This window comes from Rhyacophila brunnea, unplaced genomic scaffold (assembly GCF_057557595.1).
Source record: "Rhyacophila brunnea isolate RB1 unplaced genomic scaffold, BYU_Rbru_1.0 scaffold_2, whole genome shotgun sequence".
NCBI classification, from domain to species: Eukaryota; Metazoa; Arthropoda; class Insecta; order Trichoptera; family Rhyacophilidae; genus Rhyacophila; species Rhyacophila brunnea.
Genome location: NW_028232859.1, coordinates 20409773 through 20521421, shown reverse-complemented (window position 1 = coordinate 20521421; position 111649 = coordinate 20409773). Strand labels below are relative to the sequence as shown.

Below are 111649 nucleotides of genomic sequence, written 5' to 3'. Positions count from 1 at the left end.
AATTGAAAATTTTCCAATATTAAATACATTTATTTTAGAGACAGATCACTTCCTCCCACCACCTTCACACTTTTTAGGTTGTATACATTAGCGTCACGAACGTGAAGCGTCATTCAAAGTAATCCCGAGAGCGTCCCAATAATAATTTTGATTAAGTGATTAAGTGGTGAATAGAGCAAGCGCGAAACACAGTAGAAATTCTAGAGCGCATACTATTGTACGACAACATCTTTTTGGCTACGTGTTAAAACTGTGAACTAACATGCTCCGCCCAGTTTTACCCGGAATTCCATTATAAACTAACAAGCTCCTCCCATTTAGTAGACAGCAGCGCCTAGAAGCGTAGCCAAGAAGATGTTGTCGTACAATAGTATGAGTGGAGAAAAATCGTAGTACATACTTGTTTGTGTACTACAAGTTGGGAAATAAATGGTATACCTATTTAACAATATTATCTAAGTTATACCATGTGCTTGATGTCAAGCCGTCTCGTCACTGTGCTTACCCACGACATCTACACCACTGGTAGACTAAACTGGGAAGAAGCGCATTGATTTCGTCGAGCTTCGCTGAATATCTAAATAGATGCTAAACACCCAGCATTCTTTCCACGCAAAGAGGAGATCTTCGGAATGTGTCATGATAGGTCTCATGATGTATGGCACTACAAAGAATGCAAACGACTTGAACGTATCTTATTTGGACAAAAAAACTGAATAGTTTTCACCACATTTGTGTAATTTCTGGTAATATATGCTCACAAATAAATTACGCACAAACTACTAAGCGACATTTAAAGATCATAATAACTTTTAAAACTCACGTGATTACGTAGACAGTATTATAGTTTACCAATTAAGGCAGAGGTAGGTATGTATTAATATTTTGGTTAGAACAGTAGGCAATTTGAAAAAAAATATCACCATTTTCATTGCAATCGGTGCCTACAATAATTTAACAGAGGCGGGTTTAGGGAGTTGTCGCCCGAGACACTGAATTTTGATGCCCCCCCCCAAATAAAAGATAAAAACCATAAATTCCAACAACCAACGCACCTAGTAAAAATATCAATGTATCTTTTTCATAAAATCATAACCTGTAAATGAAAACAATAATTATTATTGAAGACACGTAATTTATTAATGAATTATTTATGTTCATTTAAGTAGGTGCGCATCTGTTTCAGTGGTTATGTTATATAAGCTCGTTTGATGTTACTGTCCAACTAGAACTTCTTGGCCAAGTGTTAAAACTGTAAACTAACAAGCTCCTCCCATTTTTAACCGCACTTCCATTAAAAACTATCAAGCTCCTCCCATTTAGTCGACGACAACGTCTTTGGCTTGTACCTAAATCTTCTTGTTGGACAGTAGTTGCAGGGATTTCGTTATGCTTTGGAATACGCATCTTTTTAATATCTTGGTAAGTATAATTTCATAATTGTACGACTGTTTCGAGGCGCCCTTTCAAAATTGTACAACGAAAGAAAATCGCAGCTGTAAATTAATGTGAATTTTAAGAGGATTGGTTTTTAACAGAGTTGTTGAAGAAATTCTTCTTCTACCAGATGGAGCTTTTTGTGGTTTCCCTTTAATTATAGGTAATATAGTTACCGAAATCGCAGGTTTCAGATTTTCACAATTATTGCTACTTTTCTTTGGCAAATCAACTACAGACACTTCTAAATCTTTATAGTTTATATGATAATCAGTAGAGCATTGGTCCATTTTTTTGCTTCGTCGCATGTTTAGTTCGGCTCTGCTATATATACCTACATTAGATGTCTGATTTAGTGGATTTTAGTGATATAAAAGATAAGGATTTTTCTCTTCACTAATCGTCATTTTCATTGCTAAATTATTGAAACACATGTGCGCCTGTTCACACTATAGGATCATAATATTATTATTAATTAATTATTATATAATATTATTATTATATAATATTAATATTAATTAATATTATTATGATACACAACAAATTAATATCTTCAATTTATTTATTATTTAGAACCCTGTCAAAACTAAAATAAATCATAAATCGAATAGACACCGATGTCAAATAAAAGACTGTTCAGTGTTCTTTTAAATAAATGACGGCTGCCGCGTGGTCACCTAACGGATATTTTACATCGAATATTTAATTTTTCCAGAGATCTGGAAACCTGAATTATTCCTGTATCAAACGCAAAGTAATGCTTCGTATTTTTCGCGCTGCTCACTTATTTAAGAGGTATTACTACTTACCCAGGGCCACATGTTGGGGACGCCTGTTCTAATTAATCAAATCTCATAAATTACTGATGTTTACCACAACGGCCTTGCATAGCAACCTCGAATGATTATGTTACAAATCCCATTTTATTTCGATGATTATGTTGTAGAAAGCTCCAAAACTTTCTCCGAACGATACAGTAGGTGCCGCCGCTTTCCACAAAATAATACATTCAAATATTACATACTCCAATGTAAATTTATTTATTCCAATACATTTAGTAAGGTTGTCCGCCGACAACGAACCATCGAACGCAGCATTCGACCCTCGCTCGCCTGTCGACCCTTCCGCCGTAGGAAATGTAGAAGCCAGTCAGCGGTATGACTGCGCTGGGCACAGGCGGTTGCGTAACCACGAGACAGCAAAATGCGCGCTGCGCTTAAATAAAAACGTTTTCAAGCGCTTTCCAAATATTGTCTGTCGGTCGCTTTCTCGAAAGGAGTAAGTAGGTATAACCACCTAATTATTTTATTTGAAAGATTTTTTTATGTACCATGCAGGGTTAATAATATCAATTTGGCGTTTGATTTGATCTGTTGTCGGCAATCAGACAATGAATGCTCAGAAACATCATTGCATTACACATTTTCTCGGTCCATTTATGTTTTATAGTGCTGTCTTGAATTCGCGAGCGTGAAATTATTGTATTTTGTCTTCATAGTTAGAACCATTGTTTTGTCTCGATCTTCGCCGACATGTTGTATTCGTCTCGAATTTGAAGGGCTCCTCTGTTCAAATAACGTTTTACAGTTTCATAACGTCTTTTCCCTTTCTTTTTATTTTAATTTCATCTGGATAGAATGATTGAGGGAGAAGTAGAGTAGGTAGGTACCTAGTATTATAGACATTGATGCTTCGTAGCAGATCGCACGGCCAGTGGATAAAGGTATTTGACAACGCCTATGGTATAGAAATAATACAAAATCTTCATACAAAATTTGTGATAAAAAACATTATTTATACGTTATGTTGGACAGTGACAATGGTGAACTTCAAATATTATTCTGCCAGTGTTTTCATTCAATCGCGATAATTAAATAGGTATAATATCGATGTTCTACAATCTACATTAACACCTCGTATCCGACAATCAATATTTTCCATAGGGGGAATTAAAATATTATAAAAAATCAAATTAAAATAAAACCAAAAATATACCTAGTTACTTACCCAATTATTTTTGCACTAAGCGAATTTTTGTTTTTATTTAATTTCGTTTAATTCTTCTTCTTCTTCCACCCTGTCACGACCCAATATTGGGGCATAGGGTAAGCACAAGTTCGCGCCACTTCCTTCGGTCCATCGCCAACTCTTGCGCCTCGTTCCATGTCAGACCTGCAGCACGTAGGTCGCTCCTGTGGCACCGCTGCAGGGTGAGGGAGGGCCGGCCACGGCGACGGAACCCTTGAAGCTCTACCACAAGGGTATCCTTCATTTAATAGTTTCTGTATAACTCCCCAGTGTCAAAAATATTGAATGTCAAATACGAGGTGTCAATGTAAAATGTAAGGAAATTATCAATACCTACCTACATTATATCTTTCGTATTCTGTCGCTAGAAATCCCTAGTATTTCATTACATTCACGCTTAATTAAAGGTTTATAGCTTGCAATAATTGTGTGGAATTCCTTGTTTTTTCCATCATTTACACTATTATCGTAGTATATTCTTGGGTTTTCACCGTGTCTCCTTCTTCCTTCTTTACTCGACGTTTCGGGCTCGTTGCAGAGGCCATTATCAAGAGATATGATCTATCTCTTGATAATGGCCTCTGCAACGAGCCCGAAACGTCGAGTAAAGAAGGAAGAAGGTGACACGGTGAAAACCCAAGAATATACTACGATAAAAAACAACCGTGAAAGCCTCAAACATTATATTTACACTATTAATTACAGTAGGCAATGACGTTCGAACCGAACCGTTCGGCAGACCTGACTAAAAGTATCGGGAATTTACAGCAATATCACCTTTATTGTAATGGCGTTAGAACAGATTATGCCATTCGGCAGACCCGACAAAAAAGTTAGTGTCATTTTTATTCCCAGATGATTCGTCCATATTAATGTCATTGACAGTAGGTACCTATAATTTTTAATAGAAAATAACACGACCGAATAATAAATTTATTAGGTTATTTTATTAGTTGATATTTTTTTGGAATCGCCACACAAATTTATTTTGTTTCTGGCAATGATGCTTTCTGTTTACCCAGTGTTGCCGTACTATAATTATAGTATTTGTACTATAATTTTGGTCCGCGTACTATGTACGATATAAAACAGGTATAGTACGCCCAAAATACTATAATTTTGAATATCGTAAAAAATATGTAAAAAGTACTAAAATTTCGATATTTTCGTTCGATAAATAGGTGAAAAGTACTATAATTTTGCAATATAAGAGGATTTGGAGAACTTGGGAAAAAATGCTCGAAAAACGTTAAAAATTCCCTAGAATTTGGTTAAAAATGAAATTTCTTGAATTCTTCGTTAAGCATTTTTGATCGGAAGAGGTACCTAAATAAAAAGGGGGGTACTGTTCGGTTAAAGCGGATACAGCGGAAAACGCATTTTGAAAATAGCCGATAAACTGGATTATTTGTTAGTTTGGGTTAGATTAGGTTAGGTTGGGTTAGGTTTGGTTAGGTTAACCTAACAGATAATTCAGTTTATCGGCTATTTTCAAAATGCGTTTTCCGCTGTATCCGCCTTAACCGAACAGTACCAAAAGGGGTCTCGGAGTTTCTCAAATTCTCCGTTATTTTTTTTTTCTAAGAAACAAAAAACCTATACCTTTTCAACAGATAACAACGCGTACTATATTTTCCCCCCAAATACTATAATTTTGGAGGCTCTGTACTATAATTCCACTTTGAAAAGATGGCAACACTGTGTTTACCTTAAACAGCTGGTGATTTGACAATTCCTTCAACTGGTTATATTATTTCTGTTGTGAGTGTATTTTTTATTTTAAAAAAATCCATCAAGGGAGGATATTTCATATTTATAATTTACTTTGATACAAACATAGTATAGTACTTTTCACAAAAGGTAACTCAAGTGTGTAATTATAGCTGCACGTTCTATATTATAATATTGAGCGAAATGTCATAATATTTACTTACCTACGCTTTTGTTGAAATTTTTGTGCCAAACAATGCCAGTGAGTCATAGTGTATTAAATGTAATCCTTACATTTATTTAAAATAACATTGCATGGTATAGTAATACGGCATTTAAAGAGTTCACGAATTAAATTTGTCTCAATGCTGTACATATTATCCTACTCGGCACCGACATAGAAAGTTAGCATTCAAATACTTTGAAATAGTGTTTGATGGCATGTTTTAATATCCACAGAATGAAATATTTAAAAAAAATAGTACACATCTAATCATAAAATTTAAAATGATCAATCCACGATGAAAATTTATTAGAATGACTTGTTATACGTAACGTATAAGTAAGAGAATGTTTTATGCATTGTTGTGTAATGTACTTATTAGTATCGATATTTCCTACAATAGGTATCTATTCAAATTTATTTGTTCATTTTATAAAATTAACAAACTTTAGAGCATTGGCAACAAAATAATATGTTATATTATAATAATAACAATAGTCTACATATTATTAATTTTCAGATCATTATATTTCATAGTGAATTAACAACACTTTAAAATTGTCTTAAAGTTTTGATATTAGTTGTTTAAAAGGGGGACACATTTTTTATTATAATATTCCTCGTAACTATGGTAACCAACCCAATAATAAACAAATTAAGTATTGTACAATACAAACATCGTTATGGTCTATCGATTCATTTATACACCAACAGATGATGTTCAAACAAATAAAAGCATACAATTAATGAAATGGTTACCTAGTGTTATTGCAATTATTGTTAATACACAAATCATACATTTTTGATTTAATAGTACAGACCTACCTATATCTGTCTGGATTTAAATAAACAAAAGTTCTTAACAAACACATGCATATGCACTAACAAACCAGTAAGTGTGAACAAGTTAGTGGGCAAATGTGTGGATTAAATGCATGTTTTCCTACCATTTTATGACCGTTTTTTGCAGGTGTGATATTAAATAAATGATATCTTAATATGGAGTCCAGTCCGATGCCCATTCTTCATTCGGAATCTCAAGGATCTTTATATAAGGGAGATTATGAAAAGGCTGAATATGTTTTTTATGCTGGTGCACCATATCTAGACTCTATTCCTATTGAGGTAAGTAAGTAAATATTTTTGTAAAAATTCATGTTAGATAGTATTGTTTAAGAAGAATATGATGATGTTTGACTTAATACATTAGACGGTGGCCATTCGATATAATTAGCATGCTATTTAAATATGGTAATTAAAAAGTAATTATCTAGTCAGCAGTCAATGTGTTAAATCAATGCAATTTATAATCAGAATACTGGATGTTCTAAAAATATCTTTTTGGGGGATAATATAATTGTCTTTGATGGCAAGGAAGGGTCCAAAATACTTTTCGTAAGCATTCAGCATAGGGCAAATAAAAATTGAAACCATTATTTGACAACTCAGATCACCATTACTGCAGTAATCAATCAATAGAATATTGTATGTAACAATAACAGTGTTTGTCTCATAAATAGTATTAATTTTTGCCATGGTTAATTTGTAGATAGTAAATAAACAAATTTTAATTAACACTATCGACCAAGGGTACTCGATGGAGTTGGAATTTAAATTCTAATTAATTTATGTTTTGTGCTATTCCATTTTAATCATTTTTTGTGACCCGGGTTTCGTCTTTCGGCATCTTTAGGCGCCATGCGCATTCACGATTGGCAAATGCATACTAACACTGAATTCAATTAATTCTCGCTTATATAATAAATTAATGTAATAAAAAAAGGTAAAAAACTTATTATCTAAGTAAAGGATCAAGTGTAAAAACAATAATAACGGTTTTAATACTAATTATATATAAAAGTAACTCTACCTTGTCTTATGAGATTTTGTATGGGAGGGTGTATCTCGTACATCAATGGTCTTTAGCATCACATTTCCATTGTGCCTCACCTAGTGTGGTAGTTAAATTTTATTGTATCTCTTGTTTTTTAGATTTTTTTGAAAATATGCAGCTATCTGTCTCCTCGATTCATCAGTCACACGTTGGGTGCCGTGTGCAAGAGGTTTGAGAACATAATCGCTGATGAGTCGCTCTGGAAGCGGTGGGTAAACAGAAGACTGAACAACAAGAAGTACCCGCCAATATCGGACGATTTGGATAATTTTGAATGGGAGAAAGAGTGTATTAACATTGATCGACTAGATTCTTTATGGACCAATGAAAACGATACAACACGACATGTTGTATTACAAAATGCGCACACGGCCTCTGTGGATAGTATTTTTCTAATGAGGGTAAGTTGTAACGTAATACAGTGTTTCCGAAACTATGGTACATATAACCCTCGTATTATTCTAAAGATTTGAAACAGTTTTTTTCATATAACTATTTGACCTAACAGTGATTCATGTTGTAGCGCCAATATAATTATCAGCGGCGAGCCTCAGAATAATAATATAAAGAGAGTGGCTATTGTTCGGCAAAATGACGCTGTGTTTCTTGCGTGTGACGCACAGTAGAACCTCAATTTTATTATTATTAACTATGAAACGTTATACCTCCATCTTGCTTCTCAGTATGGTTACCAAATTTAAACACAACATAGTTAACTTAACCATATTTTCTACTAAATTAACTAAAAATAATAACCACTAACTTTATATTTAACACAAAAACAATAAATTTCAGCAAGCAACGATAATTTTTTTTAATTCAGCCGTAGAAATTATATCTTACTATAATGCATATTGTGGAGATATAAGCATGCACTAATGGTTCGTTTTTGTTTAGGCCTTGTGGCGAGCGGTCCATAGATGCCGTGAATGTGAAGCATAATCAGAAATATCCATAAAATAGTAGTTGTAACATCGTTTGAGATACAGCCTATCCATATTTTATTCATTTGATTATCAATTTCATTCAACTAATCTTTGTTATAATAAAATTCCATACAATTTTTTAAGAAAATAAAAATAAATAAAATGTTAACCAATGCTCCATTTAAACATTCAATTGAGCTGAATGTCATAAATTTTAATGTGAGTAATTAAATAATATTACTTACTGGGAATGTACGGAAATATGTTATTGTTTTTAATTTCCAAAGCATCCATCCAAAGCCTCGCATCTCGTATCACGAATTTTTATAAGTCGCAACTAAAATGCCCCCCATGAAGAAAACAGAACTCTAGCTGAGAAACTGAAAATAATTCAAGACGTCGAAAAAAATCCAGGAGAAAAACGAGTTTTCTTTTTAATTTTTTTTTTACATATTCCACATTTATCGTTTCCTGCATTCATCGTTTTTCGAAAACCGTTGAATTGGAGTTTCACTGTACTTACTTGTATGATATCCCGGCGCTAAATCCTGAATCCGAATCCAAGTGCTATACCGCACAGCTGTAGGCATAATTTTTTCAAATAAATCGACAACTGAAGTGGGGAGTAAGATTATGTTTATGCGCGTGTTTGATTAAAAACGATTTTTTTCCGGGTTTGGTTCTGGTTTTCGTTCCGACAAAAATAATGGTGTTTCCGGTTCAGTTCCGGTTCGAAGGCCTGGTATTTATAACATGATTTCTATGAATGTGTATAATAGTATGTACCAGTGGCAAAGGGTGAAGATAGGCTGTTGGGATTCGACATAAATAGTACACACCAAACTTTGTCAGTGATGTCTTATTTGTTTTCATTGAAATAAGAATACAAATTGTAGATGGTATTGTTTAGTTTTTAAAATTCAATTAAACACTGCTTAAATCAAACCTATAAAAAATTGAGAAGTGTAATCAGTCAGGGATTTTTTTATTCCTTCCAGATGTACAAATTTGGTTGGCGAAATTATTATGATATATTTTAGTCTATGGTCATCCCAACCAGATTGGGTATTGTCTCCTAATTATAACTCCGGAATAGAACGTATGGAATGATGTCTACTATTTTTATTGAAAAACCAAGGATTTGGAATTACTCTGGTAGCAGTGTCAACTATGAATGTTAGGAAATGAAAAATATGGCTATTGGAATGATAAAACATTCCAATCTATTACGTGCCCCCACATTACAAATGCTCTGATTCATTTGGAATATTTCACAGTAGGATGGCTCGCCCATTAAACCTCTATATCACCCGACACACGACGCGCCTACAGACGTCTCTATACTAAATAAATTAACGGTCAATGAAATCGGAATGTCTGGAGGGCTTAGTGGTGAAGGCACATACATAATTTCGAAGTTATTTCATTCGTCATTCATTCTTTCATTTTGAACTTTTGAAGGAGGGCACTTTCTGTGTATCAGGAGGCCGCGATAGGAACCTGACTCTATGGAATGTGAGAGACTCGGTGTTGAGTGAGCCATCAGGTGGTGGTCCTCCAGTAGTATTACGGAATAATGCTCACGATGGTTGGATTTGGGTAATCACCGCTCCGTCCACATCCTCCAATACCATCTTCTCAGGCTCTTGGGATAGTCATGTTAAAGTGTGGGATTTATCAACCAATTTAAAATGTCTACAAACATTTCGGTGAGTATAGTATGATATGATTTGACAGTAATTTAATTAAGGTAAACGCTATATTTTTAAAGTGCTTTTCTGGTATCACAAATCGGGTTAGCAATAATTTGTGTGCATAATATTGGTAAATATATATTAACAGCGACCTTCTTGTACTGAGACGGAGTCTAAATATACTTAAGAGACTGAAGCTGTAATAATGGTTACTAGGGTAAATGATTAAATTTGGTACTAGTCATTTTTTACTACAGATTAATTTGTAGCAAGCATCACACTTTGGTGCTCTGATATTTTGCTAAGGTTGCACTGAGAAACCTTGCATTAGTGTTACAAATATAAAAAACAAGTTGTTTATACAGTGAACCATCACTATTTCGAATATTTATTGACAAGCAATCACAAAGAGTATCTAATGAGTATATTATAACAGAACATTCAGAATATTCATTTTTTATACCCACAAATTCCTCCATACTAAAAATGTGGTATCGCCATCAAATTTTGTAATACAAAAAGTTCATATGAACTCCTCTAATAATAATAGTCCAAACTCTTTGGCCAATAGATATTTTAATCTGTTTGTTGGACAAATGTTTTTTAGTAATTAATGTGTATCACTAAATTATCGCTGTATCCGAATCTGGTCCCTTACTTAGCGAGGAACTGATTGCATTGTTCTGTGTATTTTTTCAGGTGCCCTTTAGCAGTATTATGTCTTACTTGTGTTGACCAGAATGTTGCCGTGGCCGGATTATTTGCTCCTCAAATAGTTGTGATAGACATCCGCACTCCGGATTCGATCGTCGCCAGTCACAAATTTCATGAAGCTTCAATTTTAGAGATCACACAAGACAAACCCGGCAGTAATATGGTGTACACCACATCTGAAGATCGATATATTTGCGCATTTGATCTGAGAGCAGGCGTAATTAACCAGAAGAAGTTGTTAGAAAAGCCCCCAGCACACGGATATGCCATGTCATTGGCGGCTGATACGAATGTATGCTCTCGCGCACTTTTCGCCGGAGACACTCGTGGGACTCTCCATACGTTTGATGTAGAAGGATTGAAGAAGATATCTTCTGTGCCGATATTCTCGACCAGTAAAATAACCGGGTTGACAATCGGGCCCAGTGCATTACTAGCATGTTCACAGGGGGGAGATATTGCAGTTATGAATCCGTCTTGCCCGGTTAACAGAGTTTCTACATTGAGGTCTTCAACAAAGAACATAACTGAAGTATGGGCACACTTTATTTATTTGAAGTTTATCTATGGTCTATGACGGGGGTAGGGAACTTTCTCAAGTTGGAAATTAATTAATTAAATTAAATTAATTAATGCAATATTACAGTTGAATTTATTCAAATTATACTTTTTTATTGTACAGGTCCCTAAATAAAAAAAAAAGTTCCTCAAAAGCTACCCTCCCCCCATTTGAAAACCACTATATTAGATTACACATATTATGTATATTTTAATATTGTGTTCTCTCTTTATTACAGCTGCATTATGAAAATGATGTCCTCGCTATTGGAACTTGCGATTCAGCTGTGGAACTTTGGGTTCCTCTCGACAGTCCCATTTTCTCCTAACTTTCATCAACACCCACGATGAGATCAAAGGAACATTATCATTCAATGGTTTCATAATAAAACCTACGACCAAAATATTTGTATTTTTACAAAATATACTTTCCATTCCCCGATAATAATTACCACACCTTTATTCCTTCCTATTTGTGCTTGTGCTTGTCTTTTTATTTATTTGTTTGTTGTGTTACATTTATTAATCATTTTAACTATACTGCCATCCGTTCAGTTGAGTTTGTTTTACGATGGGCGTGTGAAAAGACTTATACATAATAAAGGTAGATTTATATTTCATTTGGAAATATGTTAAAGGCTGGAATTAATATTATGACGTGTGCATGTTTCGGTATTGAAAAGTTCAGAAATAATAAGAATATATTGGAGAGAGCACTAAATTAATTAGTTTTAAAATTGTGTCGTATAATAAAAAAATGGTTATGCCAGAAAATACGAAAACAGACAATTTTGTGTAAAAAATTAAAAATTTGTATTCTATCCAACAAATTAAGTCTAGTTTAAGATATTTATATGCAAATTATTTAACAAAATGCATTATAACTTTAATTAATATTAATTATTTATTGTAAAGGAATCTTACCAAAGGCTGTACTAATGTGATTTAATTCATTCTAATTTTCTCAAATAACCTATGACTACTACAACACTTCTGTATAATATGTACAGTATAATAAAATATCAGACATTGTGGTAAAAATAGAATAAAACCATAATTATAATAATATCAGGGCTTCGAACAGTTATTTTTTTTGCTTTAGTTTTCGTTCTGGTTGAAGTGAAAAAATATAATATATCGGTTCGGTTCCGGTTTTCGCTCCGAAAAAAATAACGGCTCTTCCGGTTTTCGGTTCAGCTCCGAGTGGATGCTAGTTAGTGACCCAAGAGTCCAAGAGGGCCAAAACCCAAAACATAAGACGTGTTTCGTCTACGACAACTGAAGTGGGGAGTAAGATCATGTTAACGTGCGTGTTTCAACGTGTACCGAACCGAAAAAACCAATATTTTTTCTTCGCTTCAGTTCCGGTTTTCGTTCTGACAAAAATAACAGTTTTTCCGGTTTTCATTTCAGTTCCGGTTCGAATAATATAAAATCTATTTAATTTCTGTTTGCTTTTATTGATTTGTTGAGTGTAATTCCCACATTCAAAAAAATAAATTGAATGCATTTCGAATATTGATTTAATGGTTTCAGGTTAAATAATATTCTGTCTTCAGAATAATTTAGTTTCCTGTCTGGAGTTTTTACCCTTGTTTTACAATATATTATGAATAATAACTAATTTAATACTTTATTTTTCAAAGAATACAATCTATTCTATAATATGTATTGTGAAATGTTGCAATACCGATCATTTTTGAACTTGCATACTAATTGTTTTGTGGAATCAATAAGAAATGAGTTATAATAACAACATTGTGTCTTGTATTTATAGAAAAAAATGAAAATCTCAACTTATCTACAGTCCTAAAAACCTATCTGAAGAACGGTCAAAAATGGAACTACAAACTACCATATGGATGCCATATTGAAAACGTCATTCGAATGTCAGATTCTGTCCAGTTGCGAGTCTTGATTGGGTAGTTTTCGACTGTGGCTTCCCCATCAATTCTTCAGATAAGTTTGTAGGTCTGTACCTAACCAAATTAGATTTTTTTTTAAAATAATTCTTGCAACACACTTACTTCTTTACAGAATTTTATAATGAATACGCAATAAGGTTCTTTTTACTGATGTTTTAAAAACGAAACCTGAATTTTCTTGCAATATAAATTTTTAATTCTACTGCTCAATTTATTCAATGCACATGAAGGAGCCCTCACCAGTGTTGCCAACTCTCATTGACAAAAAGATGTCAGACGAGATATAAGCTATTCGAAATGGAATAATGCTAGATATTTTAATCTCTTTAAATCTTGTTAATTCTGATAAAATGTCATGCTTTTCTTATTGTTTCATGTACAGCACAAAAGTCGTCCATGACGCAATTTCGCTTAGTAGCTTTATAGATTTAAAATTGTGATAGCGCAATACTACATATTTTTGAGTTTATAAGATTATAATCGGTTAAAAAATGTTTATGTATGTCCCTTGGCATTTTTTAAATTTTTTATTGAACCTTCATGGTGAAAAGGTTGCTGATCTATAACCGTGGTGGTAAATGTAATTTTTATTAGTTATTGATTGATTCATAATTATTTACCAACACCACCAGTGTTTTTTTTAATTAAATAACCTTCACTTCATATTATTAGGTGATGAGGATCTTCTCATAGGTTTAAAGTTTTTAACATAAAAATTCTCAATTTTGGCAAATATAAAAAAATAAAACATGATATGGGATATGGCATAGGTATAACTAAATAATTTTATTAGTTGATTCATTAGTTCAAAGAAAACTTCAAAGAAAAATACATAATACTTAAATACATAATACTTAATTCACCTAATTTAATCATGATAAGGGCTGGTTTTGTCCATTTATAATAGTGTTTCTTAACCGCCAATGCTGCAATAACCGCAATGATGCAATCACCCACTCTGATTTCAGCAGCACCTCCAAATACAAAAATATAAAAACACCCCGTTAAAAGGATATTGTCAACAGCTATAATATACAAAGAGGTCTTAAAAAAAACAATGAAAACATACCTGTCTAATATTGATGCTATTAGTATACAATAATACATATTATGGAAAACAAACAACTTCCCAGCATTAATTAACTCTTTTTGAGAAAAATGTGAGCAAACTACACAATAACTTTAATTTATTTATTTTATAACATTTTTTTATGCTAATTTTCATTTTAAAATAAATTTGTATTGTAGCTGTGAAAATGATGTATTTTGGTTAATAGTGTCTCTCAATTATATAACTGAAATAGTCGTAATGGCTGTTTCTAGATGTTTTCTATGAACTAAAGATCATTATATTTACGAATGTTGTTTTACATAAGTAACTACATTATGTACATCCTCCATTTTTATTTATGAGACTATGTATTTGAAGGAATCATTAAGAAAGAGAAATTGTATGAAATCTCGAAAGTTGTTTCAGCAATCTTACCATGATTACCGCACGCTATGCAGCGGAGCCTCACGTTAAACTTGTCGGTCTCTAGCAGGCATTGTTAAAAAAAACACGAATAATGTATAACATAGTGATATTTTTATGTGAAAATATAACATAACATGTACTAATTATTAACAAGTTGTTTTAGAGGAATGAATAATCTCAATGAAGGCAATAAAAAAATATGCTGTATTACATTTACAATAATTGCTGTTTTATATTTTTTTAATAAAGCAATCAAATATTTAAAAACATTGTTTTTCCTTTATTGTAATGTTGACTACACACTTATTTAACTGCACCACTGTTGAAGTCTTATGCTCAGAGTGGATTCAGCAGGCAAGGAAGTAGCAAGGTTTTTTGCCCGGGGCATAGATGAAAAATGTGCCCCTTACGTAATTCACAACTTGTAGGTATCTATTTACAATTACTACCAACCTGTACATAAGTTTAGTAGTATCTGGTTGCGATTAACAAAATTAATATGAATTTCGGCCCCCCCAATTCGTCCCTAAAAACTCATATACCTACCTACTTAAGGGGATACATGCTCAGCGTAGGTCAAAATGGAGCTTTTATTCTATTTTCAAAGCATGATCCTGGACATTCCTTAAACGTGGTAGATAATCTATTTATGTAATTTTGAAGCCTTATTATCCTTTATATTTATTTTAAACATTTGATGACTGCATAAAGTATTTTTATTACATAAAATAGTATTCTTTTAAACCTCTCGCTCTAATGTTTTAGAATATAGTCATATTTCAGTACATAAATGTGCAGTGGTGTTAAGATTTTTTTAGACCATGCCTCAACTGAAGTATAGCCTTAATAAATTATGGAGGAAAGACAATGAATTTTCAACACTAATTAAAGACTAAAATAAATGATAAAAATTAAAAATACTAAATGCCAAAAAGATGTGTGCCTTATTGCCGATGAAACACTATTTTTCACATAATCATAAGAAAGTGCGTTCCCCCATAATTTGGTAATTTTAGGATGAAGTTTTTTGTTCACTTTTTTATTTTATTATTCTCGTTCAATGAAACTCAACTTCTGTGCCCCTACCTGAGCTGCCTTGCTTGCACACCCCTTGTTACGCCATTGACAAAAGGTGCAAATTGAAATTAAAAATTATTTATTTACATATTGTGAAAAAATTCAAGACGTTCAAAACATGACGTTTAAAAACAAAGAAATAGAAATATACAGTATTAGAAAAACAAATGGTATAAAGAGTACTTAAATAGAAAAATTATGAAGTAGATACATATAAGTTCACGGAATGAACTAAGTAGACCCTATTTTAAGAATTTATAAAACAACGCCCACCTATTATACTAATTCTCATGTAGGTGGAATATATCAATATACGGAGCGATTTGGTTAAACAGAGTTATTACTCTCCCAATTGGAATCAACAATGGCAGTTTAGTTCTGCACCTTGGGAGAAAAAAAAACTGATGCTCCCGATTTCTATTACAGGGATACACGGGTCAATCCTATCAAGAATGGCAGAGTTCAAAAATACACGTCCAATATTTTTATCATTGTTATAATATACCTATTAAATTACATGATTAAATCAACTATTTAATTTATTCCATCCATCTAAACTCGTCGGAATTTTATAGAGATATTTTATTATTATTAGTATACAAATAAATAAAACGATTGTAAATTATGTAATAACATGATGACGATGATGCGGTATTAAAGTAATTAATTAAATTAAATACGCCCTATTTCACAGTGACACATTACGTACACATTAAGAAAGCTATTGCGTCTATTTTTCCCTGACCGGGGTCACTCAGTCCCATCCCTTCGGCGCGGTACTAATCTCGTTCTACAAAGTATGTGAATGCATTAACGTTAGTATACCTACGCATACTGGGGAACATATCAAATAGCCCCATGGTGAGTAAAAATGCTCGCTGTATGTCGTTGTTAAAAACTGATAATGGTAAGTCTATAATAATTATTATTATAAATTGTTATTATTTTTAAGCACGCTTTTTAGATGTGATTATAGAACGACTCAGATAATCATATTAATTATTCTGAAAATAAGTAGCTTGGTACATAATGTAAACTATGAGAAAGTAGGTAGGTATCAAGAGAGGAGGTCCAATCTCTTTGGTAGGTATGTATATTGAATAATAATTAAAGGCTAAACCCTACCACCTAGAAATTTGTCAAGCCGCCACTGATTATAATATAATTTTATGGCTACCATTGTGTAAGTACTATAAATAGTATCTATTATGCTCAATATGCAAGACATCGACCATGTACAAAATAAAACTGAATCCTACTTCTTGCACATAATATTATGCTGATAGGTATTTGACCTTACAAGTTTAAAAAAAATATTCTTAACATTTTTTGTTGCTGAGAATTTCGTTCTAACATTATAATATATATAGGTATATATCATCATAATCAAATATCTTCTATCTTTATTAGTGCGTATTTTTATTGTTTTTCAATATTTCATGACTTTATTTTAATCATTTTGATAATGATTAATCATTTTGTTCGAATATTGTCTGGCAACACTATTGAACATTACGTCGTGGATTTGCCAGAATTTAAATTAGGTGAGTAGGTACCAAAGACATTGCAGTATTTGGTAGGTACCGTTATGCCTTCAAATTTAATGCACTATGTATTACCAGTAGTTATCAGAAACTATTCTAAAAATTATTACAGTAACACTGGAATTATAAGAATAATAAAGCTTTTAGTTGTACTCACAGTAAATTCATATTATTTTTTTGACATTTTTCAATTAAGGTATTTGAATTCAAACATCTGGCAGCTCTTATCAGTTCTGGCATGGTTGTTTCTATACGAGGTTTCCTAAAGTACAAAGAGAATTGTGATAAATAGCTATGAAAATGGAGTGGAAGCCGCAAGCTGAAGGTTTGAGGCAAATACTGACCCTTTTGAAGGAATCACAATCACCAGACACTGCGACTCAGAGAGCTGTACAATTAGTATCCTTTTACAAAAAATTGTGTGCTTGCATAGAAATATTTTTGTACCAGTATTTCCATAATTTACACGCTGTTCAATGCTTTTACGTGCTGTATTTTACTATGTTTATTGCATTATGTTCTACATCTTTTCGTAAATTCCTCGAATAATAATTGTCTCCGTAGAAAAAGTCGTCGAGTCGGTCGAATTGCAGAAATCGATTTTTCGAACACGGCGTGTGTAACTGTCATATTGGTTTTCCTTAATAACATTTTCAGAAACTCGAAGAATTAAACAAATTTCCAGACTTCAACAATTATTTGATATTCGTACTGACGAAACTGCTATCCGAAGATGAACCGACGCGATCCTTGAGCGGATTGATCTTGAAGAATAATGTGACAGCGCATTACAATAGATTTTTACCTGAAGTTTCCGAATTTATAAAGCAAGAATGTCTATCGGCCGTCGGGGACCCTTCGCCTCTCATCCGGGCGACGGTCGGCATCTTAATTACCACCATCGCTTCCAAAGGAGAGCTCACGTCGTGGCCTGAACTGCTGCCTGCCCTTTGCCAGATGTTAGACTCGCAAGACTATAATGTTTGTGAGGTAACTTATCCTTAATATGATATTCAGCCTTATTTGTTTTCACATGGAATTATGTCGAAGGTAGATTACGCTTTATCGTGAAGTTTAGATATTTCCCACTGTCAGTCAGCAGTGAAACTACCTCAGCAAGATCAAGGGAAGCTTACAAGATTTGTAAATGGGGAAAGGTTACAATCTAGTTTCAATTACGAATGAAAATTATTATGTTTCCAAAATTTGTACATTTTTTCTCATAATCTATGTTTTTTCTTCAAACATAACTCTTAATATGTATTTTAATTTGCCATTTGATTTATCAGTGTAGGCGTATTTCAAGAGATATGTTTTTTTTTTATAAATGTCAACAGGAGTGGCTCAAAATGTAAGACACCAGAAAATTTATATTGAGTTGTATGAATGGCCTGGCCTTGGGGTTTACATCTAACTCCAATATTTCAGTATATAGAGGTGATGATTTCACTGTTTTGAAATCTTATCTGTTTATGGTTTATATAATTCAATAAGACACACCAAATTTTACACAGATTTTCATCAAAATTGTATTTTCAGGGAGCATTTAGTGCATTGCAGAAAATATGTGAAGATTCCACGGAGCTGTTGGACAGCGACGCGTTGAACCGGCCCCTTAATATTCTGATTCCAAAATTTTTGCAATTCTTCCAACACACCAGCCCCAAGATTCGTTCTCAGGCGATCGCTTGCGTCAATCCTTTTATCACCAGCAGAACGCAGGCGCTCATGGTCCACGTAGACATTTTCATAGAGGTGACCATTTTAGTTTTAATTTTAATTTTGTTTATTTAATTGGTACCACAGACGTTTTCCAAATAATATGAATATTAATATTTTTATATTCCAATGCATTTTATAAATATTTATAGTGATTCTAAAATTTCATGCATGTTAACTAAATGGTTTTCTAAAAATGACAGGCTGTAAAATGTAAACATCATTCTGATGATATTGAAAGTCAATAGCAGAAGTCTACTACAGACAGTACAATATATTAATTATTGTTAGTGAACTGTTTACAAAATTAGTATATATCCAAGTGTGTAATGTTCATAATACGAATGTTTTTTTTTTACAATACATTGTCATGCAAATTAAATTTAAAAAATATTAAAAGTATATGATATGTAGTAAGTTTGTATGTATTATAAAGGATTAACATTTTGCAGAATCTGTTCCGACTTTCCATGGACGAAGATGTCAGCATTAGAAAAAATGTCTGCAGAGCCCTCGTCATGCTGCTGGAGGTCCGATTAGATCGTCTCGTGCCGCACATGTCCAACATCATAGAGGTATATACTCGTTGATTTTCAGTTTCGTCACGCGTGTCGTTTCACATTTTGTTAAATGCAAGTTTGTAAAATAGAAAAACTTCTTCTAAAAATCATTTTCGATGAAGCAACGAGGGGCACATAGGGAAGCTCTGGCACCAGCAAGGAGGTCCCAATGTTCAAATTGTGTCAGCATGAAATAACTCTGGCTTACTGATTGAGGGTTGAAAGCATTGATGTAAAATACTGGATGAACCATATGCTTCTTAAAATGACCCCCGATTTTCTCTGACTCGGCCAGTGGCAAAACTTACTGTTTTTAATATCAGCGGACTTAACTCAATATACGCTCAATTAATATTTGTCTCGAAAGCCACCTGGCAATACCCACGAGTAAGCCTTATCTATCTTCCATCTTACTCGAACTTATTGTCAGCTCTGCGCGCCAACGACAGCTTTCTCTGTTCACCCCCTATGCATTTTTTTATTTGCTTGCAAGTTTTATGCACAGGGGCGAATTGACATAAACGAAAATAAAATATATTAATTTGTAAAAGAAGTGCTGCAATTTTAAATGACGAATAAAAATGAAGGGAGTCTGATGTGATAATACTTAAATGTGGCGCAGTTCTTATTAAAATAAAACAGTAGTCTCAATTTATAATAATTACCAATATAATATGAAAGTAATAATTTGTTTTACTATATTACACTTTTGATATCGCGTAGGTTTATTATTTATGTTACTCAGTAAACTTTAATGCTTTTCTTGTACTATCATGTTTTCATATTCGTATATAAACAATTCAATAGTTAATCTAATGATATATAATTACCTATCATTAATATCATTACAATTTTTATACCGTTATAATTGTTATATAAAATATTAAAATCAACATATAATTAATGGGACTTCAGAATTCTTCGCAGCGCAGAGAAGCATTAAATGGACAGAAATACAGAGTTTAAATAAAATAATAAAAAATATAATAATTTCCATTAGACTTATTAAACTAGACATTTAAAAATGCTTTATTGATAAAAACATACCGTGAAAATGTAATATTGTTTGATTTTTTATCTTAATATAATATCTCCATCTCTCATATTAGGTACAATATTAAGACAATTATATCAATGTGACTAATTATTGTATTCGTACTCCTCAACACAGTTATTAATCTGACAATGCATATGTTACACCGAATGTGCGAAATTGACTATTACATGAAATGGGCTAAATTTTGGCTAATTCATGTAATAGTCAAGCCTGTTGCCTTATTCATGAATAAGGTAAATTTTCTGCCGAGTACATGAAGTCGCCAGGGCATGGAATTCTTAAACTGTCAACATGACAGCAGAAAAAGTAAATATAATACGGATGATTTTATTAGTTATAATTGGACATAATATAATATTATTAGGTTAGGTTGGCTTAGGTTAGGTTAGGTTAGGTTAGGTTAGGTTAGGTTAGATTAGGTTTTGAAATTCTGAATTATTCAACTGAATGTCCATTTTGAGGTTAGCTAACAAGTGTCAACAATACAATCGACCATTGCATGTACGATACCCAAGCACGAATCAAATCGCGAAAATACCTTTAAATAAAATTCATCCGTTATCATATTATAGTTCTAGTTTTTTTGCGCATAGTAAATGGACATGAACGTCATTTTAGTTATTGATTGGTATATTTTTATATTATAATCAATGACATTTGACACAAATTTGGTTAGTTGCAAAAAATACCACCGGAGCGCGACCACCTATTTCGACCATAGACAATATACGTATATTTTGACCAATCGACGAGCATTTCACACATTTAGTTTAGTTGCAAAAAATACCACCGTAGCGCTAGTATCTAATTTGTCCAAGACATGAAGTAGGCAGAAAAATTACTGCCGATTTCACGCACTCTCCAGATATTTTGTCTAATTCATGAATAAGACAACGGGCTTGCATTTTTCATGATTTAGGCAAAATTTTGCCCATTTCATGTAATATTCAATTTCGCACATTCGGCGTAACACATATATAGATTATCCACAGTGTAACAGAAAAGGCAATATACTATATAAAAATGTAATAAATATTACTAACATATGATTTAAAAAGTAATATTCCCAGTTCGTTCCTGATTATTTTTTAATGCCATAAACAGTGTTTTTCAAAATCCCTTGGAATCACTATTCCATGCACAGAAATTAGGTTTTACAGCCCTTGTAAATACGGCTGATATTCGGCAATCCATGATAACGCATTATACCTACAAGGAAATATTATAAGGTGATATTCGTAGTATCTTTTTTTGTGGTACAGTTTTAAAATGGCATTTGTATGGAAACTACTCATCTAAGTAATATATCAATGGTTGAAAGTGAATGTGTTGTGTTGCGCAGTACATGTTGGTGCGGACCCAGGACGCGGACGAGGGGGTGGCGCTGGAGGCATGCGAATGGTGGCTGTCTCTGGCAGAGCAGGCGGTGTGCCGAGAGGCGCTGCAGCCACACCTGGCACGCCTGTTGCCTGTGCTGGTACGTGGGATGCGCTACTCTGACATAGACATAATCCTACTCAAAGGGGATGTGGAGGATGACGACGACAACGTGCCCGATCGCGACCAGGATATCCGACCAATCTTTCACAAAGCCAAGAATGTCAAGCAGACAGGTATGAAAATAAGTCTTTCCTTCTTTCTACTCATTTCATTTCATGTGAACCACACTACACATTATACTTGTCAATAATACATAATTTTTTATCGTGTTTATAAAATTACTTTGGGATGTTGTCTTTGAATTTCTTTTATTACCTCGAAAGTTAAATTGCAGTCAATCATTTTTTTCTCCCCCTATGGATATTATTAATTGCTAATTCAAGTAATATGATTGTAAATGGTGTGAGCAGTGAGAACAATGGTGAGTCATAAATGAGTCTCAGTGAACTGCTACTGTACCTCTGTTATGGTCGGTCTACACATCCATAACTAAATTATTTTTAAGTAAGTGAAATAAGTCAATGTCATAGATAAATTAACAAAATTGCAAAAGTTAACACCCACATTATCAACATGAGTAATTTCATTACAATGGAGTTCTGCCAAGTTCTAATGTCAATTCAATTAATAAGTAACTCCATATTACCTAGTGCTTGAAATGGAAAATTTTACAAACATGAACGCTTGATAATTTCGAAAAATGTGTAATATTAGATATATTAATATCTGTAACATAAAAATATCTCTTAGTTTCACATAATGTACTTTTTTCATCATCATCTTCACCCAATACGCTATTGGCTATAACAATCAGTGCTAACATGCAAATATATAATCATTTTAGTTTAAGAAATCGTTTTTAAAAAAACATTATTAATAGGTATTAACATTAATAATTATACAAATATAAATACCTAAATGTATATGAATCTAATTGTAGTTGGAAACAGTATTAAATACATGAAATAATAGACAAACTAATCACAATTTCCCATGTTTCCTCAGTAGTTTGAATAAAAATATGCAACTAGGAGTGGATAGAAATATGATTGAAGATACCTTGTTTAAAACAAAATACATGCCGCTTTATTCAAAGCTCGGATTTTTCGTAAATTTGAAATATTTTGATGTAAACTATTTTTTAATCAAATTAAAATCCATCGTATACGAAAAAGCAAAGGCATGGTTTTTAATAAATTAATTTAAAAAGTATGTAATACGCAATATTTACAAATGTACCATTCTTTATTAAATATGAATCATTTTAAACAACCTCAGAAGTGTAGGTACACATTATTAGAAAAAAATATTTACGTCATGTGGACATGTGGGTTAATTTTTTCTAATAGGTTTCTAATGTTATTGAAACTGTTATATACAGGAAAATTATTCATAAATCATCATCCCATTGGATTCCGCGTTCATTTTATATGAATATTTTTATTACGTAGGTACCTTAATACTTTGGACGCGGAAGACGCACACGGTGCGTAATGGCCAGGCGGCCGATCGATGTAATTAACGTGCATTTTAAAGGGGGCAATTAAAATCTCATTATCTATTCAGCAGCGAAAGCGTTAAATAATACAAAAAGTTTTAACATGAATGCAATGATCACGAATATGTAGGTATATTAATAATGGAATTATTTGATTTCAGTTATTAAATTTATTATTATATTAATTTAACTATAAAACACTATTCATACAACGAGAAAAATATACGTATAAAACTAAAACAATACAAATATATGACGAAATGATATATATTTTTTTTGTCATAGATTAGGATAAATAATTATTATCTGGTGATTCCGTAACATTGAGTAGGTAGGTAAAATAGCAAATACGTATGTTCTGGTCACAGGGAAAAGCATGACTGAAAATATTACCAATGTAACTATTGGTAATATTTTCTACTGATGTAGGGTATCAAACTACAATCTAGGTATACATAGGCGGTAAATACATAGGCGTCCCCTGGATAATCACCAAAAAAGGGTTCTAATTGCTATCATTAGTGTCGTTTTTTTACTTAACTTTGTTGACTCATAGATTAAAATCGCTATTTTTTGTTACGATAAGACAATTTTGTTACATATTGATTTTTTCATTTCTGGTAAAATGTGAATAGCAATTTCTGCACACGTTTTATCGGAATGCAAAATTTTTCCAAGATTAATTCCATGTAACGTCTGTAAATCAACTTCCACCGGTAGATCTGAAAATGGCCTCTTGATGTTTAACGATCCTGTACACAGTTCTAAATATTCTTTCGGTAGTTAAAAAAGATGCTTGTTGTGCATTTTGTACATAAGTAATAATAGCGTTATTATTAGAGGTTTGGATTATTTCTGATGCAGTGTCTGCTGAAATTTTATGTTCATTTATTTTTTTGAGATGTTGAATCATCGTTATGAATGAAACACAGAGCCTGTTGCCACTGTATTGTCAACCTTATATTTTTTTTTCAACCAACTTTTAAGAAATCCATCAGATAAACTTACTTTTAGTTAAAATATTTACAAAAAAAGTAAACAAAATAATATGACCTATGGTACATAAATTAATAAATAATCACACGGCACAACATTTGAATATATTATAACCGCAATGAATAATTTAAATTATAAATAAATTTAATGTTTCCGTTTAGAAATTTATTATTTATATGTTAAATAATAAAACAAGTTTTAAAAGACATATGTGATAATCACGAATAGGTATATTAATAGTGGATTTATTTGAATTAAATTATAAATGTATTATTATACTAATTTAACCACCAAAACACAATTCATATAATACAATTAAAACAATAAAAATATAAGTAGGTATGCCGAACTGATTTTATTGTCACTCAGTATAAATAAATAATAATTTATATCTCACAATTCCCAAAGATTGGTAAAATAGCAAATACATATGCACTGGTCAAAGAGAAAAACAATACTGTATTAACTATTTAATTTGAAATATTTCAACCCCTTAGAAAGTAAATAGGTTATTTGAGGAATTTAAGCTTTTAAATAATATGTTTTGTTCGCGCACAAATTTTGTCTGTAATAAAACAATAAAATTTAGCTCACATCTGCGAAGATCTAACTAGGTTTTTTCATGTATGCAATATTTATTTAGTTTACACTTTAGACAATGCATTTCGCCCGAAAGAGTATTGTACGTAAATATTGGTGAACACCTTAGACTATAGATACATCTAGACGCCACCGTTGCATTGCTAAATGAAGCCGTGTGCCTTGCGTTTGGTTTGTGGGCGAGCGAACGCATTCGTCTACAAATGTTCGAGACCATAGACCATTTCGCTAGTGCTCGCCCAAAGGGCTCGCACTAGACGCTCAGAATTAAAATATAATTTTCTATTTTTTTACGTTATATACCTAGTATTTTTAACCGGTCAAAATGCAACCATTAGGTAAAGACATCCATAATTTAAGTTATTTTAAAGAAACACTAGGTCACTGATATTAAAATATATAATAAAATACAAATAAATTATCACGAACATGTATCAACTTACCTATGAAACGTAATACCATCTTCTTGCTTATCAGTACGGCTACCACATTTTAAGACAACACACAGAACCATCTTCTCTACTTAATTAACTAAAAATATTTACCATTGACTTTATGTTTAACACAAAAAATATCAATTTTAGCAACTCGAGCTTGCAAGTTATCGACGCTATATGAAGCGTTTCGCCCCGATTTGATAGCGATACTTTTGGAAACTAGCTCACAGATATGTAGACCTTTTATCTTACTCTAGCGCGTGTCGCAGAGATTGTAAGGGTGCCGAATACTTTCTCACTCGCACTCATGCATCGTTTTTGTTTAGGCCTTGGTGAACACAAATTTTAAGACATGCATACTCATAAATTTTGTTTTTTTAACACGTACGTCCGTCCCTAATATTTCGATGCGTAATTCTTTTTAAAAATGCAATATTTTTTCTGTGACTATATCTAAATGAAAACAATTGAGAGAAATATTTGGTATACAATACTCTCTAGTACGTATGGTCGTGTTTTAAAAAAAGTCTTTTACGAAGGCCCATTTTATTGAATAGACTGAATAGAGTACTGTCTTGACCGTTTAAACCACACATTCTTAAGTACATATGTACGCGGGCATTCCCTACTCAAGTAGAAAGCCGATACATTCACAACGACTGGTCCTACTTTTTCCGCCCCTCTCTTTGTTGTCTATGTATGAACTGTCATTGTTTTATAGAGTGCTCATACTGATGCATCTGTTGTGTTCACACAGTGAATGGTTTCAGAGTAGATAAGTTACATGATAAATATTACACTAGCATTAACACACCTTCTACAAATGTAATGCATAGATCAATACTACATATTTTTTGGAAATCGATATTACCACCGGTTTTTGTATGAAGGACTAGTCTGACTTTGACAGCTGATGAATAACAGGAATGTATATTATTTATTAATAACACTGATAGTTAATATATTTGATTTGAGAATATTTTATAATTCAATTTGAAACGAGAAAGGGCGAATCAATGTCAAGCAATCTGGGATCTGAGTTTGACAGCTGAAAAGTGGACCGCTCGTTGCTTGTGCAAAAAGTTATGCTCAGGCTTTATTAATCTAAAGATGGCGGTGACGCGGGTCATCCAGAAAATCTAGGGATTCTAAATCTATATTTTGTTTTAACAAAAAAATATTTATGTTGTTTATTTACCTATAAATTCATTTTCTTTAATTTTAATTAAATCTTAACCGGAACGTAATAATATTAAGTATGACGCTTGAGGATTTTACGAGACTGCTCGCTGTCCGTCGGATGTTTTACGAACCAGCACGCCATCTTCGGGGTTTTTACGAACAGGAACGATATTCTCGAGGATTCTACGAACCGGAACGGTGCTCCTGTGTGTTCTGCTCCATTCGACAGTGACAGACCATACAATACAAATGAAATATAATTTACTCTTTCCACAATTTCTTGAACAGACATTTGCAACTGAAGTTCATCCTTCCACCAAGAATTGACAGTAAACCTTTTACGGTCTTCAAAGATTTCTTTTTATTGTTCTACTAAGTAGATCTATAAATCATTTACGATTTTATCTGGAAAAATGTTTCCATTGTACATACTTACTTAATTAAAATATTTCTGAAATAAAAAGAGATATTCTATTTTTTTAATGTTGAATGATGTTGATGAATAAATCTATTTCTTTGTTGTGCAGGGTGTGATGAGAATGATGGAAACGACTCAGATTCTGAGTCAGAGGGAGCGATGGAAGACGACGGAGCTCTCTCCGACTGGAATTTGAGGAAATGTTCGGCCGCAGCCCTGGACGTGCTGGCCAATGTGTTCGGGGCTGACCTTCTCCCTGTTCTCTTTCCCATACTTAAAGACACACTTTTTCATGAAGAGTGGGTCGTGAAGGTAAATGATCCTATCAATCATCTCTCAGTAATTTCCGCATATCATGGTAAAATAGTAATTGACAGCATTAGATATGCTTGGAAGTTTAATCGACATGATATTAGTTGCTAGAGTAAAAGTAGTAAATCACCTATGTATATTAAAAATGCAAATGTAGTGGTGATAAATTAATGGACTGTATTTGAATTTGTAAGGTTGGTGGAATAAGGGACCCTGAGAACTTTCCTAATGTACTTTGCAGGTACATTTGCTTCACTCAGAACTTTTCTCTTGGTCATTGTTGATGACTCACAAGTTTCACACCTATGGTTTATTCACTTTGTTATCATACTGTATAGTGTTATGGCGTACATAATAGCAGCGGAGGGAGCTGTATATTGATGTGCGCAGCCTTGATATTGTTAGGTCACTCTGTACTGTCAGACACTAAATTTTAACGTACCCGGGAGATACATAGAATTAAGAACATTAAGTGGAAGTTAACATATGAATTAGTACAAACATGTACGAATGCGTTATAACAGTGACATGAATATGAAAACATACAGAACGTATAGAACACAACTCTGAATATTTCAAATTGGCGATTATTGTGATGAAAAATATAAATAATTATTTTTCTGTAAAATTGTATCAGTAGATTGACCGTTTGTATTTACTTATAGGAAAGCGCCATTTTAGTGTTGGGTGCGGTTGCAGAAGGATGCCTCGGAGGAATGCTGTCTCAGCTTCCGGAATTGGTACCCTACCTGGTGGAGAGGCTGTCAGACAATAAGGCGCTGGTGCGAGCCATCACTTGTTGGACTCTTTCTAGATACTGCCGATGGGTAGTCAGTCAACCCCATGACTTGTACCTTAGGTCATTGCTTACAGAGGTATGTTGAAACTGCAATTGTATTCATCTAAATATTATCTTTAACTGTACATTATTTATTACTACTTGTACTGCGCTGATTTTACACCACTATTATGTAGTATAAATTATTTACAATACTGACACGCTTTGTCTTCAGGAGCATTATACATTGTTTTGGTTGAATTCTTTCCAGAAGTGCGGCAGGATTTGTACAATGTTGATAATGAATATCATGTTTTGTGATTTTTTGACAATAATTTACAGTACCTATTCTAATCACGTTTGTTGTAATTATACAGCTCCTGAAGAGAATCTTGGACGGAAATAAACGAGTTCAAGAAGCCGCCTGCTCAGCATTTGCTACATTAGAAGAAGAAGCTTGCACCGAACTCGTACCTTATCTGAGCTACATATTAGAAACCCTCGTCTTTGCTTTCTCTAAATACCAACATAAGAACCTGCTCATTCTCTATGATGCCATCGGAACGTTGGCAGACTCAGTGGGACACCATCTCAATAAACCTGAGTACATAGCTATGTTGATGCCGCCGCTTATTGACAAATGGAATGTCCTCAAGGATGAAGACAAAGACCTATTTCCCCTCCTTGAGGTAATGTCCTGTTTCATTTATTTGTGTTTCATTCTAAATTGATGTATAACTAATTTAGTCATCTGCTCTGATTTACATACAATGACATTTTTTTTAGAATGTATGATTTATTACATCTTGTTTTTGAAAATTACAAAATCATTACAATGTTACATGTTATGTTACAGTGCCTATCCAGTGTGGCCACAGCATTGCAGGCCGGCTTTTTACCTTACTGCGAGCCTGTCTTCCGAAGATGTGTCTCTTTGATTGAACAGACTCTCAGCCAACACATAGTGAGTGTATTTCTATAGCTTACAATTACTTATACCACACGCAATACCACATTTTATTTATTTAATGTTATGAATATTTTAGTAAATTAATTTTGTACAGCTAAATAAGTTGAATTGCCAAAGACATATTTTTCAACGAAAGAATAAATTTAATGTTGGATGTATGGTGGTATTGAAGATTTCGATTATCGCCGGCAGAGTGAATCTCGCTGATGGGTGATGGAGAAATGTCATGATTGACTTGAAAACTGAAAAATATAAAATCGGCAACGGGCATTGTTAAATCAGAGAGCTTTTTATTTATACCGTTGGCGATTACGCTGTTGCTAATTGCGCTATTCCAGCCATCACGTAATTGACAATTTCTATCAATATCTTTTTCCTTCAAATTTTATTTTCAAGGCTGTCTATATTTGTACATACATAGCCGAATCTTTATGTATTGCATTGTTTATTTATTTTATTTGTTGATATTCCTCTAATCATTTTAATGATATTCATAATAAATTGTGTATTTCGTATTAAACATAATACTTCTTATGACATAACATCAGCTTTTTTGCCGATCAGTTCCATGGTGTAATGGTTAGCACTCTTAAACAAGTGTTTCAATCTGAGTTCAAATCTCTACAGAACATGTTTTCTTACTACATAATATATGACTTCAGATATAGTTTTTTTAGGTAAATGTATTTTATGGATTAAGAAAATTATATTGGATTCAGGTCTTTTGAAAAGGAAATGATTTTTTAATAATATATATTTAAAAATATATCAAGAATAGAGGGAAAAAAAAAAGTTTTTCCCTTATGTCACATGTGCTCGCCATGCATGGTCATATTTTTATGAAAATAATGTAAAACATATTATTGTCTTATTAAAATAATCATTAGGACCGGTTTTGTGTTGGTGATTCAGGGAACCAGTCGTAATTGTTATTGAATTATTTGGATTAAATACTATAATTCATTTATTGACTTTAAATAATTATTATACAGTAAAACCTCGTTAATACGAATTCCATGGGACCGAAAATCGAAAAAAAATTCGAATTACGGATTACGAAATGTATGGGGGAAAAATATTAAAATTTTGAAAAATTTTTTTTTTTTTGATTTTCATTAATTTTGTTTCCGATCATAGATGTGCCTACCGAAATGGGTCATAAAATGTCAGGATTATTTTTATTAACTTCATAAAATAAGTAATTTTTGATGTTTTAATAAAAGTCTTTCAATGATTGGCTCATGAAATCGTGTACTTATTACAATTTATTGAATATTTTTATATGCCAGGACTCTGAAATCATTTCGAATTACGAAATTCCAATTATAGGTATGGTTTTATATGAAAATAATGTTCAAGGGACTTTATTTTCGGGAAAATTTTGAATTATGGTGAATTTCGAATTATCAGTGTTCTTACTAACGAGGTTTTACTGTACCAATTAAAGTGATTATTGGAGGTCTTTACTGTTAAAGTTTCCATAAGTATACTTTGTAGGGAAAATTATGTATCTACAATATTCTACAATATGTTTCGGAAATTTTCTGCAAGAATCATTTCTATTGTAAATATTGAAATTATGATTATTTTTTTGTTTCAATTCCTGATGATATTACTATGGTACACCGATTGATGGAACTCAACAATTCAACACAGAAAGCATCATATTTTTAGTAATGTCAGGGCGTTTTGGCGGGCCCCTTGTGAGAAAATAGGTCTTAGTATATGGAAGTAGGAGTGTGTTTGTGCGCAGGCCAACAGCCAGAGCCCTGAGCAGTTTGAGGCCCCAGACAAGGACTTTATGATTGTGGCGTTGGACCTGCTGAGCGGGCTGGCGGAGGGCCTCGACGCCCACATCGACCACCTCGTACACCACTCCAATGTTATGCAACTGCTCTACCAGTGCATGCAGGACCCCATGCCAGAGGTCAGTCCGGTCACGCTTATTTTCAATTGCTACAATCAATCGTAATAGATTTTTGGATTGTCACTACATGTCTTTCCTCGACGACTCATTGCATAGGTCATTCTCAGCCGTGAAAGTCTCAGGCATTATATGTTATAATCAACTTTATTATTATTCGAATGTAGAGTTCGTACAGACAGGAAACATTGTATGTATCACCTGTGAGTTATCTGTGTCTATTTGATTGGCCATTTTTGTTCTATTGGCTATTTGTATTGAGATTAACAAAAGGTATTCAAAAGTAAACCAATGACATTTCAATAAAATACATTAATTGGTTAAACAAAGAGTTTGGATTATGACTATGAATTTTTTGTATTACAACATTATTTCGACATCCAAAAACATTCCTGATCTACTACAGAAAACCAACCTCACAAATAGCTGCCCTGGAATTGACATTTTTAGACTTATCAAGATATTGACGCCATACATGGATTTTGTCTCTAGTCAGCATTTTTGGTGACCTGTTCTGACATTTTGTCATCCGTGTTAAATAGTCAATGATTGCAAATTGAATGTAGTCTTGTAACCCCCTTTTCAGTTTCACTTTCAAAAATCTATATAGAGTAGGTTTTTTCTTTAAAACACTAAAATCAGATCAGATTTTGTTTATAATTTATATTCTAATGGATTTAAATTCAAATTCCATCAAGTACCTTTGGTCAATAGTATTAATAGAATAATATATAATCATAGGCTTCTTTGGGATGAGATTATACCCTCTGAAGTTAGTAATCGATTACTAGCATTTTCATGTCACATTTGATTTTTCTTTTGTCCAACGTCATATTGCATGAATGAATCCAATATCTATATTTAACAGAGACGGATTGGGTAGTTTAGAATCTTTAAAACATGATTTAATTTGCAGGTGCGACAATCCTCTTTCGCCCTGTTGGGTGATCTGACAAAGGCTTGCTTCCAACATGTGCTGCCAAACATCTCCGACTTCTTACCGACTCTTGGACAAAATCTCAATCCTGAATTTATATCCGTCTGTAACAACGCCACTTGGGCCATTGGGGAGATTAGCATTAAACTAGGTAAGTATTTCATGGTACTTCATGATAGAATATTTTTTCTGTTTCGTATACTATGTAACACGGTTTAGTCGCATTTGGAAATTTATGAGACTGAATTCGATACTTTCAATGAAATTTGACATTTGAATGAATAAAATAATCATACATTGTATGTATAGTGGAGCCCGGATTTTATGTGGCTGGAATTCATGTATTTCATTTGATTCCCGGTTTGCGTTTTTATTTCTGCAACTATGTCTGAAATATTCAAAATTTAATTAAAATTGTCTATTGACACTTAAAATCCAATTTATTTAAACACATTCTATTCAATACTTCTCAATCATTGAGATGGATTCTTGACACATGTGTATGTTTCTATTTTATAGACATGTCTGCGTGTGCCCAAGATCCAAGGTCACGCAATGGGATTGTATAAGTTTTTTGTTATTTTTTTACACCCCTTCAAATGATGTCACAGCAAAGAAAAACATTTTCAGTTCACGTAAAAAGGAACATTATCGAAAAGGTGAAAGAACACTCCCCTCCCCGATTAGATTACTGATTAGATATAATTTGCTTCAGACCAATTTGTATGATTTCTTAATAAAAATTAAATTCATTGTACTTTAAAATTTTCAATAACCTTTTCCTTTTATTTAGGTTTTTTTGTCAGTTCTCAAAAACGTAAAATCGGGGTATCACTAGTATTATTATTGAATAGAATTATTGGTTTTTTAGATGTCTCTCGTTTTGATACAATGCCCGAGAACTGTTTGCAGTCGTTGAATATAATAAATATAATATTGCTTGTGGATACTTCAGTGAGGCACTAATGTATTGTAATTTTAGGTGGAGACATGTCTGCCTACATCCCGCTCGTTTTAATGCAACTCATCGACATTATTAATCATCCAAATACGCCAAAGACTCTGCTTGAAAACACAGGTATGTTTCGCTCCCTTTCTCTCCTGCTTCCAATTAAATATATCTGAACTGACGGCTGAAGGAGTCTTCAGTGCGACACATAAACAAGTCCCTTTACCTTTCTCTATCTAAGTTTTTGTGTTCTCCCCCCGATGCACCTCATGCCCCGTACCGATTACTGATTTGCGTAACACATTTTTTTACCATCCGATTTAATATTTTGATTCCTTGTAATATTCTTTACGTATTTAGAAGCTTGTTCACAGGTTTAATATTATATATTTTATAATTACATTGAAATTGTTTTCTTGTTATCGGATTTTCTTTTCTGCATTGGACAATCTCAATAACACATTGACCGATGTCTCTTCCGTTACTCTCGATAATAATCATAATTATTTTACGAAAACATTTCGACCATCATTCTCGACCAATTATTTTTATGATCAAATTTTCTATGATATTCAATTATTAATTTTAAATTTGTTGAAAATAATAATGCTCGTTTATTTTGCAGTGAAAAATTATGGTTATTATTTTTAGTCACAGATAAATTTTGTCATTGGACACGGCAGTGAATTCATGTTCCGATGGCATATATTGTGTTCTCTGTATAATATTTCTGTATATTGGATAATTATTTCTTTCAGTTTGTTATGGTCTATGGTAGACGATGATTTGTTGTGCTAATTAATTTTAGTAATTTTATATGGTTATGTTTTTTGCTATTAACTAATTATTAATGCATTTATATGTGTTTGGCCATATTCCTAGGCAGCCAGTAGACAACGATGATTATCCACTTGATATCTTGGATCCCCTGGGGCTTTAAATAGTGTATATATTATATATATATATATATATATATATATATATAAATTTAACATTCAAATATATACAATTTTTATTTCAGACTACACTTAATAGACACTATCATTTTTAACAGTTGTTTTATTCAGATTTGCATATTGCATAATTATATATTTTTAAAGCCTTTTTGCATTTTAAGTTTTTAAAGCACGCATTTTGTACATTCTTGATGAACGGAATCGAAGTCGGAAAAGTTTCTTAAATACATTTTTAAATGTTTTTCTCAGACTAAGATATAAAACCTGGACAAAATATTCTTTAAAAGTCTTCTGATAATGGATGAAATGATATACATACATTGATAGTATTATGAATAGAAATATTTTCTGCACACGAGCATTTTGAACTCGACTTGTCTGGAAAATGTCATTTTTGATTTAATTATACAGTTATTTAAATTATTTATATTCTATCGTTTTGGATAATGTCGGTCACATAATTTAGTTTTTCGATGAATATTTGGAAATGGGCAAAGTCAGTAGAAAATGTAGTGTTATTTAGAATCAAATAAGAATACAGGTTGTTCCAAGTCGGTCCATGTATCCATGTATTGGCATTGGCGCATCGTCTCTTGTGGTATTCATCCCCCGTCACACCTATCACAGTTTTGGTTATTCATTAGATATATTTATATGATTTACTTGGTTGTTTATTTGTTTTTGTTCTCGGTTTGTTGGCTGGTTTGTGGCGTGGTTTGTAGCGATTACTATCGGTCGGCTAGGTTATGTGTGCCCCCACGACGTGGCGCCCGTCTTGCAACAGTTTGTACGCCGGTGGTCTGTAGTCCTTATATTTTTTAAAAATACCTTTTTCATTTTACTTATTTCATTAAGTTTTTATCTTAAGTACTGAGGTTTGATTTACTGATCCCGTTTTATAATGCTGCGTAAAAAGGAAATTAATCATGCAACTGTGATGTATTCAAACTTTGAAGTATCACTAAAGAATGGGTAATAAAAACAACATGATTAATTTTTGATATTACATTTCTAAACTTTAAAATATCTAAATTTAATTTTGTATTGAACATCGAGGCTCTCGCTCTATTTGTTTTTATTAAGAAAAGATAATATAGTCCATATGTTGGAATATCAGTTTGTCGAGCTGATTTTTATATTATTTACCAGTAAATGACACATATACATAATATTTTGTTCACTCGCATATTTCACATTTATGAATTTTGGATTATAAAACAATAAGATCAGACCTCGGTATAATCCCAAATGCAGTATGTTATATGAAATTGATTTTTCCCTTAATTAAACACTCTTTCAGTTGTTCTGCATTTGGCAATATTTACTAATTTGTTTTTGTCTATTATATGGTATATAACCAGCAATTTGGTATTTTATTTGATATATTATATTTACGGCTTCGTTTATATTATGAATTATTATTATGTTTTCTTATGCATAATTATCTTTAAATTGTGTTCTTTAACTTACTACAATATTATTATTGTCACTTACTACCTTAATTTACAGCATAATTCATATTTATTATATTTTTACGCTTTAAGTGTGGAAGTTTTCTGTTCGATTAATATATAAGTTTACGAAACCCATGTAGCACTTACATCCCAAAATTCTCAAAACACACGGTACACCACAGATCATGATTGCCTAACGCTTTATTTAATAATAATTTTCTTTTGGCTGATTGATTTTGGCCACTTCAAAATTAATCGTGCTGTAGGTATGTAGGTATCTGCACTTAGTTTTGTACACTGTAAGATGATTTTTGTTTATTTTGTGGCGTAACATTGATAATTCTGTTACTGTCAGAAATCAGTAATCTTATGATATGAACTAACTATTTGACAATAATAATCATAATTTCAAGTATAATAATATTCTACTAATATGCGATGGAGATTTAATTCTTTAATAAATTAGTTTTTTTTGCATTATATTATATCAACTGTTGCTGTCGGTTATGCTGTAACAATTAGACAGCCGTTTGTCGGTTGACAGTCATCGGAGATGAAATGAATACGGTGGAGTTTTAGAGAGCAAAATAGCTTAGTAGGAGATGATTGCAGGTGTCTGTCACTCCGCAACATCAGAGATAATGAGGAGAAGGATTCAGCTTTCCGTGGAATGTGCCAGATGATCAATGTAAACCCCCTCGGTGTGGCCAATGACCTTGTGTACTTCTGCGATGCTGTGGCTTCGTGGATTCATCTCAAAGATGACCTCAAGGAGATGTTTAACAAGGTATGTGGAATTTTTAACACCATAATAAAAATTTACTTAACTCATCGAGTCAAATGGCTAAATCTGTCTACGAGAGGATATTTCATAGTTATTTTATGGTTATCAAATTAATTATCTTGTTAATTTAGACGAGACATTTTTCAAAATTTGATTTGTAGACAGGTAATGAATTTTATGTGGTCAATAAAAATCTATTGCGTATAGTCATCCGCCTGATCTTTGATTGTTGAGATGCAAGTTGGAATCCCCTACAGTTAGGTCACAGTCACACGTGTATTTAGATCAACAGCTCAGGGTATGGACCGAATGGGTTGAGCGAATCTTTAATAATCGAATTTAAAAAAAATACTTCGATCCATACTGTCAAGGTGCTCTGTTTTAAAAGGGTAATCGATATTTACTCTTAAATAAAGTATAAAATATTTATATTTGACATATTTTTCTTATTAATATTGACGCAAAATCTTTGTTGCTAGATTCTTCACGGTTTCAAGATGACGGTTGGTGACGAGAACTGGAAATCATTTTATGATCAATTCCCTCAGCAGCTCAAAGGACGACTTCAGGAAACGTACGGAATCTAATCAATCAAAAGGTAAATGACAATGTATTTTGTTTGTAGTGATTGTTACTCTCATCAATAAATTTATTACAATTAATGCCAAACACAATGATGTCTCCGTTATGTAAAACTAACTAATTATGAACCGTATGACATACCTAGTTGACAACTTAGTAAAACAATAAACTAAGGCCATCCACTCGCGCAGAAACTAAAATCTGACGAACTGGTTGGTGATGGAACTCATACACTGGCCAGTGACTAATGCTTCGCACACGGCGCTACTGAAACTCACTTGAAATAATAATCACAACCTCAAACTGGACCATCAGCTGTTTTGTACACGGTGCCAGTGTTGTAAATTGTACCATAAATTTTCTGAAAAAAGCTGACAACACGCACGCTGCTGCATTTACTAGAATACATCACTCTGTTGAATTTATTATCCTGTCTATTGAATCCTCAATAATGAGATCAGAAAGCCCTTTCGTACCCTTAATATTTAATAATTAATGTCTTCGAGTGAGTCAAATGATGAGGAAGGAGGCTCTGGTTCTATACCAATACTATAGATACACGTTTTGGATTCATCCTTATACATATAGATAAAAATATAAATTGCAGACTATTCGTTGCTGCAAAGAAACTTCGAGAAACGGATTCCAAATTTTTCGTTTTTTATAGAATGTCCAAGGAAAGCTACCTTGAGCTTGTTAGAACTTTTTACTTCATTTCAAGCCTTTTCCGTAATATCTCTACGGGAATATTCTGGTAGCGTGTAATTATACAGGCAGGGTGTTTCTCGACTTCTTCCATAAAATTTAAATTAAAAGTATGTTCACCCATCTTTTACGTTTGACATCTTAGCTTGTTAATCTTGTTACGGTATGACACTTGTTTAGTTCAGTGCTACCAATTTTGGTAAGGAAATATGATTTTTTCATAGAATCTACTGATACTGGTACCACTGTTTTTTGGGTTACTGAAAACTGGGAGACTAGAGACCGACAAGTTTAAGGTGAGGCTCCGCATCATACGCGTCACGTTAAACTTGTCGGTCTCTAGCATGTCGTGTCTCTTCGGTTTCGGTCACAGACATTTTGCAACGGAGAGATTCCAGTCTTGCCGTCAGCGAGCCGCCATTGAAATACATTTGCAAGATACTGAAGTTACAGTCTCGTCTTTTTTGAGTATTCACGTGAGCGGATGGCCTAAGTGCTGCTATTTTTGAAACTCCGATTTCCATAAGTTTTTAAATTGACACATCGGTGAAAGTATGAAAACTGCACAATATAAATGGAATAACTAAATGTGTCCCATTTACAATTTAATTTTTAAATAAAAAGCATCTTGAGCGAGCAATGATATTTTTATTTGGTCGCAAAGTAGAAAAGCTGCAAATAATTTTTAATAGGATGTCCTCCACGCTGGTTGCACACCTTTTGGTGAAATTTTTGCCCAGAGGCGCAGTTCAATTCAACCGATGATGTATTTGATCTCGCCCTTGATCTCAAGAATTATTTGGGGCTTCCTGGAATAGACTTTGGTATTCACAAAACCTAAAAAAAAGATATTTCATTTATTATTGAATTATTCACAGATTCAGTATGTAAATATATACTAAATGCATGCAAATTATTTAATCTAATGGTCTTTCTTGTTTGATGTTTGAGTAGATAATCGGTACACGAAACAAGTTTGAAACAAAACTAATAATATTGTATTTACTTGTCACTTGACAAGGGTCACTGATTTTCAATTTTGCCACTAGAGGAGCCATTTGTTTTGCGTTATGTGTTGATCGTCTGAAAATCGACTACATAATGCATAAAGCATAAACCCACTTATTTGTGTAAGTATCTATGACTAAGCATAATGCCTTTAAAATTATTATGGTATCTTGCAAATAGTTGACTGTCATGAAGTGAACTCCCTAACAAAAATTAATCAGGGAACTGATGTTACGCTTTATGGCAATCAGTGAAAAAAGTGATTTTTTGTATTCGGTGGTAACTAAGCTATGTACATGTGTAGTACGTGTATAGTACATGCGCAAACATCAGAGCACTATCACTTTTGTTGGGAAACACATTATTATTCATCATGAATGTGATCATGTCGGTTTATGTCATTTTTATTGTAGTTAAAGGTTGTTTCCTATATTTATTGATATTTTCTGTTGTAGGGAGTGTACTTGCGATGATGATGATGATGATGATATGCTGAGTTTGCGGACCTGCCAGCTGGTTCAGCTAAAATACCTTCACCATATGTATATGTGTGCAATCGTTGTTTGTCTGTAGAATCTAACTAAGTCATTTTTACAGCCTCGCTTTGAGGCAAGGATTTTTGTTTGCATTTTTTGTTTTGTATAATTACCGTAAATTAATACAAAAATATCTGTAATAATATGTAAAGCCTGAAGCAGTTCATTATTTTTCGTTATTATTTTTCTGTTAATTTGTTTAATTAAAAAAAAAATCGTTGATTCAATATTAAGTAGGTACATATTTTTTCGAATTATTAGCGTGGCAATTATTTGTCAATGTAAATTACTATTTTTCTGACTGAAAGAAATCTTTTGTTATCGGTTTGGAGTCAAAATTTATTAATAATCTATAATTTCTTAGGTTCCTACCAATTTGTGCAGTACAAAACTTTTTTTTAACCATTATTTTTGTGAAGGAACCACTCGTTTGAAGAAAAATTGTTAGGAAACAGGTTATCTATTGAATTAGCATTTTGTCCATTAATTGAGTCACAAATAATAAATAAAAACCGTCAAAGCGTGACAACTTACACTGATCCAATATATTTTTTTGGCTGTTGTGTTTCAATTGAGAAATATAAAAAAAGCATATACCGGAGGCTGAGATGTTGGATATTTCAAATCTCATTTGTGTTCTATTACAGCATCGTTAATTATTGATGTTCATATTTTTTATTTCTTGAAAAATCTGTAGATAATTATTGACTGCCATGTTATGGGATTTTTTCTGATTTCAATTCTTTGCAGTTTTTGTTTCACAAAGGTGTATAGGTGCGTAGACTGTGAAATCTTTAACGTGAGACTTGGCGGCAGCGCTAGTGTTGTATCTAGTCTTTGGTTTTTGATTTTGAAGTATTCTAAAGTATTGAAACGCGAGAGGAGGGGATCTAGTTCTCCAAGCCGCCGTATCACTGTAACGATTTCGCACTATAGGTTTGACATTTTTATTACTTACTGATCGATTATAAAATTGTAATATGAATGTGGGATTCATTAGATACTCATTTTTAAGAAAGGCAATAGAAATATTCTAATGTTAATTATACCGAATCCATTAACTTCCACCAAATAACATCTCGTTCAGAAACATTTCTCAAAATTGAAATGAAACAATAACAACACAGGTCACAGTTCTCTTGAAATGGTTGTAAGAAGAATTTCTGTTTCGTTTGGATCACGCGGTATAATTATACAGTCCATTTAATGAATATGCGGGATGGGATGTCTTCATCCAGGACCGGTTTGAGAAAAGACAGTGATTATGAATATTAATGACGTGTAGTGAAGAGAATAGTAGTTTTGTTGGCTGGTTTATTTCAATCAGCTAAATAAAGATTTCATACATTTTGAGAATCAAATACAATGTTCTCGGCCTTAACTTGTAAAATGAACACTAGGAAAATATTTTACATTACATTGTCCATTGAAGTTATTCCAGTAGTATTTGGAGATTGATTAAATTTTAGGAAAGAAATGTTGTGTACACCGCAAGTGTAAAATTTAAAAATAACCTTTTGTACTTGAATCGGTTATCATATTTTATTGCTAAGTATACATATTTACACTTATATATACTTTTAATGATACACAATTTTATTGTCTCTCAAGAGAAAGTGACCATTACTGAATTATATGTAGCCGACAGGTTGAAATAGATTAAATATTTTATACAAATTGACCAAAAAAGGAATAACATCGATTCAACACAGTTTTATTTGGAATAAATAAATTATACATACAGATTTGAGATTCACCGTCGGTCACTTTCTGTTTTGTGCAGATGATGTGTGTTTAGTTGACTTTATTATGAAACTAACCAAATATTCTCTTGTTAATGCACAAAAATCACGCTTATTTGTATATTTCATTACATACATATTATATATTTCAAAGTGATAGTTTCTTTCGAGTCATTGTTGAAACGTTTCGATAGTGTTGTCATAGTGAGAGTGTGTTAGCTTTTTTTTCTCAATTCTATTTTCTGCTATGTTGTGCATTATAGTTTCTATATTTTGGGCACTGAATCGCTCATATTGTTTTAATTTTTTCAGTCGACTGATGAATTCATAAAGATCTTAACTTTAAAGTCATTTTAATTATCATACTCTATCTAAATTAGGTGTAAATTGAAATAATGGAGTACCTCGCGCGGTTAATATTTAATTAGTAACATATTAATTTCTTAATTCCTTACGTTTATTTTTATTCAACGAAAATGTGACGCGTGAGGTAATTAATATAATATGAAATAACTTAACTACTTTAATTGATTGGATACTTTTCGAAGATAGTAGATTATTTGGTAATACAGTACATTATTTTGTAATATTTTTATTAACACCTTAAATGATAAAACACTGTATTTTGTCAAATTATTAATGATTTTACTGTATTAGTGTATTAGTGTATCAGTCATTCAATTTTAAATGTACATCACAAGCATGTAGTGAAAACATTAGTGGTAATATTGTTAAAGATATCTAATGCATTAGTTATTAGGAGACTTTGCAGCTCGGTAGCCGATTATTTTTATTTCAATTACTGCATCGTGTGATACATAACTATTGTAATCGATTTGTCTAAAATCTAAACTGATGAAATCCATCTGGCGCAGTTCGGTGACGGATAGAATTTGATCAGAAGCCGAAGCAGAATTAATTGCAAAGCACTGTTTTTGTATAGATCTCACTGATTTATTGAATTGATTTAATCGCATTGAATTGGGATAGTCTTAATACTATTGCAACATAACATGTTTTTTTCAAATGATGAACGATAATTCCACGGACCATTGTACTTTATGATCATTTTCAATGTAAATATGAAGTTTGCATGAAAATTATTGGGTTTTTGTAGTTTTATGTATATAGATTTAAAAAATATGTTTTGACCAAATATTTTCTTAAGTTTGTTCCTTCCGTATTACTTGTGCCGGTTTTCGCTTACGATGGTACCTGGTCTGGTCGTTTTCGCTTTTAATTATTCAAGTAGCTTCGTTAGTAAGTCGTAGCTTCCAGTATTATCATGCAGAGTAGAGTGTCTGCGAAATACTAACATGTCTGATATTGATTGTAAGACGGTACACCTCGCTTCGAATCGGCTGCAAAGTTGATAAAAAAATAATTATGTTAAAATTAGCGGGACAATGTTCAAATGGTTTTATGTAGGTTAATTTAACAAGGAGTCTAAGCCGATGACGTTTAACTTAAATTCAATTACCACCTATCGATATAATATTTCTTTGACTACAGTAAAAAAAAATGTAAACAACGTGTGTAACTTGTGACATGCGTGGAAGTAACTGTAAATATAGTTTAAAATCGAAAATCTTTATAGTACCTTTTTTGTTACACAGTGCTGCATATTTTTCTCTTCAAGTCCTTCGTATATCACTAACACTTCTGTATATGGTAATGATTTTATGAAGTTGTCTGATTGCCGTGCAATATTTGTTGATAATATTTTCTGACTTATATCCCTCAATTTAATTATGCAGTTAGATTTTAAATTTCTGTTGACCCGAATATAAGGTCGTAAAATGAACATTTAGTATTGAAAATAATGACATTAGTAGGTTTTTTTTTTTGAATTAAAAAGCCCTATTGGCAGTCAATCATGTAATGCAAGTTCACGCAAAAAGTATTCACTTACAATTGATTTTAGAGACCTTTGTCAGAACATTTTTGAACATTTTAATGCCTTATATTCGGTATTAAATATATTATTGTAGGTACTGTTTTGTATAGGTGGTTTCTACATCGTCGTGGGTTTTGACTCTGACTTGCTGTATTGTCTCTTTTAGCTGTTGTCTGTAAGGCTAGTAGTGTATTTTAGCATGTAAGACCTAATATCCCGAAACGTCCTGCCTGGCGGAGACTTCTGATCCTTTTCCCCTCCTTGACCCTTTCCCCTTCCTTGCCTCTCCATTCTAAGTGCTATGTAAACTAGTGCCAACGTTCAACAAACTTTTAATAACATGTATACTCATATTATATTATATGTATGTATCTATATATATTATATATATGTATATGTATTATATAAATATAATCGGTCGGGCTCCGAGCACGGCCGGGCGATGTGTGAGTGAAAACAGCGACAAGCATTACTTGAAATTATAGTTTTATCGAATTCTGTATTTTAAGCCAGTTTAACCCTTTCCGTTTGATATGTTGAAACATAGGTACAGGTGTCAGCATTTTTGCCATTTTGGACTGAATATAATATCTATTAAGGTTCAAATTTGCTTAGCGTAATATTATGTAGGGTATAGCTTTAGATGGGCATCTGTATGCATCTAAATATTTGCCAATGCGTATGATCACTTGATCATATCACTTCATCACACTCAGGTGTTTCGGTGAATTGCCGGACAGCTAAATGAATAGTTTTGTACATTTAGGAATATCTGTATATCCGTTATTTAGTTATTTATTGTTTATTTAGTGTAGAGTGGTGTGCGTCGCTGTTGTGATGAATGTGTGGGCGTGTGCGGGCGGGGGCCGACCCTTGTCCCGCCTGACTATTGTGATATAAGCGGTGTCGGTGTCGGTCTGTCGGTTGTCGGTCGTCGGTGTGGAATAGGACAGGCCGCCCTGTCTTCGGGTCTATTCTGCGTCTATCGTGATGACGAAAGCGGACGGCAGTCGCGAGCCCCGCGGCTCCTGTCGTCAAAGTCAATCTGAACTTTCCGATGCAATCCTCATTATATAAGTAGAAACGTTTATTGTAAATCTTTATTTATATTATTAAATCCCTCGTTTTTTATTAGTCAAGAAACTGCTCCCCCTTTGAAAGAGAATGTATATTTTTTTAAGCGGAAAAACCTTTACTTAATCGAATCGAATCGTAGTAAAGCTAATCTTTTATTATTTATGTTAAGTGTTGATAGATTTTATTGAGTCGATTTTCTAAGATACTTTAATAGTAATTTTTCTAAAAAAGATGCAATCGTGATAATAGATTTTAATTCAAATATTGTAATCGTAACATAATAGCTCGTCGCGGTAAAAAATTCAATAGAGTCAAGTCTGAAGTATAAATATATTATATATCGTATTGTTTTATATTATATTCTTACGCGCGCGCGTGCCGATGTGCATTTACCGGGCACGCTGGCCCGCGCTCGCGTATCTGCGCGTATACATATAACCGTGTTTGTATGTATTTATATGTATATGTTATTTATTATAAATATTAGGGATATGAATGAATGTGTGACCGCGTTTTTGTATGTAAGAAAAGAGTATCGCTATAAGCGATGCCCGTGCAGAAGTCTCGACTCCCTCACACTCTTTTCCATTCCTCGTAATGGCTCCCGGATCGATCGTGCGCCTGCATCATGACTATCAACTATCGTCATGCCGAACATGTCTCATTATTGATTATACCATCTTAGCGTATCGATCCGCGGCTATATTCCTTTCTTATAAAAATTATTGTAGTTACGAAGGTGGGATAAGATTTTCAATGTTAGGATATGTTCAATGGTCTTGCAGTTCTGTGTTGTGCATTTTCAAATTTGTGTATTAAAAAAAAACTATACGAAACTTACTTGTCACATAGTATCTGTTGAGTTTTTTTTTTTTTTTTGAATTTGTAAATCAAATTAGCTTATGTGACATAAACAAAACATTGTATGTATGCTTTTCTGATAGAATGTAACATTCTTACCGGCTGTAGGTGTTGTGTCTCAAATGTAGAATTAACTTTTGATTATTGGGCTCGATATATTGTATTATTAGCGTGTAATCAATAATTTGGAAAAAAATTGTTAAGCATACAATCAAATGAGTATAAAATATATTGTAAAAAGCCTTTCGTTGATAATTAACTTTAATTATGCGATATATTAATTGATATGTTTTCTTGACAACGTGTTCGAAGGATTTCACTGGATAATGATTATTATTCGTTTTATGTTCCTAAAGTTTATGCGCCTTTTGAATTAAAACTGAATTGAAATTAATATTTCTTTTGTGTTAATGTTACCAATGGATGGATACCACCAATGACTAATTTTGACAAATTGTTTTTGTTATAAATTTTATACACAGTTAGCGGCGATTAATAGTATTGCTTTATTCCTCGAAAAAATGAGGATTAAACGGGATAAGAGCGCATTAGTTTGTCACTGTGGGCTGATAAAACTCCATAATATATGTCGTGCACATTTTCACTTGGCAGTGTATTTTTTTTATCCTGTCGCAACGTGAAATGTGTAGCACTGTGGAGTTTTTTATGTTTCAATGAATTATTAAGCTTAATATGAATTATTTTATTCTAATGAGCATTCATGAGTGAAAATCCTTCGTACATTTTGGTCTATTAGTAAAATAAGCGTGCTCAAAGAAAATTTGCCATTTTCAAATGTTTGTTTTTTGTAACATTAACCTAAAAGACAAAGCTCATCGAGGCGACCTTGAGACACTCATCCTAAATTGAATAAATTGATATTAAGTTTTATAGTTCCTGAACAAACCTAACCTATTTTTTAACAGTGTTTTTTTTTGTGTCGATTCATTCAATGCCAACGGCTATACAATGTATTATCAAAACTTGAACGTTGTTACTATATTTTTTTTTAAAAGTAAATAGCATTATGAAATAAATCCACTCTGTTCTTAAAAAGTGTTTTATTTAGTGAATACTAATGCGAAAGAATCATTAATTTTTGTGTTCTTTTCAACATATTAAAATTTCATTTTGTATATCATCGTGTGAAGCGTAACGGGGTGGGTCTTGGCTTCCGACAACTCTCTTCACTTGTTATTGGTAGCTCCCATCTGGCCATTGAATTTTTGGCATGCCTCTTCTGTACCCTGTTTGGATTTGTTGACATTTTGCTCTTTGCCTTTCCCTGACAAGACCTAGCCGGTGTAGTTTCCTAGTATAGACTAGGGTTCAATCTTAAGTTACAATCTTCTTCTTCAATTATGGCCCTCCCTGATGGAATGCTATCCCAGGTGGTGGAGAATTTTTTCAGGATAAAAGCATCGGTTCGCTGATGTCATTCACTTGCTAATTTTGATATCATTACGATAGTTCACAAGAAACCCAAGGTGGACAAATCTGTTTCAAACTTATACCCACCGATTCCAATTTTTTAGAGATTTAGCAGTCAGTTGGTATAACATAAAATAATTGGAATAAAAATACAACAGAAAGAAATTATTTAGGTCTTAATATGGGAGTAGAATTATTTCATTACATATTGGTACATTAGAATACTAAACGTAGAACAAAAATAACTGTCGATTTTTCACTTTAACACATATAATATACTACACAAATATTGTTAATTCAATTATCAAAGGGAATATTAAAAAAATGTTTTACATATGTACATAGAATAGGTAAAAAAATCTCCATGAATAATAAAATGTGTTTTTAGTGTGAATTATTTTTCTCTTACTGCTGTTTTACACTCAGTATATGATGATAATATACCATTTAAACAAGACAACTATTGATGTATATCAATATGTTTAGTTTCTGTGTAGATTTCATAATTATGACACTACCCAATTGAAATGTTAGTTGGGCAGGGGTGAATGCCAATGTGGTGGGACGAGGGACCATGTTAATTCACGGAATACTAATAGCATCCACCATAAGGCTTGCAGAGGATAGGGAGAGATGGAGAAAGTTGATACAAAATTCGGCAGTATTCTGAGTATCATGAGGGTAACAGTAATGAAGAGATAAACTACCCAAACATATTATGTACAGTAGAACCTCGATTTTCGATTATCTGAATTATTTTCATTAAAAGACAAATTGGATATAATCGATGCTTTGAAACGCGGTGACTTGGGACGTTATCTATCTAATAAATATGGTGTAGGAACGTCAACTATCTCGGATATAAAAAAACAAAGTGAAACTATTATGAAGTTTACTAATTAATTGTTTAATGTCAGAAGATGGAAGCTCAGAGTATTTTTATGTGGTTTATACGAAGACGAAAGAGTGTCGGTAATACAACTGATGGATCAGGGTGTAATAGAAACATTCAAACGTTTATATAGAAAACATATGCTTCGACGAGTATTGCTAGCAGACGAAAATAATGAAGAAACAGTTATCAGTTTCTACAAGAAAATAAATTTAAAAGATTGGTGCTACTGTCCAACAAGAAGATTTAGGCACAAGCCGGAAATCGCTAAATAGGAGGAGCTTGTTTAGTTCACAGTTTTAACACGTAGCCAAAAAGATCTTGTTGGACAGTACACGGCAGCAGATACTTGGAATTCTTTAGATGTGTCAACTTTGAAAAAATCATGGAACAAAATTTTGAAAAGACCATTAGTAAGTTCCAGTAACGCGGTAGAACCTGCTTTAAAACTCATTTAGTGCTAACACCGCGACTGGCGCGTTTTGAATAGTTGGCCATTAGATATAATTAACGTGTTATTTAAATGTCGTAATTAAAAGGTCAGCAGTGATTGTCGACAAAAATCGATAATCGACAAAAATTGACAATTGATTTTTTAAATAAACAAGAAAATTAAAAATTATTCATACTGAATATACTTATCTTTCCCCCTGTCAATTATGATTTTTTTTCGATTATCCGGATTTTTTCTTATCCGGATTATCTTCATCCCCAATTAGTCCGGATAATCGAAATTCTACTGTACTGTGCTTATAACTTTAAAAAAATTGGTTTATCTCATCTGCAGTAGGGAGAGTAGGGGAGGTATGGGACAATTTTATTAAAAGTAGAAAATGAAGATGTCCTTAATGGAATTTATTCGAAATAATTACAGGATTATTACACTAATATTTTACACAAATTTATTTAAGTTATCATGTATATTAAATGACTTATAAGATGTTTTGGTAGCATGTCGACATTGTCCCATTCCTCCCCAAAATGGTTGGTATGGGACAACTATGTAGGTGGTATGGGACATACTATGAAATTTAAACTGAGTTAATTAACTTCACCAAAACGATCAAATCTTATTTCAAACACATATATTTCTTTCATTCTGTGTGTACCACCATGTTTTTGAGATGGTGGCAACACAAAGACCACATCACTCGGTGCTACCAAAGAACGATCTTCCTGAATTGGTAAAACAAAATCTTCTAATCCAACCCTCTTTCTCGGAAAGTTCATAGTTAAATATTCGTTGTTTCGTGATATTTCCTCAATCTGAATAATTTTCTTTTTGTCTTCAAATTTCTTTGTATGGGGCATGTCCCAAACCTCCTGCATACACATTAAATGACAAAAGTCACAGGTTTAAATAATCCGCTGATATGTCATGTAAACACAATCTGTAAATATATGAGCCATCATCATAGTTTTCAATAAAATTTATAAAATAATTTTACCTTTACTCAGCAGTCTCCCAGACGGATAAATTATTCACGTCAAATATTACTTTTTATGCATAAAAACAAAGAGTAATGTTTATTTCGGCAACACTTACAAAACGTCTACTTCTACTAAACCGAATTTTATACAATGCGGACAACAATGACATCTTTTGACAAACATAAGATGTTATAAAAGGCACCAAATTCAACGTTATAGGTACTGTCCCATTCCTCCTGTGTCTCATACCTCCCCACTCTTCCTACTGGAATTATGCTAGGTGATATCAAATTCTTGTTACTTTAGTAGGGACAGGTTATCTACAAAAGGTGATGATTTAGGAGCAACTTGATTGGTAAGTATATTATTTTTCTTATCATGACATGTCATAATAGAACAAGTGCACAAGTATTTTAACAAAATATAATATAGGTACCTAAATTACTTCCGTAATGTAAAGTATTGTTTTCTCAGCAGAGGAGTGCGTCGTATACATTTTTTAAATTATTTTATACTGCACTTTATTATTTTCTTTATAATTCACGGATCTGAATGCATTTTTTCCACGAAAGAATGAAAGTCTCGAGCATTTCACAAACCAAAGCTATGCTCTGGTCCGCTTTGGTCTACCTTGATTCCTAACCCAAACAACATTATATTATATTATTAATATCAATGAACTTTTTTAATAGTTTGGGCAGTCTCAATTTTCTAAAGACGGTTTTTCATACCATGTGGTGTGGTTCACACTACTGGTGAGATAAAAATATTTAAAAACATGATCGTTGCCAAAAGAATAAAGCCCCTTCAGCAATACAAAAATAAAAATCCGCAAACTTTCCATTCATTAACAGGTAGGTTAAAGTTTAAACAAGCACTTATCTATATTAAAAACGAGTTTTACGTTGATACTTTTATAATATTAAATCAAAATAATTATGTACAGCGGAGAATTAAGCCAAACACCTTCAATATATTATTAGTAGAATATTTCATACACATTGGTCACAAACGGACAAGCAATGATTTGTATATTTTTACCTATTTATATAGAAATAAAATTTAGACCCGGCTGGTAAAGGATTTTAAACCTTGTACCTATATACTATTTCAATATAGTATTTAAGATAGGGTCTATGTGTGTCACGCAGTGTGCTTCCATCTACTTTTATTTTTGTTGTATTTTTCTTATTTGTATTTTTATTTTAAAAATTGTTAACACTTATTTTATGTCATGTCGTGAACGCATTGAATTTGTAATTTGTTATGTTCATTATATGTAAAATAAATTAATTTGATTTGAATGCCACCAATATACAAAGAATAATTACTGTGCCAGGTACCGCAGATACAATGGGAGATTTAGGGACTTTGTGTTTTGACATTTAGTTTATTTGAGTTATTGATTGTTCGATTTTGAGTTTATATAAAATTTTCTACGTACGTGATACCTAATTGAAAAAACGAAACAAACCAAATTTTTTGCCCTGTTGGGAATCGAACTCAAAATTTTGTATACCTACTTATTACGTTATTCCAATAATAAAAAAATATGCTTGATAATAGAAATCATAAAAAAACATACTTAGGAAATTTGTGTTTTTAGCATTTAAAAAACGTCTGGACTTTGATCCGGAACGGAATTTATTAAATTTCCTGGTAAAAGTCACCAAGAGCGCCTGAAACGTAAATATTAATTTGTATGTTTTAATAATATGATCGATAAGGTGGGAAACTTATCACTAAACACACTAATCGCTGCTGATGAAAGACAACTCACAGGCTGCTACACCGGGTAGAGGAAGAGAGTCGCAAATACGGCCTCCTTATTAAGGGGGGACATGCTCAGCGTACGTCAAAATGGAGCTTTTATGCTATTTTCAAAGTATGATCCTGGACATTCCTTAAACGTTGTAGATAATCTATTTATATAATTTTGAAGCCTTATTATCCTTTATATTTATTTTAAATATTTGATGACTGCATAAAGTATTTTTATTACATAAAATAGTATTCTTTTAAACATCTCGCTCTAATGTTTTAGAATATTGTTATATTTCAGTACGTCCATGTAAAGTGGTGTTAAGATTTTTTATATTTATTAATTTTTAAAAGCGTTTATAAAACCATTAGTAAAATTTATGTTGAAATATTTATAGTAAAAAATTATATTGATAATCTCTGTGATCCCAAATTTGACATGAATTAGGCATTTTATTATTCAAAAAATGGGCAAGATTTGCACATTTAAAGATACTGATTATAAGCTATGTCTGTGATAAACATCCTACGAATAATGATTGCTTTATAATAATTATTGACCTAAGAATAAGGTAGTGCTATTTTGAAATACGCCATTTCTTTTGGCATTCCCCAGAGGTTAAGCTACAACATACGGCCGTAGCCATAAATTGACAAACTATAATTGAAGTAGGGAGTAAAATGATGTTAACGCGCGTGTTTGAACATGTACCGTTTAAAAAAAAAATCGGTTAGGTTAGGGGGGCCATGGTGTAGGTACACCGAGTGCAATAGACAAAAGATCGATAAACGAGAAATTAGGCTGTGTTTTGCTGAGTAGGTTTGTGTATAAGTTAAATGCACTAATGCTTTTTTTGTCCATTTTAAATTAATATTTTGGAACCTCAATATTAAAAAAACCAAAAATCGACGATAAACATTCGGCGAAAAGAACGACTATACCGACAAATCGGTGGTAGTGTTAGTTAAAAGAACATTTTTTTTTCAGTGGAATTCGGCATAAATATTGTAGCTCTCTAGACCAGGGGGGGGCAATCTTTTTGGATGGAGGGCCAAATTCAAGAATTCAAAATGAGTGGCGGGCCGCAAGTAAAATACCATTTTTAGATATACACTATTTATTATCACGAAAAATAAACATTACAAAAAAATTAATTAGAAGAACGAAACTGTTTTTTTTAATATTTTTTAAATTCAGGTGTTAATTTTGTAGTTGATATTCTCAAAACTGCTTGTAAATGGGCATCGGAGATATTTGATCGTAAAGAATTTTTATTGAGGTTCATGATCGAAAATGTTTGTTCACATATATAGGTTGATCCAAAAATAACGAACATTTTTCTTGCATAATCTTTAAGTTGGTCGAATTTGTCTGAATTAAGGGCTTTGTAAAATTTGGAGATTTCTTCACGACGATGCAATTCTCTTAAATCAGTGTCACACTGCAGATCAATAATCTTAAGTTGTAGCTCTGTCGGTACACCATGCCCCCCACATCTTGACGCGGGCCCCGAAGCCAGGGTCTTGGGCGGGCCCCCTACCTATCGCTATGGTTAAAGGCAGTCTGACGCTCTCCAGTATTGTTTTTCAAATGGTGTTCGAGGTCAAATAAAATTCAGTGTAATTTAGCGATTTTTTAACACAGTATTTCTCAACACGTCCCAACAACTATATGTTTTAAAATGGTAATAAGTTAGAAGTAAGCTAGCGCCGCAGGCGACTTTTTTTTGCTATTAGAGCAAAATTAAGATGTGTGTTTATCTCATTTATCTGGTCGACCCGTCACGCTGGGCCCCCCCTGAGCCCGGGCCCCTAGGCTAGAGCCCTGTCAGCTCCCCCCTTGTGGGTGCCATGCGGTACACTATCAATATCTATTGAAAATGGATTGCGTACTATTGCTAAACTTGTCTCAATTTTTTGGAAGTCACCAAATCTTTGTGAAAAATCGTCATTCAGAGCTTTAATAATTTTACCATATTATTAAAATTTATATTGTGGTATATTCAGCAACTTCAAAGTTGGAAAGTGGTCCACGTTGTTATTCGATATTATTGTCGAAGGATTAACTTGAGTTTTAATTGAAATCCAATCAAACTTTTTACCATATCATGGGCATATATTTTTTTTCCTTGCAACGCGGAGTTAAAAGTATTTAAATATGTCACGATGTTCAACGTCGAAAATATTGGTTACATAGTGTGAGACGAGACGCAAGGAAGACGTACCTACTGAGATAACACATTTACGAAACAACAAATTCTTCAATTTTTAATCTATTGTCAATATTTCTTAAAAAATTATAAAAAAGTTATTCGTAATCAGAAGTACAATTAATGATGGCGGGCCGCAAAAAAATACCCGGCGGGCCACATGCGGCCCGCGGGCCGCAGTTTGCCCCCCCCCCTGCTCTAGACCAAGCGGGTAGCACAGCCGATAATACTTGAGTAATGTTTTAGCATACTAGGCGCACATGTCCAACATGGTCGCTGTTAGTCACTTCCAATCCACCAGTCGCTGATGACATGCTTAACGGTTACCGCCGTTATGCCTCCAATTTAATAAAAACTAGGAGAAACTGTACAAATATACCGCCGTGTATTGTGAAAATATGTAAAAATAATTATATGTAGAAGAAAAAGAGCCTATGGGACTAATTTACATTCTCCTCCTTGGGCCCCCCCCAATATAAAATCCTGGGTGCGCCACTGCCCAACATTGTAGTTTATAGTTATATGTTATATCCCACGGACATGGTGTATAAAATATCATTATTATTTTCATAGCAACCCATTACTAGAATAATTTGAATATTTTTAGTTGAGTTGAATTATCCTCCTTCAAATACTAAAAACCAATATTTTTGTGGAATAATAATAAAGAATCATTTGAGAACAAGACCTCGAATTTTGAAAACAGTTATGTAGAATTTACAAACGCATATTACTTATAAAATTTTGAAGTCGATTTACTCAATTGGTCACCGGTGCACTTGTGTTAGATCAATCCTTAGTACATACCTACCTCAATTTTATTGTTATAAGTAAAAACAATTGAAAATTCAGCCTTGTGTTTTGGCCAGTCTGTGAGTCCGCCGTTTTCCCTCCCTCTTTCCTCTTCCGGCCGTCATCCTTGAGCTTCAGCCACTGCGCGCTGATTGGCCCTAACAAGATTAGTATCGGTTGTTTGGTCTGATTGCTGCGGCCTGCACCCCGGCCCGGCCGCCATCCTGCTCTGCTGCACCCCGACCCTATTTTGCCGGCAACGTTTCCCGCTAATTCAATATGTGAATATGTTCTTAAATTGAAAAAAATGACGGTGCATTGAAGTTTGCGCGAATTTTGCCATTGATTAAATTTACAATGGTTCGAGGGGTTAAAATATTATATAATATCCCTTCATCAAATTTTTATAAAACAGCAGGAAATTATTGTTTACTGTTTTTAAACTTTAACGTTTAGCGATCTTATATCACCCTTTTCTCAAAAAGGTAATTGAAAATCTCCAACATATTATTTTCAAATTGTATCTTTACCTTTCACAAATATTATTTTGTTAGCTTAAAATAACAAAAATAGTTAAATAAAGCGTGCTTTCTAGGTGCAATCTCTCGATTGAGTATATATAAAAAAGTATATATCCGGTTTCACATGATTTCTGTATGTTTAAACTATTTCTGTATTCTGAATTCAGACTATTTCTGTTTGGTAAAGTATATTATCACTTATATTATGAAAGTAACTATTGATTGTAGATAAATAAAATAGTATACAGAAAATATATTTTACAAAGTCTGAGTTAGAATCCATCTCTCATTTAGACATTCCCGAAACCTCTACGGCCTACGCCAAACGTAGCGGTTAGGCATTCGTGGTTTCAGAGCAAATACCGATGTATTTAAGTCAATAAAATTCATCAAAACGTTAATTTTTTTTATATAATAATAATTTAATAATATTTACATTAAAAATTAATCATTCACAGGTATTCGGACACATTGTTTAATTAATAATTATATCATATTTACATGTCTAATCGGCCATCACTGAATATATCTTATTCACGTTCGTAGGATATAATATTCACCACAGAATAATAATTATATATTACGAAAAGTTCATACCTACATCACAATATTATTGAAAATAAAAAGTTTTCATACTTAATTTAATAAATATTAAAGTGCATCACTTATAATTATAATATACAAATTATTATTGTAGCTCATAATAATACATTAATATAAACAATAATTATTGTTTAAATTAAGGTAAAGACAATATCAAATTATCCATCACACTATTTATCGATCAGTTTATTTCAAGATGACGGTAAATTGGAGAATTAAATTCCAAAAGTGAATTCATTCAAGATATTATAGGAATTTTAATAATGAATATTAAGTTTATCACATTATTTTATTTATTACTATTATATACATTTAGTTAATGGTTGAATCAATTAAATTAAAAATGAAAGTAGTGATGGTATTCAAAATGGCGCAGTTGATTGCGTACTTATTTAAACAAGAAATGCAAGGCAGTAATGAAAAAGATGAACATGACATATTATGGGGAGGCAAAAAAAATATGTTTAAGTAAAAACTACGCTGACGCAGTGAAGTTAAAACACGTGAGAAGAGATGAATGCGAAACAATTCCAAAAATAAAGGAAAACAAAAGGAAAGAAGAAGTTGTGGGAGAAATCTCAGCCACGACAATAACAACTACTACAGATATTGGTGTAAAACCTTCAAAAAATATAAATAAGAAAAAGGGGAAGACAGAAGTTAACGGGATTGGGGAAATAATCAAAGTCTTGCCAAATGTAGAGCTGGCAGCAGATCATTAAGCAACTGATACATAAAGCAGTGGACGGGTATACCAACACTTCAAAGAAAGATGTTTAGGATAAACTCTTGGGGAGGTTCTGCAACAAAATAGAAAACAAACAAAAACAAATTAGGATTTTACAATGAAATGCCAGAAGTATGAGGCAAAATAAAAAAAGATGTAACTCTAGATAAACAATATTAATAGCATTAATCTCAGACTTTGAAAATTGGAGGGAGGGCCTGATCGGCGTATCCTCTTGCAGATGAGAAGAGGCAATATGACAGCGAGTCGTAGTCAAAGCCTCGACAAAATCATAATAAAAAACAATTGGGACCATACTTTTGAAATAAAATGGTGAATTGAAAAGGGCGATGATTAGGTACATGACTTAAATTTTGGAATTAGAACAATAATGGTAAAATGCCATGTTTTTGGTCCTTCTGTACGGCTTGAAGGCGCGGACTCTCAGTCACAACGCTAAAAAAATGTAAGATATTGAGATGTGGGTATACCGTTTATAAAGGCATGATGCATATCAGCTGGAGACAGTGGCGGTTTTCCTTGGTCACATGATGCGACACTAGTTATCTTATTATCAAGGAAAATTATGCGAAGCCCTGGAAAAAAGAGGACTTCCTGACTCAGAAATCTTAGATACGTACTGGTGGTGTTGAGACAATTCTGAGTTCAGCGTTCAGAGCAACAGCATACTAGGGGAAATTTTACAAAATCGGTTTCAACGCCCGGTGTCGATGTGGCATAAAAAAGAAGTTGCTTTTATAATATTAAAGTAAATAATTTTTTAACAAATATTTTTCGTCGAATATTTACTTTAATAATTAACAATGTGAAGATAGTATGTACCCCTCTAGGTAAATTTTGATTATAAGCACACGAATTTCAGTCCATAGTAATTGTTTCCAAATCATTGGCTTCTGATTAATCATAACATTTATTATAACCCGCCTATGGTGGTTTTAGGTAGGTATACTTAAATCATTCTACACTAGCACCATGTGTCAGATAAAACCAATTCGCAGTTTGTATTGGTATTGTTAATAATTCCAGTATTATGTACTTATAAAGTTCGGTAGATGCACGTGGCTGCAGAGAACTATGGACCGAGAAGAGTGGAGGGAGCTTTCATTCAGCAATGAATCGACCCCGGCTGATGATGATGATATGTAGAGGCTCAAAGCGCTGAAAGGTTTAGAGTACCCTTTGCGAAAATTTTACTCGTATAATAAACTGCCTTTGGGTGTTGCAATATAGCAATAGATTGCTCGGATTTGAAAAAATATTTTATTGATTTTTAAAATCATAATGCGTAAAAGATTTTTGTACCTACTCGAAAGGCGTCTCTTATAAACACAAATATTATGAAGATGAAAATACATAATTTAATTGAATTGTTGCAGTATTTAGTTATTATGCAAAATTCACTTTCTTATTAGTTAAGTACACATGTTTGTTTATATATAAATGGATTTTAACGAAGTTCTCACTTAGTTTATTCGACACATAATAGGTTTATCAATCGACTTAATTATTGCACAGATCCGATCGCGAACAGACCCTCTGGAGATTTATCCGGGCGGAAGCGGACGGTCAGGCGGACGGGCGAGCATCGCCAGCGCCGCAGCATGTCTTCTGGCCTTCAGCCTGAGGTCAGCGATCGAGGAGGACTTGCAGCGCGCCAGAGCAGCCAGCCCCAAGGGAGCGCCAAAGAGACCAGCGGCCGCGGCGTACTGTAACAAATAATGATAAAGTTTAAAATACGATAAAATGTATTCAGAAATTAGTATGTAAGTGCGAAGTATTAAATTTATATTTGAACTAAAAATACATATTAGGTAAGATGTGTAGCCAAAAAATATTATCACTTTTTCTGAGAACTTAGTATTAGGAAATCATCCTGAGGTGTTTAATATCATTTTATTATGTTTTATTGACAATAATGCATGCAGTTAAATTATCAAATATAACATAGCCCATTATTATAATTAAATTATTATAAAATATGTTTGTAGTACTTCATTCATAGTTGCTATTTTATATAGCGTCCGATTAGTTGAAATGTTTCAATTGATTTTAAATAAAATCTGAATTCCTTGATCTCTACATAATTATGTTCTAATTAAGTAATACTTAACTGATCCGTATGAAACATTTTGTGTTATGTAACATAGAAATTTATTTAAATAAGTATGTATAATAATAATATATTGTAGATATGATTTATTAACCTGTTTTTGTGACGCTTGGATGGCCTGAGACAAATGCCATCGGTGCAACTGCACCTGGCCCTATAGTTAAATTTTGACATTATTAAAAAAACTCAGTATATTATATAATATTGCACATAATAATTTAGAAAAAAACACAATAATATGTAGGTATGTATTATACAATTTATTATATCATCGTCGAGAGATTTCTAATTTGAATATATGTTTACATTGTATTATATGAATCCGTATGGCAAATATACGAATAGAACGAAAGATAGAAATAATACTGAAATGTCGTATTGATTTCCATAGTAACGCACGAATATATTAATATTAATAATTGAGTTGCTAGGACCCACTTAGCAACCAATAATATTTTCACTTTTTACGGATTTCTTCCGAAATAACTTTTCATACAAAACAGAATTAACTGAAAATGAAATCAATTCTACTTAAAGATGGCTAAAAGTATTAAAAAAAATGCATTGGCATCGTGTTCTGATATATTCTAAAAGTTTCAAATGTATAGCTAGGCGGGAAGTTAGTTAAAAATCGATTGCTAGATTTGTACCGGACAAATAAGAATACGAGCTAAGAAAAACGTTGTAATAAAAAATAAACGAAAAGAGAAAATTGATTTTTAAAGATAATCTAATATGTTGTAGTGCAACACTTAAACGCGAGGTTCTTGTGCAGTATAATCAAATACGTCATAGGAAAATTCAACCCCATTATCCAAAAACATCTTCGACGTGTTTCGACTAAATGGCTCATTAGTATCGTGGGATATGTAATGCAAAACAATGTTTTACTCGAATAAAAGCGGTCAATTATTTTTCATATTATACGTGTTGATTAAATATTGATACAGAAGAAACTAATAATTATTCAACATTTTATAAAGATTTCGCATTGCTAAGCAACCATTTAACAGTTTTTTGAGAGTATTATAATATTTGCGCCCCGTACCTAGGGGCCTCACGGACATGCTCCAATCGGCCCTCGCACTTGCTAGGACTGGCTCTGTGTTTGAAGTTTTATTGGTGCTAGATATGTATATATTATATTTCGTAGCGATATCATTAAAAGACATGAATATCTTAGTAGCTTGGTAGAAACATAAAGAAGTTGTGATAGAATGACAAAAAAACCTGTTGAGCAGCAGCTGATAAGACGGCAGGGTCGAAGGGCGAAAAGGCCGCCGGTGGATGAGGATGAGGATGGCCAGCATGGTTGGTGCTGTTGGGGTGTGAGGTCGGCGGGGCTGAGTAGGCAGGGGGCGCAGCTCGGAGACGGAGGGCGGGGACGCTGACGTAAGGTGCGGCTCTGCATGGCTCCAAAGGTGTTCCACCGGGCATTCCGCCCAGCACAAGACCTGGAAAACAAATAAGAATACTAAATATGCATATAAAATGTCTAATAACCAAACCACATACATAATATTATTATATACTAATTAATAAGATTAGAGTTGAGAGGTAGGTTGCCGTTTGTTAGGTTATAACTAAAAACGACTTCTTATAGAAAGCTTCATATTATTCCAGTACTCTTACCGTTTATTTAATTATAATAATGTATAAGTATAACTAAGGTGCACAGATTATATATTAAATTATTGGTACCAACTTAGTGGAATTTTATACAATATTCTTTAAGAAAAACTAATTTTTTGTTAATAATGCTATCGATCACCTTCGCTGAAGGTCATAAGTCCATGGCTCGAAATGGACAGGAGCGCATCGGAGCGCCGTTCCTGTTCGTGAAATCGGTAAAATTATCGCTCCGTCTCGTGGAAAAAATAATTTAACCATTTGAACCAGATAGGCCAAAAATAGAAAATCTAGCACACTTATTTTTATGAAATACCCATAAAATTTGAGAATTATGAAATATCTACAGCAAACTGTCGAGCGCTCCGGTTCGTAATCTTTTCCATTTCGAGCGCTGCATAAGTCAGTTCAAAATAAGAATGCAAAAAACACATGCGTCATCCATTTACTTTTCGAGATGATTTATTTTGAATATTTCATTATTCGATATCTCAAAAGAAATCAAATGATTTAAAAGTAAGAAATAAAAAAGTGTGTCTGTTAAATATTAATTAATTGAGCAAAGTAGCGTATTTCAGCTAGAAATCAATATGGCAGTAGCGAGTTCGATACTTTATTTAAAATACTGAGTGTAAATAAACTGAACCGAAATAATCTGGGTGACAGTAATACTGCAGTAAGGGATGGAGTGATGAGGGGTAGGTAATGAATAGAACCAGAAGGTTTTGATGCGTATTAAAGTAGCCCCGAATTTATTATCCCTTAACAACAAAATACAAGTTCAAATTACAGTTTTTTACAATGCGAAGTTTACAATTTAGATTTACGAAGATTGTGTTTGTAATGAAAATTATCTTTACGTCGAAGCGAGAAGCGTGTGATTAGGTTGAACGAATTTAAGGTACTAGTTCCTTGTCGTATTGTGTCATTGGTTTAAATAGCAAAGGTAGACAAAGGAATATCAAACACGGCGTCGGTTGATTGAGCGCTGTCAGTTTCCCACACCGTGGATTGTTTCTTAGAATTTTGTCTGCGAAATTTGACTATGACACAATTTAAATAATGGATTTCTCACGACAAAGTAGCAGAAATGCCCCATTTACTTGTTAATTCCTGCGATACGACAAATGAAACCCGACACGTAAGCATTCCTTCGGCCTGCGGGGAAATGATCATATGTCGGTTCGCACGGACGAGTTTTACTGATTGTAAAATATTTAATTATATTGTTGTAAATTTTAGGTTTGCAATGCACTTTAAGATTAGTTATTAAGATGTACTTATTTCTAGGTTTTCTTAGCTGTAACTTAACTACTATTGACACATTGCACTTGTCTGCGGACTTCCTTCCACCCTCAATACTAATAGGTACTATGTCACTCGAAAAAAGGAAGCAAAAGATATATTTTTATTATTTATTGACAAAATCATCACCATAATTGGTTCTAGAAACTATAATAGTATATTAGTCTATGTAACAAACCACTGGATGCCTCTCTGGAAAGTTTCTTAACATATTTTTACGAGAAATGTTTATTACCCATTCGCCAAATATATTAGCAAACATTTTTAGGACTATCCACAATTAGGGGCCTCTTTGGCTCTACAGTAAATGCCGGCCAGTGCCTATAACTATAATCTATATAAGTATTTTATTATATTGTTCACCATTAGAAACATTTTCTATAGACCAATTCGCATGAATGTCCAGCACAAATGTCTAAATAAGGGAATTGATTTTTTTATTTACCTAATCATTTTTACATGTTATATCAATAGTGATGTTCCGTGGGGGTAGGTAGGTCAGGTCAGGCGGTTATATTATAAAAACGAATGAAGGAAAGAATACAAATATTATAGCTTTTGAGAGCAGTGGCGGTTTTCCATGAAGCAAACGTTGCAGTCGCTTCATTATAAATATGGAAGCATTAAAAAATCTGACAACATAACATTGTTGTATACTTGTATAGCAATATCCATAATAATACATATTGTAATGGCAATTTATCACACAGTGATTTTTTCGCAAGGGTGATTCCAAACCTGTCGGCTCTACAAACTTCTGTTTATCTAAATTCTAAATCCATCGTTGTTTGAGGGGAATGGGACAACTGGACGTCAGGATAATAATTGGACGCCGCACTGTCATAGACACGTAAACATAACGTAGACGAGGAATTTTAATCAGTTTCTATCTACTATTTAGTAGTTTTAATTCATTTTACTCTTAACATAATGTTTTTTTATTGCGGATTGAGAATTAACATGCCTAAGGCTTTATATAAAAATTAAAAACTCTTTTTTCGTTGGAACTTAAACATATGCAAGATTAAATCATGATTTACGTGTGCATGTTTAAATTCTCATCAACTATTAAATCATAATATAATAATTTAAATATTAATATTAAATATATTTTTTAAAAGTATTTATAAGTACCTAACATCTATTTTTTTCGAATTGCGTGGCGTCCAGTTGTCCCGGCGCCAAGTCGTCTTAGACCCTGTTTGAGAGTATGTGTCGTGGAAATGCTCTAATCCTTTTAAATTAATAATTCGATAGATGTTATATGTCTCTTCAAAAAATAAAAGGTTTAGTATGAAATTATTGACTTGTATTAACATACGACGCACAATTCCATCAGTATAATTTAAAAAAAAATAGTGATTACAAATTTCGGCGTTCAGTTTTCACATTTAGGCGGCGGTATTCCCTAACGGCAGCCTTTGGATATGACGATTAAAAAAAACAATACAAATTCTCCCCCCATTGATAGAAGGTTATCTACTCAATATAATGGCGATAAACTTGCTGGAACCCTCCACTATTTTCACACTCATTTGTTTGAAAGCGTTCGACTAATTCGGATGTTCGAGAAAAATGTTAAAATCTGTGTGGGGGTGTTACATTATAATCGTAATTTTAACGGTTTATACTTAATACCAATGACGTACATATTTTAAAGATTTCAATTCTCGTGGGGAGGGGGAGTAGGTAGGTGAAAAATAATAATAATTATTGAATAAGTTGATCATACATCATTTGAAAACACCACAGATGTAGGAAAGAATCTTTGAAAACAATGGAACGCCCAGCGGGTCCCGCATCCAGCACGAACGAGCTATCCAAAACCCGTCCCGCACCATACTCGGTCTTAATCGAGCATATCACGAGGCCCTACGTTTTTATTTGAAACATCAGCAGTTTTTTTCGCCTGAGAATATAAAAAGACAATAAAAAGGATTTCAAGTTATACATATTTATATTTTTATAAAAATCGATGTTTTTTTAAATAAATATAAAAAATATTAAAACGATGAATTAGTCAAAAATCTAAACGTTACAAAATTGAAAACTTAATAAAATAAATTTTAATAATAAATATGACCATAAAATATAACGTAATAATAAGATGGGACCCTGCAACAAATTCACATTTTTTTTACAATTGTAAGTTTATCTTTGACGTAAAAAAAATCTTTTTAATGTTTTCAGATACATATTTATTAAATAATACACTTGAAATTGTAAATTATCAAAAAAATGTCTCAAATTGCAAGCTTCGTATTTTTCCGCTAGGTGCCTCTGCTAGCATGCCTCTCCCCCTTAACAGATGCAAATGTTAATTTATAATATTACACATTAAATGTGATCGATAAGAAAAGTTATATGTAAATAAAAAAGGTTACCATCCTGCATTTAAGGGTTAATAATTGTTCTAAATTAGTTTGCATTTGATAAAAAGAAATTTAAAATACTTTTATTAAAATCTTGAATACACTAAAGTACCTCCTACTGCGCACGGCACTGGATGGAAAATAATATATCTACCGCATACAACAGATGTTTGATACCTTATTCTGTACGAGAGATATATGTTGTATCAACTCGCCACTGCATTGAAATATGATTGCACTTTGCGTACAGATTTGAGCACTTTAAAATGTTACGAACATTTTAAAATGCCGCAGGGGAGGCAAAAGCTATCGATATAATGAAAATGAAACGGGGAAACAGAGAAATACAAGAGTCAGTTGAATATTTTACTATTTAGTTATCGTTGAAATAAGAGTTATCGATTCTAACCACCAAGATCAATTATTATTATATTATAAAATAAAGTACTGACATAATATGTATAATTTTCTAAATGAAGAAAAATTCTACGAAATGTCATACGAAAATATTTTTCAGCAGGCATTTAGGTCTAATGATTTGGATAATAATATTATAGAATAATTAAAAAAATAATAATGGTGGAGTAATTGCTATGTTATAAATAATTATTAATAATTTAGGATTTTGTTGCTGTACTGGGCAATTTTTAAAGTTTTTTTTTGTGATTTTACCGAGGCTTTGACTGCGACACGCTGTCATATCGCCTCTTCTCTTCTAGAAGGGGATCCATCGATCAGGTCCTCACTACGATTCTGTTAAATAACTTTACAATTTTGCCTAGCTCTTCCATCTTACCCACCGCCAGGACACCCTTCAATTCGTCGACATGCTCATAGATATCCGCAATTCGCAACTGTACTCTGTGAATTTCATATTTGGGGCATTGCAGTGCTATATGTACATGACATTCATCGCAGAGCTGCGATTCGCTTCTTCCCATGAGGACATCAAAACTTTTGCCCATGGTGTGCCCTGTTCTTAGCCTCAGTATTAACTTAAGCTCATTCCTCGTCAAAGAAGACTCTACAAACCAGGGCACCTCTCGTGGTGATGGTAGAATAGACTTACTCCATTTCCCCTTTTTTAATGATGCCCTATGGTGAAAATCTATCCACATACTATGGCACATTTTCTTTATAGCCTCATTCCAGTCCAGGTTTTCTGGTATCTTTTTAAAGTTTATATATTGTATTCTCAGTTATACTGTGATAATAAAGGTTGTTTCTTCCATAAAATACTTTACTTCTAGAGTACGTGAGGTATAATATGTGTAAGGCATTATTTAAAAAAATATATAGTTAGAAATTTGGAGTAAAAAATACGTAAGTAGAGACGCCGCGGTGCCAGGTCCGACGTCGAAAATGCGGCGTCGCTTTGCCACGCAGCGGCGCTCACTTATTTGATTAACTCGGCTTGTTTAATTCCCCTCGCTGTTTTTTAAATGACCCCCGCCTTATTATTTTTTTACGTATTTATTTATGTTTATTCGGTTAGTGTTGGATGGGTCTGCAGGTACCCCATAGGGACTGTAGTGCTATTTCCCCTTTTCTATGTATTTTTGACTTGCAATATTTTTAGTAAAACTTTTTATAGAAGTAGATACCATATATAATATTTGATACCTATATACTATTTATATACTATTGAATAACATCATAATGTCTCTCTCCGTTATTGTTTATTCAGTTATCACTCAAAAACTACTGGACCAATTTTAATGAAACTTGAATAGTTTACAGTAGGAATTTCATTTTAGTCGGGTGCTCTAAATATGGAGACTCTATATTATAACCTAATTTTTTTTATATATAGATATTAGTAATTGAATTCCAGATAAACATGCAAAAAAGTGGGCATCGTCGATTTATTTTTCGAGATCATTGACCTTAAATATTTCATTATTCGATGTCTATATGTACTACATTTTAGGCGTAGGATTTCAATGGAGATTTTTATTGTAAATACGAGTATAATGTTGATTGGGATTGGAAACAGTTATAAACTAAACAAACGTGACACAGATCTATTATAAATTTAAATGTTATTAGTATGACGACTTCTTTATGTTTAAATTAGTTTATTCCAAAACGTAAACTAATAATTTTTATTTTTTTAAATGATGTTTATTACAGTCAGCCCTTTTAAAAGTGTAAACGGATATAGGTACGGTAAATATAATAAAATATTGACAGTCTGATGACCAGGCTATGTTGAGTTAGGCGGTTTACTTTTAATAAATATAATGACAATTTCGACGGTCATATATTTTTTCCAATTAAACTAATAACAGACAAATTATGTATTTTGAGCGTTAATTTTTTGACAGCAGCGTTTAGCAATGAGTAAAAACATTTAGGTGAATAGGGAGGGGGTGTCGGTGTGCTGGTGTTTTGCAAAGGACTCCGAGTAGGGGGATCGAAATTGCTCCCTTGGGGAATTATTTGATTCGATTGCGCGCGCCCTTCGCCTCTATTCTCTCCGCCTTCACTGGACACGTTTTTTATCCCGCACGAACATAATCACTGCAAAGTGTTCAGCTTTATTTCAATCAGTGGCGGTGCATGGATTATATATTTCGCTACATATTTTCTCCGACGTATACGCGGTGTAAGTGGTAATCTTAGAAATCAGGAGAATGCAGAAATAACGTAAAGTGTTATATCAAAACCCCAGTTAGTATGACACTCCGCGTCCCTGTGTTACAGTCACAGTCATCGTGAACGCTCATTACCCTGTAGCGATGTTACAAGATCGATTTACGCATTGTATATCTGATATGACAAAAAGCATGGGACTTATTCCCATGTTCTATAATCTAAGCTCTGATCCATGACATGGCGTTGGACGGTGGGTATAAGGGAAGTTGACTGCGATTAATTGTGGATGAATTAAATAATTGAGATAGAATTTACTTATTAGAATTCCTTTTTATAAAACGATAACATAAATTATATTAAACTCAACAGATTGATTTATAAATTGATAGTAATTTCGGTTGTTACACCACTATCAAGCCTTATATTGGTAGTGTTGGTAATGGTGTGATAACCGAAATAGCAGTCGAATTGTAAACTACATAATATAATTTAATATAACTAATTTATATTATAAATTCGTTAGTGCGTTCTCCCTGCGATGTATATTTGATTTTATTTGATAAATACATTATTACTATATTCACAACTTTTTTAGAAGTAAAATAACTAAACTACTCATATTTTTAAAACTTGACTTCATTGCATTTTGCTACAAAGATGCCCCTTTTCCGCTCTATTCTTTATATTTTTCTCTATGTTCAATATAAAGCCACTGACAATAATAGCCCTTACAAACAATCCCTGGCTAAAAAAAATCAAGTTGTCTGTTGGTGGGTTCGCGGGGGTAAAAGCGGCACCCGGACTCAGGCAGGGGGCGCTCTGTGGAGCTGCAGGCGGGCGCGGGATTATCAATTATTCAGCGGCGTGAGTTATGGTCGAATTAAAAAACTGTTAGACTCATCCGGCCAGGCCTTCAGCGAAGCGTGAGCATCTCCGTTCTGTTGCTGCCACGGTGTCAAATTATTTATAACACTGATTTCCAGTTGTTAACCGGAATACTGTAATGGAATTCGCGAGGCAATATATATTTTAATGCCAACGGTGAAGAACGTTAATTATATTGCAAAACTACTATGTTACTACGACTTTATAATTCTGCTCTATAGTTTTTTTTTTTTTTTTTATTTAATAACATTTTCTTTATTTAGTAACGGGCCAATTTTGTTGGATGTGCAACGATAATCTTCATGTTACACATTATGTATCTACAATATTTTTCAAAATATAAAATAATTATAAATTGTTTAAAAAGAATACATACTCGTACCTTTATGCATTTGACTCTCGTGCTTTCTGCATTTAGCTCTTCGATTTTGAAACCACACCTGAAAAGGAAACTTAAATTGAATTACATAATTCAAAAGATTAAGAGGTGTTACCAGTTAACATTATCCTGATTCTATTATTTGTATTTCAAGTATACCTATTTCCGTATGCTCTCAACTAAATCTTTCATATAGAGATAACGTACCTATCACAAATGTCATTAATATTTTGGGTACACGCCAGTAGATAAGTGTTATTGGCAATACTATGTATGTAAATCCTTCTATTATAATTGATTGGTGGATTAGGAGCACATTTAACCACCATTTGGCGAGTCGTAAATGGTAGGACTCTAATATAGTATCGCACTTAGTTAAATTAATAGGTTTGTAAATACGTTACACAGAATACTCATTTTATTATTGAGTGAGTGCCCATAATATGTTGGATTCAATTTGATAAATATATATTTTAAATGTTATAAGAAGGATTGTTGTCATCGAAAGAAAACGTTTGCAAGTATCTATATCAAATGAAGCTTATTTGCAGGGGATTTGTTTTCCGAAAAAGCAAAAATCGCAATTCATTTTTATTATTTTTTGATTAACTTACTGAGATAAATGTTGTGCAAAAAATAGAAATACATAATAATATTATATTTTACAGATGCCATCACGAACACGTACCGTAACATAATCGTGTCGAGTTATTTACTATAATGACTATTATGCCATACATATTTAGTTATAATCATGAGAAAAGTGGTGTTTCATTAAATGTATCTGCATTTGAGTCGTTGCATATAAATGATTATAACTGCACTTTAATATTATATTACGATCAAGAGTTTTATAAACACTGTTAATACCATATAAAGATATTGTCTTGAATATGCTAAAAAATGTTTGAAAGAGAAAAATATTCTTTTACGTTTACTTTTAATAATATATAGCATGTGAGCATGGTAATAATTATCATAATATAATATGGCATCATGCATAGCTATATCATTAATATTGATATTATTATTATTATCACTAATCATTGTCTGCATCACAAGTAAAAAAAAAAGAATTTGCATGAATGTTGCACATACATAGATCATTAAACACATAATTGTGTAAAATGCAATGCAATTTTAAAAAGACAATTCTTCTTTTCTTTTCTTTCGACCATGTGCGATCCTAATAGGATCATATGGGCCTCCACAGAGTAGAGGTTTGTATTGACAGATTTTGTTTTTAAGAGAAATGGATGTCAGCCACTTGCTCAACCTATTAGGTCCATACTCTGACACCCACAAATTGAAAAACAATATGTGTACTTGCCAGACCCAGGATTAGAACCTGGGACCCACGGCGTTATAGTCGAACGCTTGCCGTGCGGCCACCGTGGGCATCAAAAAGACAATAGCGATGATTTTTCGTAGTATTGCGATTATGGTGACTTTATAATATTATTATCTATGAAAATTTGTTTTATGAGGGGACATGATTTTGTCGGATATTTTATTACATCATAAAATGCATTCCCCCTTCGCTGTAAGTTAAGATTACTGGAATAAAACATTGTAGAATTAGAATGTAAGTACATTTTGTGTTGTTATTTCTGTGCATTTTTATCACAATGAGGTTGATATAAAGATCTTTTAATGAGACATTTATATGCGGTATCATGTCATAAAAGTAACAGGTTTTTTCATATTTTATTTAGAGTTGAATTTTTAATGAAATGAACTAACAAAATATTTAGCTAAGATGATTGTAAAATTGTAAACCATAATGTTCTTATAGAAACAAAGTCAGTTTAGATAACGTAATAATTATATTATATTCTATACAGAAATTACAATTTAAAAATAATGCATAATTTATATCCATAGTTGGAACACTTAAGGGCGGACGTGCTCAGCGTGGGTCAAAATGGAGCTTTTTTTTCTATTTTCAAAGCATGATCCTGGACATACCTCAAACGTTGTAGATAATCTATTTATATAATTTTGAAGCCTTATTATCCGTTATATTTATTTTAAACATTTGATGACTGCATAAAGTATTTTTATTACATAAAATAGTATTCTTTTAAACCTCTCGCTCTAATGTTTTAGAATATAGTCATATTTCAGTACATAAATATGCAGTGGTGTTAAGATTTTTTACATTTATTAATTTTTAAACGCATTTATAAAACCATCAGTATAATTTATGTCGACATTATTATAGTGCAATATTTACGAAAAAAAAATATATTGATAATCTCTGTGATCCCAAATTTGAAAAGAATTGGGCATTTTATTATTCAAAAAATGGGCAAGATTAACACATTTGAAGATAATTCTAAAGATACTCATTATAAGCTATGTCTTTGACCATTCAAATGTGATAAACATCCTACGAATAATGATTGCTTTATAATAATTATTGACCTAAGAATAAGGTAGTGCTATTTTGAAATACGCCATTTCTTTTGGCATTCCCCAGAGGTTAAGCTACAACATACGGCCGTAGCCATAAATTGACAAACTATAATTGAAGTAGGGAGTAAAATGATGTTAACGCGCGTGTTTGAGCATGTACCGTTTAAAAAAAATCGGTTAAGTACATGTTCAAACACGCGCGTTTATAATTTTATAAATCGTACAGTATTATTAGATAAAAAGGTAAATTCATCTTAAAAATCAACTTTTTTACTTGAGACAATAAACAAAATAATCTCATTTAGAACGTATGTAATTTTAATTAAAATGCCTATCGAAAAAACTGCAACGATTTGCGTAATGTAAACATAAACAAATAAACGGTAAACAAAAACAACAACATATTTTTCCTCGACTGAAAATGTTTTTCAATTTACCCGCATTAATTCTCGGGTTCAAATGCGTATACAGAAAAAAATGCTCCTTGATAATAAAAAAATAGGATTAGAAATTTTCTAAAAATATAATTAAGTAGGTGGGCACCCAATAGAGGGTCAATTTCAAAATTACCATTGTTTATGTTCCCACCTACTTCACTTTCGACCTTATTTTCTTCGGCACGTTCGTAGAGGTTGCGTAGCATCGTAGATACACAATAGACATTGACTACAAATCATTGGATCTACATATTATGCATCTATAAGTTGTCAGATATCAATTATTATTTCCTGCCCTACATTTAAAAGCTTTTGTCCAAACTTACAGTCAAAGCTATATTGTATTAAGTAGGTACGTAATATAAGTATCATTTGATTATGTTTTTATTTCAAGTAAACTTGTCTCAGAACGGAATCATTTATGTGAATGGAATATTATTTCTTCTTCTTCGCAAGAATCACATGACTGAGGATCATGACACGGATGTCGAACAGCCTTCTAAACGAACTGGCCCACTCCTTCAGCATTCTACGACACGTACCTAAGGCATAAAAGTGCATATCCTGATGCATGCCTAAAAGACAAAACAGCGCGGACGACACAAACGGACAATGGCAGTCTTTATAATTATGACCACTAGGCCACGCGTATTCGGCAACCACTTGTGGATGCGACAGCTCGCAATAACTCATTGGTAGGGACCCTTAGTCATACCTGCAAGCCAGGTATTTATTGCTAGACTCAAAGTGCGGAGTGTCTAGGTATGGTGGATGTACCCGCTAAAGTGTGAGGTCTATGGTAGAATCGACGAGAAGATATAAGTGGTAGACATAGTAAATGTGGAAGTCAGTGGCACAAGTTAGATTTTGGTAACCCCACCTCCTTCCCATTTCATATAAAATCAGAGCCTATATTTTGCTCATATTAATGATTATTTTAAATTCTACTCTAGTTTTCTCAAATCATTATAATTTATTTAAAAAAAACACTGAGAAAATATAAACAAATAAAGTAAATAAGAATGCAATTTGTAAGATGAATAAATCGTTGTATAAAAAATAAAACATCCATTTTAATCGCGCATATATACCTATATGAAAATTTATAATAACAATAATTGCTTTAAAATTGACTGCCATTGAAATGTTAATCAACAAAATAAAATCACTTTGTTTTGATAATATAATCATGTAATCGAAGTAACCCCTAAAGTGTCGGACATTTATTCGTGGTGGCTGTGGGGTAGGGCCGGCAGGGTGGGACGTCTGGGGTTAAATCCCGTTTATCTCACACTTAGCGCTACAGCGCTCACTACTTACCGGAATTGATTCTTTTATTCCGGCGCTTGCGCGTTTTATTACACCGGATGAGTCCGACAACTTAACAACTCCTCGTACACGGTTTAAATTATCTGACCCATAATCAGAGCTATGAAGCGTTATGTAAATATTATCCGATCAAACGCAACCTTGCTGTAACAATAATTTTAAGCAGGTGAATACTTAAATTTACTAAATTTCGTATACATTATTAACAGTCTTCAGTTAGTTTGGTATCTATATACTTATTTATTATAGTGGTATTATAATTGATAATAAATAATCGGATCTCAAAAACGTCATATTTTAAACCACATATTTATATTCAATAAAAAAAATCGGTTCCATGAATAAGCAGAACATGTTATAACAAAACATGAATAAACAGAACATGAATAAACATATTTTTAATAACACAAGATTTCAATACGCTGTAAAAAATAAAATTATATATTTTTTGCATTCCAAATCGCTGGAAAGCCTCAATTAAACGGGGCTCATCTCGGTGTTGCCGGCAAGCTAGGTATATCACGTATTAATCATTCTAATTGTTCAAAATGCTTGGGAGACTAGGTACAACGTACAACGAAATAATGAGGGCATGATTATCAAAATCAAGTAGATAGATTGAGGTTTTTACGCTGAATGGCCAACATGCAGTGATTATATATAATAAATATTTATATATATTTCATTTATAAACTTAAGTTTTATAAGTATTTAATCAATGAATAGATACGACAAAAATTAATGTTTTCTTTTTTCCCTGACTGTTTGGTTGTGTCACCGTTCAGTTTCTTCATGTTCTGTTTATTCATGTTCTGTTTTGTCTGGTTATTTAAATAATATGTTATGTATGCATCATGTAAGGTAAGCACATCTGGAATGCCTTCACCGGATTCGGTTTCGACACACGCTATATTTGTATGGAAGCCCAAAGCCAGGAAGCTTGCCCAGATAATAATTATATTTTGTTTTGTCTCACTTAACCACCAAGAAATTGACAATATTACATGTATATATAGGCATTTCCATGTAGGTATCAAGTTATAGCTAACTTTGTAGATCAATGACCGCGACAATAATCTTTGTATATCTGTTCTCACTTAGTTAGTTAATAGCCTAATTAAATCATAATTATAAGTTGATAAAATAATAATCAGTACGTCATGATTGATAAAAAGAGAATTATTCGATTGTAAGTTTTTGACCGGAGCACATCGCTCTATGCTGTGATTCGCATTATTGTAACAATTGTACGCATGTAGTTACACAATTTAAATAAACTCATACCCTTCATAATCACGACAACGACTTCTCATCTCTCCTCGTCATCACACCATTAGCCCTCACATCGACGATCCCTACACATGAATATATTTTAACATTTTACTTGCCGAAAATCAGATTTAATAGATAACTAGGACAAAATTCTCGGATATTAATGTATCTATAAGTTTTTAAAGAGCCTCTCCTTCCTGCAGTTATGGCTCTGTGCTATTTACGTTAGTTGCGGCAAAAATATATTTTCATGAATAGATAAATACAGAGAATATTAATATGACTAGGTACATTAAGAAATGCTTTAAATATAATTTAACATAACTAAATGTGTGATACTATGATAAAAATCACATTTATTATTGAGATAGATACCACGATACTTTAGTATTATTGGTTCTAGTAATAGTTTAGATGTGAATGACTTCATTATTAGCCAGGCTATGGCTATGTTTGCTCCTACGACCCCGAATACTTGACACTCGTTAGTTTAGTCGATTCACAGTATAAAATAAGCGGTGGAAAAGAAAGCTTAGTTATAATATAGGCAGTGACTGGTTTTCATTTCTATTTTTTAATTTCGATAAGTTAATTTTCACTATTATAAAAAAGCCTTTTTATTAGATTTACTGCAATTATTTTTTTGCTTTGTGTAGTGAATGATACTGATAGACTTTTTATAATATGACGAATAGTTGTTAGTCAACATTGTTTCTTTGTTCTCTATCAAACACGCATTGAAAAATGATATGCCAATTATTCAAGAGCGGGATTTAAACCTACATGTAACCACTTTTACGCTGTTGATGTTAGTATGATCACTCTAAGTACACAATGAAGTAGGTCGCACCGTGAGTGTAAAACCAAGGCATCTGCAAATTTTTCAAATTCGAGATTAAATGCAAAACTTGCAAAAGTCGTGAACTTGATAATGTAAAAGTGAAGTAACTGAAAGAACATGCAATATAATGTAGATATAAACCAAATATTATATTTTTTTTATAAACTCTATTTCTCCTAATAAAACGAAGACTTCAAACCCTAATATATCCAAAATATGTCTTTTGCAGATGCCTTATACACAACAAAAAAACTAAAGATAATAATGTAATCTTGTAATATAAACTCTATAGTAATTATTTTTATTATCGTTTGTTTATAATTATGCCAAATATTAACCATAATATAATTATTTCCGCAAACATTACTCAAGGCAAGGGCGTTTTAGTGGGCATATTTTGTTGGCTGTCGTTATGAATTTTCTGGTTTAGTTAGCGAAGTTAGTTGACCGGCAAATTTCGGACGCTGGCATCTTGCCGAAAGATATAGCATTTTGAAAATTTACTTCGCTACGTTTCCCTTGAATAAAGCTCCGAACGACAAATCAAATCTCCGTACATTTCATAATACTGCGGTTTATTTACTTCGGTTGTTTTTCAACATAAACATTATAGTAGGTATGTCACGTAACGATAAACTATTCAGTATTACAAGTGAAAGGACGTTCGGTTTATCCATGTGAAAAATGTATGAAACTATTGAAACGAAACACATACACGTGTAGAGTGAATGCGGCTGATGTGCAACGAAAGAGCGCCGTGGTCGACTCCAGACGAACCACCAACCATTCAGTTAGCCGTTAAATGCGTTTCCAATTAAGCCGCGTTGACACGGTCCAAGTACGGATCCAAGTAAACTTGGATCGAGTGCCATCCAAGTGACAGCTTCATACTATTTATTCCTATCCAAGTTAACTTGGATGAGTAGGACGCGGTCCAAGTAGCTTGGATAGGAATAATTAGTATGAAGATGTCTACTTGGATGGCACTCGGTCCAAGTGTACTTGGATCGTACTTGGATCGTGTCATCGCGGCTTTAAGGCGATATTTCAATGAAACGGCAAATAATTTTCAACTATAGGCGCGACGAAATTTTGGACTCGCTGGCAGTCTGAGAGTGAACGTCGAGGTGTCAATACGTCAATTTGTTTCGTGATGGCGACAGGGGTATTAATTCTTAAATCGTGTAAAGATGACTAAAAACGTTACCCATTTACTTTAAAAAGTAAACATGTCAATGAATATATTATTATTGTTACTAATAGAACAATAAACAGAAGAATAATGGACGCATGTTGGATTTATATGTCAAATTATATTTCGGTCAATCGTATTTCGCAATCCGCGCATCGCCTAGCCACGATACCATGCCTCAACTGAGGTATAGCCTTAAGCCACTCAGGCTGTAGACTAGAGAGAACAACAATTTTAGTATGTGTGAAGTACAGACAACTAATTTACAATTTTAATTTCTTATCTTATGGGAAACTAGTAAATCGAGTAAGAATATTATGTTCATGGCCCTTACATCCTGAAGCGGGTTTAAAGGCCAGCCTCTTTGGTAGACCTCCCTACTTATCGCTGAGATTAAAAACAGTATGGTGCTCTACAGTGGCGTTTACCAACTGGTGTTCCGCGGAGAAGTATGTCTAATTTGAGCGGTTTTGTCTTTTTAAATAAATTTACAAGAGAGACGCAGAGAGGCTGAGTGTGACCGACTAGAGAGAGAGTGAACTTTGGACAGAAATTCCTGGAGGATAATAATTGTGCAGTCGGCAACGACCCTCACTGTTCTGTATTACCAGTTTAAGTAAGTAAGTAGGTGCATATTAGAATTATTGAGTAGTCGGCACTCGTTATATGAATCATTGATCGCGACCCCTATTTGAAACAATGCTTTCAACCGCTGACAGATCATTGATAACAATTAAAGAAATATTGACTAAAAATTTCTCAACCTAAAATAGCTGTCAATGTACTGTTAATTGAGGTAAAGTACACTTCAAAGATTAAGACCAAATTGAAATACAATATCAACATATCAATAATCTCATACATATATCTTCAGTGATAATCATGCCGATGATTGTAATTGTATATCCTGTTATAAAATGTAATTAACATATAATTAACTTGTATATCTAAAAAAAATCCCAATGGGTCTAGTCTAGAATCTAGATATTAATTAGATCGTAAAAAGTGTGATTTAAATTCCGAAGTAAAGACAACTGATTGAATATGCAGTAACAAAAAAAACAATTATAATAAAATTGTAAAAACGTACATAATTTTAGAAAGGTATGTAAGACTATTGATGAAGTATTTTTATTTCATTATATGTATGGATCACAGTTAATAAACTATAAAGAACTTACATCACACTTGATTTTAAATTACGGTAAGTACTTACACAATTTATGATTATACATTAAAATCAATTAAAATCTATCAATTTAATGATTGAACAATGGCCATAATGCCACAATATATATTTTTAAAATTATTAATAACCATGTCCTTGCTTTTTCGTACAAGGTGGTTGTTAGTAATTTTGAACAATCATAAACACCCTGACTTTGAGAAAAACACATAAATATTGTGTCCTCACCGGAAATCGAACCCAGAACTCTCGGGTGGAAGGCGAGCGCTTTGCGCACTGCAACACGAGAGTCGCCTGCCACAATATATTATAAGATAGTCAATATAATATGTAGTTAAGTTTTGTGTAAGTTTGTTATACCACGAATATAAATATGAGACCTCTAAATAACAAAATCAAGTAGATTATGTATAAGACATAACTACAATACGAGGCTCTACGCTAAAATAAACGTGCGCCTAATGAGCCAGACGCGACGCCGTAGAGCGACATTTAGATCAATATGTATGATTCCAATCACCAATCAGACAGACACTTTACATAGAGAATGTAATAAGTGAGCAACAGTAGCGTAAATTGGCTGTAGATGGTTTGAGGCTGAGGTGGGCGGGGGCGGGAACAAGCAGCCTCACGATTTGCCCCTCAGCGAGACGGAAGAAGAAGGAGCCAGCGCTGTAAATTCACGCAAATTTATTGCCCACACTTTCGACTCACGTCCGTCTAATCTAATTCCTGCTTGACCGGTGAGCGGCTGGGGGGGGGGGGGGGGACGGCGGGTGGCTTCTTGTAAATTCGAGGATGTTAATCTTGTTGAGATGGATTGATTTATTCGGGGCTATTTTCAACTACGGCAAGACCAATCGTTGACTTTGGAATTTAGGTATTATATTATTTACGTCACAGTTTATTGAATGATGTGCCATGATAGACGTCAACAAAAGCTTCATTGGTAGTGAACACAGAACAGATAATAAATAGAATACCGATAGGCCATATTCAATACGTCGCATCTTGATGCAGGGTTTTGAATGTGTGAGTGTCCTACGAAAATGAAACACGCATTATGCACGTGTAATAGTGTGTGTAATACACCAACATTAAATGAGCGTAAATGCATAAACCGAGAGCAGTTTTCAGTATTCGACTAAAACGTAATCTTGACACGTGTGTAAGTTTAACCAGGATTCTTCCTTACTCGAGTCGGCTACCCGCTATTGCCTTACCCGTTATGTATTTAAGTTCCCATTATTTCTGAGTTCCCTGGTAGTGAATCATTTATAGTATAATTATTATACGACTTTATAATGAAGTTTTTCATTCACTAATCCAGAGGGTTTCAAAATATAGAATTGGGTTTGCTTCAACATCTTTGATTGCATATCTGTAAAAAAAAACTAAATAATATGATTTTAATAACGTTTTTGCAAATGTAAGATTAAGTGTATAAGTACACATGATATACAATTTATTTGTTTGGAAAGGAAGAAAGAAAAAGGAAATAAATGATAATGTCATATTTATTGATTTCGTTTTTTATGAATCTTATATTATTATAATTGACATTGTACACATTTTTGAATTGTAAGTGAATGCGTACATAATGGAAATCTACTCATGGTAAACAACCATGACGCAACAGTGAAAGATGCAGTTTATTTTAATAAACGACAATTTGGAAGTGACCCCACTTGTTATAAAGCTCGTAATGTCCGCCGAAGCTTTTCGAATAAGTGCTATTTTTGTGTAAAAGCTCGCAAACACCACAGTCATGCAGGCAATAAATTAAATAATATATCGACGCATTTGACAACAAAGGCGTGCATTACATATTATTTAGCGTCGAACAAAAAATACATAATATTAGACTATTCACAGTGTTTTTATTAGAATATCTCAACAGAAATGGTATATTAGAGAACAGATTATGATTATCAAATCATCGTCATCGTCTAAAAAAAGCTCTATATAATTAAATTACTTTAAAAATATCTTCTTCTTATAATGCCGCCCCATAATGGAGGTTGGCCATCACCAGGCAACCTTTGCTTGATAATCTGGTTTCCGGAACAGTTTGGTGGAGCACTGTAAATGCCATTCCGAGAAAAATAGTGTTAGAAAATCATAGTTACTACAGTACATTTGAATCCACAGGTCACGTGACTATTAAGTTTTCATGTCATAAGCGCTATTATAAAATTAATTTTAGGTATACAACCTGTAATATAATATTCCTAAAAATATTTACCAGGTCACAAGAAGCGTACTGATTAATGATGGCTATATTCATATTTCATTATGGCGCTATAATAAAATACGGAAAATGATTATATAAATAATATAAATAACGGCACTTCACTGTCACTTAGCTAGTCCAACTAGCTTTTGGTAAACTGTCATCGCTATTGTGCAAAATCAATCGGAGGGCCAAGGAGATAGGGGGGAGAGTCAGAGGTTGATAATTTGCAGTTTACCCAATGCATTACAATCGTTGCAATTTCATCGGATTGCATCAAGTGGATTAGAGGAATTTGATGCGCAGTGCAAAGAATTACAATTTATCTATCACGTTATTATTAGTGAATATTATTCGATTTACCGAATAAGAACATTTCCGATATGACTATCATAAATCTAATATATAAAAATCAATATTTGTTTGTTTGTTCGTATTTTATGCGCTGCCATACCGTTCATCCGATTGCGATAAAACTTTGTCAACTTATTGCTTGCACTTGCGTGAACAGTATAGGCTACATCTTATATATAACAATGAATGTCTGTCTGTATGTCTGTCCCGTATGCGTTCCTATACCATTCATCCGATTGCGATGAAATTTTTGTAAGTGGTTGTATGCACACTCGTGAAGGTTTCTGAATTAGAAAAATCATCATCTTCTTCTTCTTCTTCATTCTATTTTCTTTTATTCGTATGGTTCCTATACCATTCATCCGATTGCAATGAAACCTTCGTCAGTTGTTGTGATAACACCCGTAAAGGTTTCTGAATTAGTACAACCATCTTCTTCTTCTTCTATTCGTATGCGTTACTATACCATTCATCCGATTGCAATGACATTTTGATCAAGTGTTATGCTCACGCCCGCAAAGGTTTCTGAATTGATACAACCATTTTCTTTTTCATCTTCTTTTTCTTCTATTATATCTTTTTCTATTTGTATGCGTTCTTATACCATTCATCCGATTGCGATGAAATTTTGAAAAGTTGTTGTGCGCACGCCCGCGAAGGTTTCTGAATTAGTACAACCATCTTCTTCTTCTTCTATTCGTATGCGTTCCTATACCGTTCATCCGATTGCAATGAAATTTTGGTGAGTTGTCGTGCGCATACCCACGAAGATTTCTGAATTAGAAAATCATCTTCTTCTTCTATTCGTATACGTTCCTACACCATTCATCCGATTGCAATGAAACTTTTGTCAGTTGTTGTGCGCACACCTGCGAAGGTTTCTAAATTAGTATTATATAAAATACAAAGTTTGTTGTTTGTTTGTTCCATCCAATTTTGGTTTTTTTTTTACTACATATTAATAACATTAATAACGTTTGCATATTTTGGATTCGATTTTAATTTAGTGTTCTTTTGTTTAACCTTTACTAATTATGAATTATTTTCATATTGCCATATTGTATTACACAGATATTTTAATATTAAAAAAATAATAACCTCTTATTCTTCTTGCGTGACAAGAAGACACACTTCTTGCGTGTATAAAATTTGAAGCTGACATAAAAAATGAATGATATAGTTTATGAAACATTGAAGAAGTACGCACATCTAGAATCCCGAAAAAATAACTTTTTTTTCAATGTACGTTTGATGCAGTGCAAGGACCTAATGCGTTTGGAAAATGGCTGTCAATCATTTGTCATAAAACAGTATCTAAATATCACCGTCACTTTGCGAATGACAAATGATTTTTAACCTGAGCAGAACAAAAATTATTTAACATCCGCATGCCGACTGCTTAATTATGCATTTGGTAAATTTTTTTAGGAATGAGAAAAAATATAATAATTTAAATATCGAGAAGAATTTAACAATTCCAAAAGTGTACTTGGATTTTTTTACTAATAAGCTCCACTATGAATAAATACACCCTTTTATATAATATAAAGACAGTTTATATATATAAAGCGGAGTTGTTCCATTTACGATATGGGAGATTTGGAACTTCAGTTGGGTGTTTTGTGTGAAGAACGATAACGCAGTTATTTATTGAAATTTTGTGCTAGCATAGAAAATATACTTAATAACAAAATGCCATCAAAATCTCATTTTTGGCCAGAAGCGCAGTTGACTGGTTTGCAGATTAAGCAGTCGATATGACCTAACTTATCCAATTAAAAAACGACTGTGTTTCCGATTGTAGAAAAAAAATGTCGTTAACTGAAAAAGTATTAATTAAGTTGGCAATAAAATATTTCGTAAAAATTAAACAATGAAAAATACAACCAATTATAAAGTAATATTATATTAATTGAACTGGCCTATACGTGGTATAACTCCATTCTAACGGTTTTGAAACAAAGTATTTTTTAATAAGCAAACTATTTTTTTTCAACGTTTTTTTTATTAATTCAACTTTAATTGAGTTATTTATGTTGACAGCTGTTTTTGGATATAATTCAAATAATCATAATAAAATAATAATCAATAATTCAAAAATATAAATACAAATTAAACAATAAAATAGAATTTTAAAAACAAAATACATAATGAATCGCTAAAAATGTCTAAATATCTAGGGAGTGCATTAACCAGCCACACAGCCCTCGCTATTGGTGCCTGGTGAGCCTGACATGAGGAAACAGCTTTCACCCAAAATAGGTCATGTTCGGGACGGTGGACCACAACTTCTATAAATTTCAAATTAAAAAAAAATAGCTGAAAGTATTACTTATCGTATTTTAACCAGTAAAAATGTGTGTGTGTGTGTGTGTGTGTGTGTGAATCAAAACGTCATAGATTCGGCATAAAGACTCTTGTTATGTGTGACGTCATAATACTAGCTATAGTAGACCCGAAAAAGTTGTCAACATAAATAGCTCAGATGGATTAATAAAGAAAACTTTGTTTTAAAACGTTTAAAATAATAGATTATTATCGCTTTTCTTTGAAATAAAAATCAATGTAGGGTAAATGTTTCTAAATATGTATAGATATTTCATAAATACTACCATAAATACAGTAAATTGTTATATGGCCCGTAGGTACCCTATAATATAATTGGTACAAATTTCGGTACTTAATACCACTTTTAGTCGTAATTTTCCTTTCAGGCCATGCGTTGGTAGTTGATTTATAGATAGCTCATATTTCAATATAATAGTAGACGTGTATAATATTATAGTGCTTATGTAGCGGTTTTTAATATTACTTACTTTGTGAACCGCGGTAAACAAAAATCATATAAAGATAAAGAAGTGTGGTAACATTATTTCATTATTTTTGATGTTCGTTATTACTATAAGAAACTATAATTGAGTAGGTATAATATCTAATGATTTTTGTAATTTTCAGGAATTTAAACCACAACACGATGCTAAAAGTTATGTTCGGAAAATGATTTAGAATTATATAGTAACTTAGAGATACTTATAAAACTAATAAAAATAGTAATACAAAATTTTTAATTTAAAATACATATTATAATGTAGGTATATTGTCAAAAATTCTATTAGTAAAGCAATGCTTTTACTGGTAAAGTAACCCCTTACAACAATAGCATTATTTTAAATTCCACACTTGGAGTCATGGATAGTAAATTTTAAGAAGTTAAAAGTAATCATATCGGTGGAAAGATTTTGGTGTTTACCTGAACTCTCGCTTCGCTAAGTCCTAGCCTCTGACTAAGCTCTTCCCTCATGAAGGCGTCAGGGTAGTGCGTCTCATCAAAGAGCCTTTCCAGTTCTCCAAGTTGCTCCAAAGTGAAGTTAGTTCTCGATCTTCGTTGCTTTGCACTGCTGCCTTTTCCTCCTCCGCCATTAAGTCCGCATTCACTACCTGCAAACATAATTAGTTATATATTATTATGAACCGAAGATTGTCAAAATTATTTGGCCCACCGCCCTCAATTTCAGAATAGGAACTTCTCAAAACCCCTCTGGAAATTTACATTCTTTAAATTGACAAAAAAATATGCAGTGAAAAATTTACGTTTTTTATGTATCCATATTTCTGCATACGGAACATAATATAGAAAAGTGTTTTAAATAAGACTCCGCAATGGTTAATTTATAAATTTATTTATAAAATCTACCTTATTAAAATTCGCATTAAACACAGAAAATTAAGATAACGAAACATAATTGGAGTTAAAAAATACGAATAATATTAAAAATAATCCTAATAAAAAGGAAGAACCTGGTACCGTAACGCCCACTTTGGGAAACAGTGAATTATGAACTAACGTGAAAAAGGTACAATCATGACGTTGAACAAAAACCTAGAAAGTGAATAGTGAAAAAATAGTTAATTATAGCTAATAATTATATTCACTGGAAGGAATTTTGTATTGAAGATTCATTTGTAGCAAGCTTAGCACTTGTGTTTTGAGATTTATTTTCCAAGGCTGTATTGAGATATAAAAAGCTCCAACCGGCAGGTTTAAAAGTTAATAAACACAACACAACTGTAAGTGTAATAAAATATTTAATTTATCAGAATTTACAATATTATTTGTAAGGGAAATTAAAATCACCGCATTGTCAGTCTCTGGTATAATGTACATCTAGTATGCTATTCGCTATAGCATTAATTATTACGATAGAAACTACGATAAATGAATTTGTAAGTTGTAGTAATTTAGCAGAATTATGTGATTAATCAATATCAAATAATACAATCTCATACAGAATATATTATACAATTGAAAAATATAATATATCATCCAACGCTTCCTTACGAAATTTATCCTCATAATACTACATCCTTCAAAACAACTTCTGCGATTAAAACTAGTGAAACACAGTGACGTCGCCAAAAGTGAACACGGTATTATTTTCATTTTATTATGCATGACGTTTAAAATATTATGTAATATTGAAATGTAGAAAGAAGCGAATGAGTAAGTACATAAACCTTACCTACCTATTATAATATGTAGGTGATCATGGTTTTGAAACAGATTTATTTTTACGATAAATGGATGTTAGCCACTTGCTGAACCTATTAAGTCCATACTCTGACTCAAACACAAATTGGAAAACAATATGTGTATTTTCCAGACCCAGGATTCAAACCTGTGACCCACGACATTATAAGCCGACGTTTAAGCCGCTCGGACGTCGTGGGTACAAGTAAACGTACACGTACACGTGGGGTAAAAGTATAATTAACAAAAAATAATTTTATTTCAAAAGCCATTATAATGGAGTTCTATCACGTAAACGTTACAATAAATTAAATCACTACTTCACAATGCTGGTGAAGCATGCAGATCTATATATTATGATGTAGATAAACATTAAGACAATTTTGTATGGGGATATGTAGTCAATTATTCGGTTTAATAATGGTAGGGTTCGGAAAAGTACAACATATTATGTAGAAAGAGTAATACTTTAAAAACAACAGTGCTCTGAACTCGCATGCATTGAAATAACAATATGTAAATTTCACCCACTAACCGGTGTGCTGAAATATTAAAAGTGCAAAATAAAATATAATTCAAAATCTAATCTTAAAATAAAAAAAAGACGATTAAATAAATGATGTTCTCTTCATCAATGTCTCATGCTCGCTTCTCCTCATTATAGTCATGGTAACTGTAACTGGTGCAGATGCTTGTGATGTCACAAAAATGAGAATGACTTTTTATACAAATAATACTATTTATTTACTAGTATAAGTTGCCAATCGAGTTAGGAAGTATTTTTGGCGAGAAAATTTTCTTCGTGTGTTTTTAAGTATTTAGGTATTTTGGGACATGTTTCTGTTACATTATCACCATGTTGCATCCTAAGAAGATCATATTATGAACCTCCACAAAGTGGAGATTGTAACAACAGATTTTTGTTTGCTATGAGAAGTGGATGTACTCTGGGTCCAAAAACATATTGAAAAAAAATGCCAGATCAGGGATTCGAATCCTGGACCCACGACGTTATAAACCGATACGTTACCGCTCGCCATTATATTTCATGGCGTTTTCTGTAAATTTTAGTTCCATGTACTGTACTGGAATATATTTTTTTCATTATATTAATAGTCTACATTTGAAATTAGAATAACGATGAATCTGGATGTCTCAACATTAAATTTAAATAAGATACCATTAAGTTCACATGTTACCCCCCAGCTACTTATTTGTTTGACACACGCTACTGATCTAAGCAGGCGCAAGTAACTCGTACACCCTTCCCACTGGCGCCAGTGACTAATGACACTCGGTTGAAAATTTGATGTCGTGTATTCATCAGACGGAAACCGCTGACGCAAGATATCTATTTCACTTCATGGGACCCTGATACTTATGCTATAACTTTTCCATACGTACAGAGCGAATAATAATAATGGTTAGAGAGCAAAGTGTTTGAAACTGCGTACCTAATTGTTTTCAATATACATTCAATATAACACATCATAATATACTACAAATACGTATGTTCAATTTTGAAGATGATTAAATATTTTTTTAGAAAATATTTTTTTCTGCATGAAAGGATAATAATTCTAGATAATATAAAAAATAAGAAAAAAATACGTATCATAAGTGTCCTGAAATATTTAATATTATAATATTATTTTGGAATGAATCATCAATGCATGTATCACGCAACGCTGTAACCTTGTGTTTACCCAGTGCCATCTTTAGATTAATAAAGTCTGAGCATATCTTTTTGCACAAGCAATGAGTGGTCCACTGTTAAGCTGTCAAAATCAGATCCCAGATTGCTTGACATATTGATTCCCGTTTCTCGTTTCAAATTGAATTATAAAAAAATCTCAAATCAAATATATTAACTATCAGTGTTATTTATAAATATTATTCATTCCTGTTATTCATCAGCTGTCAAAGTCAGACTGGGTATTCCTTCACACAAAAACCGGTGGTAATATCGATGTAGCATTGCATTAGCGTAGCACGCATATGTAGCATTGTTCTATGCATTACATTTGTAGAAGGTGCGTTAATGCTAGTGTATTATTTATAATGTAACTCATCTATCCAAATCAAATTATTCCCTGTGTGAACACGACAGACGCGTCAGTATGAGCACTCTATAGAACAATGATAGGCAATGACAGGTTATCCATAGACAACAACGGGTGTGGCGCAAAAAGTAAGACCAGTCGTTGTGAATGTATCGGCTTTCTACTTGAGCCGGCAATGGTTTACCATATTATTCTCCGAGAATGTTGAACGACGAAGTAAAGTCACTAAGGTCAACTTAATAATCTGTCCAACATTTATTTTGAAGGCCGGAAATAAGCACCATTAGCATTCTTTATAACACTAGTCAGTCAAGTTAAGTAATATTTTTAAATAAATATATTATTGTGTACAACATTGGAAAGTGATAGATCTCAAAAAAAGACAAAAATTGTCAAGGTCAAAATAAATGGGGTATTAACAAAAAATAAACTATTATTTCGTTCTTAGAGTATGGGGAATAAAAGACTATGCCGCTGGATCGACGAGATAGCTAAGTCATGCGGAAGTAAGTGGCAAGCATTGCGCTGGATCGAAAGAAATGGAATCAGCTTTCATTCAATAGTAGTTTAATCCAGGCTGACGATGGTGATATAATATTTCGTTCTCTAGACTAAAATTTAAATATGTAATTATAATAGATTAGTAGAATGATATAATATTATGTTGATGGTTGTAAGTCATATTATGATTAGGCATATTGATATATAAATCCGTGTTTTATTTACGAATGTAACTATAAATTATTATTGTGTTTATGTACATAATAAATTAAAAAGTATCTAACCAAAGTGTCTAAAAATGTTTGTGGATCTACGATAAAGTAAGCCAATATATTATAATCACGTAGTTTTCCTCAATCAGGCGGCAGAAGCGGCCAAAATGCACGAGGAAAACTGTTTGCCAAAACGTCTAAAAAAAAATACAGATGCAGAATATTTGCTCCACGAAAATCGCTTCGCATTTAAAAAGCCGTGTATTCTATTTTCCTCGCTAGCTCTGAACGGAAGCGGCCCATCGGATGAGGCTTTTCCGATTCCCCTTCCTGCTACGACGTTACAACAACAGTGACGCTGCGTCAAACATTTAGGATTTTTTTTATCATAATAATATACTAAGACTCATTTTACGCTAACCGTTGGTATGCGTGGTTTGATTTTATTTGAAAAAGTCAGTGCATTATTATAGTTGTACTGAAAAAAATCCATATAGGTATATTTTTAGTGGTGCAGTTTTTAGTAATACAAATATATTATATCTATGTGTCATTTTATTAAATTCAATTTGTTTTTTTTTTACCATATTATGGAAATTATACATTATAAATTTAAGACGTTCATACCATCACAATTATTAATTTAATTTGAAACAAACTATAAAGCATACAATGGGAAAGTGGGTGAAACATAACTTATTTTAAGTTAATGATAAAACAACGTCCATCTAAGTTCACTCAACGTAAGTGAAATGTATCGTTATCTGATACAATTTGGTTGAACACATATGCTATATTCTAGCAAGAATCCCAGTATTTACAATTAAAGGTAGGAGAATCCGGACATAATCTGAACTAAAATCGAACGTATGGCATTTAGCTACGGCAAATATCAGACTGTAGATTTGAAAGCATTCATATTCGTCAGTTGGTAGATCTGGATCACATTGGCACATTTTGTTTAAAAGCTACATGAATTTCATAAAACGATGGTTATATAAAGTGTAAATTATTGTATATAATAATGACCTTTCAGTGGACATAGGAAGGTCACATCGCTGGACAGATCTCATAATAATCACTGGTAACACAATCAATAAATATTATCAAGTAAGTATTCGTAGTCCAATCTGTAAGGTTGTAGGTGTCAGTATATTAGTGATCTATTTTTAATGTATCAAATTATTCGACCGCAGTGATATATTCCAAGCGACTCATCTGGTGGCTCTGGGCTCAATTCCTTATTAGTTATTAGGTCACAATACAATGTCATATTATGTGATTGTTTCACTTTTACTACTATACGCAGTGTTGCCAAACGTACTATAATTATAGTACAATACTATAATTTGTAATCCGCGAAAAATGTAAAATACTATAATTTTACGCAAATATGTCAAAAATACTATAATTTTGAAGGATTCAAGACGAAAAATGTTCCTGTACTATAGTTTTTTTTAATTGTATAATTTTTACTCTTTTGTACTATCAACATGGAAAAATATGGTAACACTGACTATATGACTGTTCAACTACATTGCTGTCATTAGGCCTCACGGCCTGTAGTAGTGTTATGAATGTATATATATATAATTCACCTATAAGTTGAATTAAAAGAAATAAAAAGCCACCAAGAGCTCGCTGAAGGATCAATAACAATGTGAACAGTAGGAAGAGGCCTTCATCCAACCGATCTAGAGTGGCTGGTATGATAGGTGCTGGGGCGAACCAATGATTTTAATTAAAATGTGAATGCATCATGTATTGTACGTCACTGTGGGTTCGTTTATCCGGCCGCTTTCCGTCCGGCGCGACGTGTTATTTCATAAAATTGCCAAGTTATTTATTTGATTACACCGTCCCGCGCTACGATCGTCTGCGACCGGGCTACGTCGGCAGATGGTTCGGCGTAGCACCGTCTCTGTCTCGCTCGCGCGCACTGTCAGTGCCTCCAAGAAAACGAGATAGTACTATATGCCATCGGGGCCCATAGACATGATTTAAATTGCAAAAATGGGCGTTTTTATGTTTTTATCCAATTTAATCCGGCTTAGGGGACTGTGGAGTGTAACGAAACATGAAACGTATTATTATATTTAGATGCTTTAATCTTTTGAATGTTTAACGGAAAATCCGATATTCGTATTCATTGTATAAAGATGTTTTGATTTTGTACAATTTATAAAAACAAAAAACATAAAAAATAACATATTATATCAATGCACTGACAAATTATGATAATATCAATCATTATCTTGGAGTGTGATTGTTTCATTTTATAGAGTTTTCAAACTAGTTAATAAGTTTTAAAAAAAAATTGAAAACAATGCTGATTTTTAACATTTTTATTAAGTTAAAATTTTAGTGAGTATGTAGAATTACAAGCATATGTATTACATCTATAAAATGATAATTAAGTTTGAAATTAAGCAACTCGTAAATGTAGATTTAAAACATTGTAAATATGGACATTGTAAATACGCCCACGGTGGCCGCGCGGCTTAAGCGTTGGACTATAACGCCGTGGGTCCCAGGTTCGAATCCTGGGTCTGGCAAGTACACATATTGTTTTTCAATTTGTGTGTGTCAGGGTATGGACCGAATAGGTTGAGCAAGTGGCTGACATCCATTTCTCGTAAAAAACAAAATCTGTCACCTCTAGTCTGTGGAGGCCCATATGATCCTATTAGGATCGGACATGGTCGAAAGAAGAAGAAATATAGAAGAATTATCGTTATCCATACAGTTTGAACTCGTACTTAAATGCCATGCATAATAGTTATTGCAGAATGACTTAAATTATAACACTGATTAAGAACCACCTATACATCCATACGTACACATTTATGTTCATGATGCATGTTAACATGTGTTATAAGAATAGCAAATTAATAGTTTTGCTTCTAAGCAGAGTATTTAGGCTCTCCATTCAGCCATTCGCTCAACTTATTCGGTTCTCAGTTCTCACACTAAATCAAGAAATCATTGGTAGAAAAAACAACATGTATTTTTTACCAGACGTGGGATCAGATCATACTCACGACTTCAGAGACAGACACTACAAGCTACGTCAACATAAAATTATCTTAAACTACCACCAGTAGGTACACCAAAATTCATTGAAAAAGAAACAGGGTTCGATTGCATTTTATTTATTTTTATTTACAGTGTAATATATATTTATAATTATTCAAATTAGTTAATCATGAATCAATATACAGGTACTTCGGGTTTTACAACATTGTGAAGACTATAATACTAAACGATTTGTAATTTTTTATAATATAAATGATGTTTATATAAATGGTTGGCTGGCCATACTATGCTTAGGGGCAGCAAAATATAAAGAGCGGACAAGGAAGGAACGAATGATCATTACAACTTTTGGAAGCAGTGTTGGTTTTCCATGAAGAGGATGATGCGGCCGTTTCGTTAGAAAGTACCGATATCTTAGTTTTAAAATATGCCTTCATACTTGTCAGTTCCTCAGACTTCCATGTACGTACCTAAAGCTATCAGTGATCGAGGAACAGGTTTCGTGGATATGCGCTAATCCTCAGTGTACCTACGTAATTTTTTTCAAAATTTTTAAGGTTTTTTTAATTTTATGTTTATTTTATGCATTTAATTGTATTTAGTTTAAAACCTAACAATTTCGCATAAATTTTGAGATTACAAATGAAAGGACACGGTTTTTTAATTCTGCCTTAAGAGCGCACTTTGCACATGGACGTCGCTGACTATTTTGTATAAAGGAAGGATGTGAATTTATTGAATTATAATGTATTGAATGAACTCAATAAAGAGTCTGTAGGTTTTGGCAATGTTTTGATCCAGACTAAGACCCAGTAGATTGATCGAATGACTGATAATGATTACTCATAGAAAGTTTATCAATAAAACAGTACAACTTCCACTTTGTGGGTGTCTGACATGCTTTGCTTAAAAGTGAATATTACACATTTTATACTAGTTATATTTCATCAATTTATTACAAAGTTTTTCGTTATGATAAGGCATCATAAAAATATCCACTTTTGAATATAAAAACGTAAGATAATTGAGTAGATTAGACGCACAAGAGCTACTCTCCATGTTTAAAATGCACAACAGCCAGCCACTCTCTGTAATGTTAAAATGATGGCAAATATTTTTATACTCTAATCATTATAATGGAATGGATTTCAATTAAAACTCAAGTTATTCCTTCGACAAATATCGAATAACAACGTGGACTACTTTCCAACTTTGAAGTTGCTGAATATATCAGAATATAAATTTGAAGAATATGGTAAAATTATTAAAGCTCTAAATGACGATTCTTCACAAAGATTTTGTGACTTAACTGACTACTAGCAATAGTAAGCGATCAATTTTCAATAGACATTGATAGTGTACCGACAGAGCTACAACTTGAGATTATTGATCTGCAGTGTGACACTGATTTAAGAGAATTGCATCGTCGTGAAGAAATCTCCAAATTTTACAATGCCCTTAATTCAGACAAATTCGACTAACTTAAAGATTATGCAAGAAAAATGTTTTGTTATTTTTGGATCAACCTATATATGTGAACAAACATTTTCGATCATGAACCTCAATAAAAAAATTTTACGATCAAATATCTCCGATGCCCATTTACAAGCAGTTTTGAGAATATCAACTACAAAATTAACACCTGAATTAAAAAAAAATGTTAAAAATATACAACAGTTTCATTCTTCTCATTAATTTTTTTGTAATGTTTATTTTTCGTGATGATAAATAGTGTATATCTAAAAATTATATTTTACTTGCGGCCCGCCGCTCATTTTGAATTCTTGAATTTGGCCCTCCATCCAAAAAGTTTGCCCCCCCCTGCTCTAATGGATGAAATTTTTCAGTATGTTGTTTCAATATAGTATAATAAAACTTATTAAATAGGTAAGTACTTACAACCCCCCCCCCAAAACTGTGCAATTATTTTTATCTGTATATCACAATATCGTCGCTTAAGAAACAACACCGCGGAAGTCAATTAATAAAAATTTTCAGGGGAAACAAAAAACGTCTCAAAAAATTGAAAATTGATACCTTTTAACTTATTTTTTTTTTGTGTTTAGTTAAAAGAAACATTTTTTAACTAAACACAAAAAAAAATAAGTTAAAAGGTATTAATTTTCAATTTTTTGAGACGTTTTTGTTTCCCCTGAAAATTTTAATTAATTGACTTCCGCGGTGTTGTTTCTTAAGCGACGATATGTAGGTATGTGACGGAGTGAAGCCCTTTGCTTTTACAATACTCAATTAAAGTACCTATCGTGGAACACAGTAATTTAAGTATCACACACAAAAATAGTATGGGGTGTTCCATTTCGAAAAATATAGCCAATATTTTTTTATGATCTTTAAGATGACTGGAGAGGGCATGGTTGACAGAATCTAGCAGGTGCAACTGACTTCCTTAATTACCCCGCCTATTAAGCTCTTCTTCGGGTATATTCTCCATACCCAGACACTGCACCTGTAACTACGGGTGCTCATCTACAAATTGTTACGACCTGTCGCATCCACGGGTGGTTATCGAATGCGCGTAGCCTAACCGTCATACTTATTAAAATGGTTAGTGTCCGTTTGTGTTGTTCGCGTTGTCTTCTCTTTTAGATATGCTGTATTAAAATATTGCAGTAAACTTTAGATGCCTCAGATGGTTGCACCATTTCATGAGTTCCGCTGACACCGCCATGGGTATCGTATAATGCCGAAAAGAGGGAGACCAATCCGTTGAGAAGACTATTCTACAGATAAATCATCCGGGCCATGATCCTCAATCATAAGGTCCTGACGAAGAAGAAATGATATTCCATCCACTTTGTATTTGTATTTGTTCGTTCCTTGGGGAGGGTTCGGGCCTGAATCCTTATGTGCGCGCCTGGTGGAAAGACACTATAAGATACTACACGATATTACAGGGAATGAAAAGCAACTAGAGGAAACACACAACACTAAGTGCTGAAAACTGGAGTAGTTTGGACAAGTGATGATTGGAGAAAAATCCCTCCTACTACAAATGCTCATAAAATAACGTCTGGATAGGACACGTGGTCATCATGGCTAAAATGTATTATCATCATTGCCTCGTGTGTGGATCTTGGCCGCCTCAAGAATATCTTTCCAAGCCTGTCTATCCTGATTCTTTTTCAGACTCAGTGTGGCGGCGTGGCGTCTCTATTAACGCAGTCAAACCATCTCGACTTGGGTCTTCCAATTATTCTTCTTTCCTTTGAGTTTGTCAGCACTAGTGTTAAGGGTTTATGACTGAAATATGCTTTTATTAACCTGAGGTGTTTCAAAATGAATACGTGTGACATGTAATAGCTTACGTCGAAATGGTGACAGCAAACGAAAAATCAAATGATAATAAGTATATGGAAACAAAAGAAAGCAGGTTTGAAAAAAGAATAGAAGAGCGTCGAATCTTTCAGAGCAGTATTGCCAACTGTGACCGTACAAACTTATCTGGAGAATGAGATGGGGGAGCCACTATCGAAAACTACACAATCACGACTCGTAACTGGCAAAATCTGATATTCGAATGACGTTTTTCAATATAGCGTCCTATGGTACGAGGGTGGGTCAATAATTCCTTAGAAAAAAGCATTAAAACAGTTTTTATTTTTGTATTTTTTTTTTATTTCTCAACATAATCTCCTTGGAGCTCAATACACTTGGTTAGACGTTTCTCAATTTTTTTTAAACCGTCAGAAAAATAAGTTTTCGGAAGGTCCTCAAAATAAACATTTGTCCGATCGATGACTTCTTCATTTGAAAAAAAACGTTGTCCACTTAGCCATTTTTTTAAGTTTGGGAAAAGGAAAAAGTCACTGGGGGCTAAATCTGGCGAATACGGTGGGTGGTCGACCAATTCGAACTTCAATTCTTCAATTTTAGCCATTGATCGTAAACATGTGTGAACATGGGCATTGTCCTGATGAAAGAGGATTTTTTTCCTGTTTTAATGAGGCCGTTTTTCTTCAATTTCGTTTTTTAGCTGGTCCAATAAAGATGCATAATAATCCCCTGTTATTGTTTTTCCTTTTTCCAAATAGTCAACGAAAATAATTCCACGTGCATCCCAAAATACAGTAGCCATAACCTTACCAGCTGATTTTACGGTTTTCGCCTTCTTTGGACATGGTTCGCCTTTCGCAATCCACTGCTTTGACTGTTCTTTCGTCTCGGGAGTATAGTGGTGTATCCATGTTTCATCTACAGTCACAAAGCGACGAAAAAATTCATCCGGATTGCGTTGCATGAGCGACAACAGGGCTTTAGAGGCCACCACCCTATTGCGTTTATTGTCGACTGTGAGCAAACGCGGCACCCATCTTGCAGAAACTTTTTTCATGCCCAATTTGTCATGTAAAATAGAAATGACGCTACCTTTTGAGATCCCTGTAACCTCAATTATCTCACTCAACTTTAATCTTCGGTCACTTAACACCATATCGTGGATTTTATTGATCATTTCTGGTGTAGTCACCTCTACAGGACGTCCTGAGCGTGGTTCATCCTTTGTTGATGTACGACCACGTTTAAATTCATTTAACCAGTTATAAATAGTTGCAAGTGAAGGAGCAGATATGCCGTGAACTAAATCCAACTCATTTTTTATTTCCTTTGCTGTTAACCCTTTTATATTAAAATGTTTAATAACAGCTCTAAACTCAATTTTCTCCATTTTTGTAAACAAGCAAATTTTTTTTTTAAATGTACGAAAATAAAAAACAACAACCCGACCAATCTGATTGAAACTTCGCAGCATACTGAATCGGTAGTGCCGCTGCATGAAAACAAACCGCTTACAGTACTAGTCGCGCCACCTGTCGGCTTTTCTAAGGACTTATTGACCCACCCTCGTAGTTCGTAGTTCAATTTTTGGACATTCTCCAGATAAATGTGTAGGTCTGTAACTAACAAGTGTCATAGACTATGCAATGTTTTTTCACCAACAATTAGATTATTGGTTCTGATGAGCGTTCTGAATAATCGACATTAATTTGGTTTTTCATCTGACGAGAGAAAACAGTGTAAGTATATTTAAAATCGGTAGTTACTTGACAATATATGCGATAATAATCATTATTTTGAAAATATGTTTCCGAAACAACTAAAGAATTTAAGCAATTTTTATTGTAATTAATTAGTAGGTACCCAGTTTGGTAGTCTCTGTTCTCAAAGATCTCGTCTCTCTTTCAAAAGACTAACTACAGTCTTCTTAAGCCACCCCGTGCCTCGGAGGTATTTGTATCTTCATTACCGTAATGGAATTAAATTAATCCGGATGGCGCTCCCCACCGCCTCCCGGTCTCATTCGCTCCCTCTGCCCCCACCGCCTTACTTTATAACTTCCCCCGCAAGTACCTGAAAACCGTTCCACTGATTTAACTGCATCTTAAGTTAATTTATAAACTAGGTTTCACGAATTAAATACTCCCCCTGGGATCTGAATTCATTAGCAGAGGCAGATTTTGTCTCGTGTAATCGGTCAGAAGGTTTTTAATCGTATAATAATAATTAACTTACAAGGGGTATTATTGCTTTTGGACAATGAATGAGTGTTATTGCTGTACGCAGAAAGGTGTACAAAACAGATTAGGTACCTACCTATGTACTAACGCCGTTAATTTTATTTGCAGGATTTGTTTGAATGAAAATATACTGCTTGCAATAATAATGATATTTGAATCCACGTTATGTGTATTTTTAAAATATGTACAGCAAAGTTTCTAAAATTGGGTTCCACGGAACCCTGAGGAGTCATTAAGTAAAATTTAAGGTTCCAATAAGGTTATTGAAAATATTGCAACCACACTTCACATTAATTTACTTACTTAAAACAAAACATTATACTAAACAAATCAAAGTTTAAGTTAAAAATATATGTGAAGAAAATGATAATCACCACACGGTCATGCTTTTGCATACCGAAATCTGGTGGTATCACACCTAGTCCTCGTTGGAATTTTTGAATTTGTCAAGAGTTGTTGGCATATTTATGGGATCATACATAAATTGTGATTAACAAACGTTGGTATCCAAAAATTTTGGCATATTTAACTACAAAATTAATTAGAAAGCAGTAGAAATAATAATAATATATTTTTATCGTCTCGCAAGCTGCAATTTTGGATTTCAGATGCGCAGCGGAGCAATATAAGTTGTAGTTCCAACACTTATAAATTGTATTGAATAAGCTTTACATAATATGATAATAGATATTATCTATGATGAAGAAATGTACCTGCGACGCATTTTGCTACAGTACTATATTTGAAAAGTTCCGTTATATGCTATCAAAGGGTTACATGATTAATTTTAATTGGGAAACACTGCTAAGACTAGATAAAGGTAAAATGATAGAGTGGAACTAGTGAGTATTTAAGTATAATACAATAAAGCCGAATTTTGTAAATACATGCAGATTATTTACAAAACAGTTGTTACATTAATCGTTGTAATCAGTAGCAGCCCTAGAGCTAGGTGCTAGCACCTAGATACACCTATAATATTATGATGGTTGAGTCAGATATTATGAATTATCTAATAATTGGCAATCAACATGTTTTCCACTTTGCTCTCTTTTCATACTCCAAAGACAAAATTAACCAATAAATAAATTTATATTTTATTTATTCTTCATTGATTTTGACCAGTTATTACCTCTTTACACCCACTGATTATAATATTTTCCACTGAACTTTTATTAAGTCAAACAAATAATAAATATATTAATACACTATTTTTTTATTCAAAAAATAATTCAGAGGATTTAAGAATGTAAAATTCTTTATTGAACGTACATAATTCGGACACAGTCCTGAATAATAACTAATTATAAGTTATATTAATCGCTAATATTAGAGAAATTTGAGAAGTGCTTTAGTTGCATGGCATAATAAATAATTTTGTCGTAATTAGGCAGGGTGCAGTTGGCTAAATTAGTGAAACATATTGGCCAGATTCCGATGGATTATGGTTCGAGTTTTATCCAGCAATATACTTTTTTCAAGATTTTTTTCTATTGGGTATGTATATTTCTGTGGTTTTCCGAATAATTTGTTTTCAATACATTGATTAGTTGATAAATATCAATCAAAGTCAAATATATATTACAAAGAAGACGTAGTGACGGATTTAGAATTACTACACGAATTTGCTTGCATAACATATTTTCATATAATTAACCTCCCCATGATCTATATTCTATCAGTGACGTCCCGTGGGGGTAGGCAGATTGAGCGTCGCTTGGGGGCGGCAAATCGATGAGAATCATTGGGTCGATATATTATATATATATATATAAATAGCTACCTAACCTTAGTAATAACAGAAATATCTTTCCATTAAAAAATCAGCTCACTAGTTGGAAACAAAATGTATTAATTAGGTGCTACAAAAGTTTTAACGGGACAATATTTTTTTGTCGGGTTCGCGATGTCTAGTTTACTTCCGATGTTCTTGGACGTCACATTCTTGGTGAACAGTAATGACACGTGGAGATTTGCGAATTATATTTGAATTATAGGTAGATAGGTACATACTTAATTTAAAATTTATCCAAATATGTGTGTTTGTAAGTCACTCGCGAGTTTTGGAAGTTGTCAGGTGTATTTTTAAATGTACCTATCTGAAACTGCAGATTCGCAATATTGTTTATTGAAGCAGAGATGGCATTTAAATTAGATCTAATGGTATAGGTATATCTTGTTTTAATCTACCTATCCATACAACATATTTATTAGATATTAGAGTCATGAAAGGATGATAAAAAGCACTATATAAAAATATGTGGCACCATTTTGGCACTGCCTAGGGGCGGCATTTTGTCTAGGGACGTCACTGTATTCTATAATCTATACCAGGGGTCGGCAGTTTGTCAAGTGAACAGAGCCAAATTGTCAAGGAAGCAGGATAACAAAGGTACCAGAGAGCCGCATATGGATCTTAGGAGGGAAAAGTTCAAGATTTTTTTTAATAACAAAAATAATTAGAATGGTGTCCATGCATCGCTTTTGATAGCTTTACAAATTCTGACAAATAGCTACTTATTTTTAATTGAATACATGATTGTAAATTTTCATCCGTTATTCTGCTTCTAAGTTTATTTTTTATTTGGTTCATAGTTGAGAATGTTTGTTCGCATATGTACAGCCAAAGATTGTGAAAATACCAAAAGCTAGTTTCAGGCAGACTATTCGATGTATCAAACATTATTGTTTTTATTTTAGGCAGTTGTTTTATGGCTGTCCACTTGGGCTGAGAAATCAAATTGGGTTTCTCTCTTTTGAGTTCTTCCAAGCGGCTGGTCAGATCTGTGAATTTGTTGCTCCACAGTTCCATGCTTTTAAAATCTATTAACTGCATCTGGAGTGAACCAGAATATGAGTAGAGTAAAGAGTAGTAGAGAGTATGCCGTACGAGTCTAAGTTTGTTCGGCGGCTCTATCTCATAAAATTTATAAGGCTGCTTGAGATGAGGTGAAATTGGAGTTTATGTCTGAAGAACCGCAAACGTATATGCAAAGAGCCGCGTCTGTCGACCCCTGGTCTATACGATACGTATGGTTGACGGATGGGTAGTTGATAGAGCGTACGTCGTGAAAGCGGGTTGGAGACAAATAATTGCCAATAACTTTACTATAACTTAATGATGAGAGAATAGATATGTAAATTTGCCAGACCTAGGTTTCAATCCTCGGACCCGTGACATTATAAATCGACACGTTACCACTCGGCCATGATGGGCGTAGTAAAAGTAGATTCAGATATTGTATATTTATATTATATACAATATCTGAATCTACTTTTATATAATATAATTTAAGAATACAAGATCATAAATATGGTATATTTATGTACCTATCATCATCATCATCATCGTCAGCCTGAATCTATCCACTGCTGGATGAAGGCCTCTTCAAGCTGCTTCCACTTTTCTCGGTCCTGTGCATTGCGCTGCCATGTACTTCCGCAGAACTTTAACATTTCATCGATCCAGCGGCCTCTAGGTCTACCTTGCGGACGTTTTGTACATCTTGGATACCACTGGATGACTAGATTTGTCCAACGATTGTCTCTTCTTCGAGCTATGTGTCCAGCCCATCTCCATTTAAGGCTTTTAATAAACTCTATTACATCGCAAACCCTTATCTGCTTCCTATATACTTTAAAAATCGATATGTAATGCATCGCTGAATTCGTAGCTGTAATTATTATTACTTTTAAGCATCACACATATTTTTATAGATTGCTGAGTTTCAATTAATAATCTTTTTAAGGTTGAAACGAAGAGCACAGACCTACATCTACGTGCGTGTAGGAGGTATTATTTACATGGATTAAAATACCTTTGATGTAAGTATTTTGCAATCGCAGTTCTTGTCTAAATTGTCAGAGCGTTGCAGGGTGGCAAATGGCCCGTGAAGGGTTGAATCCCCGCTTTGGTCCCGGTCCCAGCCCGCTGGGAGGAGCGGCCTGGGGCCCAATGACTCCCCTGAGACGAGACCCCGTCACACCTTGAATCACTTACTTGACAATTTACAAATTAAATACGGTGCCAGTATATTAGGGGGACTGAGGGAAGAATGGGCTATAGTGATAAGTGTCGAATGACTCGCTTATATGTTGTTATATTGATCGTTGATTCTAGAAGAGGATATACAAGTTATAGCATTTAATCGTACCCAACTCTATTCATGGAAAACCACCGTACTTAAGTCCTGTATGCTTGCTTAGGTTATATATAATATAGTAACATCTATCAACATGAATTATAACTAACGATCTCAAAGTATTCGTGACTCGAACATCATATTAATCAGTCGGTATCAAACCTTTCAACCAAGCAGTTCAAAATTTACCCCTCAATTAAATGAGTGGTTCATAAGCCAAAGGAACCATGTCTATTCTGGTTAGTTTTGGTTAAACTAGGTTCAAACATAATATTTGAGTATTTCTAATTCTGTAAGGGTATGATTGCAATTCTTAAATATTATGTTGAGTACAGTAAAGTTATTCTGTCAGGGAAATCATCCTTACAGAATTAGAAATACTCAAATATTATGTTTGAACCTAGTTTACTCAAAACTAACCAGAATGGAATTGGTTCGCTTGGATTATGAACCACTCAAATAGTTGTTCCACGCATATTGTGTTTATCCTAATATGAAGTAAAGCTATTTGATACTAAATTCAGATATATATACTTAACTAAATTAATATCTAAATAAGGATGTATTCTCAAAATGTAATACAGTGTACAAGTATATACAATAAATAATCATTATAAACAGTTCGGTCCATCAATCAATAATTAGTAACCCCTTAATTACAATTACTATTATATGAATGAGATAGTGTAATACAGTGCTCGAAATGGAAAATTTCACGAACAGGAACGCTCTATAATTTTCCGAAAAAACGGTATGCTTAATTTCTTTCTTTACATACGTACGTACGTTGGATGTATGAATGCAACAATAAACTTTGAACTTCTTACGTGGATGTATATTTAGCAAGTGGGCAAGGATTGTCAGCGTCGCAGGCGAAAGAACCTCGTCTCAACAAAGTATACCGTCAAGAATTGTATTATTCTTTACTCTTACTTTATCTACCACCCATAATCAGCAGGCATGTTACTTCTACCACCACTCGTCACTGCTTATAACTTATATTACTGTCTCATTTGGGATAGTTCAGTTTGTTAATTAATTAAACTTAAAAAACAACATATCCACATACCTACCATAAAGATTCAAGTTAAAAATTAATTTACATATAACAAATTTTACAGATTATAGATTCAAGACGAGCACAGAATATTTTTAAAAAAATCAAAGAAATAGTGTTTAAAAATAAAGAAATAGATGAAGCAACTATTAGAAAAAATAGTAAGTACCTATACAGAGAAGAGTAAATACAAAATTTATACAGTACATATCTGTACACCGATAGAGCTAACTACGCCATTTAATTATTTAAGAAGTTATAAAACAAAGAATTTATAAATCGTTCACATAAACTCGTTCTCACGCAGGAGGAATATACCAATATCCGAAGCAATTTGGTTGAACACAGTGTGTAAGCGTTCTTAAGATAAATCAATCGGATAAAGCCATGGATGGCATCCACACAGCTTCAAACAAAGGATCCTCAAAGATTTCTTTTGAACCTTCTCCACCATAAGGGCCATTAGGCTATACCTACTTCTAAGAAAAGCTTCAAGCCATCATCACCAAACTACGTAATTATAGCATTTTAAATTACCAATGGTGTATCATCAATTATCGGCTTTTGAGCTTTGAGAATCGATGTCTCCGCCGAATCTTAGGGGTACATTGGTACGACCGCGTTACAAATACCCGAGTTCGTGAGCACAGCAGCCTTCGGTGATTGAAGTTATCACGAAGAGACGATTTACGTGGCTGGGACACGTATTCCGGATGCCGCCAAAGAGTGCGGCACTTCGTATCCTTGTGGCACAGCCTCAAGGGTTCCATCGCCGTGGCCGCCTCTCCCTCACCCTGCAGCGGTGCTACAAAAGCGACCTATTTGCTGCAGGTCTGACATGGCGGGAGGCGCATGGCGATGGACCGAGGGAAGTGGCGCCAATACTTGCCCTATGCCCCAATATTAGGACATGACAGGGTAGAAGAAGAAGTATCATTAATTATATGAGATAAAACATGACGGAAGGTGCAACTCGAGTTGCTAAACACGATTCCTATAGAATAATATAAAATTGTCATTAATCAGTAGGTACCTACCTATATTCAACATTATAAGGACTAATAAATATTGTAGTGTATGTATATACCTATACCATAGGCCCCACATCGTGAAGCTGGCCCCCAGGCTAGGATCTTTGGTGGGGCCCCCTTCTTATCGCTAAGAATAAACGCAGTATGTACGGGGTAACAATAATCTGTATATTTAGTGTTTTATTGTATATTTCAAAACATCCATACGAATTATGGAGATGTCGAGTATTGATATACAATTAAGAATTGTTTCGTATAACCACATAACTATAAATAATAGTATTGTAAGAAAATTCTTTTTTTTACTATTAAAGCAAATTTGTGATGTGTGTTTATCTCACTTATCTGGTCGATTCGCCTCGCCGGGCTCCTCCTGAGCACGGGCTCCCAGGCTAGAGCCCTCTCAGCCCCTCGTTGTGGAGACCATGACCTATATGTTACAATGATGATGCTTCGGTTACCATTATTGTAATATACGTACACTTACCACCTCAGATTAAAGAACTTACCACCGTATTTATTTAATCTATGACTACCATCTAAAATTATTTGTTGTCCGCACTGAACACGTACCTACCTAATTTGTGAGTATTTTAAACTAAACGATTCAATTTGTGATGTTTGTCCTTACCTAGTCTTATTATAGTCATTATTATTGCCACGGTGATGAATAATGATAATACAGAACAATAATTTATTATTATGATAGTAATAAAAATTTATTGGAGGATATTGCTTTTTTTAAAAACAAATTTACAAACAAAAATTAACTAAAAGTTCTCTACATAGTAGGTATCTATTATTTCTATTATTTTTAAAGTAGCAAGTTACAACGTATGTAATTATAACACAATAGAAACGTCCCTTAAAAATAAACTAATTACGGTAGGCTATTCAATAGTTTCATACCAAAAACATTTTTGTAGGAAAATGGCATAATGGTGCATTTATTTATTATTCATTGTAAAAATAAGGGTTTACGACACGTCATAAATATTTTTTAAAACGTCGAGTCAATTGTCGAAATGACATTGAATCAGAAAACTCTGTTTCAACTGTATTGTCGATCTTAAATGCTTATCGGAGTGAATTCTTAATGTTTTAGCAGATTTACACGAAGTACCTACTACTTAATTAAACCTTCATAAAATTTATAAATATCCACTCATATTTATCATTTTCAAAACGAAAAAATTCTGCTTGTGGCCACTGGTCAACAGCATTATATGTTAAATCAGTTTGGATACCAACGACAAAAAATATACTTATATGTAATATATAGAAAGGTATCGCCTGCTGAGATGTTTAACCAAATTTTAAGAGAACAAATTTAAATAATACAAAATGTTTTAAAAAACAAGCGACTAATAAGTAGATTTTAGCGGAATTGTACGATTTAAATTACCAAACTTTATCATATTAATTTTACCACCGAAAATTTTGCCCGCAAAAATAGACGTGGGTATAAAATTAACACGGCGATTAGATGGCGATGAAAATAAATAAGTTTTATCACTCACAATAAAATATAAGTAATAAATTAGTAGGTAAGTAAATTCGCAATGCATACCAGTCAAAGGTAAAAGCGAGACTGTACTGAGATGTTTCATACTTTAGAAATTATTATACAAATATGTAGGTGCCAACTTTATTTTTTATTGAATTTAAGTTATTTAAGTACAAAAGGTTTTCAAACAATGTCAGCAAAGGCCCAATTCTTTTGTAGCTTGCAGCTGTAGTTACTTTTTTATGTAAGTATGCAATTATTTGGAGTGTTTAGACAATGCATTTAGACACGGATGTATCGACACAAAAAAGAAAATTGAAAGAAATTTAGGGATGTCATAAATTTTATTTTTAACCCTTGCACGCCCAGCATAACATAACTTCGTTAATTTTTAATTTTGAGAAAAACTTTAAAAGATACATTCACACATAAATATCTCAATCTAACGAACCGCAACGGAATTTTAAATGAATCCACGAGCCGGAACGGTATATTTTGGAATTCCACGAACCACAACGGCGCTCCGGTGCGTTCCTGTCCATTTCGAGCGCTGGTGTAATACAAAATTGAACTGAAATATTCACAATGTAATTTTTTGCCAACTACGCTTACACTTACAACGTGCACACATTTTTTTGCTTGTTACTTCGATTTGTTTTTTTTTTGTAATTGCTACAACTATAGGTAAATATTTTATGAGGTATGCACGAACCTATATTTAAAAAAAATAAAATAAAAAGTGACTAAAAATTTACAATTGTCAGCCATCGTAGTCCAGTGCGTAAGGGAGTGCTGGTCTTTCATTCGGGGGCTCCGGGTTCGATCCCCGTAAAGTCACAATATATTTATGTGATTTACTGAGTCTGGATGTAATTATTTTACTTCTATTACTAACTACACCATTGTTTCACTACTCCACTGTCATTGGGTCTCATGGCTTATCAAAAGCTTGACAAAAGCCGATCGCTAATATTAAAGAAATTTAAGAAAACGCTTTACTCGCAGGATTTTTAGTTAATTATATTATAATTATGTAGGATTTAGGTCACCCTGCACTATTGTTTCAAAATTTCATCTAAGTTTCTGATTCATTTTTGATATAATTATCTAAGTAAGATAAAAATAAAATTTAAAAAAATAATAATGAATACCTACACTAAGTTTTAAAATTGGGGGTGACTTAATGGCTTCGCTAAAAACAACAAATATGTATTTATGAAGCCATATTTGGAGGCTCCAAACGAGTGTGGACATATTGGGGTCCCCAAAATTATATTAATAAGATATATTTTTTTATAATCAAATCACTCAGTATTTCATCAACATGTAGGAATTATTTTGTTAAATTTCAGACCTAATTGACATTTGAGCAAGCGAATTCAATCGATTTTGGTGTTTGTTGGTGGTGCGTAACAAAAATGGGGCCGATGTTATGGAAACGTGTAGTTTATCTCTATTCCACGGCTTCGAGCGTCACTATTTTTCTCAAATATTTTTTTGGGTATCGGGCACCTTGACGATTTTGGGGCCTTGTGAATCTATACTGTCAACCTAATTACCAAAAATGAACTTTTGATTTTTCTGAATGATAAAAAACCAGTATATACGCCATTTTACGGTGCAAGAAAAAAATGTTAGTGAAGCCTTTTTTGTCGAATTTCTCAAAATATTTTCTTGATTTATTTTCACTGTTGAGTTGCTTTCTTGATAACATTTTTTTCTATTCGAGATAACCCTTCCTGAGGCAAATAAACGGAAGCAAAAAACCTAATTGGCGATAGTGGGTCCGCGGAGATTCAACCCTTTCTATACCGAGCATTGAAATACGCATTTTTCAAAAGTGTTTAAAACTAACAATAGAATTCGTTAAACTTTTATTAGATTGTATATAGGTGATAGTATGCAGTCATAAAAATGTAAGTCAATACATAGATATTATGTGAGTTGAATATTATGTAAATATTCATATTATGTATGTATCAGAATAGTTAATTTATTTTATATGTACCTACAAGTAAATGCATATATACAGCCGTGCACACAAAAAAGACGTATGGTAATCGAATTTATCATTGAGATGGCAGAGTGTAAAAAATCTAGAAGTTGCCACTGACTACTGTATTTACCCCGCCTATAGCTTATAGCTTCTCGTCGCCTCAACCGCGGACCCCCTCGTACTTTTCCAAGTACATTCCCCATACCAAGACACATTAAGTATAGCGATATACACACATCCCGCAGGTAAAACTACGTTTGCCCACCTACGAGTTATTGAGATCTGTCACACCCACAAGTGGTCATCGAATGCATATGGTCTAACGGTCATATTTATTAGGATCTTGTCTTGTCTTCTAGACATACCGTATTAGAATACTAAAGCATACATTGCATACCCCATTGCACCAATCTTTATGAATGCTGTGCGTTTCGTAAAATTCACAGATAAGTAAAAAACCCATTGAACAGGCAGTACGACAGCCAAATCATCCAGGTCACAAGGTCAGTTATTAGGTCCTGACTAAGAGGAAGAAGAAGAAGTAATTTTACATTCTCCTAAATAATTCGTATTTTTCGTTCCTTATGAGGGGGTCCGGACCCGAAATCCTTGTGTGCGTGCCTGCATCCATACATGTTTTTGCCACTATGATTTGTTGCATATATTGTGTTAAAAATATATACATACTTATATTTATTTTAATATTATATATTACGTAGTTATATAATCTTTAATATCCTAAATTTCACGGTGAGATAATTTTTCGACCATGTCCGATCCTAATAGGATCATACGGGCCTCCACAGAGTAGAGGTTTGTATTAACAGATTTTGTTTTTACGAGGAAAATAAAAAAAGGCTGACATCCTTAAATGGATGTCAACCACTTGCTCAACCTATTAGGTCCATACCCTGACTCATACACAAATTGAAAAACAATATTTGTGTACGTGCCAGACCCAGGATTCGAACCTGGGACCCACGGCGTGATAGTCCAACGCTTAAGCCGCGCGGCCACCGTGGGCATAATTAATACCCTAAAAATAATATTCCTCAGAAACATGAAAAGCTGTTTTAAAGGAATATATTATTATTATTAGAAATTATTTATATTTTATTAGTAGTATGCTGAAAATAACAATCCTTTCCAATATTGTTTATATAGTTAATCGAACAATGTGTGTATGATGTAAAAGTTATAATATCGTATTTGCGTAAATTCGTTTGTAACGATTTCGTTGTCTCATGAAAGATGATTATAATTTATTATGAAGGTCAGATTTAATGCCAGTCAGAAAATGGTCAAAGTCGTGTAAGTAGTTATTCAAACATTAATAAAAATATAAATCTATTCACATTAAATGAGGGGATAAGTCAATATGGAGATATATATTGAATTTGGGATAAATGATGTTAAGGCAAGTTGAAAAGGGTTAGGTATTCCTGATTTGATTGAAGTTCCTGCGCATGTTTATCCTGTCTTACAGAGCGCCTTATATACACACAGACTTCTTTGTTCTCAGTTAAAACAATTTGGCAAATTGAAAAGGCTTACTGTTTTATTTTGCAATTATGTAAATTAGGGCTTGCCACCTAGCGACCCCTTTGGATACCGACGGGGGCTTAACTGCCCCCTCCCCCTTTCTTTCTTTATTTTGACATTTATTTCCCTGCAAACTCTTTTCCACGCGATCCGTGGAAGCTGTAGGATTTTTATTTCGACGCATATCAGGGTACATATTATTTTTATGTATGTTTTAGCCAGATGAATAAATATATTGTTAGTAACTATGTTTTTATTTATTTACTTAATTTATAGCATGCGTAGATAGATAGGTACATCGGAACGGTCTTGTGGAACGAACCGCTCCCAAGATTTCATAAAAGATGACATACCTATTTTGTTTACAGATTATTTTCCAATGTAACTACAATCGCTGTCATAAATATCTACCATTATTTGTTTCATTATTTTTATTTTCAGTAAGTAGAATGAATTAACGTATTGCAAAAAATACATAACATTAAAAATATTCATTGTTAATTCGTGACTGTTAAACAGAAAGAGTTAAAATAAATAACCCTACTTTTGATTATGCGTTAATAAAATTATTAATATGTGAACTTACCACTCCAACATTATTTAACATACACACTTTGATTATTGATATACTTCTCTTTGAGCAGCGTTCATTTAATCAACAATTTAATTTACTCAGACCCAAGATTAATTGCTATAAGGCCACGAGCTCTTATTCAATAAACGTATAAACACAAGTATCAACAGTAGAGTTTGGCCTCCGGCGGAACCAGAAAGTGTCAGACCATTTAATTTGAAAACATAGTCCCAAAAATTATAATATTATGTACATAAAAAAAGATAATTGTAATTTATTAATTGAGTGGTTCACAAGCATAGTGAACCAACTCCATTCTGGTTATTTTAGAGTAAGCTAGGTTCAAACATAATTTTTGAGTATTTCTCATTCTGTAAGGGTATGATTTCCCTTACATAATGATTTGAATGTACTCAAAATAACACTTCAGAATTGCAATCATAGCCTTACAGAATTATAAATACTCAACTTACCCAAAAATAAACAGAATAGACTTGGTTCACTATGCTTATGAACTACTCAATTAACGATACGGGATAAAAAAGTGGTATCCTGTCAATTCAGTTTCTAATAAATACTTTGATAACCCAAAGCCACGTCATTCCGAACTCAAAAAAATAGAAAGTCTAAATATGAACCATAGGACAAAATAAGTATCGACCATTATCATAATTAAGAATCAAGACCGAACAAAATTGTGCAGCTGGCAATGTTTTTTTTTTTTTTTTTAATAAATAAGAACAGCAAACGATATACTATTTGACTACTAGATTGAGAGAGAAGGTAAGATGGAATTCTAATAATTTATTCGATGGTGTCTTCAAATTCATCCACGGGCAACTAAGCTCCCCGCGAGGGGGATAAAAACAAAATGCTGACTATCATGGGTTGAATGATTAATTCGAATACATTTTAGTGATTTATGTTAAGTATGTAAAATAAGACTTCCCAGTAATAATAGCACAAACGGATACCGTTACCTTGTATTGCACTTTGTACTGGAAGTGGTTAGAGTATTAATTATGGAAAGTCTCAGAGATCTATACATACATATAATATATATGACGTGGTATCCAAGTGGCACTAAACATGCTCAGGGATGTCCTTAAACTCATAAAGTTCGGTGGATGTACATGGCAGCGAAGAGCTATGGATCTAGAAGAATGGAGGGAGCTAGAGGAGGCCTTTATTCAGCAGCGAGTCGACTCCGGGTGATAATGATGAAATATATCAGTGGCAAAGGGTGGAGGTAGGCTGTTAAAATCCGACATAAATAGTGCACACTAAACTTTGTCAGTCAAACTTTTTTTTTATTGAACTAAGACTACAATCATAGATAGTGGTTATTAGTTTTTAAAATGCAATTAAACCCTGCCTAATCCAAGCCATAGCATAGATAATAGTCAAAAAATATTATTTTATCTATAAAACATCTAAAATTATACCATTAAACCATACATAATTTTAGATATTGTATAGATAGAAGAATATTTTTTATCGTTTATGGTTTGCTTAGGCAGGGTTTTTAATTTTAAAAAACTTACCGACGCCATCTGTAATATGAATTCTTTGTTCAATGAAAACAAATAAGTATGACTGAAAAACTTCAGTATGCACTATTTATGGGAGATATTAACAGCCTACCTCCACCCCTCGTCACTGAGATAATATATTATATATATATAATTAAACAACTCATTCGTCGGTTCGCCTACGGGTTTGGTTGTGGTTCCTTACATGATGTCTAAATATACTTATTCACTAATCGAATCCACATTGTCTCATGGGAACAGCCTTTTCAACGATCTTGATCACCAAAAGAGGAAGAAGAGATAGTATACACGTTGATGAGACAACTGCGACAACCCAGGGCTCGAAATGGAACGGAACGCACCGGAGCGCCGTTCCGGCTCGTGAAATTTGTAAAATTATCGCTCCGTCTCGTGGAAAAAATATGTTGACCGTCTGAGCTAGATAGGCCATAGAATAGAAAATCTGACACACTTATTTTTATAAAATACACATACGATTTGATGACTATGTAAATATCTTCAGAAAATTTGTCGAGCGCTCCGGTTCGTAAACTTTTCCATTTCGAGCGCTGCGACAACCACGAAAGAATGAATCAGGATTTATTTGGTACTCCTGTTTTGTAGAGAAATATGAATCTAGACAAGTTGTTAAGAATTTGATGTTGTAATATTTTAATGTTTTTGCCTTTTCCAAAAATTTTAATTTAAATTTTAATGAATCGGGATTTAGGAAAACGTGATTTTACAAATATCTGGTTATAATTAATATAAATATAAAAAAATCGGTGTGTGTACCCTATGTACGCGCGTTAGAAGTGTTGCTTCTTTGGCGTAACAAAACAAAAACAAAACTTGTGATAAACTAGATTCTTTGACTAGCTCTTAATTATCTTTTTAAATTACACACGCAAGAAAAAGGACCGCTCATTGGAACACCGTTGGTTTATTTATATACACTTTAACTTATATTACTAAATTATACAATGGTTTCTCGTTGTTTTTATTTTTAAAGTACCAACTTTCACTCTGTCGATTAATAGTCTGTTTACGTAAGGAATTGCAAATGGCCGACAATAACAAATTCGCTGCCTAGGCAACGGAACAGTTCTAAACTATAATAATATACTGTATAATCGTCACGATTGCAGTATCATACTGTGGCGTAAAGGTAGTGCGTTCGGCTGATAACCGAACAATCGGTGGTTCGAATCCGATCGAGTGCGTTTTTTTTTGTGAAAAAATAAATTATGTGTTACATGTCACGCCAAATGTCATGCCAAAAATACACTCTGATCTGATTTCCCAAACGCGCCAAAAGAAGCATAACTTCAAAAAACATGACTGATTAAAAAAAATATGATTTGTTTTATAATTACGGCTGGAAATGCTTGAGAATTGATGTAGCCTGGATAGTGAAAGAAGTTAATTACAATTTTAATCAGATATGTAACTAAATATCATGGACTTACTCCAGAAACTGCTTTATCTGATTATACATTGGCGATTACTAATTGTATATGTATTTTCGAATATGCCAGTATTATATGAAGTCGTCCTAGGTCTGGTCCGTCTACTACACAATGAAGTTGGATCGACTTCAAAATAGATTTCTTAGATTTCTCTACTTATGGACATAATATGGATTCTGTCCTTATGATAATGATAATTAAAAGAATTTTCCGACTCGTTTTCTTCTATTTATGCCATTGTATTTTACATCAATGGTGTATGCTATCAATGCAATCCTTGTCCACACAAAGAGTCATTGCTCTTTTAAAGCGTTTCTTTAGACTTATTCGTGAGTTCATTTACAATCCGTATAGGTATACTGGCAAATATTAATTTTCATGTTCCCACTAATATCACCCGTAACTCTGCGGTCTTCATGATACCCCATCGCAGGAGGGATGTGATTTTTTCATGATGCTGTGTATCGTACGATTAACCTATCCACCATAAAGGTTGATTATTTTGTTGAACTATATACAGTCGAACTTGGTTATTACGAGGAAGATGGGATAGACTGAATTTGCTCGTTATAAGCGGTACTCGTTATATCAGAGAATATGTATTTTAAATGAGCGGTCACATAACAAAAAAAGTCGAAAATAAAAAATCTGAAAACCATCGTAAAAATCCCCGAAACAAGCATGGCATTCATAAACTACAAAAGAAGTTGTTTATTGTAATGAACTCTGGTAGGTACCTACGGATTTCGCAAACCTTAGATTTTTCAACCATGTGCGTGGATACTTTTTCATTATTGTCGGCGAAAATAACAATTAGACACTTAACTAGTGTCATAAACGTAATCCGTCAAGGTGGCTCTCGTGGTGCAGTGAGTAAGGCGCTGAGGCACCGGGAATCGAACCCGAGAGTTCTGGGTTCGATTCCCGGTCATGACAAAAACATTTATGTGTTTTTCTCAAAGCCTGGGTGTTTGTAATTGTTCAAAATTACTAACAACCACCTTGTACGAAAAAGCAAGGACATGGTTATTAATAATTCTAAAAAAAAAAAACGTAATCCGTCCCCGGCGGCATCTTGTCCGATCGGATTTTATTGCTTAGGGTCGAAATGTTTTTAAAAGATCGACACATTAACAGTATTTTAGCTCGGTATATCGGATAAGTTGCTCGTTATAACAGTGAATACATATATTATGGAGAAAATTATAAACCAAATGTCAACGAATGTTTCTTCGTTACATCCGACATCTCGCTATGTCCGCTATGGTTGTTATTTGTAATTATTACATCATTTATATATTATGTATTTATTAATTAATCTCTGTAATGCCACAATACTATTTTTTCTGAATAAATAAATAATTACATATCTGGGAAACGAAATACCAATAGCTTATTTAAAATATTATATTTATAAACATGTCAAGTGAAGTACTGATTAAAAATAGCCGACGGCGACGGATCCACGTCGTAGGAATTTATGCCATTTTTGAAAAGCATGAATAACGCCATTGCATTTAAAAAAAATAATGTGAAACATAATAATATTAATAAATTAAATCTAAGTATATTTAGATAATATTATATTGATTGTATTCATAATAAATTGTATGATGTAGTACCTAGTCTACCTACGGCATAGACGGTCGTAGCATTTTCCAACGTTGAGCTCATATTGTATTAGATATTATGATTAAATGGAAACAAGAAACGGGATAATAATTAAATGAAAACTAATACTAAAAACGTTTAACGAATGTTCAAAAAATTGAAAACGCGATCAACTCATACAAATTTCATTTATTACGAATGATCCTACGAAACCACAAATAAATACACATTCAAATTAACACACATTTACCTGATTTAATATCAATATCTTGATCACCAAGAGCATCCTTTTCAGAAGATGCAGCTTCATCGTCTCGCCTTTCACCATCCTCCTTTCCAGGAACAGCTCCGCGTGACCACTCGTCGTCATCCTCGACATTTACATTCTTGCTCTCATCGTCAGAACACGAGTCTTCCGTATCCACAGTTGGCCTATCTTTAGAATAGTTTATCACACCACATTCAACGTCTTTATGATTAATTGATTCACGTTCTCCAACAGTCATATCATCAGCAGGCGTTTCAAAATCAGTCTTAATATTTGAACTAACAAAAGCGACATCAAAAATTCTTCTATTTTCCGGCCTCGTAGGTGTTGATATTTGTATTTTTGGTCTTCTTTCACTGTCGGGAAGTAGCCAATTTCTTGCCGGGGCAATTCCTGGTGGATTTCTCCCTCGTTTGATGAGTGGGACCGGACTCTCGTGCCCTCCTACTCCTACTTCTGTGATATCGATGTCGTCCGGACGCTCTCCATCGAGGCTCGAGCCCTCGTCTTCTTTTATCCGGTTGTTGTTGTATTCGAAGGACTTCGATACGAAGTTTGTCAGCTGCTCCATCATGGCAAAAAGATTGTACCAGTTCCACTGTCAATATCTTAATTATCGTCAGACGGATCAAAAGTGACACACAAGAAATCGTCACGGATTCATTTTGGTTGTCTTTACACTCACAAATATTTAATTTATATTACAGTAATCACTAAACATTATATTATTACACAAAAATAAGTCTGAGTTTCCATTATTATTAAAATATATTAATGAAACATTAACACAAAAATGTAAGATTGATTAACATTTCAATGATTTTAACTGTTTTAAGAATTCATATTTCGTTTTAATTTATTATTTCAGAATTATGTTCAATCTATTGTTTTAAAATTATTAAACTTATTCTTACATATAGGTGAATCTAGATCTACTTAATGTAGTATTCATTACTATGACATGAAAACATACTTATAGAATGTTTTCATAAACACTATTTTCTTGTAGTCTTCATTATTTGACACAACAATTATTAGAATAACCAAAAATATTATTTGCAAATGTCCAAAACAGTGATTTTCATTAATTATTAATATCCTATTGAAGTTATTGATTTGGATATATGATATCTAATGTATTTCATATTTTTCTAAAATAATACTAAATTTATATCACTTATAAATAACAATGCTGACGAAAGATGTCAAATTCACATGACGTTTCCGTTTGAAAACCGTACGCCGGAACCACTCGCTTTTCTCACCACTCCGCGCGAAAATGTTATGGGAAAGACAACCCCAAACGTCGGGGGTAGTTTTTCCGGTCCGGGACGGGGTTCACGTGGCCGGGGCGTGGCCTGATTCACCCCGCCTTAGTGAGAGCCCCATTGGCGGTTGTCCTGACGTGATAAATAGGGCGATTTATACACGGTCGAATAATGTATTATATCATGGGGGCTGTAGCTACGTGGCAGTGGGTTAACTAGTAAAATGATCCCATGATGTAGATATCGACAATAACTTTGTCTCC

The 111649-nt window shown here is 33.1% G+C and overlaps 3 protein-coding genes across 5 annotated transcripts; 2 read left to right on the top strand and 1 right to left on the bottom strand.

Moving 5' to 3' along the window:
* The first annotated feature begins 5132 nt into the window (after positions 1–5132).
* On the top strand, positions 5133–11663 carry LOC147072023 (F-box/WD repeat-containing protein 9-like). Of its 2 annotated transcripts, none has more exons than XM_085947203.1 (6): positions 5133–5226; positions 6369–6523; positions 7391–7693; positions 9680–9927; positions 10612–11158; positions 11424–11663. In XM_085947203.1, exons 2-6 carry the CDS (start codon positions 6398–6400, stop codon positions 11511–11513), a joined length of 1314 nt encoding a protein of 437 aa, XP_085803329.1. In that variant the 5' UTR covers positions 5133–5226; positions 6369–6397; the 3' UTR covers positions 11514–11663. The 2 variants fall into 2 exon arrangements, with proteins under 2 accessions (XP_085803329.1, XP_085803327.1); XM_085947201.1 differs by having other exon boundaries at positions 5177–5325.
* A 5770-nt stretch (positions 11664–17433) lies between these two features.
* On the top strand, positions 17434–40692 carry Tnpo (transportin 1). 2 transcript variants are annotated; one of them, XM_085946549.1, is made up of 16 exons: positions 17434–17606; positions 17865–18197; positions 18747–18962; positions 19379–19501; positions 21886–22156; positions 27224–27426; positions 28092–28301; positions 28582–28893; positions 29061–29168; positions 30928–31101; positions 32015–32186; positions 33018–33113; positions 34663–34738; positions 36007–36181; positions 36658–36776; positions 38929–40692. In XM_085946549.1, exons 1-15 carry the CDS (start codon positions 17502–17504, stop codon positions 36763–36765), a joined length of 2682 nt encoding a protein of 893 aa, XP_085802675.1. In that variant the 5' UTR covers positions 17434–17501; the 3' UTR covers positions 36766–36776; positions 38929–40692. The 2 variants fall into 2 exon arrangements, with proteins under 2 accessions (XP_085802675.1, XP_085802674.1); XM_085946548.1 differs by lacking the exon at positions 38929–40692 and having other exon boundaries at positions 30910–31101; positions 36658–36878.
* Positions 40693–56224: 15532 nt separating this feature from the next.
* LOC147072021 (uncharacterized) lies at positions 56225–110689 on the bottom strand. The gene is made up of 5 exons (XM_085946540.1): positions 110101–110689; positions 80766–80953; positions 66257–66314; positions 58316–58539; positions 56225–56681 (listed from the first exon to the last, which is right to left on the bottom strand). The coding sequence occupies exons 1-5, from the start codon at positions 110687–110689 to the stop codon at positions 56520–56522; spliced, it is 1221 nt and encodes a 406-aa protein (XP_085802666.1). The 3' UTR covers positions 56225–56519.
* Between the last annotated feature and the right edge of the window lie 960 nt (positions 110690–111649).

What these genes read in the sequence shown, in the direction of transcription:
- LOC147072023 (XM_085947203.1), top strand. Translation starts at nt 6,398, where the DNA reads ATGGAGTCCAGTCCGATGCCCATTCTTCATTCGGAATCTCAAGGATCT. An exon ending in TAGACTCTATTCCTATTGAG is followed by an intron (nt 6,524 to 7,390) that starts GTAAGTAAGTAA and finishes CTTGTTTTTTAG; the next exon opens with ATTTTTTTGAAAATATGCAG. An exon ending in ATAGTATTTTTCTAATGAGG is followed by an intron (nt 7,694 to 9,679) that starts GTAAGTTGTAAC and finishes GAACTTTTGAAG; the next exon opens with GAGGGCACTTTCTGTGTATC.
- Tnpo (XM_085946548.1), top strand. Translation starts at nt 17,502, where the DNA reads ATGAAAATGGAGTGGAAGCCGCAAGCTGAAGGTTTGAGGCAAATACTG. An exon ending in CTCAGAGAGCTGTACAATTA is followed by an intron (nt 17,607 to 17,864) that starts GTATCCTTTTAC and finishes TAACATTTTCAG; the next exon opens with AAACTCGAAGAATTAAACAA. An exon ending in CAAGAATGTCAAGCAGACAG is followed by an intron (nt 22,157 to 27,223) that starts GTATGAAAATAA and finishes TTTGTTGTGCAG; the next exon opens with GGTGTGATGAGAATGATGGA.
- LOC147072021 (XM_085946540.1), bottom strand. Translation starts at nt 110,689, where the DNA reads ATGGAGCAGCTGACAAACTTCGTATCGAAGTCCTTCGAATACAACAAC. An exon ending in AGATATTGATATTAAATCAG is followed by an intron (nt 80,954 to 110,100) that starts GTAAATGTGTGT and finishes TTATGTTTGCAG; the next exon opens with GTAGTGAATGCGGACTTAAT. An exon ending in CGAGAGTCAAATGCATAAAG is followed by an intron (nt 58,540 to 66,256) that starts GTACGAGTATGT and finishes TTTGTTTTCCAG; the next exon opens with GTCTTGTGCTGGGCGGAATG.